Here is a 144,179-nt window from a genome sequence, read left to right on the forward strand (position 1 = left end):
TTGTTACTTTTAAAATCTTGGTGACCTTTAGCTGTGTGGTAGGAGTGAATACACAGTGTTCAGGAAGGCTTAGAAGTTTGAATCTGAGTCTCTGGCACACAATCTACTTTTGAGGCAGAAAATGCAGGAACCTCTGCTTAAAAATCGGATTGGACACAAAACCCCACAAGAGCATGGTTAGGATTATATATTGAGAGATGAATTTATTTAACCTGAGGGCAGCAAGAGAGGATTAGATATTTTAATTCCCTCCCCTTCCCTAATGACTGTACAGAGTGCTGACACTTCCTTGTCTTGGGGAAGATGACCTGTACACTGAAGTGATTAGGGTGTGCAGTGAATTTTTTAATACTTCCTACTAAAAACAAAGTGCTGTCTCACAAAAAAAAGCGCACATTTTTCGTAGGGCATAATAGCATTCTTTTGAAATCGGGAGCATTAACACTGAAGTGGGGACATGCAGCTTAGGAATTGGTCTTGCAGATCATGAAATTTGGGACCTATCTTGTCGAGGCAGCTGGGTGATGATTTTCAATGCCCTCACAAGTGAGATGACTTAATGTGGAAAATGTACGTCAGTAGGAATTGCTGCAGTTTAGCATTTCAGAATAGCTAGATACTTCGCTGTTGAACTTGAGATGATAACTTTAGCTACCTAATTTTTAAAACATACTCGTCAGTTCAGTTTCTCCTGGGAATTCTTACATGACAGATAAATGAATGTACAGATGAGGGAAAAAATTGCTGTAAATTAATAGGTGTTTATTTCTTAGAGGCCAGTGTGTTTTGGTATGTTTCCAAATTAAATGTGCAGTTGTGTTTTTAAATACAGGACAGGTTTTTTCATTAAAAAGATAAGGCCTGAATGGAGATCCCCTCTTGGGCTCAGTCTTATTGCCTTAACGAGCATATTATCCATACAAACAGCTGCAATTAAAGGTTGCTTTCTTACCATTCATAATTTCCTTGAATATCAGTAAGGAAAAATTTTGTTTCATTTATTTGGGTATTTGATCCAGAATTATGCACTTGAGGGATAGATTATAGAGGTGACCCATAGGTGGAATATGTTTGGAGCAGTTTTAATTTTTAATTTTTTTTTGAAATTAGAGGCTTGTTAAATTTCTGCAGGTAAGAAAAAAGTTTGAATAAAAAGCATCAATCATGGCCCTTTCAGTTATTCCAGTGTAATTTGACCTATATCTCTGTATGACTGTAGTCACATGAATGTGAAAACTATCAGCTGTTTTAAAGCTAACTGTACTTTGATTTTGGTATTAAAGCATGCCATGTACTTTGTTGTTTTCTTCATCACACCAACAGAACGGGAATGTGCCACAGCATGGCTGCAGCCACGGCTTCCATATATTATTGTAAGGAGACAGCTGTTGTGGGACTGGAGTCAGCGTCTTGCGATGCTCTTCCACAGCTTTTCCTATTCTCCTTGTTACAGTGTCAAACAAGGGTTCAGTGTCGGCCGATAGAGGATTTGCCTCAGAAGGATCTTGTGAGAGATCAAACAGCAGCGGAGGGTCATGATGGGTTACACCATCCCCAAAACATGGGCAAATTCCTCTTCCAAAACAGGCCCCAGAGGCTTCTGGTTGGAATACTGGAGTAGCATAATGAGCTTTCCATACGGTGCCACCTGTCACAGAAGAAGCACATTGGAACAGCTTAATGGCATTTGGAGTCAGGGGAGGTCCCTGAAAGGTTGGTTCATGTTTTAAGTGATCTGCTTTGCCATTTGTAGGGCAAGCTTATGTCATGGTTGTCACATATGGGGGAAAGGCTCTTTTGGGAGCTGGCAGGGATTCACAGTGGTTTTTGTGGCTCACAGGCACACCTGGGCTCTGGGTGCATGCAGGGCCATATACACTATGTGGGTGATTAGGTCTAATATTTTGAGCGCAGAGGGCGTCTCTGCCACTTTCTTGTGTCCCTGTAAAACTCTACGTGCCACTTGGGGGGTGTGAGAGACTGAAGGAGTTAGTCTCGAACATTGTGGTGGGGCAAGTTCTGCTTAACCACTGACTCTCCATAACAAGGAACTCTGCCCAGCAAGGAACCCCTGGCAAAAAGGAGCCGATCGGCACCCATCGGCAACAGGAGGGGGAGGGCAGGCTGGAGGGTGCACAGCTCCCCAGTCTGAGGTGCTGAGCAGGGCAGCTCACCATGTATGGCGAAAGATCACCATGCAGGGAAGAGGAAGCTACTTCCCAAATGACCCCCAAGCCCATGACCCAAAGGCTACCTATTAGCCTAATGAGTTCAAGTGCCCGCCTGAAGGAGGGGCAAGGATGATAAAAGGACACAAATTGAAGCCCCGGGCAGGCAAGCCCACCGGGACTGGACCCGTTAGCTGACTGGACCCCTCAGCTGACTGAACCAACGCTGGACCCAGGACCGGTGAAATTTTCTTCTCTCTCTCTCCTCCCCTCCCTTTTCTTTTTCCATAATCCCTATTCCTCATCCCTTTAGACATAAACCATTGACCAAGTCTGGGACTAAGAGTGGATCCAGCCGCCCCTGGGCTCCTCTCGGAGAAGGAGTCTAGAAAGCAAGGGGGTCTGCTCTGAACCTTGGGACTCAACGGGAGGGCTCTCCTTATTGTCTTTGCTGAACTGATCCCCAGATAAGCAAGGCCTGTAGTATATGTTTGGTGATGCATGGTTAGCACATGTTACACAGTTTACTGACATGGTTTCATGCCAATTTTTGTTGTGAGCATACCAGTTTTTGTGGTAGGCATGCCAATTCTTGTTCTGAGTGAATAAAAGGTGAGTTTTGTGAGTTAAAGGATCCCTGGTGTCATTTCACCCTTAATCCTGACCTGGGAATCAGCAAACCTGAGTCATCGTCCTGAGATATTGGGACGTGACAGAGTGCTATTGTGATACTGCTAAAATGACCATTTAATAGATAAATAAGAGATGGACAGGTAGACTTACCTAGCTATACATAGGAATTTGTGATCTGTGTTCAGAAAAACCAAACTAACTAGTCATTCTTTTCCATTAATAGTTGAGCTGAATCCCTCATTACTTACTTACACACTGTAAGGCAGTTCAGAGAAGTGAGTGTAGAGTGTCTGAGGAGAATTCTGATTCTGCAAAATTTTCACACTCACTTTTCACAGCTGCAACTAATTACTGGAGTTGCAGAGTGAGAGAGAGCCAGCTCCTTGTTAGTTCATTTGGAAGGATACAGTGAGTCTGATTGTAATTAACCTGTGTTGGTGAGCTGAGTAGACAGCTGGGTTACAGAGGGATCAAAAAAAAAAAAAAAGGTGGTAGAAATCAGTGGTGATGGAAGCAGCAGGGGTTTCAGTCATCGCCAAGAGGCAAAGAGGGATATGCAATTTGCTACTGAAGTAGCTCTGACAGAATTTGAAGGATCTGTGTGAATTTTAGGGCAACATGTTAATGTAATATGTCCAAGGGAAAGGAAACCTGCTTCTTCAATCCAAACATCTCTCAAACCCATCTGGTAACAATCAATCAGTTTAACGAGCAGAAAGAAATGGACTGTCACTAATAAGCCTTATTGTGCTGTGGTAGAGGAAAGGACTCTTTAACATAGAGACAAAGGATTCTTCTGGCTGCTGTGAAGGGCTTAATTGATGGGTCCTGCCTGGGTGACATCAAGACACAATGGCTTCATATCTAGCCTGTCCCATAGATAGAAGTAAACAGACAATAAATATGTAATCTGAACGTGATATACTTGTAAATGAGCTAAAACAGACTCTAAAAAGTCTGTCAGCCCAGTCAGAAGTAATGGCAGTTGGAGCAAAGAATCAGAATTTCTGGCTTGGCTGAAAACTGAACCATATGGTAATACTTGATTAGCCAGTCTTTTATATGCAGAACATCCCATTGTTTTCAACTGCCTTGCCATGAGCAGTTGTGTTTCGATGGGAAAATTGTACAAAGGCATGCACAGGAGATCTAGCTGTTCCTGTGGCTTCACAGGAACACAAAATGCACCTTGCATCTGCGTATTGTACCTGTGTCTATGTTACAGGTAGTGTGGCCTATTAGAAACTGATCTGTAGAGCAGAACAGCTATTGATGGCTTACACACCATGCTGTGTTTGTATGGGGCTGTTTTACTGGGGGCTAACTCCTGTCTGGTCCCATCTACCACAACATCTTTTAGTAATTATAACATATTAGGTATGATCCTGGAGCCTATTTTACAGTTTAGTTTCATTCAAACTGAAGTTAAGATCTCCAAGCCCATTCTGCAATGCAACCCAAAGCACAACGAGTGGGTATGCTCAAGAGGGGTTTGCTTCAAAAGCACGCTGCTGCTCTGAACTGAAGTTGTAACCTGGGAGAACAAGAACTGAGAGCGAGGTAGGGAGAGCAGCAATCCTTTAACCCAAAAAGTGGTTCTTCAACCTCATCCCTTGATGGAGTATGCATTTAGCCTTTCACTAGGGACACGCAGCATAATTCCTCTAGTAGGAATTTTTTCCAGGAGTCTCTGCCATCAGACAGGGGTTTCTTTGTACAGAAAATATACATATTAAAAAGAAATTAAGATAGATCTCTAAGAGTAGTGGTGGATTTAGAGGCATAAGAGGTTTAAGTTTCTGACAGCTGTTCTGCTTTAGGTAATGCGGAGATGTGAATGGGCTCAGGGTTAGATGTGATCAAGCACCTGGAGCTACTGGTGGTTCTGGGGTGGGACCAGCTTAGCACCAGTCTGTGTCCGGTGAACTGTGGTCTCACATCTTTAGTGGCAGCTCATGGCCAGTCTCTAACTCCTCGGTCTGCTGAGCATTGGGTACAGGGGGAGAGAGGTTCAAACATGGAGGACTATTGTGGGCTCCATGTGCCGCGCTCCCTGGGGTTGGGGCCCTGTCTGTCTCTGCTGGTGCTTTTAGCTCCAGCCTCTGGCCGGGAGCTCGGGATGTGGTTCAGGTGGGCACCGGTGGTGACACCACTTCGGAAATGAAGCTGCTACACATGGCTGGGCCTGGCGAGGGCTCCTGGTGCTGAGGGGCCTGGCCGTGCTCCTTCTGTGTCCCCAAACCTGTGGGTGGGCTTTTCATACAGGGCCCCTCGAGACGTGAAAATGAAAAGCGGAGCAGCTACCTGCCCCGAAGAGCCAGGGAGACTTTATTTTACTTCACTTTTTTTGAGAGCGTAACCTCTGCCTCCTCAGAGGCGTTCGTTTCCCGCCTGCCGCCCGGCGGCGGTTGTGGCGGTTCGTTTCCCGCCTGCAGCCCCGCGGCGGTTGTGGCGGTTGGCGGTGCCGCGCTGCCCCCTGGCGGCGGCTTCTCCGGCGGCTGAGGGGAGCGCGGCCCCTCCCGGTGCCGGGGGACGGCTGGGCAGGGCCGCGCCGCGCCGGGCCGCCCTCCAGTGTTCGCCTCCGTGTTTTGATGACGTTAATGGGCGTAGTGAAAGAGGCGCTGCGGCAGCAACAGAGGGAGGTGATCACCCAAAACTAACTACAACCGAGTGCTGAAAGGGTTAAGCTGTGGGGTGGGCTCAACTAATCGTGAGGGCCAACGGGCCCAGGAAGAGCAAAGATGCGGAGTGGTGGTTTACACGTCACTCGGAGACGATACGGAGTATCAGAGAAAGGAGAAAGGAATTCAATAATTAGTTGAGACAGCCAATATGTTGGTCTGGAGCACATGCTTCAAGTGTGGCTCCCGCCCTGGGATCACCTCGTTTTGTAGCCATGGTGGTATCGGGGCATGCAACTCCCCAGCCAGGGGGAAGCAGCAAGGGCCCCAAGCTGCCGAGGCCAGGCCTGCCTGCTTGTGCTGGGGCCAAGCACCATTTCCTGGACAAAATGTTACCAGCATCTTTGCTCCAGAGGATATAGAGAATAAGGAGTCCCAAGAGAAAAAAAAAACCAAACAAAACAAAACCTTCCCTAGAGGACTTGAAGGTGCTCCACTCCATGGAAGAGCTGGATTTATGAAACACCCTTGTACTTAGCATTTTCTACAATATAGCTCCTTGAGCACTGCACAGGGTGGTCTGGATCTCACACTGAAGGGATTAGCTCCTCAAGTACTGTATGGCTTGTATAGCTTACATGTTTTTCCTCAAATGAAGTACCCAGATTTATCTATGGGGATCAAGAACCTAAAAATTCCACCACAGCACCTGGCATCATCTCCTCACATTTAGTCCTTAGTCCCTTTCCTCCATGGTTCCTGTCAGCCGAGCGCAGTGACTTCCTGCGCAGGAGCCCTGCTTCTGTTGAACGTGGCGTGACAACAAGGGCCCTGATCTCAAGGTTAAACTGGCAGCATGACTAAGAGTTTGGTGTTGCAACTGTGGTATGTATTTATTCATTGCCAACAAGACAGACAGCAAAGTTCTCAGCCATTATCCTGATTCTTTCCTCTGTGTGTGTGTATCTAGGGGAACAGAGAAGTAAATTTTGAAATATTTGCAAGCACAGGTAAGTTTTGTAGTCTTCAAGTGTTCACTGAGCAAGTAGATTCTTGGCTTGATGCTATCTGTACTTGATATTGTCATTGTATCAGAAAGGAAATAAAAACAGGCACAAGAAAGATCACCCAGTTAACACTGTGGTGTAAGAAGGATTTCCTGCTGGGCTGCCTAACGTTCTCTCACCTCATGGTCAGCACTCAAAGTGCTCTTTGAAGAGCCAGCTCCTTGTCAGTGTACCAGCTGAGTGTGAACAGCTGCTGATGGTGGAATGCCCTAGCATTTGTAACTGTTATCTAATTGAGGTCTCAAGAACTCTGTAATTCTCTCTCTTCACAGATAGGGAAAGCAAAACAAAAATTAGAGGGGGTCATTCAAGATTCTGAAGGATAGGAAGATGAGTAGGCATAGCCTACTCCATCAGCTCCTGCATTTCTCCACATGTGCAGAATGAAAAAACCCGAGTACAGTATCCCCATGAATTCATCAACTTACTGTCATGTCATCACTTACTGTCACGTCATCCAGTCACAGAAGGTGCAATTCTTCTCAACTAACTTCAAGTTAATATAAGGGTGATTTTTATATCTGATATGGTCTGTCTCAGCTCCCTTTTTAGTCAGTGGAGGGAAACAGGCATGACTGATCTAGCCCAGATGTGCTAATCAGAAGGAGGTGAGTCACACCCTGTAAACATCTGCATCTCTTTGGTGACTGTAAACCAAGCTCAGACCCAGGCACCTGTGTTTGGTTACACAAATGCCGTCCTCCATTCCAAGCAGGAATAAGGACACAACTACCAGTCACTGGCCTATTTCTCTTTTACACTGTAATGGAGGGTGACATCAGCAAAGATTGGGGTTGAAAGCTCAGGAAAGCATTACAGCTGCAGTCAGCTTGTCTAATGCCACAGCTAAAAAACAGAAACAAATGAGAGGGCTATTGAAGACAAACAAACTACTGCTTAAGATAAAGACCTTGTGTGTGCAATTCCTTTTCTTCAATCTTGCACTAAAGCTGATCCTGAATGCTTTTGCAGCAAAAGCAATAGAAATGCTGCAGCGATGGGGAAATTTCTTGAAGCTTTGCTACCCAGGAAGCAAACCCCTTCATCTCAAGGCAAGGCAGGACAGCTGACAACGAAGGCTTTCCGCACCTTGCAGAAGAACCGAGAGTTTGAGGGAATAAACTTACTCCGGATACACATACGTATGTTTTTACGTGATACTCTGTTGGAAGCTAGAGGTCATTACATCATCTGATCTGCAGGAGGGGGGATGGTTATACTTACTGTCCTTTTGGTGCCACCGCACTGCATGCAGAAACACACCGCAGTAGTGAAACATGAACTCGTGCCCGGAGTGCTGAACTCTCCCCTGCAGCAAAGGCAGCAAGGTGTGCCCGTCGATTACCCTGATGGAAAGGACCAGAGTCACCAGACTGCTTAAGAATTTCAGTCTGCAGCTGGAGTGCAAGCAGTACTCACTCTCCACGTATGCAGCATTAAAGATTTCAAGTGTCATTTCTAAACCAAGCTACTGTTGAGCTATTGAGCCCTGAGATTTTTCACTGTGTGGATGGGTGGAGACCAGTGATTAGCAGTTACTAGCAGTTTTTGCAATTACAGCTAGTTCACACATCCTGCCTGGGGAGATAAATTACCATTACTATAATTTTCCTGGGAGTGATAACCATAGTGAAGGCATGGTTCACAGCTTTTAATTTTGCTCCCCAAAATAGATGTCACCAAAGTCACTGATAGCTCTGTGAGCTTGAGGCTTTGTAAAAACAAAACAAAAAAACGCCACTTACTGCATTGACTAACAGTTGGTTTAGTTACACACCTCCAGTACTTTTATGCTTTTTGCCCAAATGGCTTAGCCACCCACGCTTTCTTGTGTTCTTTAGAGGAGTCTTATGTAGATGCTACAAATTGTTTACTATTGAGGAAGCGACTTCTCAGGTACTGGCAGCCAAATGCAGGCCATGTGCCGTTTGCTCCACCTTCCCTACTCATGAAGAACCTGGCTTCCTAGTCTTGGAAAGGGCCTGTCCAAGCATTCCAACAGGACCAACCTGCTTTGTGATCTGTGCATTTTTCATAAAGAGTAAGATTAAAAGAGGGGGTTTTGGTTTGGTTTTTTTACAGTCATCCCAGTGTCCCACATCAACCAGGATGCCTTTTAGTGATTAGAAAACTGAATTAGCTAAACAACCCTTGATAAAACATACTGTTTTCCTTTGCCTTTTCCATATAAGCAGACAAGATGGGGAAAGCTACACAGAAAGAAAGTTAGAGAATTGCCTGGTTAAGAAAACCAGAATTTAACCTGTGGCTGTTAGGATGCATGACATATATAGTCAGCTTCTGTCTAAATCAAGAAAGGGGAGCAAATATGGTTTATGAAGCCACCTTTGTACCTGTCCCGAGGCACAGCCCCTCCAGCCAGGTGAACCACTGTTGGGAAAACATCCATAAGGCTTGTCAGTTCATTGATAACTGTCCCTGCAGGCAACATTCCTGGCCATCTAACTATTCCTGGGACACGAATCCCTCCTTCCCAGCCTCCCATTCCTTTTCCACCTGTTGGAGGGGAAAGTACCAAAAAAGATAAAAGAATGAAAGATATTAGATATTTATCATGGATATATAATAAAAGGTTTTAAAGCTTTTAGACTATTCAAACAACTTTAATGAAAACACACTAAATCCTGGAGAACAGTAGAATGACTCTAGTGCAAATTCTACTTTCAAAAATAAGTATTATTAACCTCTTTATTTTACACTGCTTTCTTGGGTGGCACATATAGCAACCCACTACTAAGCAGCATTTTTGGCAGAAGAGAAACAATTCCACCCTCTGACATTCTGACCCATAATGTTAATTGAATGTCATATCTGAGAATAATCTCCACACTCCCTAATAACAAGCCCAAGAAAAAAGTCTATTATTAATAAAAAGCAAAATCTGACTTGGTGTCAGTGGAAGAGACATTGCAGCCCCACTTGGTGCCTGAAGAAGGGGGATTAACACAGGGCCAGCTTGGTTGTCAGACAGTTCACAATCAGAGGCAGCAGGAACATTACGAAATGATTTGCAGTCCTGGAGAGCAGTGAGGGGAATTAGGATAATGTTTGATCACCCTCCAGGAGTTTACAGTCCCAGGGAAGCACTGAGGTGGTCCCCAATGGAAGAGTGCAGAACCCATGCAGTAAATAGGGGAGTGCTCTGAATATGCCACAGTGATGAAGACTTTCCACCTACATTTCTGTTGAAGTTGTCTTGAGGTAATCTGAAGAGTCTTTCTTAACTTGGTTTCTCTTGCATTCCTCTAGTCGTCTTCTAAATTCTGTGCTCCATATATTGGCTCTCTTGCAAGTCAAAATGTTCATTGTTTTGAATAGTATTTCAAAGCGAGAACCATTAACTAATTACAGATATGAATTATAGATGTCAAGGATATTAATGAAATAAAGTGTTTTAAAGCCAGAACTCCAAGTTGAGGGTCCAGTTGGAAAACAAAAATTGCAGAATGTTGAAGCTCAGGTACCTACATGACCTTTGCTCTGTTATTCCTCCTATCAAGGAGTCATTGCTGGAAAGCATTGTAGGCAAATTGGTAAACAAAACTTGAAGCTAGTTTATTAGCTCAGCTAATAAATGAGCAGTTGAACAGTGGTTTATACTAGCCGTTGGCTTTGCTAAGTAATGCTGGACTTTGCTATGGAGGAGATGTGCTCATAGTTACAGCTGAGAGGCAAGGTTCCCAGAGCTTAGTTTTAAAGGCTGCCAGGGTGGTGTGATGGATTATAAACAGGGCAAGTCCAGCTGCTTGTGCAATAATCTTTGTGCTATGTAAGATAACGGTATCTCATGCTTTGTTATGCACTAGTGGCTGTTCTCATTATTCATATGTGTGGCTTATCTTATCTTCTTGTTTATAATATCCTGTTAGCAGCAGCAGCGAGTTCTACAGATACTTAGGAATTAAACTGAATTTTTTAATCTTTTTTGAGTCGTTGCTAGTTAGTTTCACTGGGATGCCCCCTGTTCTGCTGTATGTGGACATAAATGGGAATGCCTTTCTGTTATTAACATCTAAATCGAAATTCTATCTCCTCTTGTGTCCTCTCTAAGCAGGCATGATTTCATCATTGTTCTCTCATACTGAAATCTCTGCCTAGTGACATCCAGGTTTCCTCTCTGGACTCTCCTGTTACTAATATACTTGTGTTAGGCTAGTAGAATTGAATTCCTTGAGTTAGGTTCTGAGCTATTCAAGTGAGCCTGTTGGCCTTTTTGCATCTGTTACTGGTATGAAAACTTCGTATCCATAACTGAAAGCTAATTTAGCATTTAGGATTATTCCTGGATGAGATCCAAGCTGTATCAAACATAGCTTGTGTGGCTCATCAAGTAACTTACTACTACAATGTGCATTTTGATGCTAAGCGAGGTCAAGGCACCTGAATCTTCTTCCGTAGGGAAATAAGTGACAGGAGCAGTTTTCAGGCTTCATTATACAGTAAGTGCCAAGCTGCCACAGTGGCTTTTCGAGGCTTGGCAGTCTGGAGGGAGCACACGCAAGAGATATGATAGATCTTCATTTCCATAGACCTTTTGACACTGTGTTGCAAGCCAGTCATAGATGTTTCTAGACTCTCATTCTATAAGATAGATGACAAACTGGAAAACTATATCAAGAAAATAGTCATCATGCTATCTGCCAGTGTTGACATCTGCCAGTGTTGACATAGATAATTGTCTACCGTGAAAAACAGGAGGCTGTTTCAAGTGAGACTCCAAGCAGTGTGTTCTGGATCTGCGTCAGGAGAAGTTCAGATTGGACATTAGGAAAAGGTTCTTCACTGAAAGGGTGGTCGGTCACTGGAACATGTTCCCAGGGAAGTGGTCACAGCACCAAGCCTGTCAGAGTTCAAGGAACACCTGGATGATGCTTTTAGTCATATGGTTTAGTTTTAGGTAGTCCTGTGAGGAGCAGGGAGTTGGACTCAGTGATCCTTATGGGTCCCTTCCCACTTCAGATATTCTATGATACTACAACATTTCCAAGCAGTGCTCTGAGTTATGGAGTAGATAGTACGCTTATGATATTTAAAGACAACATGGAACTAGAAGCAGGTACAAACATACTGGAGTCTAAAGAAAGGAAGAACAAGGGGGAACATAATAGCATTGAAACACATAATGACCTTGCAACAACAGGCTATTGCAAGGAGGAAAGGAAGAATATCTTCTCTGTAGATTGGTGAACAGGGCAAGATCTGTTGCTTAAACTGCAGCAAGGAAATCAAAGGTAAGTACCAGGAAAAATTCTCCAGTAGGACAGACAATCAAAACTGGATTATCTGTGGAATCATTGGAGGTCTTTAAGGATAGGTTAGACAATAAAGCTGTCAGGGGTAGCTTTGGTGAAAGTGATCCTGTCTGGGGGCTGAAAGATGAATAGCTGATGCCCTGAATTTGCTCCAGCCCTACAACCCAAGATTATCATCCCAGCATATATCTTAGTAAATATAGTCTATCTGGATGTATTTTACTCTATCATTTTCTTTTTAAGAGGAAGTCTTATGCATGTAGACACTACCAAAATTTTACCTTTATAGATCCCATTCCATCCACCCAACTGAGCATTTCCTCTGTGAGCTTCTAAGGATCCTCCATGATCAGATGCAAAATAAATGAATGTGTTATTCTTCAAGCCTTCTTTGTCAATAACATCCAGAAGCCTGCCTATAAACAAAGCAAAAAATCATAATTATGTCCGGAGATGCAGTCAGATTTTTTTAGGTCTTGACTCAAAATTCAGTGAAGACTGAATCTTTCCATTTACCTGAATGAGTTCTGTTATGAACTACCACAAGCAATGCAAAGAGTACTCCTGCATTACAGAAATAATAAAAGACCAACATAAAGCTGCTGAACATGTCCAAAATTTGTTTGTAGTGTCTATAAAAAAGGAAAATAAAAAAACAAAACCAACTGGAAAATAATTTAAATGAACGATTCTTTTATTCAAGCTACTCAGAATACAGTCAGCTTTATGCTGTAAATTTTCTGAGTCAAGGATTGTCTCCATTGTGTAGCCTCAGACATCTTGAAAAGCTTAAATAATCATGCTGCCTAGATTCCTAATCATAGAAAACTGCTGTGTCTCGCCAGGAACTGAACAAGGACTCTGAGATCAGGCTGCATGCTACCAACCAAAATCTCCTGATGACAGTGGTAAAAGCTTCACAGACTGTAATTCAAACCTAACTTCATAAGGAATGTTTTCAGTACTGATAGCATCAAATATTTATACAGAATGTGATTTATCTTTGATTGCTTGTCCTCATTACCTGATGCATCAAATATATTCACCAAAACCAGCTTCCATAGCTACAGAAGCAGCAGCAAAAGCTGAAGTACGCAAGAAAAAAGTATAAGCCAGTGATCGGCTCTTTTGCTCAATCTCTTCTCCTTTACAGACTTCCTGTGTCTCCTTGGTGAAACTACTTATTGACCTTAACCAAAAATAGACACCTTCCCCCCAAAAGAGTTTAGATTGAGTCTAGGCTTATTGGTTCTGAATTAGACCCCAAATCTCTTACTTAGATGTCCAACCCTGGAGACTTCTGTCCTTACTAGCTGCCATCCTGTTTGGCCTATACATGGCATGTTCCTTACACTACTGGACTTCTGCTATCCAGCTGTGTTCATGTAGCCTGTGCCTGAAGGTGACTGATACCAGAAGTTTGGAAGAGGAACATGGCAGAGTCCTCTGGTTCAACTGGATCTTGCAGGAGTTCTCAGCCTGCCCATCAGAAGCAATCAGGCTCCTCTCAGAATACAATTTTGTAAACATGGTTACTGGAGGAAGAAAAGGTTCAGGGATTGAATCTTGGCCTTGGCAGGAGCTGAATACTTTGTCCAGTAGGGTCTTCACTTTTGACTAAATACAAACAGTAGCTATCTCCCTCCTTCCCATTGAAGCAGAAAGGAGCAACTAAGTAAGGCTTAGGTTTAAAGACCTAATTGGTGCTTGGAGCCTAGATTTAGACCTAAGCGAGTCTTCATGATGTGGTGACTTCACACAATTTATTAAGTGAAACTCCATAACTTTTAAACTTGGCCTTTGGGCTAGGAAGAAGTTCTGGTTTCTGCTCCAAGGATTATTATTTGACAAAAATGAGCAAGTACATAAAAAACCCACCATATAATGTAATATTCAGCAGCAGCACCACTTATATCTTCTGAGACTAGACAGAGCTGGAGAAATGTCATACATTTTGATTGACAACATGATCAAGCACACATTTGATTGACTGCATTTAACACGGCAGCACAGAAGTATGGTGATTAAAAAAGAAAAAGAACAAATCCTTACCAGAAAGGTTTGAGCTTTCATCCTAAGAAAGAAAAACAAAACAAAACAAAACAACAACAAAAAAAGAGGTGCAGTAATGGTATGGCAATCTCTGTAGCTAACTGCATATCCAAGGCAAGTTCATTTTTTACATATGCAAAAAGGGAGTTCTGTGACCAGCCCTTTAATTTCTTTTCCACATTCAAATAAATGATGGATTTTCTTCAAGTCTACCACTTACCCACCATCCAGTCCATTTCCTCTACATTATCTCCATACAGGCCATGTCTGCTTCTTCCCTGAAACTTCTCTGTGGTAATGAGAGGGGTGTGAACATGTAAAAGGGAAACAAAGAGAAGAAATGGCCCATGCTTGTTTCTGAAATAAAAGAAAACAATAGTCATTTCTCTATAAACTGTCACTCAACCTGAAATAGAACGGTGGTGTTGTAGTGACTATCTCAATAAAAGTTATTATTGTGGTCTAAACCAAAAATGTTTGCTTTTGACATCTTTGCATTTTTGAGGTTTTGGGAGACAGAGGGGATTAAATCACCCCTCACAGATTTTGTTTCTGTATTAAGACCAAAATAGTAATGGGCCCTTTTTCTGGATCCAAACTAGACATGTGTAGAAAATCAAATAAATAACTAAGAAAGTTCACAGCCAAAATATTGACACACTCTCAGAGGCAAGGAGAATAGGACTCGCTTGCTTAAAATTAACATGGATGTCACTGAGCATCTGAGACATCCTCATGGAAGAGGTAAATATGACACTGCACCCACAGGCCAGGCAGGATGTCCTAGGAACCTGAGATTATCTATGCTCGAAGTTTTACAGAAGAGATTTATCTTACCCTCAATTTCCCTTAAAAAAAACCCTGACAGGAATAATATAATCTTATTCAGGGATATGCCCAGACTTAACACATGAATACTTTTAAAGACTTAGTGGCTTGTTTAATGCCAGTTGAGGCTACTGATAGTATTTTAAATGAAGGACACCCTTGGAGAACAAAACAAAACTCACTATCACCCTGTTTGCAAAATACTAACTCCATATGACACTTCTTATGACAGTCCATTCATCAGGCTAAGACAATTTTTATGTTCCTACTGGCAGAAGGCCCAGTCCTTGGCCAGGACCCCTTTGCATCAGGTTAACATAACATAAACACACACACAAAAATCATCATCCTCTTCCTGATGAGCTGACAAGTTTTGTAGAAGACAAAGGACAGCAGTTGGATGCTGACAGGTAGGGGGATGCCAGAAAAGAACAATTTGCTGGCCAGCATCAGGACAGGCAGTTCAGCATGCCAGCTGCCTAACCCAGTGGTCTCTGACACAGTAATCACATTATTTTTTAAAATCCTTGAAATGCAATAAATTTTTTGGTGGTTACCTTTCAATGAATGAAACTGCCTCCTTCAGCATATTCGAAGTAGTTTTTTCTAGATTCATTGGTTGTTCAGTGATACCATGGTTTCTCATCAGGATACAGTTCCAGTACTTGGTGAAGCCATAGCTGGAGAACCAGGAGATGAAATACAGGAGACCACAGATGGCCAGACATATGATTATTTTCCATTTTACTGAGAATAAATTGGTAAGTTTTCCAGTCAAAAGAGTAAGCACAGCAAGGATGATCACCTGTGTGTAAAGCCAATAAGTATCTTGCAAAGACTTGGCCAGTTCAGGGTCATCTGTGCCTTGACACTCATTCAAAAGGGTAAAAGGCATGCCGTAAAAATAATCAAAGCCATGATTTAAAGGATGGTGGCAGTGATCATGGCGGGATTTGCAGTTCACACCCATATGCCACTTCCCTGGAAACATAAAACAAAGATCTTAAATCCAACATTGTTAGTCTTTGGTGCCTGTATTTCTAATAGGTTGGCTGCACTTCTCAGTTAAGGTGCAGCCAAGGGAGGAGCTGGTGTGGAATGGGGACAGACTCTCAGGGAGCAATCATGCATTGGCACTTTATCTGCCTAGAACAGCTGGTTTTCCTCACCTATCTGTTAAAATTCCACGTAGGGCAATGGTCCAACTTGGATGCCTCGCTGAATAAGAACAAATAGGGTTGCAATAGTTGGTGCTTATTATTCTTCATATAAGGTAGCCATTCATTAATAGGTAGCCTGATGGGGAGAAACTGGAAAAACCCTTGTGCCAAAAGAAACAGCCAAATGCAAAACTATGAACTAATTTACACACAAGTTCTATCTGACTTTCACAGTCCAAGAACAAATTTTGGGAAGAAGGTGTACATACTGGCTCTGTGTGTCTATATTAATCCTAAAATGAGTAGCAAGAATAGGCCATTGCAATTATCCAGTACAATTGGACATATCAGAGTATGTCATATACTGATAACCTTAATGAAGTCGTATTACAGAGCAGTGTAATTATCCTGACATTGAAGGACAGACAGTCTATAACCATGGGCTTAGGGGCTATTAGCTAGACAAGTTAACTTCTGAGAACTGCTAACCAGTTCTGTGCTCATGTATATGAATGTAGTTTACAGTATAAGCTATACCAGACTGCGGTGAGCTGGGGAAAGTTCATTCCCTTACACAGGCTTGTGTGCAGTCAGTACATCACTAAGACTGACTTCAGTTGAGGAACTAAATGACACTTCAGTGTGCCAGAGATGACCAGAGGTGTGAAAATCACAGTAATTACAATTAAGCACAGGAAACCTTGACTACATCAAAAGAGTTTAAAAATGGGGGGTGCTTGAAAGACACATCCTTTAATTGCTGTTCAGGCAAAATTAGTAGAGTTAGTAGGATTTTCTTGAACATGTATTCTGATTCAAAACCCACTGAAGTCAGTGGAACTATCTCAGCTTTTTTGCAGAGTTGCTTTTGCAGAAAATGAAGGCACTTTTAGGGTCTTAACTGTGATAATAAGCAGGCTGCATAAATAACAGAAAATCTAGCCACCAGATGTAATCAAGATCACTGTGGTGTCTGGGTACCAGCTGGCAGACAACATTTTCCTGTTCTAATGGATCAGTGAATATCTCTGTTGGTTCTTCCTAAAACAATCTCTACTGGGCAAACAAGATTCTTTCCTTTGCATTTACTTCTGTTTGCAGTGTACACCTATGTATTCTATAGATCCTCATTTTGGATTTATCAGATACACTGTGCTGACATTGGGGCTTGTGGATGACATTCTAAAAAACCCTGCTGATTTTGAAAGTTACGCATACAAGAAACTCCAGTTTAACTGATCCTACAGAAGCAGCCTCATTTGAATAACAAGCAATGAAAAGGCAGCAAGTTGCTATGTCTCATACCTACAAGTGCTGTAGAATAACCTTGCTGCTGCAGTATTCTGGCGAAAGTTGTTTCATTTGGTGGGAGCCCACCAGAACACCCGTTCCAAAAAAGAACCTGCCGTTGAGTGCCGGATGCCATGCCTAGATAGGAGTAACATTCTTTAAAATAAACCAAGCCAGATTTCAGATTTTCAGTCTTCTCAAATTGTTCTTTCTAATGAATGGGACTCAGTTGCCTAAGCCTAGTGCCTTTTTATAAGCCATTTAGTATGCCCTGGGATATTCTGATTGACCCCCAGAAGGATGTCTCCTCCAAGTCCCATGCCATCTGCTAGTCCAATGCCAATGCCTCAGCTATGCTGGCGTGTCTACAAATGGAACTGAGATGCCGATGTTTGGACATCAGGCAACCTCTTACAACCAAAGCTCTATCGTTATAGTGTTAAAAAAAGGAGGGGGGAAGTAAGATTTTTTTTTTTGTAGAACAAAAGGCTTACAGAGTCAGGGGTACACACTTCTGAAATGTACAGTTCATGATTACATTTCTCCTTTAGCAAGTCAGAATCACATCAGAGGAGCTACACTGGTTATTACTGCTGTGTGCGGTGGCTGAAGTTTTTCTGTCATTAATTTACACAGCTGAAGTAAATCTGTGTGATTTAAATGTTTTAAACAACATTATTCTTGAGAACAGTCTGACACAGTCCACAGTCTGACATATTTAACTTTGAAAAAGTTTGCCAGGATATTAAAAATATTACACTTAATGTGATCTTAATACCACTGAATATAAAGTGTTTATGCAATTTTCTTCATGTTTCTACCTCTGGCTGCTTTGTGCTGTTTGCATTTTCATCCATTTCTGTGCTGTCATTTAGCCACATTAAATGTGCTTTATGTGGGGATTTTCCCATAGAAATCAATCACTAAATCTAGTCACCTTTATTTTTGCCCATCTCACTGAGACCCCAAATCCTTAGATTAACTAATCTTGAAAATTATTTATTTAAGAGGATTTTTAATAGCAATAATGGCTAGACAAACTGCAGTGAACCATTGAGAGAGGCTCAACCTGATCTGATGGGGTATCTGCCAGTCAGGAAAGCTGCTCTGCTTGGAGTACAGACAGCAGCTGCAGCAATGTGCTGAGTAAGTCTCACTCCATCCTTTGCCAGGCCATCAATGTTAGGGGTCCTAAAGAGAAAAATCCCATCTCTGATAAAATGTATTACACAGAAGTTTGTGGTATCCCAATCCTCCTAGTTTCATCTAGGATATCACTATCAAATTTACAAAAATCTTTGTTTATCTACAACTCAACTAGGAAAGCTCTGTGTTACATATTTTTTGAGATACCTTAACTCCTTAGGAATGAATTTTCATGGATACCCGTGTTTTTATTAATAACTAAAAAGAAAAAAGACCAAGAACAATAAAAGGAAAGGTATTTCAGGTCTATCCCACATCAAAAGCTCATGCAGCATAGTGAAAAAGGTTCCATTAATAGATACAGTACAGCACAATTTCCAAGACTATAATAAGTTGAGTAAACACAGCATATATATACACAATCATTCTGTCAGTCAACCTATATACAGATTGATAACTGCACTAGGGATAAATATATCACATAGACTAAGATGTCATTTCATAAGAAACCTACTAGAATTGTTAGCTGATATTAGTCCTTCATATTTCAACCCTGGAGTTGTGGACATTTATAAATTATACACATGCCTGACAAATACAGTGCACAGACACATTCACAAAGTTCTGACTGCATTAGAAGTCCAAGAAAGTTGCTCAAGCATCCCTGTATAATTATTACTCCAGTCTGAATTACTGTAGAACATTTATTTTATACATGGTTTGAAAAGGAGTGTATCTAGATAAACTAATCCATTAATAATGAATTTTCTAATATTAAGTGTCATCAGTGTTTTTTCCACTGAAGTTCACCAGGAAGGGACAATTTATTTCGTAGAATACATTCTTACCTTATTGTATCATTGCCATAGCAACCCACATCTCCAATACCAAGATCATCAGCCAGTATCAATAAAAAATTGGGTTTTGAAGGATTTGATACACAGGTTCTTGGAAACAAGCATAAAATTAGCCAAATATTTAGGCAGCTCCTGAAATTAAAAGTAAAGAGGTAATATTACAAAAACATTTGTAAGCTTTAGAATAGACTTTAAACTATTATTCTTAAAGATTTATGAGGACTCCTTATAGATGCAAACAGCTACCAAATACTGCCAGCAGATGGAGCTCCAGAATATTTACAAAAGTTCTTGAGTTTTCTAAAACCACTAATTTTTTTTTTTTATTTATTATTCACACAGGAATTTTGTTTGTGCATTCCTTTATTGAGGTTTGCACTGATCTCAGCAGATGTTTGCAGTAGAATGAGAGGTTGGATGCTTGCAAGTCTCCTGAGGCACCCCTTAGTACGGGGCTGTAGGACACTCCTGTTAAAGACTCCTGGAATGAGTGGGACAGGAGCGTGGTGGTGGTTGGTGTGGAGGCATGCTGCTCACGATGGCCATGGATTGACTGTTGCATCCATTGTACACAGTGCTACACACAGCATCTGGAAAGTGCTGCTTCAGCCATGGGACCATCTGCAAAATGAAGGTTGCAGCAATGGGCTTAAACTTGGTTATCACCCTAGAAGACCCTAAGAATATCTCAGCACGTCTTAGTTGCTGAAGGTGTTTGCAAGAGGCAGCTTACAGATGTTCACCTGAAGTAAAATACATATGCTAGAACATACCTACTGGCTGCTAGTTCATTAATAGATACTGCAATATGATAAACGCATAGTAAATGTACTATACATTACATATACTCCTAAACCTCCATGTCCTATAAAAGTGGGGTAAAAGGCCTTAAAATACCAATAGATGTAAACCTGTATTAGCTGCTCTTAGATTGTCAATGAGGTTGGGGGGGAAGAGAGAGATCTGTTTACATTTTCTTAAGCACAACACTTAAAAGCCAGGAAAGACCCTCAGCAAATGTCTTTTCTTACCATTGTTTTCCTTGGTAAACTTCATGGTTTCCCCTTGTGTGAAACAGGTACATAGTTGGTCACACAAATTCTGGTGGAAAAAAAAAAAAAAAAAAAAAATCAGAGCCCAATATCTCTGGTGATCTTGTCTGTGAGGTTGGTCATTAACTGCCCTGCATTACTGCAATCATATTGCCACTGCCCGCAGCTGGCTACAACAGAGGTGGGCTGAACTACGAGGGCTTGATTAGACAGTCCCTACCTTCCCGAACGCGTGCGTGCAGAGCCCCGCTGAACTGACACTGCAAGGCAGAAAGACCACTGCCGAGGACAGGTAAGGTCAGGCTGCACAGCACCCAGTTTTGCAAGATCTGGCCTGTTCCCAGCTGCCAGTAAGTTTGGAAAAAAGGCTAAATGCCCATGGCTTTAAACAAGTGTTAAAGGCGCAAATTACTCAATACACGCACAGAACTGTTGGCGTTCATTGAAAGGAAGGGTTTCACTATTTTACAACTGAGGTAATGATAATTAAAACTAGTATCTCACTTTTACTTAACCTCAAATTATCTTGAAGGTCCAGGAAAAAAAATTAACCTTTACTGTGAGCTTCGAAACTACAAAAAACACCTCAAAGAAAAGCTGTCCTGAAGGGACTGTAATGTTCTTAGGTTTAGATGCCATCTAGTATATTCGAGGAGGTGTTTTTATCTGAATGTTACTAAAAACTGTCCAGAAATATAAATATCATTATGATTATTTCCTTAAATGACTCCAAAGCTTAATGTCATTTATAAATTTAACAAGCCAGTTTTTTACCTGCCAAGTCTAGTTGTCAACCTGGACTTTAAAAACCTAGAAATAACCTTTCAGTTTCTAATGATTTATTTTTTTCTGGCAAGGCAAATTTTATGAGTGGAAGCAATTTCCTATACTTGCTGAAAGAGAGAGCACACCTAGTCGCTTTGGACAAAGAATGGCTTGGGAAATGCACTCCTTTTCCTTATGAATGGCCACAGGCTAAGGGACCTGCAGAAAATGTTGCACTGGAATCAGGTAAATAGTCATGCAGAAGTACATGGCAAACCAGCTCCATCGGGGACTGGCATACATGCTCATCTTTGTGGTGTACCCTGAAGTAAATTAGAGATGACATTCATTCCTTCACTGTGAAAAGAGATAAAAATCTGAAATATCCCATCCATGCAAAATCCCTACTTTTCCACACTTCTTTGTTTCAAATCAGCACAAGAACAAAGATGTTGTCAGCTCTATTAAGGAACAGATTGAAGCCAATAAGAATATTTACTTTTTATAACAACTAAAAGCATGTTTGTAAATATAAAGTCACTTCTAAACACAGAGAACTGAAAGGTTCCATCTTAACTGATGAAAGACTTGTGGGGGTTTTTTCCTCCAAAATCAGCATGTTCTCCAGTGTGAAAATATAGCATTTTCTGAGAGAATTTTTTTCTGCCTTTTTTGGTACATAAACATTACAGTTACCTTGAATGTCTGTGGAATATGAAACTGGCCAAAGCAGAGTATAATCCAGCCCTATGCATTTCAAAGGATGAGCCACAGGTTAAAAAAATTGTAGATGCTGTTATTCTGACCAGGAAAATAGCATAGAGTCAGAACCTGGTGTCTGTTGATGATTTTTCCAAGTAACATCTAGGTGCTTGTTTGGCTATGGCTGAGATCATATGGGAAATAAGAAAAAAAAAAAAGGAAAAAAAAAAGGAAAAAAAAAGAAAAGCTTGATCTCTGTTAGTTGAGGAATTTTCTGTAGGGTTGATGATGCTTCCCCTCTCTGTTGGTAAGATCCTGAAAGGCAGTACTGAGAGCTCATCCTCCCTGCCCACTGGCTGAGTCAGGGATTAATGGGGAAGCAGCAAGATCCCTCTGACCCAAAGCATTGGCTGTTTGAAGCAAGACCTCACTGCAGAATGCACATGCAGAAGCCTAATATCGTGCTTTGTAATACAGCCTGCTTTTATATGAAGCAAAGGACTACAAGGATCTCAAATCTTTTATTCGTATGGTGGTGGTGCCTCAGAATCGCAGCCTGACAGCAGTTCTCCCGAAGCCCCAGTGAACTATGGCCCCATAGGACAGAGCTGAGGTGGAGATCAGGCAAGTGCACGAAGGCATTAACCGGCGAGAAGGAAGAACTTCACCTATAACGGGAACGTCTGTACGTTGCTTTAACAATGGAGGCAGAGCTCTATCTTCCCAGCAACTGGTAGGCAGTGTTGTGTTTAAAGAGCTTGGGGTACACGATTAAGCCAAAACTATTGCAACGAAAATATTTGCAGCCTACACTGAATAGCTGAGGATCATCACAGCCCTTGTGAGCTGTAGTGGAGCAAAGGAACTAGACAGATCTGGACATCTAAGAAATACCTTGGTTTCCTTTGGGCCTTGATAAGCTTTCCAAGCTGGTACGACAGCTCTGCAGCCTTCTGCTTTCTCCCCCCAGGTTCATGCAGCACAGCCAGCTGGTCCCAGCAGGCATATTGGTATGTAGACAGAGACTTTGTACAGCCCCTTAGGAAAGCTGTAAATTTTGAACCAGGGAGTTGCAGTGGTGGTATTAAAAGATATTTGGGTGTTCATATCACTGGCAGCAGCATGATTAAAATTAGTGCTTCCTGATTTACTGCAAGCCATTTTAGGAACACTAACCTTACTGAAGGGTGAAAAAAAAAATATCAAACTTGTTTTAAAAGCAAAACAAAACCACACAACAACTTAAATATGCATATTCACCTTTTTGTGTTAGGGGCTGATTCCTTCTGAAAGCAGAGCTCTTACTGACATCGCTAGGAGCGTCATGAACGCAGTACTGTGCCCTAGGGCTTGTCCAGTTTCCTTAGCTGTTAAATGAAAAAAAAATGACTTAATCCATAAATCTAACACCAGCCTCTAGAAGTCAGCAGAGTTACTTACAGAAATCCAGGAAAACATCAGACAGTAATTCCCTCTGTAAGCTAGTACACCACAATAAGCAATCAAGACTAATAAAAAAGGCCACCCCCTTTTAACGATGTGGAAAACAAACCCTCGTCTCAATTATTCTTCTTGCTCTGAAATCCCTCTTGCTCCTCGGTGCGCTGAGCAGTCCTGATCCCCTAAGACGCGTGGGAGGAAGCGGGCTGGGACTTGCTCCTTTTCCTCTAACTCTCCCTTCCCCCAGTCTCCAGCACAGAAACCGCCTGGGATCCCCGCCAGCAACCAGCAAACTGGAACGGCAAACTGGAACTGCCGTGCAGGTTTTACATGAATTCCAGGCAGAGAACAAAGTCCTTATTCTTGAAATACTGGCACAACATGGCTACTGCCTTTGCTAGATTCCCTATGCAGTTAATCCTGTGCAGATTTGTATAAAGCCTGTCACTGCTCTATTTCAGTGCCTCAAAAGAAAATAACACAGTACTCGGAGCCCTGGGGTTTTGTTTCTCCCACCCTACTTTTCCAGCCGTCAGGCAGGATAACAGGACTAGCTTGTCCTCCCCCTTTTCTTCAGTCACGTTGTCTTTTCTTCTTCGCTGCATTTACAGGAAAGGTAGACCTACCTGTCCTGAACATATTAATTGCACTTTCTTTGCCCCACCCCAATGACTGAAAATTTAGCATTCCCCCCCCTTCTTTCAGAACTTAACTCTGTTATAATACACTTTACCCTTCAAAAAGGTCTTAGAAAGGTGTTAAGCAATTTCTTAGAGGAGCTATCATCTATTTGTTGACATTTTAGTTCTCCAAGTTATTCAAATACAGTGAATGGTGAATTTAAACACTGTGTTCTAGAGAAGTCAGTAGGAGTCAGTGAGGTGGAAAGATGAAGCAGCTTAGACTATCAGATTTGTATAATACACAGCAGGGATAATCATGGTTGGAAGCAGGTTTTTTTAATCTGTTGACCTCCTTGAACTTATGACTATACCCAGTTATTTTTATAAGTTTTCAAATTGGGTTACTTCTACTCACACATATTTGACTGTAGTACTTATTTTGTATGATTACTTAACAGTTTGTGATGCTTCTGATGCAAAGATTTTTCTTGAAAAAATTATATTTCTCAAAGATTATGTTATGCCTTGGGAAAGATGGATCTTTAAATGTTGTCAGCCTTTCTAGACCATTTACATCTTTCTCACCACACGATCACCACTGAAGATGTGCCCATGCTGTGGCTGGCATGCCTTAAAAAACCAACCAAACAAAAAAACCAACCAATCCCAAACCCCCCCCCACCTTTAAATTTTTTCCTGATAACAAAACTCTGGCTGGAAGCAGAGGAGGCATTCTGCTAGCACAGACCTTGCATCCTGTTTCTCACCACTGTGTTAGTGACCCAATACAGAGGTAACAGCTGTGATTACTTATTATCTTCAACAGAACTAAGTTTTAAACCAACTTTTTTTTTTTTTTTTTTTTAAGAGAAAGAGCTTTGTAACAATGAAGCAGAAAGGAGATGATTTTTATCTCTGCATTTTGAGCCCTGCAGTATTTCCTCCTCTTATGCTAACCGGTTTTTCACTGTGCCCGAGCACAGGAAGTTGCCGTTTACTCACTGCTGCATAAAGGCAAATTCTCTGCCAGCAAAACCTTGCTTTTTGAGTCAGTGTGGTTTATACTGCCACTTCCATCTGGTTTTTTGCACATGTCTGAGTACTAAAAGGAAACACTGGTATTTGTATAGTCCCTTCTACCTTTGACAAGTTTTCAGAGTGAACTTACAGTAGTGAAAACCATAAACACTGAAATGACACAAACAGGAATTTGTAAAATTGTTTCTATGTCACACTTACAAAAAAAAGACTAAGAGATAAGAAGAAAATCATTAATCAACTAAACTGGCTGAACAAGTAAAACATTTGCAGGGGTACTTCTTGGGCTGGGGGGTGGGGACAAAAACCAAAGTAAAATAATCTGTTTCCATTTACTCACTTCAACCCCCAAATTCTTTAGAGTTCTAGCAGCATGCTTATAACAAACTCTGACTTCATCCACTCCTGCAAAAAACTCAGTCGTTAATACAATTCAAAGCCCTAAAATCTCTGCAGTTGCACTGCAAACTTCAGTGTGAAGTCACATCTCCTTAGAAAGTCTGGCTAGGGTCACGCTACTGCAGGATTTTTGGTTTGGTTTTTTTTTCAGGGCAGGGTGTGTGTGTGTGTTGTGTTTTTGGGTTTGTTTTTTTTTTTTTAACTAGTATTGGCAAAACCGCTTTTTACAAGTTATAGTCTGTAAACCTATGCGTACTGCTACCAAATATTTTTGAACATTAAATCCAATATGACTCTCAAATGAACATTGTTTTCCTGGAACTGGCATTGAAACAGTGCAAGCTATTAATCCAAACCATTGTTTATTGGCATCTTATAGTCAATAAAATTGCTGTTTGCCAGATTAATATGCACCAGGACCTCTTTCTGAATAGCAAAATGCTTTTCTCTCTTTTGCAACTGTTGCAGAGTTATACTGGACTTCAACATTCCATATTTCGTACTGTTTGTGACTTATATTATTGTTACCCAGCTAATGCTGCAGATCTGTTCAAAAAGCTATTCACAACTTAAGGACGATCCCTCACTAAATCAGATTCAGTCTGTCTCAGGTGTTGCTCAACATCTCAATATGATTACTACAGAGATAACAGAGAAGTACAGGAAGCAATAATGACACAAACTACTATATTTGGATAGAGCACGACCATCATCTGTGGACTACCGGGGCACAGCTCAGAACATCTACAGTTCTGCCTAAGTCTAGTATTTCTTACAGCTGCCTGCTCAGCACCATACCCTGGAGTCTCTGCAGAGTTCTCCAATTGTCTTCCTTGAGCAGGCGTAAATTAGGCAGAGTTTCAGCATATACCTCTATAGCCATCTCTTACATGCAAATCTGCAAAACCAATCTCCATTCAAGCCCTTTACCACACCAGACAGGATTTCCTTAGACCTTTGGCTAGAGGTGAAGAATGAAGGGGAAAATCTCTGATCAACATTCCTTTTCTTTATTTTCATCCACCTTGCTTCCCAGAGAGAGAAAGGGGACAGTTATTTTCCAAAAGCTTTGTCAGCAGAGGGCTCAGTGCCACAGGACATGTTAGTAGACATCCATCTCACAGGCTTTGTGTGGTGTCACCTTCCCTATCACACCAACAGAATGGGAACGTCCCACAGCATGGCTGCAGCCACGGCTTCCACACCACGTTGTACACGGAGAGCTGCTCTGGGACTGGAGTCAGTGTCCTGCGATGCTCTTCTATGGCTCTTCCCATCTTCCTTATTACAGTGTCAAAGAGGGGCTCGGTGTCAGGCGACAGAGGTTTGGCTTCAGAAGGGTCTCGCGAGAGATCAAAGAGCAACGGAGGGTCGTGATGGGTCACGCCTTCCCCAAAACATGGGCAAATTCCTTTTCCATAACAAGCCCCAGCACCAGGTGGATGAAAGACAGGGGTCACATAATGAGCCTTCCAGATGGCTCCACCTGGCAGGAAAGAAATCTTGTGGCACAACTACAAGACAATAGAGGAAACGGAAAGTGTCTTCAAGCGATAGGAGTACAGCTATTTACTAAGGAGACCTCTTCTCACACACCCTGGCACCCCCATCACCACAAATCAGATTGTGTGGAGTACTGACTTTGAAGATGGAAAACACTAGAAATATGAAGAAAACCACATTAAGTTTCCAGTCTAGTAGTAGACAGCCTGTATTTCCATCCCACTTCCCATAGGTTTGTTATTTACAAATATTTTTTGCTGTAAGACACATTCAACTAGCCATAGTAACTGGTATGTCAGGAACAACAATTTCAAGAATCTGAGATCAGTACCAATAAAACACCCATCACACAATAAATTTCTCAATTAGCAAGATGGCTATCAAGAGGAGAAAACTCATGTTTTGCAGTTACCACAGAATGAACATTTATACTTACTGTCCTTTTGGTGCCACCGTACTGCATGCAAGTAGGACCCACAATAGTGGAACAGGAACTTGTGCTCTGACTTTTGAGCTCTTCCTTGCAGTAAAGGCACCAAGTTTCGTCCATCGATCACCCTAACGTAACGGGGAGAAGTGTATTCAGGAGGAGGCAAACCTGACAGTGAACTGCATACTTATCACTGCCTTTGCATTGGCTGCACCAGTGCTTGAGACAGCACACAGAATAATTTGGTCATAGATTTAGAGCAGCTAGCAGAACGCCAAGCCAATATTTAAATCCCTAGATAATTTTTTTTTTTTTTTTTAATAGCTGGGTCAACTCATTCCATTTAGCAATATGTAAACAGTATTTAGAGCTTGGTCTAGCAGAAAAAAGTAATTTATTCAGGAAATCAATACCAATCTCATAATTGTTTACATTTACAACTTTCAAAGGAGCTGAAAGAAATCCGTTGAGCAAGGATGGCTTTAATGACTTTAGGAAGTATTTGTAAGCGTCCATAAGTCAGGCAGTTAGTACCAAAATAACCTTGGCCACCAGTTCTTTCCTGGATGAGGCTGAACCTGGGTTTGAAACTAGCACCTGGTCTTTGGCAGGAGCAACTGCTTTGGCCAGAAGCACACCTATCCTAGGCATATCTGGGAGAGTTTGCTCCCTAGCTGAAAATCTCAGGCCAGGCTTGAGGCTAAGCAATATTTGTCAGATCTCCAAGGATGATAAGAAACAGTAAATTTTTAGTAGTTAGCTCTCCTATCAAGCTCTCCTGTTGAAAACACCTCCATACCTGTCCTGTGGCAACGTTCCTCCAGCCAGATGAACAAGTGTGGGATAAATATCCATAAGGCTTGTAGGTTCATCAATAACTGTGCCTGCAGGTAACACTCCTGGCCACCTAAATACTCCTGGCACATGGATCCCTCCTTCCCAGCCTCCCATGCCTTTTCCACCTGCAGCAAAATGAATCAACATATGGCATTTCAGAGGCAAACACGAACCTCTTCATTGGCTTGTTATATTTGAATGTACAGAAAAAGGTGCAGTAATACACTGCTTATACAACAGATTTGACTCTTCATTTGCATTGGACTTCACATACTTTAGAAGGCCTCAAAAGGTGACATATAACTCATCCAAACCTAGAAAGATGGGGTGAGGCAATCTCTGTTTTAACTTTGACCACAGGTGAGGGTAGGAGTAATAAATCTACCTTTGAAAAACCTATGTTCAGCAACAATAAAAAAGCTTCAACCTTCTGTTATCCTCCATTTCATGGGTTGCCTGCATTCATGTGTGCTCTTGAAATGCTTCACGGAAAAAAGAAAAAAAAGAGGAGGGACTGGAAATTGGAAGAACTCACAAGACTGAAGAAATACTTGATGCTCTCTTTAAACCTACACAAGACTAACTAATCAGTATCCTATTTTAATAAACAACTAAAAAACCCCATTCTTCTCTTTATAGCCATGGATTCCTTTCAAAATATGTCTCCTTAACACTTATATTTCCATATGCCTTACACATGTCTTCTTTTGAAATTGAGATTTGGACCTGACTTTCCCAATGCTTAATGCAACATGTCTTAACTCAGAAGCAAAAAATCTGAACCTATGAAATTGTACCATATACACTTTACTTCAAATGGCAGGTAAACATCTTTTCTCAACTTGCTACTAACATAAGGTAACCTAATAAAGCATCCTGATGCTGGGTGTGTGAAGACAATATTTATCTAACTCCCAAGTCAGAAACCTGTTTTAATTCATATCTTCAATATGGAAAAACCATTGGCCTTTGTTAGATAGCATCAGGCTTAAGAATGGGTCTTATCATTCACAAAGAGAAGCACTTTTTCAAGCAAAAGCAGGGACTGAGATGGAAGATGAACAGACTAACTGAAAGCCCTTCCCTTTCACAAGGGCCAGCAACTTTCATTGCTCAGCAGCAGAGCATCTGCCTCACAGGAGGCAAAATTCCACGTCTTTGACCTCTGTTGTGCCCTGTGGAGCAGCTCAAGAAGGTTTTGAAATGGACAAAAGCTGTTTTAGAAAAATAAAAACATCAAAACGTTGTGCAAGAGGTGAATGGTTCATTGGTGATAACACATGTTGTCACACGTTCATGACACGTCACAGGGTGAGGTGGTCTGATGACACAGGACTCTTGGGGTAGCTGGGAGAAGATGCAATGAATGCGTAGCCTTTGGGCTTCAAAAAAGTCACTGCACTGCTCAGCAGGTTGAGGAATGATTCACAGCAGAAAGGGACAAGCAGGAGGTAAAGAGTGAGATCCTCTTAGACCACCAAGGCCATTTGGATTTTATGCCAATCACTGATTTTGGGTGGAATATAAAAGCATATGGGGAATAAATTGCTGCCACAAGTCATGACACAACATGCTCTTACTCTGTTCTGCACTGAATAGGACAGCAACGATTTCGGAACATAATGAGAAAAAGAAACAAGCAAATCACGAAACAGTCCTATTGTGGAGAAAGGGAAAAAAGCCTCAGAGAGATTTCAGTATAGGGAACTATTACATTTTTTCCAGCACCTTTTACTTGAAAACACCAAATAATTTACAGGTATCAAGCTAGTCAATACCTTTGTCAAGGACATTTGTAATAATGCTTGCACTTTACTGAAAGAAAAGATGACTTTAAGTTTAAAGCACCTCTGTATGTCACCTATATTTCAAGCTACAAATGCAACTCATTCCAGCCTCGATAGCTTCAGCCAGGCAAATTCATTATGTTTCCCATTCTAACATTCATGTAGAGTCATAGTGGTTTTCCTACCTTTATAAATACCATTCCAGCCACCTAGCTGGGCAGATCCATCCTGAGCCTCCAAGTGTCCTCCATGATCAGAGGCAAAGTACGTGAACGTGTAATTTTTCAACCCTTGTTTTTCAAGCGAATCCAGAATTTTGCCTTAAATTTAAGAAAAGAAACAGCAAGTTTCCTGTTAGCCAATTTGAAAGATCAAGCCACATTTGTAGTGTTCCAATGATAATCTTTTGCAATGCCCTATAAGAAGTTTTTAATAGCTTAGATTTCTGTAGGTATTTTGGCTTTATTAGTTTTCCTGCTTTAAAATACACAGGTGTATGTGTCTGAAACAAATCCTTCCTGAAGGATACTTACCCACCATCCAGTCCATTTCTTCTACATTGTCTCCATATAAACCATGATGGCTCTTCCCAAGAAATTTTGCCGTTGTAAAGAGTGGGGTGTGAACATGTAAAAAGGAAACAAAGAGGAGGAATGGTCCGTGCCTGTTTCTTAAAAACAAACAAAAAATAAAAATAATTTCTGTTGTGTACTTGAAATATTTTTAAAGGTTTAATATTTATCCATGCACAGACACACACATTGGGTCTACTGTACCCAAATCTAGTACACCCTCATTGATCACAATTGATGGTTTTCTTTTTACATATAATGTAGGAAAGAAAGATCCTTTTCAGCCAGATTATTTTCAAATTCCAGTGTGTAAACAGGCATAGCATTTGCACAGTGCTTAAACGAATCGGATACCTAACTCTTATGCCTTTTTAATTAAAAGCAATTGGATACAGTCTCATGTTTACTTTAATATTCATGTGGCTTTTCTAAGATGGCCACTTACAATTTTCAGTGTATTTGTTTTCACAAACTTTAAGAAAAGAATAGTTACTTTCCCTGTTTTACAGAAGGACACCTGATGCATAGCAGTATTACAGAAGGTTGAGCAGGCAGAACTTGAATCTAGAAAATGAATTATCTTACTTGGCTTCCTTCTCAATCCATAAAAATAGATTTAAAGTGTTTTGAGATTTTCACATGAAATAATTTTGTGCATCACACATTTTATGTAAGTGTTTTGTAGGGTTTATGAAAAAGAGCACAAATGAGGCTTGTAGAGTGAAGTGTAAAAATTAGCTGGTTAATCTTGGAGCAAATATAGTAATTACAGATTACAGGGCGTAGTGAGATGGTCATATATCATTTGGTTAAAATCCATTTCATTTACTGCTTCCAATGTAAGACAGTTACAATTAAAATTTAAGTGCATTGAGTTTCTAAATAGAGAACTTGGATATGAGTTTCAAAGCAGTTAAAGACACAGCTATAGTTACTGGAGAAAAATACTCTGAGTGCCCAGAGCATCCTGTCCCCTTTAAAGAAAGCTAAAGACAATCATTTACCTTTTGATAAATGACACTGCCTCCTTCAGCATGAGGGAGGCAGTCCTCTCCAACCTCATCGGCTGCTCAGTGACATCGTGGTTCCTCATCAGGATACAGTTCCAATACCGCACAAAGCCATAACTGGAGTACCAAGAAATGAAGAAAAGGCCACCCACAAAAGTAAAGCAGGCAATTATCTTCCAGCTGATGGAAATCAAACCAACCAGTTTTCCAGCAGTGAGAGTGAGCACAGCCAGGATAATTATCTGACTGTAAAGCCAAAGCCTAGCTTGAAGGGCTACATCCAGCTCTGGAGGTTTGTTTTCTTGACAGTTGTTCAGAAGTGTGAAAGGCATACCATAAAAGTAGTCAAACCCATGATTGAGAGGATGGTGACAGTGATCATTGAAGGATTCACAGTTTACACCTTGATGCCACTTTCCTGAAGGTTTTAAAACGTGAAAGAAATTAGAACATTAAGGTGGACAATTCAAAAGGAGCCCAAGGTAGCATCATGAGCATCTGTTTGGGATTAGACAGGTCACTATTTTTCAACAGAGTATCAACACATTCTCTTGTGCACAAGGACGCTGGGTGAAACCAGTGCCTGATCAGGTGAATGTCATACTGTAATGGGTCATCCCCAAATGATCATGGGATAAACAGAGAAATTTGCAAGATGCTCAGCCACTCAGGTAAGGGTCACATAAGGATGGGATTTCATTACCTTTCAATGAAGATCAGGGAATTAAGGTACTCTAACTCACTGGCTGCTTTAATACATTCCCTTCCTAACTTTCAGTTGTTTACTTGCAGCTTCATTTTAACATAATGTTACAAATTTACTGAAAGGTCCAGTAAACTTTTGGCCAATGTTAACAGATATCTTGATCACCAGACTCAGGAAGATGATTCTTCAGGCACGTCCCTACTCCATAGGAAAAGGAGAAAACACTGTAAACCAACCTTCCACTCTATCCCTGCCCAAAACAGAACAAGTAGACAAAAGCTGTTGTCTGCTTAGAAAGTGTGCTGAATCAAAGGACCCTTAGGTTTGCTGGGTTACGTGATTGCCAAGTAGTTACAGACTCAACCAGGAAGACTGTGCTTTATTAGCTTATGATTCAATGCAGCCACTTCTATTTCCAGCACTTGGAGGGGACAATGCATTTGGCACAGCTGGCCCCAACCCCCTGGCTTTAAGGGGCACAGTGCTTACCCTACCTACCCGTTTACGTGAAGGGATCCACTGCAGCAGTGTCTGTCACTTGACAGTAATAAAAGCAAATGGAAGGGAAAAGAGAGACTTTGCCAGTTGATTTTAGAGATATTTGCCAAAAGAATGATGAATCTGAAAACTGTTGAGGTCTGATCAAAGTCACAGAGAGGAAGGGACAGTGTTTCCCCGACACCTTTGCATTTTGGCTTCATCTGAGGAAACAGCCACAGTATCACACCTCTTTGGGACCTCACAACCTCATCTGTGAGACATTAGTCCTTCTTCATCTCCTCTGTGGGTACAAACTTTGTTTCTTTCTTCCCCTATCCTCTTTTGTTTCTCTGCCTCTTGCCTCCAAAAGGCAGATGAAATACTTAAAAACATTGTTTTGTTTGGATCAATCTTTACATTAACAAAACTCTCACAGTGGACCAACCTTTGAAAAAATCTTAGGCAAAGTAAATTCTCACCCATTTAATCATAAGACAGTTTTTAATTCTTCCTGGTTTGGGGTATTACCATGGTCATAAAACTCTTTAGACTGCAGTATTTTTAGTCGTCTTGCAGATATGAGGGCTCCCCCCACCACCTTCAGTCTTTTGGAGAGGATTTGTATCTATGACTAGCAGACCATTTTGGGCAAACACAATCCCTAAATTCTCTTCATACAACTAGTTCATTCTTCAAGGTTGTGCTAAAACATTTCCCCTTACCTATCAGTCCAGTGGTATAGCCTTGTTGCTGCAGCAGCCTGGCAAAAGTCGTTTCGTTAGCAGGGAGCCCTCCTGACCCGGCGTTCCACTGCAGTGCCCGGTACCCGTTGCTGGACGCCATCCCTGACACAAACAGCTCCGGTCATTCCTGCGGGCCTTTCGCTCTCTGCCAGCAGAGGCTGGGCTGCTTCTGCCAACCTCCATGTCAGGAGCTCAACCTGAAGCCCGAGTTCCTCCCAAAAAGTAAAACCAAGCATATTTTGTGGGCAGTCACATGAGTGTGTCTAAGTACTTCAGGTAGTCAAGAGTTATATTTGAAAACAAATGCTTGGCACCAGCTTTACCATCAAACTGATAATAAATCAGGGGTGACGGTTTCTGCCTGAGTAACTGGGATATTGTATTCTTTCTGCTTTTCATCTAAAATGAGAGATAACAGTTGCATTTCCCTATGTCAGAGGGATGTTGTATTACGTTAGGTGAGATACAGTTCACCCAGCTTACACACCGATTTTACACTTAGCTCTCAAAGTAAGCATCTAATTTTCCTATATAATGCCTGGTGAGAGATGGATATCTATAAAGTCATCCAAAGGGCACCTTAGGCAGGTGGGGAATGGATCCAACACTCCATTTTCACCAGAGTTTTGTGACTTTCTGCACTGTGCTGGCAATGAACTTGCCCATTTCTCTTGAGAGCCCTGTTTCCACCTCTGACCTCTAACCATCACCATCAAGAGGAATTCCATCAGTTTGGCCCAGGATGCATTGCTTTATGGAAGTGAGATGTCACTGCTGTTGGCATTTCTCCATACCTACCTATTTTCATCATATAGATCTCCCACATCGGACAGAGTCAGGCTAAAGCTCTGTCAGGTGGTGAGGGAGTAGTTCCCATTCAGAAGTTACTTATAGAAAGTTTGAGCCTCTAGCAGTGTATTTTCTATCTCAGGTTGAGGAAATAGCTGAATTCTCCTGTTCCAATATTTATTGGCTCTTGTAGCACCTCAGCACCATGCACAGAAATTTGTAATTCAAAACAGGCCCAACCTGATCTAATGGGGTATCTGCCAGTGAGGAAAGCTGCTCTGCTTGGAGTGCAAAGCGATGCTGCAGCAATGTGCTGAGTAAGTTTCACTCCTTCTCTCGCCAGGCGGTCGATGTTTGGGGTCCTAAAAAACATTTTCAAGTTTAATAGAAGCAAGGTAATCTGAAACTTCTTTTAATAAATTGCCAAGAAGAAATAGAGCTTTTGAACACTTCCTCAAAGAAACCAAAATATCTTCTTTACAGACTCCAGGACTGATGTAGTAACAAGTTTGATACAGCAGGTCAAGTGGGCTGTAGCCACTGGAGAATCCATTCTTAGGACACAGCCATAAAGTGCACTTAGCAAGACTGGAAAGAAACCTAGGCATTTTTGGTACTGTTTAGTTTGAAAATAAAATGGAAATGGAAAGAATTATCTAAGGCTGATATTTTTCTATTCCAATACTTCCAACAGGTCACTTTTGCTAGCATATTTAGACCCTGAATTTCAAAATTCCTTGAGCCAGAGAATCTCACAGGGTGTCTGAAGCTCTTGGAACCAAGACTTTCTGTTTCATATTTTTAAACACCTGCTATTTATTTCATATTATAGTGATATCTTTACATAGTTACATTTGTATGGGAGCCTAGCTCTCCCAGAATAACGGGCTACACCACGACAAAGAGTGAAAGAGGCCTCCTCCTGTCTTCACCAACAGCAGAGGATAACAAGGGAGTTCCACAAGCACGTTCCCATTTCTCTGTACAACCCCACCAACATCATTTGAGGGAGATGCACCCAGAACATCCCAACAAAATGCTTGTGCTCCACTTGGAGGACATGAGTTGAGGCTTGTAAGATGTGCTCTCAATGCCCATTCAGTTCTGCTTTGCCTTTTTAGTTTCAAAAGGATGTAATCACTAGTTTTGAAGGCACATAATCATGTAAGAAATTACGTGGGTCAGTCCACATGAGTCTGGATCAGAGTGTTTTGGAGGAGATGGCAAGCAAGCAGATAAGAGATTCTTGAAAAGCACCAGGTGAATAGAGTAAGGTTTAACTATGCATGAAAAGGAATGAAGAAGTTCATGCACGAGAAGGAGAGAAAACAGTAACTGTAATACTAAAACAAATGGCTGGAGAGTTAGCACATGGAAGAGGGGATGGGAGGAATTCCCAGAAAGAACTTAAACAAAATGAATTAATTTTTTTTTCTTTCACTGCACACCATTTACTTAGGCCCCAATCCTATGTGCGTATATACAAGTACTTAAATACACAATTACAAGCGCCTTGGATTAAGAGATTAAGAACATTTCTTATTTTATAATTAGGCTTAATTACCCAGGATAGGTGTTCTATAGTGTTAAATATATTGTACTAAGAGATCTTTTACCTTATGGTATCGTTCCCATAACAACCTATATCTCCAATGCCAAGATCATCAGCCAGAAACAGAAGTATATTGGGTTTAGAGTCCATAGCTGCACTCAAGCCAAACACGTTCCAGCATAAAGATGAAGTCAGTGCCATTAGGATGTACCTCCTGAAACACAACAAAATAACTTTTTAAATACGTGACTTGTAAGGGTTGGAGAGTGATGGGAGTGCTCTGGCAGCAGATCCAAAGCATAAAAGACAAAATAGTGGAAAACTTCATTTCCCAGCCCCACTTTCAGTGGGAAGGAGGAGGGCAGAGTTTTACCAGTCCCATTTCTTCCATCTCTACCACCTAGATCACTCTAGTCAGAGAGGCTGTAGTAGCTTTTCTACAGCCCAGGAAGCAAGGACATAAGCGAAGGCTGTCATCTATTCATTTGGCCCAGGAATTTTCATCTCATAATAGTAACATAGATTTCAGAATGCATCAAAAACTTCAAAGACATGAGAAAAATTAGCATTTCTAAGTTTCATAAATTCTATGAAAATTCAGGTTATGTTCCAAAGTCACTCTGGCATTTTCTGAGTATCCTGTCTCCAGTGAATAAAGCAGTTTTAATTATATTTGGAAGGGAAGTGGAAAAACCTAAAACAAACTCTCCCCTTCAGCTCAAGAACGCTTGAACTTGAAGCCATCTCCTCTACCACCATTCTAAGATGTCAGCCAGGTCCCATACCAGCATCAACTATATTTAATATCTGCAAAAACCAGAATTTATATTTTTACACATGCATACCATACTTTTTATAAAAATATGCCTAGAACATTTGAAACTACGTGTTCCTCCAAGTAAGTATTGCTGATCGATAGTCTTAAAATCTAATCCTGGATTGATTTTTCACTTGGACAAAGTTGTCATTGCAATATGCACTAATTTTGCAGGACATGGGGCAGCAGCAGCTCTCTAGCACAGACTGAGAAAGCTCCTGAAAATCATTCCAGGATTTGAAGTTTTGGTGTGAAGATCTTGTATACAAAAACATGGTTTTGAATGAACAAATAACTATCACCTTTAACAGGCAAACACAACACACAAGACTTTCTGTAAATATGACTGTGAACTCCTGATTGTAAATAAGTAACCAGTGGCTATGGGAATTTAATCACCCAAGAGCAAAGTTCCAGCTGGGGTTTTTTATACATCCAACTGCTAAGTTACAACAGTGATTTACAGAGTTGTGGTGAAACCTTGCTTTAGAAGCACTGTGGGCAATTTCCATCTCTCTACTTGGATTACTCATTTTAAGGAAAGCAGAATTTTCTATTTGCCAATGCTGTATCCCCTAAGAGTTACAGGGCATTATACTAAAATAAGGAATCCTTTCAGAGTGCTAATACATTCAGTTAGAGCTGCAGGGAGAAGGTCTCTAAAGGACCCTGGAAATAAGCAGCCCCCAACAGCCCACTTCAGTTACTTAGGCTTTCTTCTTTTGAAGCTAGGGACAAGAGTAGTGCTCCCCACTGCTTTCTGTCATGTTGGGGGGGGGGGGGGGGGGAAGGGGCAAATGATGAAATCTGCTTTCACTGATGTCTGCAGCCCTATCCTAGCACTTTGTTTTCTCACGGTGTTAAGTGCTGGATATTTGCTGATCCCTGTCATAATCCTGCTTGTGGATTAAGATAGGGTCAAGGACAAATTACATCTCAGGTAACCTACTGCTTATAGTTGCAAGTTCCTATCCTAAGTTGTTATGTAGCGTTACTGAACATTATAAAATAACCATGCTTAGAGCTCAAAGTGATCATCTTTCAGCTATACATAGAGGAAGAGTGCAAGAAGTTTAGTTACTAAACACCAATAAATCTTGAAAGCAATACGGTTGCAAGAAAGTAGGACATAAAACATGCATATAGGTGTGTGTGTATATATATATAACACGTATATATGCGCCTCTTCAGAATTATCTAGAAAGCTATTTCTGGAAATGATAATGTTAAAGGCGTAGCCAGAGACTTCCACTTGAGAGACAGACCTCATTGTTTAAAAACATGAATACATTAAATAAGTATGTAGTTAAGACAGTAATGCTAGCTGCCAAATGATTTTTAGGACCAAGTGATTTTACATCATCTGCTTAATGAATCAGGTAAGTGCAAAACATTAGGAAAATACAGGCAACTATTTATGTAACTTCTATTTACAAGGCTTAATATGGATTTACACCATAGTTGAGCTCCTATAGCTTTATTGACAATGATCTTCAGAGGACAGGTTAGAAACCCCTGGCATAGGCAATCAGATGTTGAAAAAACCTACTAAACTATAAAATTTGGTGCCTGTACTTCCCTTAGGGTTATTTTCTAAGGTGATACTGTTGTGCTCAGTGTGTACCTAGAGAATGACAGCATTATGAGATTATAACATCCTTCTGTTCAAGAAATCTGCTCCTCCTACAAGATTTCACAGGGGAGTTGTATCTGTGTAAGTCTGGCACCTTGGACCACTTCTCTAAGGGCTTCTACAAAGGGGGAGACACAACTTTAGAACAGTGTGGGACTCACAATCAAGGTACAATTAAAAAAAAAAAAGGGGCAGGGGGGAGAGGAGACAACAATGATGACATGATTTTTAATGGAGTTGAATTTCCTACATGGGGGTAAGGAAGGGAACAACAAATACTTAAAGCAAATGAAGCCTTAGGAAAAGTGATTCATTTGAGCCCAGGGTTGCTTCGGAAAATAAAGGTGGGTCAATTCAAACAACACAATTTTAATTCTGTCAAGTACAAACAAATACACACAGAGAGGAGCCAAAAATCTGTTCACCTGAATAGAATGGCAGCAATGACTGTGCAAGGTAGTGGTGCAATCATCTCCTGGTAGGCAGCGATCCTGAAAATAAGTTAAGCTTATAGCATGCAACAACTTGAGCGCGGTCACCAGTGTGAAGTTGGAGGAAAAAAAGAACTCCATCAATCCTTATATCTCTTTACAAGAGAGGGACAAGCAAGATGATTTTACTTCAAAGACACAAGTGCTGATGGCATCAAACTGTGTAGTGATCAAAAGCAGACTATTTTCAACATGAAGTTCAAGAACTGGAGAGGGGGCAGAAAGCCACATATAAATGATTCAAGAGTGGGAAAAGATGTTTTATTTTGAGAGAACAAGAGCTCAATCACAAACAAGACGGTAAAAGATTAATTAGTGCATAAACTTATGGGGAGCAAACACAGGTCTTAGAAAGCTCATCAATTTTGCTGAGACAGAGCCAGTATTTGGAAGGTGGCATCAGACAAATAGAGGATGCATTTTCTGCAAGCAAGGCGATTTATTATTCAATCATGTTTCCAAGTAGAGTGCAATATAATAATGATTGTGTACCTTAAGCAGAAGAAAGAAACGTAAAGAAACACAAGTTATGGGACTCCCCATAACAGGCAGTCAGCTGAAATTTAGCAGTTCGCAGTAAACACGATCAGAACAACAATCTGATATAAACTCCATGATGTTTTTCTCAGCAGCCACTTCACAAGACATCTTTTTTTAAGCTGCCTAAAGGAGCTCAATTAAAGCTAATTTTAAGACTCTTACCTAAAGAGTTCAAATAACCTGAAGAGCATGGCCCTTGACTTGAAGACGCTGCTTCTCAATAAACCATTCCTTTTTTATTTCAAGATTGCCTTTAGTTCTCACACTAATAAGCCTTCCCACTATATAAATTCTGGTTCATATAATCCTAAAGTAATATTAAAATACTAATTCTATAGATTGATTAGTCTTTGCACAGACAAAGGGGAGTGAATATATGTGATGATACTAAGTTATTCTCAACAGAAGTCTCCCCAGACAAAGAATCACTAGAGACAACTGTGGATTTCTCAAAGTCTAATAGAGCTGGTTATTTTCAAGCTGATAGTATGTACAGTCTCACAATTTATCGCTGCTGTTACTACTTAATTTCAACTGAAGAGTTCTCAAATGTCATTATTAAAAACATTATTACTTCATTTACAACCAGAAGTACACAGCATCAGTTATTCAGCCTAGTACCTCCACATAAAAAGTCATAGGACTCTATAATAATTCAGTCTAAACATTTCTGCAAAATGAGGCCAAATCCTGCAGAGCCACGAACAGCAGGAACTGGCCAGCCCAACTTTGTGTGGACACATTCCCCTTAGTTAAACCATTTTAATCGTCTGTAGACCTTATCCAAAACTTACTGTCTTCTGTAGCTGATACTACATGACTGCCCTACCACTTCTTTCTCCAAATTTACCAGCCATTAACGAAGGCTTAATTGACTTATAATACAATTCATCCAACCTGCCAGGAATGCCACAAAGCCTGCAGCTGTCTCAACAGTCAATTGCAGAGATTTAGCAAAAGAAGCTTTGGCTTGGTTAAGCGGCTGAATTAGGTGGACCTAACTCAAATGGATTCATAACAACCCCAAGTAGCTTTATATAGGGTTTTTAGCCAGTTGCCTTGTGCAGACTCCATTTTTTTTTCAGCTCTGCTATACAGAAAGCAAGCTACAAGCCTGAAACTACTAGAAAATTAGACCCTTCTTCCTCACTGAGGCTTGGCTCCAGGCAGTTCCCCCATCCTCCAGATAGTTCATTTGTTGAATATATTCGCAGATTAGAGTTTATCCTTCTTGAAGCCTTGCAGAGAAGAAAAAAAGAAAAACCTTCACTTCAAAAAATATATACCCATAGCCAAAATATTTATTGAAGCCAGGCACATCTCATGTTTCACTCTCACCCCCAGAAGACTGACAACACCACCACTTGCTCTGGGAATCCACCAGAATGGAAAGGAACTTCTCATTCTTAAAAACATTGAGAGGTACAGCTCCAACAGAAACGTTTGGAATAAGCTCTTATTAGTTAAGCTAAAAGCCAGTTATCGGACACAGCAAAAGAATTCGCTTTCTTGTTTTCTTTGTCTAACTTCAGATACTGAAAAAAATTATTTCCACACCAATACAAAAACAAAACAAAACCCCAAACAATTCACCACTTATTTAAATATAATAAAAGTGAATTATAAGCATTAGGACAAAAATTTTCAAGTAATGTGTGGAGGTATGTTACTGCTTAGATGTTAGCTGAAAACAGATGCTTTCTGCCTTCTACAAAAATATACTACACAACAGGTTAATCACATTCAACAGTATATTAGAATGTAATTAAAAACACTAAATTCAGCTTGCATTATGGCTCTGGAAGAAACACATGCAATATACTATATGCAACATACCAGTCCACCTTGTCCCTTTCCTCCCTCTCTCCCATAGCTTCCAGGCATCCAGATGATCAGGAAGGGAGAGGTGACAAGCGAGGAAGGAGAGAAACAAGGAAGAAAAAGCTCCCAGCTGGTGTGAACATAGTCACTTGCTCAGTGCTTGCAGCTGGTGAGCCAGAAACAGGTGCTGTTCATCAACCATAAAACAAGGGATGTCCTTGCAAGGAAGGTAGAAGCCAAAAATCAGATGCTTGGTGGTCTGTCTTTTTACCTGTCCATTCTGCACTCGGGGTATTAACAGCAACGGTGCTCGCTGGGGGGATATACTTCTTACTGAGCCAGATAATGTCAATAGTTGTTATCTGTTACTATGATCATAGCATTGTATTACCTCTTAGAATTGTCAGTAACCAAAACTCTGGTGGCAAGCAACCCAAATTTTTTAGTTTATTATGGCTACCCTGTTCTGGCCTTAGCTGCTGCACAGCAGCACCCTGCCTGCAGAGCAACAGCAGAAGGGGGTGGTCTGGCCCTGGGCTTTAAATTAGCTCCTGCATTTTCACATCATGATTAGCGCTCCCTGGTCTAAATGATCTAACTGTGCCTTCTGGCTTGAAACTATTCAGCTAGGAATATGCAGCTTTCCTTACAGCCAGGACAAGAGCAATGCATAAGGGTGGAAAATTGGAGGCAGAAACAGGGCAGAAAAATGAGACAAAAAGAGCAGCAGGCACAGCTGCTAGAGAAACAGGGAAGATCACATGGAACCAATCTGGAGGAAAATTATGCAGTCTGTACGTCACTGTAAAGCCGCAGGAACTCTAGCAATAATAATAATAATTAAAAAGCAGAATACCTGCCGTTCACCACCTAACCCTCTGAAAACTGGAGTTTGCTTTGAAACGCTAAAGAAGGAAGGAAAACAGAGATTACTAATTATTATAACACCCCCTCCTTCCCCCCGTACGCACACTCTAACCCCTCTCACAGGTTGTTTTTTGCTACTTATGATCCGGTGGATCAGCTCCGCTGGAAGGCAGGACCCAGGCTGCCCTCTCAGGAGGAGGTTAGCAGAGGAAGATGCGAGCAAGAGCAGAGGCAGGACGCTGCCCAAGCACAGCTCTGCGGGGCAAAGTTCCCAGTTTCAGCCCAGCTTCCCAGTAACGCCGCCTGGGAAAGGGGCTAGATGCTGCCGGGGCTTGGCCAGCGAAGGCAAACTCAGCCTCCGCTGGAAAGAGGTGTCAGCTTTGGGTAGGGAGGGGAGGAAAAAGTACTCTCTGAGGGAAAAACGGAGGTGACTTTTTTTTACTTATTAGTATTTTATTTTTTAAATAAAAATGCTGATCTTTTACTTACTCCATGCCCGCTCACTCACTGGAGGAGCTGTGCTCTCGCTTTTCTCTTTGTCCTAGGCTTTCTGATCTTTGCTTCTAAAGAAGGGTTTTCAAAAGCATGACTTGTATATTCGTATCAGAGTAATTAATGGGTGTGGGTCCCCTTTAAAAAATCTGGTCAAAGGCATTTCATCCCGCCTGCCGCAGGGGAGGGCAGGGCTTCCCCGCCTGCTCCTAGTAGCAAGTGCTGAATAAGGAGGAACTGTTGTAAAGTAGGAGCTTGGAAATACAGCTCCTGTAACAGCCTAGGTCCATAGAAAGAGCTTTAGGGTTAACCGAGTGGAAGATCACAGATCACGGGCAGCGAGACTGACGGCCACATCGTGCCGCGTGGGGAACCACCCTACCCCTGGAAGCAGGATAGCCATGGCTAATGCAGAGGGTGAGCCAGCTAGTCCCCTTGAGAGCAAAGAAAATCAATCATCATAGTGTCACCTTGGTGTATGCATACCAACTCTGGCAGCCTGGCTAATTCCCCACTATGTCGTTATAGTTCCTCTGTCTGTGAGTTCTCTGCTGTGCCAGTGCTAATACTTACGTGGTTGCACAGTCTGGCTTGCCGTGCAACTTCGCAGGACCATGGGGGCACCAGACCCCTCTTTTTACTGGCAACGTGTGCTTATGGTGGTTTAAAAAGAGGGTATAAATGTGTCATGCTGTAATCCACTGAATAAGGGCTTTAGTCAGAGAAAGACAGAAAAAAGGATAGGGGTTCTTGGTATAGATGTATTCTTGCTCAGAGGCCAAAATAAATATTAATACAAAATACCATGGCAAGGTGGAGAAAACAATCAGAACTTATTAATTAGACCTTGATAAATACAATATATGGATACAGTGAGATTCATAGCATCATCAGTGGGTGCAGTGCATGAGTTTCAAGGACAACATTAGGGACTTAAATGTTTTTCTGGATATAGCAGTAGCAATTGCACCATTTCCCTCAAGAACCAAGAAATTCTGCCCAAAGAAGTAATTGGTAGAAATAATTGAAGCTGGGAGAAGCTCATGGAGCAGGGCAAAGAAATGAGAGTGCAGGGAAGGAGCCTTCAGCTCAAATTAGGACAAGGATACTCCTGAGGAGAGAAGGATGCTTGCATGCATCAAAGAGTAGATATTAAAGTAAAGCTTCAGAAATACTAAAGAGAAAGAGACTTTCTTTTTTTTTTTTTTGAGGGACTTGGAAAGAACTAGGTGGAAGTGGTACAAGTCAGGAAGCAGCAGAAAGTTCCTGGGTTACAAACCAAGACTGAAGGAAAGGATCCACTCTGCAAAGACACGGTGAAGAAAGTAGGGATTTAGTTTTGGCCCTTTTACTCCAGTGCAGATCTGATCACACCGTTCCTGACTCTCACACCTGTGGAAATCTCACTCTGTCCAGCCAGAAAGGCTCTTCCATCTTGTCTCCCTGACCGCCTGCCATACTCAGAAGCAGGGTAAGGTAATGTGATGTTTTTAAAACCTTCCTTGTCAACAGCATCTTCAGTTTGGCCTCCAGAGAAAGACTGAAATGTGGTGAAATAAAGCAACTTCAGTATTTCCTGATTATGAATATTTTTTTCTTGATTTCTCAAATTCTTTCATACAGATTGAATATGAATTTTTAAAAATACTTGCTATTTTGACATGTTAATTTTGTGTTAATATTTTAGTATGTACTTTTGTTGGTTTAACCAGTTTTAGTTCACTTACATTATACATATCTGTTCTTTTTTTCTTCCCTACAGAACTGAAAAGTGCAGTTATTAACCTTAGATACATTTTTCTATTTGGCTTTTTTCTCCACTGTTATTTGTCACATCTTTATAGGTTATTTTGGCATTTTTGTGACTTTAATACATTTAGCTTGGGGTTTACAATAAGGCTGTTTTATTGTTAGTCCTTCAAGCCAATCTATTTGGCAAGCTGAGTGACATAACCACTCTAAATGACATGTGGATCCCCAACATACAGGAATAACCAAAGGGACCAGCTTTAAATTCAGGCCCCCAGACATCCAAATGTAATGGATGGGCCAGCTGCACAGAGCCTAAACATCAGTGTTTGCAGGAGCTGTATTTTCAATCACAGAAAAAGCCTGCAAGTGCCAAGAAAGAGCACTTTGTGAAGGGAGCTCCTTGTTAGCAGTGTCTTTGCTGCTGTATATAGACAGCCAGTTCCAGACCAAGACCCTGTCACACAGTGCAGAGACAGAGAATGGGCTGTGCCCCTAGGTGTTAAACATTAAAATTCATTAAAAAAAAAAAAATTATAGTTGAAAATGTTCATCAACAGTCAGTGCTCTTGTGAATATTGAAGACTCACAGGTAGTAATAAGGTTAAAATGGCATTTGTTTATCAGTTGTATCAATATTTGAAGAGTCCCATCTAGCACTGTTTAAAATCAGAGCCTGCTGAGCGTACTTGTCTTGGTACGCTTGCGTATCATAACAACTCAACAGTCATTGCACTTAAAGACACTTATTTAAGATATTAGGTACTTTAAACAAAATTTATTAATTATACTCAAAATCTGGTAAACACTAGAGCACAGAAACTAAAAGAATGAAAGCTATAAGAATTTATTTGGTCTCAGAAAGGGAGTAATGGAGCAGGAGGAACAGACAGACAAGAGCAGACAGAATGAAGTTGCAGATGATTCATTAAATACTTTGCTTTTTCTCTTCCTTGTTCTTTTATAAATGACTGCATTTTTCCTATTTATTTTGACCTAAGCAGTAGGTAGTTGAAGACACGCCTATTTGACATGTTAGTTTAATCAACGTTCAGTCCATCTTGTCTGCACTGTCTCCATATAAACCTCTGCTGCTCCTCTCGAGAAATTTTTCAGTGATAAAGAGAGGGTCGTGGACATATAAAAGGGGTTAAAACGGAAAGAATGGCTGCACTGTTTCCAAATAAAAAAATAAGATCAAGTGAAAAAACAACTTAGTTTACATACCTATTATTTCATTTGACTTATAGTCTTCTTCAAGGAGAGAGTTTAAATTATTAATCATACAATCATTAGAATAACAAATCAGTCTCTGCTCTTCAGGAGATCTGTGTTGGTTTTTCAGCTATGATTACAGATACTGTGATAGCATTTCTTGACACGTGACTGAAAGACAAAGGAGGAAAGTTTAAAACTTCAGAGACACGTGTGATTTGCACAGCAGGTAAGATTCCCTGGCTTTTGATCCCTTACAGAAATTAGCAAGATTTGTTATTTTAGCACCTGCCCTAAGCAGTATTGCCAGAAGTGGGAAGACTGGAAGTTATGATGAGCCCTTCCTGCTGGGCAGAGAATAGAAAAAGCCTTCCTGTAGTTCTTACTAGCTCAAGTAAAGTGCAATCAGATGTGACAAATTTGTTGGGCCCGTGACTGAAGTGAGCATGAAATACTTGCAATAGGATGTGCTGTTATGGAAGACCAGCCTGCTCCTGTCTTTGGCTGCAATCCTTTAAAAAGTTTTGGTCTCCTGAGCAAAAAGAAATATTTATTTAAGTGTAGTCTGGAGAATTTTGTTCCAAAACGTGAAAGTTTTAAAAAATTTTCAGTGCTTGAAAAGAGCTAATGTTCATGGAAAATTTAGGGCTACCTTACCTTCTGGAATTAAGACATAATATTATCATTAATATAGACTCAGTCTTACTTTTGGAATCTTGGCTTAAAACAATTAACTTAGTGATCACTCATCTCTCAGATATTCAAATAGAGAAGCAAGATGCCCCAGAAACAAAAGGATATTTGCAGGGAAATATACTTTAGCTTTCAGTAGGTGATGCTGCCTCCCTCAAGTTGAGAAACGAAATCCTTTCCATCGTGACTGGTTATGCTGTAATTTCATGGGCTCTCATCGTAACCCTGTTCCTGTGTTTTAGAAATCAATAATGAGAAGTAGGTGGCAAAGAACAAGAGATCAAACCCAGCAAGGCAGATGACAGTGTTCCAGCTGGCTGAAATTAAGCCAGTAAGTCATCCAAAGGCAGAAGTGAATGTAATGAGGCCAATCATCTGATTATACACTGAAGGCTCTCATCAGTCCTGGAGGCTAAGTTATCTGACAGCTATTTAGTAACCTAAAAGACATTCCATAAAAAAACCCCAAACCCATCATTTAAAGGATGATGGCATTGGTCATTGTGGATTTCACAGTAAAGCACCTTGATGGTGGTTTCCTGAAAATATGTATGTTTGTTAAGAAACAATATTAAAAATCCAGCTTCCTTGCTTAGAATCTGCTGGCTCTTAATATTGCTGTTCCTTTCCTTGGTAAGGTTCTACAGAAATTGGAGGAACTCTGCATCACCCTATAACATGGATCGCACACAAGAAAGAGGTGTAAACCAAAATCTTGAACTTGAAGAGCCCACATTTCCAAGGCAAAACAGAATATCTCTGACCTTTTTTAAATTCTGCCAGCTTTAAGTAGAAGAGAAAATATGTAGTAAGCAAAGGATAAAATACCATTCTTGTCTTACCCCTATTGTCTAGAAAGAGATTATGAGAGTTCCTGGAGTGAATGAACATAAGTAACCAGTTTATAAATAGTTTATTAATTTTAGCAATGATTAATAAGAAATAAATGGACTGCCTAATTGCAGAAATTCAACTCTGTAATTAGCTCATGTGTTTGAGTTTTGGAAGTACCGCAGTCTTCTGCTGAGGCTAATAAAATCCATTGTAAGAAAAAAAACCCCAGACATTCTTGTGAAAGTCACTGAAGTGTACAAGAGAAAAAAACTGAAGCACCAATGAGCAAACAGTGCTAACTGAAGTCAAATCCTGAAAAGCATAACAGTAAGTGCTTGTTCTTTATGTCATATTACTAGTAATTTACTTAGGGCTAAATTTTTTTATTATTTTTAGCAAGGATAAAAATGCTTAGTCAGTTATAAAATACTATGTTATGATGTGACACTTAATGGAAATAATGAGGCAACACGGCATCCATTCCAGTGTTGTGGTACAGGCAGATGCTGTGTGAGGTTTTTTTCTTATAATCCTGCTTTTGACATTTCCAGGTACTGCCATTGATTGCTGATATTTTGCTTTGCCCCGAGATGCTATTTGACAGAAACTGTCAGTCGTGCTTGAGATAATGTTCAAGCACAGACATCACAGATGCCAACTTGTATATTCAGGGATAAAAATGTTAATCCATGGGGCCAGCCAGATTCTCAGAATATTGCATCATGGTCTCCACAGAAGAACACTTAGCCTGAAATACTGAAAACTGTGTGATCTTGTTGGTGATTACATACTGAAGTCAAGCTGAAGCACTTGACTAATGTGTGTTCAGGAGAGTTCAAAACTAGCTTAAAAATACTCCTATTATCTTAAAGCAAAAAAGAAGATTCAAAAAAACTTAAAAAAAAAAAAGAAAAAATAATGGTTCGTTTCTTCTTCAGGCTTCAAAGATCTCCTTTTCAATATAACACACAAATAATTTATGACTATTTTTAAATGAAGAAGGATCATTAGATTTTCAACAGCTTAATATGCATGCTCAAATGTTGCTTGCTACTATGTGTGAAAACATTTTCAGAATCCAAATTTAGATTTTGAGGGTTTTGTAAGATGCTTTTGAAATCCAGTCTTGAACACTATCTAGATCATCTTAGGCTATGACCAGTATAAATGCGACTAGAAGAAAAGTATATTGTGACTAATAGTAAAAATCAGTCTTAGCAAATGATTTGCACTGAAATAGTAGTGTATCAATCAGGTGGAAAAAAAGAAATATGAACAAACTGATTAGTATTTGACAGTTAGGATGTTTCAAAATCCTGCTTTTGTATGATCTAGTGTCCTGTAACTCCTGAAGATTCTTCCAGTGGTATTTCTCTTCCTGAAGGGCTAAATCTACAATTGGTGTAATTTGATACACTTACATAAATTTAATTCTGTCTATCTAACTTGAAAGTATCTTTTCAAAACAACTTATGCATGTGTGTTTATACAAGAATACTAGATGAGATGAATCTTTCATTCAACAGCAGTGAGATACTAGTAAATCAGGTATTTTAAAGAATGCATAAAAGGTCTGGTTGGAGAAAACACTGGCCAGCTGGCCTTCACTGGCATCTTCAGGGGATGTCGATGGGAGGTCTCAGCGTGGGAGTGGAGGGAAGTATCTGCTTCACTCCTTCAAGAATGTACAGATTGAAACCATTGCACTACCAGGCACTGGGGAACTTCTGGTAGAGGTCTATACAGTTATCTGTTTTTCGGAGCTTTCTGAGTATTTCAGTTTGACAGCATAGCTTTTCTGGAAAGAAGGAACTTCAGAAAATAATATAGTTGCCAAACTGATGGCTCTTTTATGGGATGAACAAAGTTTGATACACAGCTGACAAAAACGGTCCTGTAAGCCAGCCGTCCTGCCTGTAATTCTGCCTGAAGGGAATGAGCGCGAGTCTGCGCGGATTTGTTCGTTTACCTGTAGGGCTAGGTGACTTCATGTCTCTGAACGGGAGTAATCTGTAACAGGAAATAATATCCACATTTATTCACATTTCAGTCTTTTTGTTTGTTTGCAATTTTGAAGGCTGCACATCAGCAGAGACTACCGCTGTCTTCAACAAGGAGGCTATCTGGCCTTCACCTGCTGGGACTGCCTGTGCCAGCAAGACAGCAATTAATCCTCTCTCCCTTCATGACTCACCAGGGGGTCTCCTGCAGAGAGAGAGCGGGACCCCATCACAAAGGACACGGGGAGTTTCCTAGAGCTAGAACGAGAACAAGAGCTTCAGTGACATCTTGGTGATTCCTTGAAAATTAGTCAGCTGCAGGGCCTGGCCTCTTTCATGAAGAGTTTTGGAGGGAAATAAATGAGAAAAGGAGAGGCAACACAGACCGGATTGAGGACACATGGTCTCTCTGCTAGTTCTCAGATATGGAAGCGGAATGCACATTTGTTGCAATGGGGAAAAAATTCCCATCTTGATAGATGTGAGGCTCCCAGAGCAGAGTGCCCGTCAGCGCAGGAACATGCAGCCCTCTGCAGAGCTTTCGATGAACTGTTTTTATTTGGCTGAAGAAAGCTTCTCACAAGCTGTTTATCCAAACTGTCATAAAGCTAGGAGTTATACGGTCTAAAGGGCTACTGCAACACTCGTAACACATGGCATAATCTCATTTACAGGCATTCCCTATCCTTTGAGGCTATTTAGTCAGCCTTTTACCAGTCCCAATGTGTACCTAGAGTACAACTAATTTTTTTTCCCCTGCTTCTTTTCATGTGACTGTTTTATACTGGCACCAATTTTGTTGATGCACTTTGCAAAGTTTCAAAGGGTCTTTGCTCCAAGGACCTGTAATCCAGGGCTGTTAACAGCAAATCTAGTATTACTAAGAATGAATGTAATGTTGAGCAGCGTAGAGCTTGGGAGCAGTAGTATTCACTGACAGTGTTTCTATCTAATGAAAACGTGCTAGGTTATACAAGACATACGATGCCCTGTCTTCCTCTGTTATATCATGATGGATGGTTTGATGCAGGGGAGCAAAGTGTTGTGTATGTGAGGACCCAACCTATAAATTCCTGAGGGTAGCAGAAATCACATGATCTATTTTACATACATGAAGAGTCTGTTAAACTTACTTCTCTGAGGTTTGAATAGAGCATTTCTCTTTTTATGTCTCTCTCTTATACTTTTTTTTTAAGTACCTGGATAATTTATTTATTGCCTGGATTACTTTCTCCTACCTGGTTAGCTTACAGCCAAGAGGTCAAGTGCCCCACCTGTGATTAAGCTTTGTTGGTCTTTCTAAGACAACAAGAAATTCTTATTCTATTTCTGATAAGATTGTAATAAAGCACTTCATGCTACTTGGCCAAGAAAATGAGTTGGTAACTGGTGAGGCACTGGAGCAGGTTGCCCAGAGAGGCTGTGGATGCCCCATCCCTGGCAGTGTTCAAGGCCAGGCTGGATGGGGCTTGGAGCAACCTGGTCTAGTGGAAGGGGTCCCTGCCCATGGCAGGGGGTTGGAACTAGATGATCTTCAAGGTCCCTTCCTGAAATGCCACCAAAGCAGGAAAACCTTGGGAAGCCCTTTAGTTTGTCCTTCCTGGCTTCTCTGCTGAAGGCAGAAGATCTGTCTGCGTAGAGAAGAGAAAACTCAGTGTTCCTCTGCACAAAAGTTTACCTGGGGTGGGATTGAGAACCTGACATGGTGCTCTGGTACAACCCTACTGTTCCCCTGGTGTTCTCCATTTAATAGAGAGAGTGCACAGAACTTGGATTATTAACTCCAAACTGCTGTCACAAAGAGAAAAGTACAACTCTACCTCTTCCAGCCTTTTTCTAATTCCCTTCAAGCTTCTTAGAACTACTTTTACTCAATCTTGATGCTTGACATGTAACACTTAATGTGAAAATACTTTATTTTTGTGTTTTGGTTTTGACTTCTTTTTTTTTTTTTTTATTAGGCTGAAGAGTTATAACTGATACTTCGAAAGTCCTCTTTCAGTTCTCCTCACATCTGTTTATGCTGGTGGTGACACAAAAAGACTGAGAAACGGAAGCAGAAAACCACCTATAAGTCACAATGCTTTCATGTTTTATAGATCTCATATTCACCCAATGTTTTAAAGTATTTACAAAATATGGGACATTTTTGTATTAGTCAAATAATATAACAATTTATGAGATACATAAAAAGATGACTTTTATCATACTAGTATGGTAATATAACTAAGATCAGTCTACTTCTAAATACGATAGAATATTATTTTTTTCCTACGTGACTTTTTTCTTACCCACAACATTTTATTTGCTATGTACTTTCTGAGTTTTATATCTCAGGATCCTGTAAAGCAAAGAGGAATAGCCTTGTTCTTTTTTGCAACTTCCTGTCAGGTGTGGCCACAACAGATAAATTAACTATGTGTAAAAATCCTAGTCTCAAATCTCCTGAAATTGGTAGTTTTCACTGATTTCAATGAGCTTCCAAAAACCTGAAAATGCTAAGCAACTGGAAAAAAAAAAAGGGGGGGCAAAAAAAAAAGGCTCAAAGAACAGGTTGCAATATGTTAGTAAATATTAACTGTTAGATCTTTCAGTTTGAAAAATAAATCTAGATGCTCTCTTGACATGGGAAAAAGCTGGTAGCCCAGCTGTGAGAAACCGCAACTCTCACTGCTACAATAGCTACACAGTAAATGGAAAAGGGGATTAGCCTGAAGGTGAAAAATTGCTTGGAAAAAAAGGACTTTCGAACAAATTGATGACAAGAAGAGGTTAAGAACAGCAAAAAGAGAAACCAGTTCCCATGGTATTTATAGAATGTACAGGAGATGGTACATTCTTTGGAAGTGAATAAGACTACCCTAAAGAAATACCTGCCTTATACACTTCTTCAACTGGAAAACAGCCCGAAGGACTCCTAACAGTGGCAAATATTTGTGTGAAAATGGATGTTCATTATACTTACTGTCAAGGAGACTATTTTGATGCACTACTTTGTTTTCATCTGAAAAATGCCATTCTGAGTCTATCAAAACTGCTTGTAACCCTATGCCACGTTTCTCAGACTAGACCATACATGTCAACACAATGTATGGAGACAGTGACTGGCCATGTCAGTGTCCTGTGCATGTGTGTGTGTCCGTGTCTCTGGGATACACGCTTAGCTTCACCACGGGTTGAATCTGCAAGGGGGAAAGTGGCAGCCGTGTCCCCCAGCCTGGGCAGAGACCCTGGGTCCCCGGGCACCAGGTTGGGGTCCAGCAGCCGGGCAGGAGGGTCCTGGGCTGGGGCGGCTAGAGGAGACTACCATGCTCCTAACAGCACTTAACACAGTAAGGTTAGAATTCCCAAAGAAAAAGGAAATTAAATGAATTAAAGATTGTTCTTCTGCTTCAGATGCACAAGAAAGTAGGACACCATAACCTGCTGACTACTCAAAATAAAAAGAAAGACAACATGGTTTTGTCAAGGCAGCCTTTACTATTGCCCATGATCATTCCATGAGTAATATCCGTGTTAATCAAGCCCTGAACATTTTCTGATCCCATGGCACTTTGCATATCGACAGGGCCTCATAACTGTGATTACATGGGCAAACACTAGTGTCCAGGACAAATTCTAGCTCAGAGGTCTTCCTTTACTCTCGATCTCCAAATGGATATTCTACAGTGCTATGAAGTGTTTCTGTGCCAGAAAAACTGGTTCAATCATATGAACAGGTATTATAACCACATATTTTTAAAGTTGTTGAAAAATTGAGAGGATGTAGAATCGCAGATATTAAACTGGCTTGAGAATGGAAGTGAGATCTTGGAAAATGACTGAGAAAATTGAAAAATGCCAGTCTGATTACGGTAATTTCATGTAAAGAAAACACTGCACATTGAATACGAAAAGACCTTTAAATCTAGCCAAGAAAGAATCTGTGAAATAGCATACATTCAAATGAGAAATAAAGCACACACTCTTAACAATGGAGGAAACCGAGCAACAATCTAGTACATGTGAAGTGATGGATTCACTTCATCTCTTGAAGTTTTCACAGTAAGGCTGAGTGCCTTTCTCATCAATAGCACTGATGGAGCATCAGGGTGAATTATAACAGTCTGAAATGCGTGAGGTCATGGCATACAATAAAACTTTGCTTTTAAGCTGTAGGACTTTGCTTACCTGCAGATTTCCTGGTGCCTGAATTGTGGGAAACAAGGAAGGAAATGAAACCAGAATAAACCAAACGTTTATCAAAGGAGATGAACAAGAGAAATGGGTCCTAGCACGATAGTTGGAAAAATAGTAAAAAATGTGAAATAAATCGAATGAGCAAATTATGTTCTCAGATGCCTACATATTCAGATACCAGTGTAAACATATCCATGTGAACAGATATATACTGTACCCTACAAATAAAAGAATTACCTGCAAGGCTACTTTAATAGGAACAACTATTTTAACATGAAGAAGGAAAGAACTGAATTTACAGCAGCAAAGGAGCTAGATCTAAGTAAATCTAGCTGTTTGCTGAGATGAAAATTTAACTTGTGAAGCAAAAAATACCTTAATTCTGCATTTCTTTTTTTAACCGTAAATTAGAGTTTGTTTGTTTTTATAATTAGTATTGGGCATCTTTCAAAGACTTTTTTCCGAACCTACTACTTGTTAGCAGGAACCAGTTATGGCTGAGACACAGGCAACAAGGTAACTTGTGCAGTCCTGTGCCCAAATGACTAAACTGGTTATCAGTTGGCACTTCTGTGACCATCAATGCTGCTACACCCTTGCCAGTGCTGCTTGGGCAGCTGGGTGCAATGGGAGCTTTGGAAAGGAAAAATCCTTTCCCTTTTGCGTTCTCCATCAAAAGAGGCTGACTCCAATCAGAGGACTCCCACCCTTCTCAGAAAGCACAGACAGCTCTTACCCAGCTTGTCATGTTTCCAAGCTTTATGCCTCACCCAGGCAATTCCTCCTGATCCAGAAGCCACAGACTAACGAGCTGCCATCATCACTGCTGTTGGAGGGACTAGCTACAAGGAAAGAAGGAAGCTACTTTTAAAGGAGATTTGGTGAGGAACTGTGGGCAAAATTATTGTCGAATTCTTTTGGAAGCAGTAGTCTACAAAAATTTATTATAGGGGCATCTTATGCATTGCCAGTAAGGATAACAAAATGAAGGGAGACCTCAGTCCAGGAATCACTTAGAAATTCAGAACAAAAAATCAAAGCAAAGCTTCCAAGTATACATTCATAAACAACAAAACATAAGTTATATCATTACTTGTACAGCTCTAATCTTGGCCCGCTTCAGTGCATTTGAACTATTCATTCAGTTGTCAGCAGATGCAAGTTAAAACATGCTCCTCAGATCTTTCTGTCTTGATCCCTCCCTGAGAGTGTCCAGCCTAAAGCCACCTTTAGCAAATATGGTGCCATTCACTGGAACAATTCTCAAAGTCTCCATTAAAACAACAAACCAACCCATCAATCAACACTCTCAAAGAAAACACTCTTGATCTAAAAACACTTTGGAGGAAGCAACTTTGGTTCTTTCCTTTAGAGGTTGGCAAGTTTATTATCACCTTCCTTATCACACCAACAGAATGGGAACGTCCCACAGCATGGCTGCAGCCACGGCTTCCACACCACGTTGTACACGGAGAGCTGCTCTGGGACTGGAGTCAGTGTCCTGCGATGCTCTTCTATGGCTCTTCCCATCTTCCTTATTACAGTGTCAAAGAGGGGCTCGGTGTCAGGCGACAGAGGTTTGGCTTCAGAAGGGTCTCGCGAGAGATCAAAGAGCAACGGAGGGTCATGATGGGTCACGCCTTCCCCAAAACATGGGCAAAATCCTCTATCATAACAAGCCCCAGCTCCGAGAGGACGGAAGATGGGGGTCACATAATGAGCCTTCCAGATGGCTCCACCTGGCAGGAAAGAAAGAAGGCTTGCAATGACACTGGTGGTTACCACAAGGCATTAGAAAAGTGAATGTTCTTCTAGAGTTCATTTCTGGTTGCACTTCAGCTCTACACTTACTAGTTCATATAGTATTGTAATTTCATTTAAAATTAAAAGTGTCACAGAATTAAACCAATAATGTAAATTGATTTCTGACATTTTGAAATTTCTCCAAAATTTTCAGCAAGTATCAGTTATCGCTCACTTTGGGTTTTATGAAGACATGAAAAACAAATTTGGGGTTTCCATGGCTTTCTTCCATGGTAAGGTAGCAGAAGGACAGACAAAGGGCTGAGGCAAGGACTTCTCCATGAGACAAGGAGGGCATGGGCTCCCAGGACTTGCATTCAGACAGAGAGGTGGGTGAGACCCATCCTGAGCTCCGGTAGCCTGCCTGGCATGCCACGTGCCTTGAAGCCCTGAACGAACTCTTTGTGCCATACAATATAGGCAATGCTAGTAAGTTGTTTACCACCTTACACTTAGAACTACTGGGAAAGCTGCAATCCCAGAAAAAATGTGTTAGACAAATATGCCTTCCCATAGATTGAGCCTAATTCTTGGGAAAGAAGTTCTGTACTCACTGTCCTTCTGGTGCCACCGCACGGCGTGTAAGTGAATGCCACAGTAATGAAACAGGAACTCGTGCTCTGAGTGCTCAACTGTTCCTCGCAGCAAAGGCATCAGATCCCGGCCATCAATTACCCTAGCAGAAAAAACAGAGACCATCAGACTGAGGTAAGCTGTACAGGACTGCGTTCCTTCTGCACACCTCTTGCTGGAGCTGGCAACTCTGAACAAGGAAGGTGCTTGTAGAAGATTGCAGGTAAATGCTGAATCTCAAGGTAGAGAACAGGTGACTGAGCTGTGGTAATGTTTATGTGTCTAGAAAAGGAGCAGGAGTGAAAAAGAAAATGTCAGACTCTGCAAATGTGTTTCCAAACTAGGTTTTCCACTGTTTTGGGAGAGAAGGAGCAATAAAGACACTTGTGTTTGTACCTGTCCTGGGGTAGTACCCCTCCAGCCAGATGAACTACTGTAGGATAAATGTCCATAAGGCTTGTAGGTTCATCAATAACTGTGGCTGCAGGTAAGACTCCTGGCCATCTAAATATCCCTGGGACACGGATTCCTCCTTCCCAGCCTCCCATAGCTTTTCCACCTTTCATAAAATAAATAAATAAATAAATAAATAAATAAATAAAATTTAAAAAGTTTCATTTAAAATAAAGAGAAATTTTAGACAAATGTTATTGCATTATCATGAGATAACATGTACCTTTATGAGCCTTCCTTACCCTTTTATTTTTACTGCTAAGCTCCTTGTCCTCAGCATCAGTAAAAGTGTGTTCACTATATCAGACCCCTTGAGTGACCTTACACACTTACTTCCTTCTATTGTATTACAAACACATTGTCCCATCAGAACTCAGCATCAATAAAAATTTCAGGCATAAAGTGGTTTCCCAGCTTAGTTCTCCTCTCTCTTTTACAAACCTGTAACATACCTGTTATAGGTAAGGCAAGGGTTCAGATGCAACTAATATTTAATGAGAAGTTACACATGCTTAATCAAAATTACCTGTGATCAGTTGCCTCATGAGAAAATGCCAATTTGAGAATTCATGCTTATAAAGAACACCTGCACATGCTAGCATTGTCTAAATTTTTTAATGCCTGATTAGAATGAGACAAATTTTCTTCTCAATGATAAATCACTGTTACTGCTTGAGTGTACAATCTTACCTAAGCTTTAGCAGTATCCTGAGTACTTTACTAGTTGTTGCTGGGTTGTCACCTTCCCTGACAGCTCGCTCTTACCTCTGTATATTCCGTTCCAGCCACCCAGCTGCCTTTTGCCTTCTTGTCTTTCCAGCCATCCACCATGATCAGAGGCAAAGTAAACTAATGTAGTATTTTTCAAGCCTTCCTTGTCAATAACTTCTAGAACCTGGCCTGTAAACACAGGAATATGTGTGTATTAAAAAAGTAAAAAAATCACCTACAGTACATAAATTTTAGCCTCTGACTTGTAAACTTTCATCCATGTAATTTTTTATCTATGTAGTGCTGCTCATTGTTTAAAAGAAGAATTTTTTAACATCAAGATTTGTAGTTGTGATTTCACTGCCTGTAAAAGCACAGATTTGTGATGTGCTGTAATGCTTTATTAGTAGTATTATAACAAAGGAGTGCACGAACCACAGTCACAGACCGGAAGCCTGTATTTTAAAGTGCACAAGTGCTGTGTGCTGTAAAAATATGGAATGAAAGTATGATCCAAAGCCCCTAAAAAGTTAGATTCTGCATCAGTGATGGCCATCGTGAGAAATGAGGAAAAAATGTCATGTACTCTTATCTTATATTTTCTAGACCACTGTTAGTATTTGCATTAAATTACTGGCTGCATATAATATGCATTAATAACGTAGTTCTTTTTTATTTGAACGTTGTTCTTTAGCTGTTTCTGATACGTATTATATTTGTGGTGTGTAAGTATTTGGCAGGTAGGTTTGAAAACCAGTTCTTTCTGTATGTGTACCTGATTCTTATCCCTTTTGCAAATGTGGCTACATGACCATAAGGGGTTCAAATTACCTGATATTCAATAATCACAGAAAAATAAATAATTGTCACTTATTTAGTAAGAAGAGCAGGAGAGGTCCTTGACAGAAGCCAAGAGGACATGGTTAAAACTGGTAAACACTAGATAAAAAACACCGAGTGAACAGAGACTCCTTTGGTCCAAGACTAGAGAAAATAAAAAAGCAACACTGTAAGACAACAGTGCTCATACAAGATTGACAGATGTTCATTAAAAGCTTAGGACTTTTTTCTTCTTGGTTTTAATACTTTTATTCTTTTAATAACAACTGAATTTTTATTATATATTCAGACCTAGGTATTAGGTAGTTGGAGAGACTGTAATTTGCTATGGTGACTTACCCACCATCCAGTCCATCTCCTCTACATTGTCTCCATATAAACCATGATGGCTCCTCCCAAGAAACTTCTCTGTGGTGAGAAGAGGGGTGTGGGAATGCAAAAAAGAAAGAAAGAGGAGGAATGGCTTGTGCTTATTTCTAAAAAACAGAAATCAACACTTTGTTGTTAGGGAGGAAGGTTCTCAATACATACAGAGGTCAGTCATAATGGAAAATGGTATGATTTGTGTATACACGTATTTCAACAATCACTTCAGAAACTTCTTACTTTGTAAGGTATTAAACCCCAGTGATTAGGATCTATCTGACAAAATAATGTTTGGCGTCTATAAAATGACCCTTGTTATTTCCTGAATCATACATAGAAGAGTTCCAGATTGAAGCTTTACTTTGTGCTGTTGCAAACCACCACAGTGCTACTGAAACGAAGGCAGTAGGTTCATCTCCTGCCAGCTGTTGCCCATGTGTCAGTCCATAGATAAGGGTCTCCTCACAGCTCTACTTCTCCTTCCCCAGCCCCCACACACATTTCTGCCATCAGCTGCTATCCCTTAAAGCTACAATGTTGATCTCATTGATTGAAATATGTATTTCCTCAAAATAGCCTAGAAATATTCAATTCAACAAATGGAAATTTGGAAACATTATCAGCTTTAGTGAAGTTGGGAGTAACAGACATCCTTAAGCAGCAGTTAATTTTTGGTTTAATAATATGATCACATTATTAATGTTATTAATAATTAATAAACATAATAGTACTTATAATCGTATATAACACTACAAAAAATAATAAAAACTTCACATGGGAAAGTGCTGTTTAAAAGTTGCAAGACATGCAAGAACCAGAAAAATTGTGATCAAAGGAAACACAATTTACCTTTCAATAAATGAAATGGACTCTCTCAAGATAAGGGATGTAGTCCTGTCTGTCACCATTGGCTGCTCAGTAACTTCATGGTTTCTCATCATAATGCAGTTCCAGTATCGTACAAACCCGTAACTTGAGAACCAGGATATGAAGAACAGGAGACTAAACCCAGCAAGGCAGATCAGCATTTTCCAGCGGACTGAAATCAAGCCGGTCAGTCTTCCCAGGGCAGCGGTGAGCGTAACGAGGCCAATCATTTGAGTGGAAAGCCAGAGTTTCCTTCTAAAGGCTCTGTCCATCTCTGGTGTTTCATTTGGTTGGCAGTCACTTATTAGTGTAAAAGGCATCCCATAAAAATAGTCAAACCCATGGTTTAAAGGGTGATGACAATGGTCATTGCGGGATTCACAGTTAACACCTTGATGCCACTTCCCTGAAAATACAGATTATTAGAATGTAAAGAGATAATATTTAAAAATGGACTTTTCCTCGTACAAAACATTTCTCAAAAAATGGTTGGGTTTTTTTCCTACTTGTGATAACTTCTTCATCCTACACATATATACCAAGTATGTACTAATATAATAGGATATATCTTATGATTGATGAAAGCAAACCTCCTCAAATTGTAAATTTCCAACAGAGTTATTGGTACTCTGTATACATATTCACGTCCTGTAGCTTTGATCAAATGTAAAAAACTGGACTATAAAGGGAACTAGAAATGAAGAAAAATTCAAATTTTCAGAACCAAGCAGAAATGTATGGCCTTCCTGCAGACCTGTCAAGTATGAAATAGGAGGAAAAAGTCCTTTTGTAAGCTCAGGGCAAAATACCGTTGTTCTGTTGTCCTGTTGTCTGTTTACCTTCAAGGTGCTATGCAGACTTGTTTCTGGAAAGTTTTGAACAGCTTGATGTCAGGACTATGGGAATGCTCAGCATCGCGTTGGTGCCAGCTAGATAAGGGAAGCTATGGATAGTGTAGTCAAGTAACTCGCAGCTCAACAGTGGGTTTGGCAGACAAACCACCAGATCCAGGAGAACTTGAGCTCAGGAGATCAGGATTTCTCATGAAGCTGTACATATGTAAATAACTTTGCTGATAATAGTATCTCTGTGTACTGGATGAGAATAAAATGCCTTGTTTTATAAGTATTTTTTCCATTTATTTGTATTTCATCAAATTTAATAAGTCAAACCCTTCTTCTTTTAAATTCTGAAGTCTTCAGTATCAAAAGGAACATCTCCTGACCTTTTGCAATATGATTTGTTCTTCATCATGAACATATGTCCTCTATTATGATGAATGGCACATCAAACTATGCATTTGCTTCCCCTCCAGACTATTCAAAAAGACTGGTTAGGCACTTACACAGAGACATAAAAAGTTGGCTGATTTGGCTTAAACCCTGAGGCTTGTGAGAATCTGAATCAGGCAACCAAAATTTACCTTTCATCAGAGAGATGCAGTTTAATTGCATTTTATGATCTCTGATGTAATGCAGGCCTTGGATACTAGATCTAAAGATCAAAATGAACTTTTAGAATTTTACTTGAAAACTAATTTGCAACTAATTCTTATTGTGGAGTAAGGAACTGTGTACTTACAGAAGGGTATTACCCTAAACAAGTGGTTCACTATGTTACCAATACGTATACTAGCAGTCAACCCTGAGCAGGTTTCAATAGAATTGCTGTGCATTACAATAAGAGCAGAAAAAACTGCTTCAGAGGAAAAAAAAATATGCTGCTTTTTGGCCATAAATATAAAGAAAGTGTGAAAGTTCTGTTCTAGGTGGATGAATTGCTTTCAGCTAAAATCTCTACTCAGTTTACCTCTTGACATATTTAGAGCCAGCTATAGAATGAAATGGGTTTGTAATCAATACATTGATGCATTGGTCATAAATACAGGTGCAGCAAAAGTATCTTTGGACTTCAGATACACTCCAACACCTAAATCTCCATCTGAGGTCGATAAAGGCTTCTGACATGCTACAAAAGACTCAAATCTCCAGAAGACAAACTAAGTGTATAATTAAGATAAATTAATCTTTGAGGGCATATGTTAGACATTGTTTTTCTGACTACAAAGAATCTGCAAAGGGCTTCCCAATGAAAAGTCTCATTATCACATCAAGCTGCAGGTTATTAATAGGATTCAACTTTGCAATTAAACGGGTTGTGCTCAGAGCAAAACAATCACAAACCATTCAGGTGAGACTATTTAGTGCTCAATCAGCTGTAGTGATGTGGGTAGATGTTGTACAACATTTCTTCTTCATGACTTGAATGTAAAGTTGTTCTTACAGGGTTTTTTTGCGTCACTTATCACCAGTGCTTTCCATCATTCCCTACAGTGTAATTAATCAGAATCTATCAATCTGGTTAAACTAAGTGATGCTCTTGGTGTCTATAGTGTGATTTTAGCTGAGATGCCCACAGGGAAAATGCCAGCCCGTTTTCCTAGCTGCTTCTAGGAGGTATGTAGCACAACCTCCCTTTGGCAAAACGGAGACAAATCTGATTGTTTTGTTAGTGATTACATACTGAAACCAAGCAGAAGCACGTGGCTAATAGATATGGGCTTTTTTTATGAGCTGATTAAAATAACTAAATAATATTGCTACAGAATTAACAGGAGAAGAAGGTTCAGTAATATAGAACTTAAAATGCTTGGAGGCCTTCATTTAGCATTGTCCTTTACGGTTTAGATTTATTCTGCTGGATAAATACAAATCCATTCCTGCAGACACTTTTCTTAGTAAATTCAGTTTATTTGTGCAGCCGGTATTTTTACGTGTCAAACATAGATTTTGGATATTGGTATTTAGAAGCTCAGCTGAGGTAGGGCAAATTGCTGAAAAATCAGCTCAGGAACGTTTGTGCTTTATCAGTCTGTGGAACTATGTGCCATATCTAAGATAAATAATTATTTGAAACTGGATCATGACCAAAAGTTACAACTGTATTAAAAAAAAAAAAGTCCTATAAAATATAAAGTAAAATGGAATTCATATTAATGCTGAAGGAGGCAATGTTTTATGGGCTGTACTGAAATCTTGGTGAACTATAGTGGCATGCTATAATTAAAGAAAAAATAATTGCTTTGTTTCTGTTTTTGAAAGGCCAAATCCTGTGATATCATGAACTGGCTCTATTGTTTAAAGTAGCATCTGTTCCCTTTTGTTGTGAATCTGCTCTGAACTGTGTATAGCATCGTCATGCATGTTTAAATGACACTCATGTTTTTGTATTTTATGAAATACTATTGGAATAATTATCATATACCTGGTAGAATAGTATTCAAGAAATAGTAACATATTTTCCATTATGTATTTTAACAACCACAGCTGTGCTTGAAAGCAGGTCAACAGTATTGTTCTCTTTATCAGTTGTCTGTTCTTATAAGAGAGATTCTTTTTGGTCAGGATTTCTTCTTACAAGATATTCTTAAATCAGGAAATAAGAATATTACAACTGAGTTATAAGCAGTTGCTAACTAAAACAAATGGTTTGAGTGAGCTGTGCAGGTGAAACACTTTCTAGGCCATCTTCAGGGGTGTCCCCATACCTATCAGTCCCGTGCTGTAGCCTTGCTGCTGCAGTATTTTGGCAAAAGTGGTTTCATTTGGAGGAAGCCCTCCTGAGCCGCCGTTCCAAAAGATAACACGGTAATTGTTTATAGCATCCATCCCTAAAAAATAGAGTAATAAACAATCTTAGTAAGTATAACAGGTAGAGTACTTTTATAAAACATACTTTCTTGTTTCTTGGTTTCATAGGTATTATAGTGTTAAATGTTTATCCTAGTGCTGTTTGTTTGGGGAAATGAATCTAGGACTTTGGACAAGATTAAGAAAGAATGAAGTCTCTCCATTATATAATAGATTTTCTTCTTTGTATCTCATACTGAGACATTTTATTTTATTTCATTTGGAACAGCACAGTTGTATAGGAGCTTTTATATACCACAGTGACATCCAGGTGGTTTGAAGAGTACTTAGTGTGATGGTGAGGGCAGGGAGACCTCAGCCCTCTGTCAGCCTCAAGCTCCAGCTTGCATTAGGCTGCCTGGGAACTCAAGATTTCCCTGCACAGTGGCATGGCTGGTATCCGACTTCTGAAACCCACAGAGCAGCTATCTAGCACTGCAATCTTCTCCTCACCTGCAGGTTTACACCCTGTAATTTAGCATTATATACTGACATAACCCCATCATACAACGTTATGTGAAGTACAATCTGTCATGGGAGCGCTGAATGTCTCTGGCCCTGTTGTTAGAGCGGGAGAGAGTCTGTACAAGCTCATGTGCGTTTTCAAGCTATCCATCTCAGTGGGAGCTGTCATGATAGAAGTAGGACAACATGTCAGCTTCAAAATGCCTCGGGAATGAAGGCACTGAAGATCATTTGCAATAGAACAAGCATTAGGGAGTTGCTGTTAGAAACATGTGGAGCTATTTGTTTTTCATACCTCTTCATCTCAGGGATGCAGTTTGACAGGATAGTATTTTTTCTTCAAAAACAGAACTGGGAAAAATAATATAGCTGTCAAACTGTTATTTCATAGGATGGGTGAATCGTGACACGTAGGTAACAAAGCTTTCCTGTAAGCGACTCGTTCTGCACCTCGACTGGAGGGAATGGACACATATCTGCATAGATCTACTCTGCTCCCTGCAGCGCTAAGCTGTTTCTGGTATCTGATGAGGAGTCACCCATGACGGAAATTAATGTAACTAGTGCTTTAGAAATGTGTTATTACTATTCATGTTCTGTGTAATGACTTTTTTGAATGTAACAATTTGTACTAACTCCATTCTGGCTGCAGTCTGTGCAATAGAGCACCAAAAGGCAACTGAAGTTGCGAGCTGGGGGGGAGCGTGCTGCTCTGCAGAGCTGGTTCTTCTCTGCTCTGCTTCCCCCCAGCTCACTTCATTGTACCCCATAAATAGATGCCACCTCAAAGGTACTAGGCCTAGCTGCTACGTCTTTGTGTGCCTCAGTGAGGGATGACGTGTCCGCGGCACCCCTTCTATTTGCACACCCTCGTTTCTTTTGTGCCCATTGTATGATATTGTTCCCTTCAGCAATAAAGCAATGTTTAAAGGCTGCTTGGTTTTGCAAGGCAAACCTGATCGGATGGGGTATCTGCCAGTGAGGAAAGCTGCTCTGCTGGGGGTGCAAAGGGGAGCCGCAGCGATGTGTTGGGTCAGTTTTACTCCTTCCTTTGCCAGCTGATCAATGTTCGGGGTCCTAAAAATGCAACCGAAACTGTCAGATATTATTCAGAGAGTCTTCAAGGGAATGGGGATGAGGAATAATATACTTATCTTTATTTTGGGAAATTTCTTCTATTTGAAGATGGTCAGGAAATATTTTATTTTATTTTTTTATTTTAATTTTCTCAAGTGAGGGGGAAAGTTTGGGTTTTTTTCTTCATTAACAGTCGCTGTCTGGATAAATTTCAAGCCAATCATTCCTTCTTGTTTCCCAAGTCCTATGAAAGGCCTTGCAGAAATGTACCCCACTGCTCTTGAAGAGAAAACTCATGCCTTGGGGATGATGCTACGCTGAAGTGGAGGCCCGTCCATGCAGAGCCCCATCAGCTACCTATGGTCATCAGCTACCTATGGTCATCAGCTACCTCTCAGAAACTTGCTGGCTGGTGCCAGTCAGGGTGAGATTCTGAGAACTTTGCTGGATGAGAGGAGTGATTGTACCAAATGTGGTTTTGTTCAGACAAGTAACAAGCTGTTAGGAAGCCAGTTTGGTAGGAATATTGTGGCATGATTTTGAAAAGAAGGCAAATTCTATGTCCTTGGGTCTGAAAAGAGAAGCATTTCCTAGTAACATAGATCGTTGCACTGGTTTATACTGTATTTTGATGTGAGACGGGGAAAGAATGGCAAAATAGAGTTAAATGAGGTAATGAGGCCTGATACACTGAAAAATGGAACAATGTTTCTAGCTTCAGGTATGTGCAAGAGCTTAGCTGTTTCTCATTGTCGGGCAATTAAGGAATACACAAGAAGAGTTGCAATACTGCCACAGTAAAGCAGCCCTGGCTAGCAGAGCTGGCCCTGGGAATGCCCTCTAGGCTGTGAGATAATCCTGGTAGTGCTTTACATTTACCATTATTGGCACTCATGGGAAATCCTCCCATTTCTCCATGAAATGGACTTGAAGACAGCTCAAATAGCTGATGCTGGGCAGAGGATTGCAGTCTTACATTAAATAACACACCAGGTCTGTTCACTATTATGCTCAGTTTCCTTACCTGATAGTATCATTCCCATAGCAACCTACATCCCCTATGCCAAGATCATCAGCCATCAACAGGACAATGTTTGGCTGTGTGATGATGGAAAGCTGTGTAAGTGGTGGCTGCAGAAGCAGACTGAAAATCAGGGGTGTGACCAGGGATGTCCTGAAACACAGAAGAAGGAAAGAAGCCAATGACCCGGCCATTCATCGCTCCCACTGCACGCGGCTGAAGATGCTCCCGTGTGAGCTTGGCTGCAGACCAGACCACTCTCTGCCCAGGCATAGAGGGTGTGTTAAATTTTGATCATTGACCCAAACAGATGTTAGGAAAAGGAAAATGCCAGGGCCAAAACTTTAAAAATCTCCTTTTCTCATTGTTTCCAAACTTCCTATGAGCAGTCTTACTTGGGAATTTACATGTGGCAGATGAGGTACAAGTGATTTTTCTTTAGGGGCTTGGGATATTTTTTAGAAGTTAGTCTGGGAAACTGAGAATGGGATCAGCTTCCTCTGACATCATTCTCGCCCAGGCTGGGACCTTTGTGTTATGAAAAAGTTAAGAACAAGAAAAACAAACAAACAAACAAAATCACATTGTGAGTATACTTTATAGATCAACAATGCTACTCTTTTATAATACAGTATTATGTCATTATTAAACTTCTTTCACTTAGATCTAAGTACGAAATAACAATAATTCATGAACTTTTTTCTCACCAATAAGATGTTAGTTGCCAAATCATTTCTGCATTTGGAATGTTCAGATCCTACAAAACAAAGAGAGAGAGCGCCTTGTCATGTTTGCACCTTTCTACTAGTCACTGCAATAAAAATAGATAAAAAAATTAATCAAAGCCTATCAAAATTCTCTGTTTTATTTACTTCAGTGCATCTCAGATCAGAGCCTAAATGGAGAAGAGTACAGACATTAATGTTATTTTTATGGCTAGCACTTCTTCACTACTTAGAGGAATTTTTGCATAGAGAAGTTTATCTTAAAATAGCAAGATAATTCTCTTTTGTTACACAACTCAGCTGTATGAAAAATACTTACTGTTCAGAAAGGAAGAGAAGAGCTTTTTAAAATCCAGTCCTCAATATAATTTATTTTTCTGTAATCACAGAGGCAGTAGCAGCCTGCTGCTTCCTCACATAATGTGCCAAGTTTCCTTTCAGGCTTGTAAGAGATATCTCTAGTTGTAGAAACGCTAGTCATCCTCTTCCAACAATGACATTTTCTTAAGACACTGAATTTATGACCTCTTGTTGTTTGACTCTGAGCTGAGCCTCTTCCTTCTTTGTATGTGTCAGATTTCGGGGTGTGATGCTCTTTTCTCCCCCCTCTGCACAGCTTTCTGCAAAGGTTCCTCTGGGACTTTCTCTTCCACTGCCTGTGAAAGAGACAAACAGAGAAACTGTTTAAAGGCTTTGAAGTAAGGGCCAAATGACCTTGGTTCAAAGGCTTTAAAATAGACTCCTTTCAAATTTATCCCATGTCTGGTTGAACTATCCCAATTTTATAAATTATGTTGCTTTCACATTTTGTTTTCTAGAAATGATAATATTTAGCAGCTTAGTTAATATCCATAGTTCTTACATTTTATTCATCAACACTACAAGCCTCAATGTGAAAATTAAAATTTCAGTGCTTAGAAAATTGGCATCCAAACAGCACTAAACACTTCTTTACAAGCATCAATGCTGATGCAGCATTGCTATCTACAGACACTCAGTTTCCTGCATTTGCATTTGTTCCTTTGCTGCATCCTAAGTAGGTATAGGAAAGATACCAGAGGACACCTCAGCCGTCTTCTGCGTCCACATACTATGTGCCTCCAAATCAGCTGAAATAAAAGGGAGTTGGAACTATTCAAATTTAATTGTGTAATTGATTGCCACTAACTGCCTGTTCTTCACAGTAGAGATACACAGATTCAAAGCACAGCCTGGAGCTCAAGGCTGAGCTTCCTCAGAAGCTGCCTGTAAAATAGCAGCGAATACACAGAAAACAGTTACCGCGCGGACAGATATTATCCCTGCCAAGCCATTTCCTTAGTGAAAGGTGATGGGAGTCCAGTCAGAGAAACTTTAGCAGCTCTGGTGGGAGCAAGAGGGTCCGTGAAAGCAGCTTGCCCTGTTCCTCCCCTTTCTTCATCCATTTTAATAATCCAGGCAGGTATATGTTACATATCTTTCACATTTTACTGCTTTCCTTTACTGATAGGACTGTTTTGATCTGTCTTTACTTTTCTATCAAAACACTTACAAGATACGGAAATCCCAATTCAAGCTAGTTTGCATAAGAGAAAATATTCATATTTTTAGATGCACTCAGATACACTTTTCACAAGAACAGTACCCTTTTGTGGCATCAGTGTGGCAACACTCAGTGAAAGGTCTTACAGGTAATTCCATTCAATTTGGTACTGTTCAGCCTGTGAAAATGTCTTTTAAAAATCCCTATTTTGTAGACTTGATATAGAGAAAATAAAAGCCAGACTCGTGATAACAAGTTGCCAGCAGCTCTCACTTTATACACATCTTGTATGAGAATAATGTTGTAAAGGGAAATGCCTTTTAGAGACTTTCTCAAGATATTTTTATCTACAGAAGCAAAAAAAAATTTCCAAATGCCCATTAAAATTTTCCTGTGCGTTTCCCAACATAGTAAGGGAGGAATACGGTACCTGGTCAAGTTATGCTCAAAGCAGGCAGCTGATAGTCTGGAACGTGAGCTTATTTTCAGTTGACTTAAAAGCATTCCAAATTTTTCAGCACAATGACTGCTGCTACAGCACAGCGTCTGACATCTGTTTCTGAAGGCCGTCCTTAAATCTGCCCTCGCTGCTCATGCGCACTTCGCCACAGGAAAGCTGTGTTATACCAGAGCTTACAAGCGGCTGGATGGTCTAACTTCTCCTGGAGTCCCTGAAGCTGCGCGGCTCACTGCTGTGGGCACAACGGTGACATTCATACAACGCGTCAGGGCTGGGGAACACCACAGATGTAGCTGAAGTACTTTCTGTCCAGCCACCAGTTTCTCAAGAGAAGGGAAGGACCTCCTTCAAGTCTGAGGCACTCCCACGAAAGGCACTATAAATAACAGTTCTCTCTCCTCGTCTCCACCAAGGAAAACAGAAAATCACTGTACTTATGAAGCAGCATTTTTTTTGTCTGTAGAAATAGAAGCTGAGCAAATATCTTCACTTCATGGCAGCTCCGAGTGCCTGCAGCCATGACAAGGTCATCTCTGCACACGCTGCCAGAAACGGTTTTAGGGTGTGGGGAGGAAATGCCGGCAACAGACCCGTATTTGCTTTTTCGGAAAATGAGTCATTTGGCTTCACTTCTGGGTGCTGCCTGTTTTCTAGTCATCACTCAAAGGGACGAATTAAGGTTACATGCTGGCTAATTGCTTGTCGTCTTGATTTTTCTTGTTTGAGTCCTGTTGTACCGAGTGTTTTTGGAAAGCATGAGATATACTCTCAAACAGCAATCTTGCTTTACTGACAGAGAATTTCCTGTTTTCATATCTTAAAAGAGAAGGGAGACGTTGTTAGGCGTTGGTGGTTCATCACGAATTGCAGTGCTCAGGTTGGTTTGCTAGTAGAGCACCTCTGAGGCAAGTTACAGCACCATAGGTGATCCCTCCCCTGCTCTCTCTCACCCCAACATTTCCATGCTGGAGTGGTTACAGCCAACACACACTCGAGAAGTGACATGTCTAGTTTGCCTTCTCCCAGTGCCCGCTTCCTTATCCCCACCCATGTTATGGCCTCTCAGTCCATACCTTTCCAGTTCCCATTCCCCTTCACTGTGCCTTTAGCACTTCAGGATTCATTAACGTATATAGGGTTTCTTGTTGTCTGATGCCCTCTGCTGCTATTTTCTAAAAAGAAAGCACCTTCTGAGGTGCTGGGGTTTTCTGTCCAGGTTTCAATCAGTCCCAACGAGGCCCTGCTGACTGGGAGAGCCCCTCTTGCAGCTGGGTTCTCCTCCACAGCTCTCCTATTCTCCTGGTGTTTTTCCAGGACTTCTTGCAAATTCTGTAGTATTTGTAATGGAGAACCACAAACTATAACTGCTATGTTATTTACTAAATTTAGAGTACAGCAGAAAATTGAATGCATGCCTGCAGTTACACTGCAGGAACACGTCTTGGTGATTTTGTGCGTAGCCGCCTTCTAACAGAGAGAGAGCTAGACCTGATCACTGCTGTAAGTAGCAGTCATCGAAATCTGGCTGCTGGGACTTACCGTCTGGGCACAGCTACGGTGTAATTAAGATTTAGGAGGTAAAGTAGTGCTTGTGGTCTCAAGACTTGCCTCTCACAGTGACAGCTGGTGCTTATTTTGGTGTTCGATCTTTGGAGGAGGTGTCCTGGTTTCAGCCGGGATGGAGTTAACTGTCTTCCTAGTAGCTGGTGCAGTGCTATGTTTTGAGTTCAGTATGTGAAGAATGTTGATAACACTGATGTTTTCAGTTGTTGCTCAGTAGTGTTTAGACTATGGTCGGGGATTTTTTCAGCTTCTCATGCCCAGCCAGGGCACCTGACCCAAACTGGCCAATGGTGTATTCCATACCATGTGACGTCCCATCTAGTTTAGGAACTGGGAAGGGGGGGGGCAGTGATTTTGGCCGCTCGGGGACTGGCTGGGTGTCGGTCGGCGGGTGGTGAGCAATTGCCCTGTGCATCATTTGTACTTTTCAATCCTTTTATTACTTACTGTTGTCATTTTATTAGTGTTATCATTATCATTATTAGTTTCTTCTTTTCTGTTCTATTAAACCGTTCTTATCTCAACCCAGGAGTTTTACTTCTTTTCCTGATTTTCTCCCCCATCCCACCGGATGGGGGGGGAGTGAGTGAGCGGCTGCGTGGTGCTTAGTTGCTGGCTGGGGTTAAACCACGACAGGAGGGAAAGGTGAATGCCCTCTCACTGGTGCCACTTAAAGATGGCATTTTTAAAAGGTCAAGGCCAAGCTAATTCTGTTCCCAGCCACTGCACTACTGGCTCTACCTGTTTTTCTGTGGGGAGATCTTTAGAAAGTCTGTATTTGTTCAGAATGTGGAATGAATGTGGGATTTTGCAGAAGCCTTGCATACTCTTGTCTTTTACCCTCATTTTCTTTAAACCGAGTACTGGAGCAAGTAGCACTCACTGACCCTATTAAAGTACTTCAACATCTAAGAGTTGAAGGCCCAAGTTAGTGGTGGTTTGATACTAGGTTATGATGATTAAGAGGCTCCCTCTAGCGACTAAATTATTTTTGAATTCTTGTTATGTTTCAGAGAACATTTGATTCACACTCTACCTTTCTAAAAGTCATCGCACAAGGATGTAAAATGGTGTTATTTCTTTGAACTCTGTTTTACACTAGGTCTTCAAGGCCTGAATGCCCAGAGGCAGTTGCAGAGTGTCACCTGTTGTCCCAGAGCATGTAATCCAGGTTTGCGACACCGGGAAGGAACCTGGTTTGTGCACTCCAGAACTGCTCTGCAACGTTAGCCAAAGGGCAGTAAATAGGGGCGAGTGGGGGAGCTGCTTCAAAAGCGCACTCCTGGTCTGGGGTAAAGCGGTAATTCTGATGCCCCAACTCCTGCCTAAGGCTCGACTTAAAAGGCTGCTGCTCACAAGTCTCAGAGAATGATTCAGATTACTTACACACCATCTAACCTCTCAAGAAAATCTAAAAATCAGTGTGTGTTTCCATTTTTTGAAAAACAGTTTGCTGTGCTGTCTAAGCATAACAGCCTACTTTGGCCAGTATAAATGGTAGGGGCCAGGAACCTGGATGTAGGCATGATCTAACTCTTCAGCAGAGTGCGATGGGAACTTAGCTAAAAAATGGAAAGCTTTTTTCTGGATCTTGCTTCCATGATTTTTGGCGTTTTTTTTTTTTTTTTTTTTTTTTTTTTAATTAAAAGCCATGCATAAGGTGTATAAAGAACACTTACAACAGGAGCCATGGCTCTGGGTTTCCCCTTTCAGGAATCCCACCTTTTACAAGAGAGATGAATGTTAGCTCCCTTCAGAGTAGCTTATAGCTTGTTGCAAGGTAGTTAAAAGCAAAAAGGTCCATGACCACTCTGTCCAGCCCAGGAAAAGCTGCTGTAAATGATGTTCAGCGGGAAAGAAATAGTCTTCTGGTTGTGCTTGCCTGCACAAGGTGGTGCTTAATTCAGACTCCCAAGACTCTTCTGCTGCCCTTGATCATGCACTTTTTTTGTCACAGGTTTACAGCTTCTTTTTTTTGCTGGCTTCTTCCCACTCAGGAGCGCACAGCCCTTGTGTTGTCCCGCAGAGGTGGCCACTTCTCTGTATGCCATTCTAGAGGAGTACCCACCTCCTCTAAGCACCATATCATCACTCCCACCATTGACCTCTCTGGACAATGCAGGGCATGTACACATCCATGGCAGTCTGCATGGATACTGCTTTTTAGGAACAGTCACATGTAAGTTAAATGCTTAATAACAGGCAGGTGGTCTTTTATCTCTTCCTTCTACTGCAGTGAAGGTAGTGATAGCTTAATGTGTGTGAATACATATGTACATAGCAGAATTTACAGAGCTTATTTCAAATATTTCTGTTTTTTTCTCATGGGAAAGAAGAGAAAAATAGATTTAGAACAGTTTCTAGGCTGTTAAGGCTGCTAGAGTAAAATTTACACTGAAAATATTAAAAACCAAACCAAGAGTGTTTCATGAGTAATAAGATCAATACAGAGTGGAGAGATCTGCCCCCCTCCCCGCCCCGAAAACCCTGAACCCTATGGATTTTTTCTGACAAGCTATAAAATACACAAAACAGATTTTTATTTTGATAGTTGGTGGAAGCAAGGCACATATCTATCATGTTCTTAAAACCCCTGCCCTTTAAAACTGCTTAAATCTGTAAGAGGCTGGGATAAAGCACAATAGTGCATGAGGATCTGAAGGTATTAGCTGATCCCATGTTCTGCTGCTTTATGAATTTTCCAGCACTGCAGCTGTTCTTGCAGATACCAAGAGCTGTAGTCTCAGTGGGGTGCTATTCCTACTACAGGGGATGGTTAAAAATCTGCAGTATTTCATTCCAGACTGTCTTCTGATGCTGAGACTAAATACATTCACATAGGCAGAGACTATCTAGAAAAATTACTAAAAAATTTTGCAAAATATTTTTACTAGCAGATAATTTATAAGATAACATAGTGAAAAACCACAAGCCACCAGTGTGACTAAATAAACATTAGATAAGGCATGCACAGGGTGTCACAGATTTTCAATGTTTTTATAAACTTGAGTAGCATGAAATCAGGAATGCCTTTGTGCTAATATACTTCATCAAAGATTTTCAATATGAAGTTTAGGAGGCATTAGTTTCTATTGCTTATTAATTAGCAATTAATAATAATGGGTATTAATACTTGGACATGGTATAAAATTCTAGCAAAATAAACAGCCTAACAACTCTGATTATGTCATATTCAGGTCAATTTTTCTGTCTACTGGAAAGTGATCATTTAAACCATGATAGAGGAAATCTACAATTCAGCATCCACAGAGGTATGGAATCCTAAAAGGTAAAAGGTCTTGAGACTCCTTAACAAGCTGGGAGCCATACCGTAGAGCAAGTGTTGCATACAGATTGCATATGACTTGCAGGGGACAGAACAACACTCATGTTTGTCTGCAAACAGACCCAATGGCAAAGTCAAAAAGAAACTCTGGAGTACATTTTGGTAACGGTTACTATTCTACATTTATAGACACCTTGCTCCTTGTTACTACAGTTCACAAGTCAGCTTAAAACTATCTTCAGTATTTTTCTGGCAACTGCCACAAGCTGTAGTTTCTGAGTTTAGTGTTTCAAAAGCCATGACACATTTAAATTTCCTTTTAAATAATACTTTTGTATTACAAGCTTCCAGAAGAGCACTTGTCTTTCAGAACTGAGGATCAACTTCAGAGTAGATCCTCTTGCTTATTTAAAAATCACAAGTCACATAAGTTGTCTCTTGCAATTACAACAGTTGAGCACCTGAATGGCTCCAGCACTGCAGAAAGGAGAAGTGCAGGTTCATCACAGGGATTGTTTGCACTTTCAGGGAATACAGCTTTGCTCCAGAAATCAATGGTGGGAACATTCCTAATGAAGCCACAAAGAAACAGCTTTGCTGTGATGGTCTGCATAGAACAAAAACATGGATTAGGAGGCCTGAAATGTTTTTATATCAATGGCATTCTAAAGCCAAGGTTGTACTACAGACCTCTGCTAGCATAGCTCTGTTGGTCAAGGGTGTGAAATGCGTTTTTGCCGGTGTATTGTGGGAAAGAAATGGCTAAAACAAACTAAAATGCTAGAAGTGATTTTTTTGGTACAAAATGCATCTTCAGCAGAACTGATTGGCTGTTACCATATTCCACTATGCCATTTAAGCGCTCTGAAAATGGATGTGGTCTCATGCTTTTCAGTCATGAATGTGCTGTATCTTCTTCTAGCATCTCACTTCAACATCTGTAGGTTTGCGGGGAGGTAAGTAAACAAACATATCAGAATACCCTTGGAATTTTTGCTTGTACCTTACATGCTGTGATCTGGAATCCAAATACTATAGCATCTGTAGCCTTATAAAAATGCTGAGTACTATATTTCACTCTCACTACACCAATTACCTATCAGTTTATGAAGTTATAGATTTAATTCCTTTTCCCCCATGTGTACATTTTATTTTAATATGTCTGATTTTCCTACCCGTTCCCTCCCTCTTGGCTTTTTGTGGTTTGTAATTAAGCACTGTAAACCTCCCTTTTTATGAGCCAGTGAATTAAATTCTACTGCTAGTGTTGCTTGGGGAAGGTCACCACTACAGAATATACCCACAAATGTAATTAGAAAGTTTTATCTTTTGCTCCTTCTATAGATATCTATTGAGTCATTAAGAAATGTCTTTGAAATTGTGAATTCTCTTTCATCTTCTTGTTAGAGAAGTTTAGGTAGTGACTTTACAGCTGGTATTGTATTAAGCAGATTTTCAGAAGCAGAACTAGAATTCCCTTCTTTCATTTTTAAAGTGAACAAGTCTGTGATACTTGGCAAATACTTCTACAGAAAACAAGTAAAATTTCCTTGTATTTTACATGCCACATATTTACTAACTATAGCACTCTTAAAAGTCTCTTTATTTTTAGTTTTATCCTGGAATTTACCAGCTTGGGTTTACCAATGAAGCGGATCAGATTTCCTACAAACTGCAGACTTCCTTCCTTCCCATATTGTGTTACAGGCCCTGGCCAGTTTCAAAATATTAAACAAACCAAGAGTTTCCCCTGTAGTTTTATAACTTAACTGGTCTCCAACCATAAGTACTCAGCAATACCAGGTACTTTATTTCTCCTATGCTGCCAAAGTCAACGTTTGTCTCCAGGGGCTCTCCTAGCTTTTGATCATCAGCAATATGGGCTACCTCCGCATGCAGGTTTACCAAGGACTCAGAGAAGCTCCAGGCTCTTCATTCATTCCCAGATTTCTTTTCCCTGCAAACCCTTTCCCCTCCTGCCCCACCTCAGCCCCACAGCACACCGTGACATGAGCCCCCTTGCTTCAGTCTTTACTAACCCTGAATGCTCACTGCACCGCAGAAGACCTGGAGATTCAGGTGTTCCCTGAGCAGAGTCTTGCCTTTTCTCCGGCTCTCTCTTCCTACACACTCCCCTGTGTGGGGACACCCTTTGGTGTTTCAAAGAGCCTGGGCTGCCCACTCAGCTGCTCTGCCAGCGTTCGCTAAAATGTCTGAGACCTGCTATGTCCCTGGACATGGGCTTTTGTTTCTGCCAGGACCGGGGCTGCATTACATCTCTCTTTTCTCTCTCTGTCTTCACCCATTCTCTTCTAGTCTGGCTAAGAAGGAAGAGAATTGTGCTGGGGTTTGAAGCTTAACTTCTTTTAGACAGACATAAAAATACTGGAAATGCCACTCTGACTTCAGCAGACTCAGCTCTGACGTCTGCAGTTGCCCATGTCATTTCTGGAGACCGTCTAGAAGGCTGCCCTCATTGTTAAAAGCAGAGATGGGATTCTGAATGACACAACTATTCACATCTGTCCTTTACAGACTCTGCATTAGGGAAATTACATCTTAGCAACTCTAAATTGATTTACATCTCTTATGCACTTATGAGAGTGAATTATTTTTCATATATATTTCATTATGGTACATATGTGTATGCATAGTATGTGTATCTATCGATCTACCTATGCTTGGAAGAAAATTAAAAGCAGACTATTAGCAATGAAAACAGGTCCAGATGCAGTAATTAGGACAGTATTTGTTATGCTACAGAGCTAACTAGTTTGTTAATAGGTATGGAAAATGTATCTGAAGAAATGCTGATTACCATAGCCAAACAATTTCTGTACTGAAGAGATTATATGAACAGTATTCGGTATTACTTTTACGTGCAAGTTTCAGGCATTCATTAATGTAACAACTGTGATTCAAAGTGTATTGACAGCTTCCATATGCTCAGACCAATAAGGAAGTTTTATTATTCATTATTTAGGCTCTGATATTAACAATCAGCTAAACTTTATTGTATTTACTGCAACATACTAAAGTCTAAGGCAGAAATTATCTAACAGGGCAACAACTGAAGAAGGTGAAATAAAGGAGTAGTTAAGATAAAATTTGTGTGCTCCTATATATTTTAAGTATTTTAACACATTTTGGGTATACAGCAGGTGCATGGCAGTTATTTTGGTTATCCCAGCTTGTTGGCTTGATTTAGCCAGCAAGTCAGGTAGGGATTTAAAATATGTAATAAATCCAACTCGAATGTACCCAGTACATCACAACTAATACTTTTCCATCTCATGAATGGACAAAAGCCTTGTACATAATCTTCAGGAAAACAAGCTTTTTAATATAAAAATCAAGTTTGCATTTTTCCATTCATTGGGTTGAACTATAACATATGCTCAAATGATCTGGTTAGAAGCCACATGCCTTGTGTAAACCTAAACTTTTTCTGCCTCTGCTAACAATGGTGCATACACATTACACTTTCAACCCGAGGTTCTTAGTTAAAATACTCTACAAAATAAGTAACAAGCAGTTATTTGAGTCATGCCCCATTTTCTACTACTAGTGCTCCCACCCACTCGCTGCAGTCCTCATTTGAGGCTGGGTTTATTAATGTGGACACCTCAGTACTTGTGGAATCCTATTACATTTTGGTGTCTTAAGTGCTTTGGTATCCCATTTCAACATTAAAAAAAATCATTTTATCTTTCATTAAGAACTTCCAAATGCTTAAATATCTTCTGGCTAAAATCTTGGTGATTTTAAAACTTACTGAAGTTGTTTCCTGAGAGTTTGTTTTTCACCACTAGAGGGTAGAGAAGTACAGCAAGTAAAAATGCCCTGATCTACAAGGAAAAAAACCTCCTTTTAGGATTCAGAGGCTCATCTATCGTTATTTTCAACACGACTGTTCAGATGGAGTCAAGTTAACAGAATACAGCTCCCAGGAAAGAGGTGAATCAAAACCAGGTAATTCCCTAGATTACTTGCAAACAAACTTCTCCCAATGTATTTGAATATCAAGGTTCACTTCAACCTGAGTGTTAAGTTTGCAACACTGAGCCCAGGTATTCTCTAAGGCTGGAAAGCTGAAGCTGAGTTATGCATTAGGTAGCCTAAACTACTTATTAAAGTACACAAGTACTTTAATAAGCCTGCTTTCATAAGCCTGGTGGGATTTTTGATGAGTACTTGTCCTCTTTATCTCTGCTTTACAATCCAAAACTGTAATCATGATAGCCATTTTTGTGATGTGTTTTAAAGTCCTCTGAGGGTATTTATCTGTATGCAAGAATGCAGCATCTGGGAATAGGTAGGTGTTTAAAATACAATTAGGCTGGTTTCTAACCATCTGGTGATATAATAAAAATATGGTATGTGGAGTAGTATATCACTGCAGCATCTCAAGGTTAAACTCAGCTTCTTGGTTAAACTTATCTGAAGGTTTATGCACTGTAAATAAAGCATCTGTAAGTTACAAACCAGACAAATTCTAAGACAACTTCTTTTGAATGTATACAGCAGAAACAAAATGTACGAAATGGAGGATAGTTATGTACATCCTTTGCCGCTCAGAAGTTCTTTCTAACATAACCCAATAAAATTTGTCCTCCACTGAAAACAACTTCAGGTCAAAAAATTTTGTTGCAGGCAGCTCAGATACTTTCTAATGGATTCCTTAACTCTTTAGAGACGTAAATAGTGTACAGGGCTTTAGGTGGCATCCCTGAACTCAGGGTTTGTTCTATATTAATGTTTTCTAATTTCAGTCTATACATGTTTCTGTTCATTCATCAATCTGAAGGGTACTAGTTCTGATGTACTGGGTATATTATAATTTGACTTATATATTTTGCAGAATTAAAATCCCCACCTGACTTTCTAGCTAAATTAAATCACTTTCCTAAAGCAGTTTGAAATGCCATACCATTTGCAAAAGAAAGACTTTAGATGTTCCATGGGCTTTGTTTTACATTTCTCAGTGATACCACTTTCAGCTGCCTGGTGCTAGGACACTTGTCATCGTCGCTGGGGTTTTGCAGCACTGTGCTCCTCGTTGACAGAATTTGTAGTAGGATGTCTGGTAGTGCTCTGCAGGGGATTTAGGGACTTCAGAGGAGCTCAACCTATCTCAGATATGAGAAGCTACTCTAAAAATGAAGAGTAGATACCAATGATTAGGCTGTCAAGAGAAATTTATTAAATCTCAGTAAGATACAATAACTGGAGATATTTTTTTTCTTTTCTCTCTCATTAATTTTTTTTCTTCTGTGGAGTAAAACCCTGCTCAGAAAATAACTTTTTCCTCTTCCAACAAGTCATTAATTGCTATCTGACTCCTTAGGTAAGAAACACTAGAAGCCAGTGAATACAGTTTTAGAAGCATGCCTATAATTCAAAGATAGACACTCCTCCCCCAAATTATACATAAAGTAAAAAAGAATCAGAAGATAAATACATCTTTTCACAAAGCTGAATTTTTATATATTCAGAACAGATTTTGACTTCCTTAGAGTTTGCTAAAAGCATTAGATGAAAAACTCCCACTTTATTTAAAAAACATCTGCTGTAAAGAATTCCTCCTTGAAACAGTCACCTTTCATTGCCTGCTGCCATACACATCAACGACTTCGCTTCAGCTCTGGCTGAGGCAAAGAAAAACAAAGTGGGAACAGATGCAGGCCCAGTGTGAATGAACGCCCTGAACCCTGTTTATTCCCCACTTCTTGGCGCAGACTGTCTGATAAGAGTGGGAGGGGGAAGTCTAACAGCCCAAACCTCTCTGTGTGGAGTACTACCTATAGCCAGAGCACCACCTATAGACCTAGCACCTTCTATAGCTGGAGTACCACCTATACCCTAGCACTTATAGCCCCAGCTCTAGGTGCTCTGGAGAAGAAAGGGTGACTTTAACCTACCGCAGCTGTGGGGAAAGGTTTATTCCCACCTACCGGGTCCAGTCAGCTGTGCTGACCCCAGCCCCGTTCTTGAAGCTGAGCCAGAGGAAAGCAGTCGCTGTGTGCCAGGTGCGTTAATGCTGCTGAAAATTAAGCAAAAGAGTGTGGCACAGAGGCTATTTGGGAAGGGAGGCAAGAGTCTTTTTGGCTTCCTTGCAGCCTGAGCTTGTGAATAAGTAGATGGACGTAGGGAAACCTGAGGGTTTGCTCTATGCTGTGCTTGTTGAGGGTGTGTGTTCACTGCAGGCACCGTTTGAGTGATTGTCATCCAGCTCAGAGAGTGCCTATTAGTCTTTGCTTCAATTACTGTTTCCTCATTAGTGGTATGTTCTTGGCTTTGTCCTTCTTGTGGGCTTAGGCCTCTGGAAGACACATTCTCTAATTCTCTGTACTGCAGCTGGTGAACCGATCCGTGTGAGTTGTGGGTGGTGGTAGTGGGGGAAGTGCCCTTTTCTGAGTACACGCACAAACTCTGAGGGATGCTAGAGGACTAACAGCTCTCAGTTCATCTATGACCTTTTTACAAAGTGGGCAGCTTGGTTATTACCCAAACTGGTTGAGATAATTATGCAGAGACATCATACCTTCTGTCTGTCTTGAACTGAATGCTGCATTGACTACATACTTGAATAGGTGGCAAAGGAAATCTTTGGCCTAACACCATGGTTTTAAAGTAAATACTTATAATACCAGGGAAGTTTCAAAAAAGTAGGAGAATGGTGATGTGGTGGTGATGTTTAAAATGCACAGGAAGATTGACCTAGGCAAGGCTAGGCTAGCTACGCTAACGTTACCTGATAAACAAACCTGATGTTTTCCTTTGCAATTACTAGTTTGGGAGGTGATGGTAATTGCAGGATTGCAATCAGTCTATGGCTTTGAAAACCTTTATATAACGTAGAATGAATTCTCATTTAAAAAGGAAATACTTCACAATACCAGCAAAGCATATATTAAATGGGTTAAGAATAGACTAACTGGCATATTATGAATAAGGCAGTCATTGGTGAGGAAATGTTATTCTAAGACTTGTATTTATGAAGATCTGCCTTAGATCTAGCACAATCGACATTGTCCGTGTGACTTGGAGCAAAAAAATTACTGCTGAACATATTTGCTCCAAGGTCTGAAGAAGACTGAGTAATCATCAAGACAAGGCAGTCCTTCACTGGACTTTGGATTGCTTGATAAGCTGGGTCCTTTCGACAAAGACAGGGCATTCACATGCTGGACTGCGAAAGGTAAGCTATCAAGTAGGGCGCATATCTGGGAAAGAGTGGCTGTGAAAAGGGGCTAGTGATAGTGTCCTTTTAACTTGGCATGAATTGCCAGAGTGATAGTATAGCAGGAGGATTATGTGATGAGTTTATACACACAAAGAAGGAGTAGCAGAGTGCTAGAAAGCTGTTCTTCTGATATCTAGTTTCTCAAAAGTACTTTTGAAACAATGGGAGATGTACAGAAAAATAACTTTAGGATCACAGAAGGCAACTTACAGTGGGAGGCTTAAAAAGACTTGATTAAAGAATGTACCAAGAAGTGATTCCTCACAAATATGCAGGTTTCTCGGCGGGGGGTAGGGGGGTGGCTAAGGAATACTAGAGTCAGTAATATATTAATGGTGAAAGACTTATTGAATACCAGTGGCTGGCAGCAGAATCTGACTCCTGCAAACAGGAAATAAGCCACCATTTTTGATCTCAGATTGGAACAAACTATTGAAGAAGGCGTAGACGTCTCTCTTAACGTGTTCAGCTCAAGCTTGGATGCCTTTCCAGAAGAAAAGTTTTAGCCAAACAAATTATTGGGCTTAATGCAGAATTAAGTGGATGAAATGTAAGTTCTTTTGATACCTTGCAGGTCAGATTAGATGATGTAATGGTCCCTGTTGACATACAACTCTATGACTCTGAAAAGGCTGTTACCCAACATGTTCTAGCAGTTCAGTGTAGACAAGACAGTCTAGACTGAAGCACACACCAGGAACCAGTTCTTTTAAGCAGTTTTGCAGGATTCCTTTTCATTATAAAATAAAACCCACTGGTTCATTACAGGAGAAAAGCCAAACTGGCCTTAAAGGAATGACCTTCTTGGACCATTTGTCCTTGGCAGGCTTATAGTAATGCCTAAATAACAAGTAAGGTGTTGTCTAGTCAGGGAGCAACTGAAAGCTACTGCTGCTCTTCTGAAATAGTTTTCATTTTGTTCTTCCAACTTACTGTACTTTTTTTCGGTCAATTGTAGCTTGTTCCTGCGCATATGAGAAAACAATTATACCATATTTCTCATGCCAATACAAAATGTTCACTATTAAAACAGTGTATATTTTGTTCTCCATTCATAAAATCTACCCCTTCCCCATGATTGATTCTGCAGCTTAGTACAAATATCTGCAGTTTTGGTTTCAAACAAATTTCTCATTTCTTTCTTGCTCTCTCTTTTATATGAATATATGACTTTTAATAATCTAGTGTAGGAAAATCATAGTGAATCTTTTCTTTCAAGTGGCTCTATAACTGTGCATGTGTGACTTTATGTGAACTATAAATCCTGTTACATTAGTTATCTTTTTTTAAAAAGTTTTGGCCATAGCTTTAAGGGGCCGCTCAAGAACAGGATATACTGAGTTTATAGAAAGCACTTCTGCCTTAGGTTTTACAAGATGCAGTCAGCACTGCTGAATACCTAAATTCTGAAGGCCTAGGACTTTCTTAATAAGATCTTTTTGTGGAATGCAGTTTTTTTCAGGGGTTATAAGTCTAAATCCTCCATTTATTTTCAGTGTAAGTACTAGGCTTGTATGTGTAAGTAGAGAAATTGACATAACCTTTCTGCCTTTGAACCATCTGCAGATATAAAATGCAAGCACAGTTACAGCTTTATGTATTGTGCTGGTGTAAAGACATCGTACAAAGGGACTCCATATTTCTTATGCTAATCCAGTTCTTATACTAATCCATATTTGCCCAGATTTTGCGACTTTACTTAGGAATCTAACTTTCTGTGGATAAAATAATTCCTTGGCTTTCCTCCAGTCTCTGACTCCTCTAACCAGCATTTCTTTCTGCAAGTTTCATGCAGTATATTCTTTAGGCAAATGTGAGTGCACAAACAGAAATGCAGACGGATGCCAGTGAGCCATTACGGTCCATCTGACATGGCTGAGCCATTTCACATGACTGCAAGTATCTGGTGGGTTATTATTAGAGACCCCAAACAATCCTCAAATTTAAATGCTTGCAGATTTTAATGTCTGATTCTTTTTAGGCACCTGACTGAATAAATAGTTCAGTTGTCAGAGGTCAGGAGCTTTTGCACCTCCAGTTGGCGTTTATGTGGCAAAACAAGCTTTATGTAGTTTCATAACAAGCCTTCAATTCTTCTGCCACGCTGTTTATAGCAGCAATGCTTGCACATGCTGGTTCTTCCCCTTTTAGAAGCAGCAATTTCTATCACAACAATGATGGTATGAAGCAAAATTTACACACAAACCCCAGCTAACGATCTAGTTAGCTGGGAAATCACATAAATGGTTTGATTGATTTAAACATTGTCTTGAAATAAGGCTCAGTGAGAAAATACTAATAATGATCCCCCCACCCCGGTTCTGCTATTCCAGCTAATGTTTTGCCAGGTGCTTTGCTATTTATTAACACTATTGAGCTGTAGCTCTCAGATCCCTGTGTTGTTTTGTTGTTGGTTTTTTTTTCCCCAAGGAAAATTTTGACCTCCAGAGGAGTTCTTAGTAGCAAAGTAAGGGGAATGTATAAAATTGCAAGGTTGATAGGTTGTTCTTGCCGTTTTAAGTGCTTACACTGCATTAGCACTATTCTTGTTGGAACCAAGCACACAGAGAGCTATCCTACAGTTTGGAAACAGCTACTCTCTGAATCTGAAGTTTTCAAAATGTCTTTGCAGCCTTACAATCAAATAGGCGCATTCTACAAGGAGTCTTGAAGACTGGCAATGGGCACAAGGTGGAGGGAGTTGGTCACTTGTCTCTCAGCCAAGCTAATGGAGACAAATAACATGATGTGGCCTTTGTGCCTTATGAGGGTAACCTTACTTGGCTGTACTGTCTTTTCCCTATTTACAAGAAAGCTAGACCTGGAATGGCCCCCATTCCATGTTCTGTGACACTAGTTCTCTTTTTTGAACTCTTTTTTTTTTAGGTATCATGAAAATGGTGTCCCTTATTTTGTTCCTCCTATATGCTAGTGCAATATGCATTATTTAGAAATGCTGTACTTCATTTGTCTGTCACATATAATTATACGAAAAAAAGAGCAAAGATAAATGAGAGGCAGGGGAGAGAGGGCAGTAATTGACCAACATTTCTTTTTCCTGCCTCAATCCCATCAAGGGATGTGTTTTCCTCCCTATTAGGCATATTTACTTCTCTCCATACTGTAGAATTTATGTTCGTCCATTAAGAAAAATACATATATGACCTAGGGGTGTATGTGGCAGCAAGTCAGGAATAATTTAGTCATGAGATCATATCTGAAGAGAAGTACATTGCCACTGGAAAATGTTCTGGTGGTGTTATGAAAACACTGTTGCATTTGTATTAAATGATGCATTATTGTGATAATACAGAGTAGTTAATATGTTAGTGAGCATATGGATGAGAAATAACCAGTTAGGAAGTAGCATGTCACCAACAGCTGATGATGAAGTTATACTTGGACTAAGACTAAAAATGACTTTGACAGCACATTTCATTTACATGAGTGCTGAATTAATCACTGCCCTTAGCTAATGCATTTACCAGACTTTGTGACAACACGGATGAAACTTAGATTCCTTTGTGTTTCTTTCTTCCTTGCATTTACATGGAAAAATGTATTATGTCACCCTAAACTCTCAGCTCAGCCAGTCTGCGGTGCCAAAGGGCTTACAGAACATTCATCCCACCTTCTTCAGGAAGTTATCTACCAAATTTTACATGCTTCCTTACTGATGAAAGTAATATACTAGTTGCTTGGTAGTTTCTTGTTTGTAATTCCAGAAATACTATGAAGAATATTGAAAGAGATAAAAGATAAATGCAGAAAGGAACCTAAAATGGGAAATGAGGACATATATTGTGTTCTTTAAAACAGTTATATGAGATGGTAAGGTAGTAGAATATAGCATGGTCTAAGGACATTTTACAGGAGGAAAAGTTACATACAACCTGTAATATCCTGTGTGGAAATATGGATTTTAAATATATCATGTTACATGCTTCTGTATGAAAAGTCTCTTTGCATCATTAAAGGGTGAAATTTGGTGAAAACCCCAACTATAAAGTTGTATAGGCTCTGTCTACGTTGGCAAGGGGCAGGGACCAATGCACACACTGCTTGCTGGATCTGCAGTGCGGGGCAGTTGGTGCTACAACTTCACAACACACTTGACGGATTTTTTTAAATTCAGACTAACTTCAGACTGGTCCCAGAGACTGAGTGCTGGAGCTGCCGGAGTACATTGGGTGCAGTTCTGCAGTTCATCTTTCAGTTTAATTTCACCTGAAAGAAATCCAGTTTGTGCATGCCAGCTCCATTAACTCCACCATACAAACAAATGTGCCATGTACATGAAAGTACAGGGGGAATTGCTTCAAAAGAGTAGATGTATCTATTAAAAGCAAAAGCATGACTTGATCCATTTATGACTGCAATACAGGGGAATGTGGTGCTTGCAAGTAGCAAACCCCTCTATCCTTTAATGCGCAGGAGGCATTTCTAAATCAATGCCAAACATTATGATTTCAGAGCTACAACATACTTACAACTTCTGATGTGTTCACTTAGTGGCCTGGGGGTATGCGGAAAAAATACTTGTTAAGAATTACAATCTTATGCTGTCAATTCCTCTGTCATTTACAGAATTGCTTTTTGTAATGCTAATTAAAACAAGGAGCCTCAGTAAAATGCGCTTGTCTCTAAAACATATTAGTTCAGAAGTATCTAAATACCAATGCTAAATACTGAGCTATCCAACTTCAGGCCATAACTTATGGCAGGTGTGCTTAGGTGGGGCTTGACGAACTCCAGCTCGTCCCGCTTGTGCTCCAGGCTGCTGCGCGCCCACCTGGGAGGCAGACGGCTTCCTCAGCACGGTGCTGGGCTCCGCCAGGGCCGTGCTCCTTCAACAGGAGTAGTTGGGCCAGTTACAAACCCCTGCTGAACTGCACGGCCTTTGGGTCGAAACTGGCTCCAGTGCAGCAGCCTCGGAGGACGGGATGGGCAGGGAGCATCAGGGCTTAGCTGCAGCCGGGTGGGGAGGTACGCTTCCACACACCGGCACGTCCAACCGGCGGATCACGACTCCCAAAACTACCAAGGAAAAACTAGTTTGCAAAGACAGCACTGTTAGTAGATTGGAGGTTTTTTTCTCTGAACAAAGGCTGTGTTGTGGTTGCCACGTCCCTGAGTGCCCCCACTGCCCTGACTGTCCCCGCCAGCCCCCCGGGGCTCCCCCCACCCTGCCCCGGGCCCAGGACCCCATGTCAGGGGCCGTCAGCCCCTGCCCCAGCAACACTCTGGCTCCCCACAGCCCTGCCCTGCCCGGCCGTGGGCCCCTCCGAGCCGGGCCTACACGCAGGCCCCAGCCAGGCCTCGGCCTGTCCTCAGCCCGTCCCCATGGAGGTGCCCGATGCCCGGGCCTGGGGCTGCCCCGGTGGCCCCAGCTCCTGGGGGGTGGGATGGGCCCTGGGTGCCAGGCCCTGCCCTGACCCACCATGGGGAGCCCCCCCAGCCCCCAGGGAGCCCCTGATCCACACAGGGTGCTGGCAGTGGTGGTAAAATGAGCTGTAGTTCTGGATAATCTTTTCAAAGCACAGACTTTAAATAAATGCTAAACACTGCCCTTCAACTCATTGAAAGGTAAAGAAAGAACAGGAGAGGGCTGTAGAGTTGCATGTGTCCCCATCTCTGCACGCATGTGGAGTGTGGAGCCAGATGGCAACTATAAAAGGCAGAAATAAACAGCAAAATATAGTGTATGAGACCTCAGGCATATCAAGTCTTTTCTTTCAGTGATTCAGAAGCAGGTTTAGTTGTGGGCAGCTCAAGGTGCTCATCATGAGCTAAACTGCTCAGAGAGCAAGGCTGGAGGGCATGAACCAACCTGGTTAATGCAAACATGACCAGGACATGTGCTTTCTGAATTTTGGGTGCTGTGGCCAGTGATGTAATGATGGACGAAGAAAACGGTCACCCTTTTACCCAGGCAAAAATTTCTAACATGGTGAAGTTTGCACAGGGTTGAGACGCTGCCATTTTCCTAAAGCTCAGGAGACCCCAAGCAATGTAGTACTTTGTGTTGCAACCATGGACCCCACAACCCCCAACGAAGGTCAGGGGAGGAGGTATATATATTTGTGTGTGTGTGTGCAGCATCTAAATATGACACTGTAAATATGTTGTTGGACTCTTGCAGACAAATATGCAACAGCACCAAAATATAGAAATATCTAATGGACAATAGTAGGCCAATAGGTTCTGGTGACAAGTATGCATAATATTGACTGTATTTCTTAGTATTCTGAAAGTGTCTTTCATATGAATTTATTCCCTATTTGACTGATAACTGTAAAAGATGGTGCACTGAGGTATACAAGTACAGTGGCTGTAGGATTCAAATCAGTTTAAATTTTCCTGCAGTCTCTAAACCAGAATTTGGGCTGCTCTTTCACTGAGCAATGAGACCAAAGTTCAGGAAAGTGAGGGCAGTATGCTTCAGCATTTCACTTGCATGCTATAAGTGCATGCTACAATCCCCTTTTGGAAGGGGATTTGTGTTAGTCCTGGTAATCTTGCCAGCACTCCTTTCATTCTCCCCCAGTTCCTCCTCTAACCTCAGCTGTCTTGTTTTGCTTCAAGTCTTAACCTGTTTTATGACTCTCCTACCCTCCCCTATTCCCAGAAGAATATGCATCGATGATGAAGTATTTCCTGCAACACAATATTTGTAAATAGCTTTGGGATCCTTTAGAGTGAAAAAGGCTATTTGAATGACAGCTGGTTTAACTCATCTGTGATTTTCTTCTTTAAAGGAAACCCATTGTCCTAATCTGTGCAATGTTGTTGTACAAAAAAAGATTGTATGATAATCAAGGTAGATTACCTAATCAAGATTGATTACCTAACGAGAGTTAAAGCAGTCTGTGTTATTCAGCAACTAGATAAACAGTTCACATTCATTATTTGAACTTACAGATAGTGTCTTTATGCAGCTCTCTAGGGTTTTTTTAATTTCTACAATTTGTTATTTCTACACCAGAGTTTTCATTAAGCTCTTAAAAAAATATATGAAATGAGTAACTCTAGAGTCAAAGCATCAAACATCCCAAGTGTACAGTAAGTTATTTCATATAGCAGTTAGAGATATGAAGAATCTCTGTGCAACTATAGAAAAACACCAACAAGTTGCACAAGCCACTATTTTCTGTTTCTCTGCAAGATATCTGAATGCAATGAAAGTGGGAAATAGGTAATTTTAATATTTATTTAGAACTGAAACTGCTTATATCTGAGTAATATTTGTCCATAGGTAAAGTGTGGTTGAAGTTTTAAATGAAAATACTTTTGTTCAGGATCAAAATGATGAGGCTGATGAAACCTTATTTTGGCTGCTTAAGGAAGTCTTGGGCCGACAGAACCTGGTCCTCATGGGTGACTTCAATTACCCAGACACTTACTGGGAATATAACACGGCAGTGCACAAGTCGTCCATCAGGTTTCTGGAACGCGTTGAGGACTGCTTCCTGCTACAGATGCTCGATGTGCTGACAAGGACCAACGCATTGCTTGATTCACTGCTCACAAAGTGAGAAGACTTGACAACATAACCACCAGTGTTAGCCTTGCGTACAGCGATCACAACATGGGGGAATTTAAGATCCTGTTGAGCACACTGAAGACCAGTAGTAGGACAAAGACACAGGATTTTAGAAAAGCCAGCTTGAATATGCTCAGAGCCCAGCTGCATGGGGTTCCATAAGAAGCATTCATAAAGGGCAAAGAAGCGTCCCTTCCAAACCCGTGCTGTTCTATGATTCTGTGTTTGTTATACTTCATTGATGTACATATATATATACACAAAAGACCAGCACTTTATATTTCCTCTGTCCAGGGGAGACTATTTCTCTTCCCACCTACAAATTGGTATAAAATTATATGTGATAAGAGGTGGATTCATTACTAGGTCAGCTGAATTTCTAGAACTTACAATGAAGGTAATGAAACAAAGAGTGGCATCTTTCATAAATCCTGTCTATATACATTTTGGGTAGGTAAACAGTGAAAAAGAATTTCTGATTTAAGGACAGTGATGTCCCAGAACCAAACAGTTACAAGCTGGCTTTAGGAGAGTAGCTTCTAGAACAACCTTCCCACAATAATGAGACCTATGAGTACTTTAAAGTTATATTTAGATAATTTTTGTTGTTGTTGTTGTTTTGTTTTTTTTTTTTTTAAAAATAAATCATATGACATATCTGCCCTTAAAGGCAGAGAATCAGACTCTAGGGCCCAGCAAGTGCTTTCCATTCTCATATGCAAAGTTAGCTAATATATTATTAAGACTATCATGTATTTTAAAGTTGTAGTCAGAACTATTAAAAAATCAGAGCCAAAAAATTGAGTCAGTTGTGAATACTGTCTAGCAGCAAAAAATTACAATAATTTCTCTAGCGTATGTCTGAGTACATGCTACTGAAGGAAGAAGTTAAGAAAAACTGAAGGGAGAAGATTTATCTATCTGCAGAGCGTTCTGTTTCTGCAGCATGAAATAACAGAAGGAAGCGCTTTTGCCATGAGACCAACTGACAGCTGCTACCAGAAATACCTACAGGAGCTATTTGTGGATATTCCTTTGCTGAAGGGCATATACAAAAATATATGTGCAATTTGTGCTTTTAGTTTTTACCAATCTGTGTAACTGGCCAGAAAAAAAAAGATTTTTGATACCTCTAAAAACGCCCAGTCAATTGCAGATTCACACGCATTCCCATAGATTTAAAATCAGCTTAACAATTCTTCATGTACTTTTAGGCACAGAGCATTAGCACCATTTTTCCTCTTTTCTTTCTCTCTCCAAAGCAAAGTAAAAAGAGGGATCCTTATTCCAGAACCGTATAGAGAATGACTAAAGGATTTCCCTTGCAGAAAATGCTATCTCTCCCTGCTGTCAGCTTTCCTCTGTTTGGAAGATAGCGTTGCTGTCGGAGAAGAGTTGCTGCAGGGAGACAGTGAGCTCCGAAAGCTTGTGCCTTGGCCTGGAGAGTGAGAGTCAGCCTCCGCCCAAACAAGAGGAAGCTCCCCTGTGTGCAGAGGGACTATTGCTGAAGGACATTACGTGCTACCTAAAGAAGGCTACAATTGCTCATCGCAGGACTGGAGCAAATTAGTAACCTCTTGTGGCTGAGGAAAAATCATACTCAGAAGAGAAATGCTGTGATTTTGAGAACTCCTACATTTACAGCTTGTCTTTCCCTGCTGTTTTATGTGCTTTAGCACTGTCTCACTCCAGTGAAATTAGAGCATGGGATGAGGGAGCGGAATCATTATTCTGCTTTATTTTAAGAGTGCCCAGTGAATGCTCTACCTGTGATGATCAGTGAAGTATCTACAACTCAGATAAGAAGCAATAAAATAAAGGAGCATGATGTTAATAGGATTGAGGAGTGGGCTCATGAGAACCTCATGAGGTTCAACAAGGCCAAGTGCAAGGTCCTGCACCTGGGTCAGGGCAATCCCCAGTACCAATACAGGCTGGGGGATGAAGGGATTGAGAGCAGCCCTGAGGAGAAGGACTCAGGGGTACTGGTGGATGAAAAATTGGACATGAGCTGGCAATGTGTGTTTGCAGCCCAGAGATCCAGTCATATCCTGGGCCGCTTCAAAAGAAGCGTGGTCAGCAGGTTGAGGGAGGTGATTCTCCCCCTCTACTCTGCTCTGGTGAGACCCCACCTGCAGTACTGCATCCAGCTCTGGGGTCCTCAGCACAGGAAAGACATGGACCTGTTGCAGTGGGTCCAGAGGAGGGCCAACCAAAATGATTAGAGGACTGGAACACCTCTCCTCTGAAGAAAGGCTGAGAGAGTTTAGGTTTGTCAGCCCGGTGAAGAGAAGGCTCTGAGGAGACCTTATTGCAGCCTTTCAATAAAGGGGGCTTATAAAAAAGACAGAGAAAGACTTTTTACTAAGGCCTGTAGTGGCAGGACAAGGGGCAACAGTTTAAAACTGACAGAGGGTAAGTTTAGATTGGACAGAAGGAAGACATTTTTTGTGATGAGGGTGGTGAGGCACTGGAACAGGTTGCCCTGTGAAGTTGTGGATGCCCCATCACTGGAAGTGTTCAAGGTCACGTTGGATGAGGCTTTGAGCTACTGATCTAGTGAAAGATGTCCCTGTCTATGGCAGGGGGTCAGACTAGGTGACCTTTAAAGGTCCCTTCCAACCCAAACCATTCTGTGATTCTGTGATATATGACTTGACTCCTTTGTTATTTCATTACTAATTTGGGGAAGATTTACTTTTCAGCATTAAGAACTTACTTTGTAGATTGTGTAGAAGAACCTCAAAAAAAGAAAAGTCTCTTTTACAGAATAGACAAACCAGTCTGATAAACAATAGACTACAAACTAGAAAGAAGCAACAGAAATTTATTTCACTTTATTAAATACTATGGATACAGGTAGTGAAACTTGCTGTATTTGCATTGTAATAGTATTAATTGTTAATATTATAGTGAGAATATCAATGTTTTCTGCCTATTAATATAATGTAGATTAATGCAAATGTAATAAGAGATGGGATAAAAGAATGCCCGTGCTCACTGGTACTCATGTAAAACGAGACCACAAACAATCCAATTGCAGCCTTGGCTAATCTCTGATGCTGATAAACAGCTGATGTAGAAACTGATGCAGAAGTGGCATCAGTCACAGTTACAGATGTTGTGTTACAGTGAAAAGGGGAGGGAGTGGATCAGAAAAATGATTGTGCAAGTTGCAGTGTGAAGGAATGATACTAAGTCTCTGCCTCCCAAAGATAACTTTTGAACTAGAAATTGAAAAGTTTCAAGTCTGTTGAGCAGAAAAGAGATGTTGCCCTATGAGCTGTTTCTGCAGGTCTAACAGCTGAGGCATTTCTTAAATATCCTAAGTGAAAGGTACACAGCCAAAAATGGGATTTTTATAAATAAATCTAGCTGGTTTTAAGAGAATTCATGTTCTTTTTCCAAGCCATTTCCAACTTTATAATGAGAGTTTAACCTTGTGTTTGCTTGAGTGTGCTGTATCATTCTTTATCCATGCACTTGTACGATAGAACTGCAGCCAGGCAAAGATGAGGAATTACGTTATATTGCCTGTTTGGAGGGAAAAGATCCAAAATACAAGAGCGTGTGCCGGCAGACCCTGTGGATCTCACACACTGACACGTGTATAAATGCCTAGGGGCTACGGCACATTTCCTGCCAAGCCCGGGGAGCCTGGGTGCTGGTTTTGCCAGGTCCTGGAAAGGCATCTCCTCTGTCAGGCCCAAATCAATCCTGCTCCTGTAAGACACAGGTGGCAGAGAGCTGGCTAACTCTGGGCAGGCTCCTTGCCTATCATGCCTGTGTAGCAGCTGTTATTGCTGGACTCTATACTGGCTATAGAGTCTCCAAATTAAAAATGGGACATGTTTCCCGTGCTCCAAGGCAACTGAAGACTTTGACTACGAAAGCTGTATGCCAATAAATACTATACAGTGAAAGTATGATTCCCCCCTCACCCCACTAAGAAATAAAAGACTATTTTACCACCCCTAATTTAAAAGAAAATTACTTCAAACTACATCCCTTGAAGACAGACTTTGGAGGCCACACATTTACAAAATGGCACTAAAGAGAAATAGACATATTTATTTTTTATCTGAGGTCTGCTCAGGAAAGATGTATAGATTTGAATAATTATGAATCATTCATTGAAAATCTTGCATCTCATATGTGACTGCACAACTTCATGGCCTTTTCACATAGAGATGCTACTAACTGTTTTGCTGGTTGTAGAGTTTGTCTTTCAACTTTGAATAGAGCAATTCTGGATAAGAAATAAGCATTTTCCCCTCCATTTGATTCCTCTGTGGTGGAAAAAAAAAAGACATAATCTCAAGCTATTTTTAAAGAAAAGATACACAACTTATGTGTCTGGAAAAGGCTATATGGTTCTTATTATCTCATGACCTGTAGCACTATTTTAGAGAAGAATAATAAGCTCTTCACTGTAATATATTCTGGACAGTCTGGTTGTCACCTAAATTCCCCAAGTTGCATTAGACTCAATTTGACTTTGGTTAGGCTTTGGGTTTGTTGCATTAGCAATGAAACAGTTACTTTAGCATTTCCTTTTGCAGCTTTCCATTACAATCTATGTGAAATCCAGATGTATTTGTTTTCTTCCAAAGAGTTACCTTGGGATACAAAATCACGGCTAATGAATCTGAATGTGTTGGATCAGATCCTAGTCCAGCTCTCTGGGAAACCCAAATTCCATTACCTCAAAAAGCTGAGCCCAAAATACATTAAAAATGCTTTATATGCCAAATAACCATGCTTATTGATCATACCAAAAGCTATTGCTTTTGCTTGACAGGAGGAGTTAACACAGTTGAGACAGTGGAATAATAAATTGACTGTATATCTAGTCTTTAAACTAATTTTTTCTATCTCTACATTTGAAAAATAGTTAGGAAAAAATAGGCACTCTTGGACTGAAGATATTGTAAGTAGAGTTTTATCCCTTTATGCCCCAGAAAGTTTTTTCTGCCCACTAAGTTCTAGTTTAGACATCGGAAAATAGATCCTCACAACAGAAAACTTGACTAAATCCTAGCTGTGTTATGACACTGCCAGTGTAGTATTATATTGAAATTAGTTTAAAAAAAAGTAACAATTTAAAACAGTGGTGCAGGAGGTAAAGCTAGAGATAAGTCACTTCATACATTCTAACTGAATTATACAGAGGCGACAGCAAACTTACTTCCCCTCCTTTTTCCTCAACTAGCACAGAGGCTCTGCACCTGTCTCCTTGTGACCATTAGTGAAATTTTTGCTATTGCTCTTTTGATCACGATGAACAACTCTGTTGCTAAAGACCCTTGTCAAAGAAGAGCTACCGAAGAGTCAGCTGCTTGCAGTTAGCAGAGGCAAAACCTCAGAGCATGACTAACCTCTAGCACATAGTCAGCACATAGAGCTGAACTGCTCCTCTGCCTTCCTTCCAACATTCTTGTGTTTCCAAACTGTCTAGAGATGGGGTTTTCCAGTAATATTTTCCAAAGCAGAAACAGTAAACCAGCTAAAAAGGCATACCAAGCATCTTCTTCAGCAGTTCTGGGGTATAGAGTATCTTTTATTACTTGATAGGAAGTGGTCCATGCTAGGCATCTCAATATCTTTAAAAAAAAAAAAGCCTTAATTTATTTAATACCATATCTACAGTGATTGTGCAACTGTCCAGACAAGCAGTCACTTCTTTATCTTCCAATTCCATTAACCTGTTTCCCACATTCCTATCCATAGGGAACCACAGGATTTTACTATCTTACTATAAAACATAAGTCACTGAAGATTTATTATTATCACTTCCAGTAAGCTAGGAAGACTACAAGTTTGATCTTTATTTTTCTCAATTGTTCTATACTATTTATTGTACCCTTGTGGAAATCAAAAGCCAAAGGCCAGATCTCCAGTGAGTGTAAATGTTCATACACCAAGGAAATTTAGAGATCTAAAGGCCTATTCTACCTACAAGTACAAAAAATTACATGCAAACTAACAACCTTCTTCTTTATAAATCTTATTTTCATAACCAAATTCCAATATTTTTCCACCTCTTGCATTGTAAGAATGATAGTGGAAGTGTGTGAATGTCCCAGAAAAAGAACAGTTTACAGTATTTCACAAAGGACTAGATGACAAAGGCAAAAATGCAGTGAAACAGGTTTGATTTGACCAGATTACTTTCACAGAATTGCCCAACCCTACGGTGTTAATTTTTTTACTCACAAAAGTGAAGTGGAACATGGAGACATCAATTTCCAAGAAATCCAGTTGGGAAGAACAAGGTTTTTAATTTACCTATTCTACATCCTGAATAAAGCCTTGGTTTTTCCAGTGAAAAGAAGGAGAGACAGAGTTTTTACTCGTTTGAGAATCTTTGAAAGATTTGTTTCATTCCCTGTGTAGAATAGGAAGGATTTTTTTTTTAAGTTCTTTGAACCCAGTTTGTGTTCAGTGTGTGTTATTTTAAAATTAGGTTACACTATATGCAAGCTTCTGTCCTTCACACTGGAATTCTTCACAAACAAGATTAACACCCAAGACAGAGATGATTATCTATTAATGAAGAAAATAATTTATTTCTGACTCTTTCCTCCTACCTCCTTTAGATTACTTCAAATTACTCTGTCAAGATGCTACGTTTCTTTTCTGGAGAGCAGAGAACATGAATGCAATATGATGCTTGTATATTATATAAACCTTTGTTGACTGTTAGGCTTTTGGATCAGGGACTGTATTTTGTGCTTTTGTAATGTCCAACAAATTGCTTGGAAATTTATTAAAGATGAAGAAAGAAAAAACAGTATGTAAATTAGAAGCAGAAAATGAATAGCAAGGTTTAAACAGAGCACTGGAAGGATTTAATAAACTGATTTTTAGTTTTGTGACTTTTTTGTGACTAGTCAGTTGATGTAAATTAGACTCATTTGTATGAAAGATTCTGGATTTGTTACTCATTGATTGCCAGAAAAATGGCATTTTTATAATACAATGTTAACTATGCATCCTAAAGCTTACTTCAATTTGCAATGCCTGTTTGCAAATAGATTTTTCCTAGAAGCAGCATATTGATTATTCCCACAGCTAATTGGTATTAAAGGACTTTGCAACATTGTGGCTTTTGACTGTCCAATTAATTTCATTTTCTTACCAGTAATTGGCATGGTATATTAATTTTCATTTCTCTTCACTAATTCTTTTTAAAGATGTGAATGTATACTTCATCTGGGATGAGAAGGATATGTGGCACTAATGAAACATATATATAGTCTACAGTACGTTTTTGTAATGTATGTGTTAAACTTTTGCAAGACAAGTAGCTCATACTGTTGAAATAACTGGAAAAGAATGTGCAACTAGTTGAGGTTTTTAAGGTGAAGATTAGAAGAAAAAAGTTCACACATTTTAGTTGAAATAAGCCTCTAAGTGCTTGTTGATGTGAGCAAATTTTAGAGCTTTCATCACTATAATTTCCTTCAAGAGAAATTTCCCAAAGACAGAGGAACACGAGAGGTAGCATGGCTATGTTGTAAGGTCTCAGGGCTGAAAAGGCTTAGTATGGGTTACTGCACCTCCAGCTTTCAACCAGCTGCTCCAGTGCCTGTGAGCTACCTGTCAGTTTGCCTATGAGCAGCAGAGTGCACAGGGGCATGGATCTTATGGGGCATTCCTGATAAGAGAAATAAAGGAACATCTAAGGTAGACAAATGAAGAAACTGTTGGGGCTGCAGTGTGAACAGAGAAACACCTTCAGCTGCCTTATTCAGCTGCTGAGCCTTTCTCTCAAGGTGTCAGAAAGTGACCTGTCTTTGGCAGACATGAAGAGGAACAGATAGAGCATAAGCTGACTTCATTTGTAGCGTGCTTCTGCTTTCCTGCTCAGTCTCTAAATGCTGTTGTTTAGAATAAAGTGGGTCTATTGAATTCCAGCATAAGACAGCCCTGTAGCACCTGGATGGAAATTTGTCAAGACTTTCTTTTTAATTCTTTTCTTTTTAATTCTTAGAAGTCTAGGGTCAGGGGGAGCATGTTGGTAAATTCTCTGAGACATTTAATTACTCTGGTTCTGAGTCCTGTGTCTGGCCCTTGCAAGAAACCCTGGAGCTCTGAGTTCCCTAATAGCTGGAGTAGAAACATGGCAGTTGTTGTCTGCAGAAGACCCTTGCTGCTTTTTCATTAGAAGGCTCTAGGCTTTCAAAGCAATCACTTCCATTTCTCTGTGTGGCTCATACATAAAGAATGGGCTTGTTGCCTGACACTTGGAAATAGCCTTGCAGTAGCAGCAGTGGGAAAATCCTTTTGGTTAAATTTACAGATAAGGAAAACATTAATTTTATGAAGTACAAAGAATAAGACTTTTCCAGTTGTTGATGGCTCTCAAATGCTACTGCTCACCAGCATGCTTTAATGGAGGAGATACAAGCAGTTTAATGGCAAGTTTGCTTTGGGTCAGGATGCTCTGAGGTGGGGAAGTAGGAAGGGAAGAGTACTAGAGATCTGTCACTAGCTATTTCACCACATTTCAACAATCATATTTTGGAGAAATTAATCTGTTGGGATTTTTTTTTGTCATTATTGTTTTGGTGAGTGAAAGACCCCTTATTCCTAATATTGGGCAGATTTTCATCTGAGGCACGTGTCACATTTTCGTTTTCAAAGCTTTACTGTTAGACTGAGATAGAAGTAACATCTCTAAAATTAGACAGAGAGGATTTTCTTTAGCTGGCTGAGGTAGCGATAAAAGCACCCACATACTTCTTAATTTTGGGGTACACTCTCACCTCTCTTTCCTTACATCAGAAAGGCTCTGCCCAGGGAGGATCCACTGACAGTTTTTTTGTAATGAAACACTGATGATTGAGTTGTGACAAAACTAACACTGCAATGAATAACTTTTTATGCTCAATATGATACCACAATGAAAAGGCCTCTTGGCTTTGTTGGATGCCAAAAGCTGTACATTAGTGAAACCCTGATTTAGATTTGCGTTGATAAACTAAAAAATTTTAAGTTTTATTTACCACTTACACTGCTAAGCACTGAATGGACAAATTAATAAAACATACATTTGGGGGAAGAACAGAGTCCTTTCTTTTCCCTAGGGAAATACTGGTTTTCTTTACAGGCACAGGAGGTCCAAGACCATGGGCTTCTAATCCTTTTTCCATTACAGTACATGGTGGTCTGGTTTGCAAATACAGGACTAAGGAGAAATTGCTACTTTCTGCTTTATTATCTGAATACTAGCATAATTGATCATGGGAAACGCAGGAACTCAGCTGACAGATTCTGGCTCCCAAAGCATTTATTTCTGATATGAAATGATTAAACACAAAATATTTTGTATGAAAAAGAGATGAGCGGCTCTGACTGGGTGGAGCACACAAGTGATCACCTTCATCCCTACCTCTGAAATCTTGCCTGTAGACATCTCAGTTTCCAGAACCCATCAACTACATTTTCCAACCATTTGACTTTGAATGTCCCTTGATTTTTAGATCTCAACAGTATTTACGGGGATGGTCCCTTTTCCATTTCAGCACTCAACGTTTCTTATGTCTCAGCAGTTTCTGCTGTGTTCCTTCTGTAAGGGCACATGGGAGATGAGAGCCCCTGCTTCAGTAAGGTGATCTGATCAAGGATCTTTTCAATGAAAAAGGGGATAACAAGTAAAGGGGGAAGTGATGAGATCATACAGAGACACAAACCTGTATGACAAAGATCATGGAGACAGTGGGAAGAAACAAACCTCTTCGGTCACACCGACTGGTGTGCCATCAAGAAATTGCAGACTTTGCCACTGGTAAGAAGGCAAAGCTGGGTGTCCCAGATATTTATGATGTGTGGGGTGTCAGTGGGACTATGCGAAACTTACAAGGGCACGTGTAGGGGATGGGAAGGAGCAAAGGGGTAAGAGGTGGACAGGGTTGTGCTTAAGAGGGTCCATCTGTGTGCAGACTGTGGCAGGTCAGCACACTTATCTGACCAAGCCCTGTGCCTCATCACCCCAGCCTGGCCTGTCTTCTCCTTAAATCCTGTGGTAGCTCTTCTTGCACCTCCTCACTCACTGTCCCTTGCAGGTGTGAGCGCTGTAGGGACAAGGTGCTGGCTGCTGGAGGGGCATGGGAGGATTTGGGGCCAGGCATTGGAGTCAGATGGGGGGTACAGGCGCCTGGGCTGGTGGTGTCAGGAGCTGGAGCCTGACAGGTCTCAGGGACAGCAGCTGGTGGGGTGGTGGACTCCATTGCAGCCCCTGGGACAAGCACAGTGTGTGTCCCCAAAAAAACCTATGGCGGACCAGGTGAATGAGATGAGTGATGGGCTCCATGTTGGTGGTTGGAGTGGGGCCGCGGTCACAGCCCGTGTGCCTGGTGCTGGGAGGTGAGTGGCCATATCCCCCCCAAACCAGATGTGCGTGAGGGGTGTGTGTGTGTCAATTGCAGCAAATGCCATGCTGGACCCACTGGTGAGCAAGAGGCCCTGGGTCTGGGCAGGGGCACCAAGGGGTGCAGGAGCCATGCTGGTATTCGAGGGATCTGTGAAATGTGCTTGTGACTCTGGAAGGTGTCCGTGTGATGGTGTCCATGTCCGTGGCTCTGGGATACATGCTCAGGTTCACTACTGGTTGAACCTGCAAAGGGGAAAAGAGCAGCTGTGTCCCTCAGCTGGAGCAGAGTCCCCGGGTCCCCAAGCACAAGGAGGCTCCCAGGCTCTGGTGCTGTGAAAGGCAGCAGCCACTTGTAACATCCCTTAACAGTTTCTTGTACACGGAAGAAGAATGCAATGCTTGGGGATTTTTAAATTTTCCTTCTGCTTTCTAAGTATCCTTGGACTGACACTTGTGTAAAAAATTAGGTCAAAAAGGAACTTGTTTGGGTAAATTATAAGCCAGAAAGCAGAGAGGACATGTTGGGATTCAGCCTCAGTACAGATAACTACCATCCAACTTGCAGAACTGTACACATATAAACACATTAAACAAGTAATATGAATATAAACAAATAATTTTACTATGACTTAGCTTTGTCAACCAAGTGCGGTCCCTTCATGTTTGACCTAAGCAGACCTGCTGTGTCAGCAGGAGTCCAGTGTCCCATAATGGGGCTTTGGATCTATCAAAGAAAAAAAGCTTTCTGAGTCTTGGAAGATGAAACAACGCTGTCTGCATTTCAAACCTTTTTCCTATTGACTTTGTGGTGTGAAAGTACAATGAAAAGCAACAAACCGAGGAAGCACTTGAGCAGTTTGCAAGGAGTGAGAGATTTAGGATTTCTGGTGACCATGCCTGTTACCCCCAGTCACCCAGGAAGAGCCAAACAACAGGCAAAGCCCTTGGAAAAATAAGTTACATTTCATGTATGGCAGTCTCAGTAACATCCCAGCTTTACAGAAAATGAAGGATGACCTTAATTCAGAATTAAAAGATAATTGCACATGTAACACAGCTATGCAATACTTCTATTTAAGAACAAAATGAAAAGAGCTGGGTGGGACAGCTTGCCTTTTAAATTATATTAGGGACAAAGGTTTGACATTCCGGAGCCTTAAGTATATGTGTGTAAGCGAGTTTCAAAATTTGCTTATTATCTGGCCTGTTTTCCAGTCCAGCATCACTATATAATTACAGTAAACTAGTCTTTAGGGCAGAGTCAGTGCTGAAGTGCTTGCTGTATTAACTCACTTTGTGTGCCTGATGACTGAGTTAAAGATGTTGGAATTATGAAAATCAGATTTTCCGACTGTTTTCATGATCAAGGCTGTCAAAAATGCCACTCAGAAGTTTGGTGTGGATGACAGAAAAGACATTTCTTTCCATTTTGGAACAAAAATCTTACAAGAACTCATTCAGATTTGGATATCCTTGGCACTAAGTTGATTTACAAGTGAGTTGGGTTTTCATTAGAAAAGGACATGAGACTATTGGATAGCTTAGGACCCATTTTAAAAAACTCAGGGGCTAATGCCATGAGGTTTTGAAATCAGTGAGAGTGGAGAATGCTTGGCATCCCTGGAATTATGCAGTGCCTCAAAAATTATTTAAGGTACAGTGTTTTCTTTGTTATATTCTACTTGTAAAGCATTAATTTTCACTAGAGTCCCTTTCTAAGGAAATGAATCATGACATGGGCTGATGTTTAAAAAAAATACAAAAGGTATCCAGGTTTCAGATTGGCTTTGTCTTTAAATGCTTGTTTATTTCTGAATACTCTGAATAAAGCAATGCATTTTTACCCCAAAACTCTATTAAAAGAAAAACAAAAAAGCCAAGTTTTATACTTTTAAAAAGTTTGTCTGAAACGTCAAAATTCTTTAAAGCCAGCCCTCCTCCCCGTCAATCTTCTTGAGCTTCTCTTTCTCCATTTTAAAGAAATGTGATCACTGTTTGCATTCATTTGTATTTAAACAAAGCACTTTCAGGAGGGAAAAATACACTGTGGAGAGAGTTTTATTTACATGGGAAAGAGATCTAGCTGACAGCCGTAGCTTAATGACTGGCAAAGAGCCCTTCAAAGATTTGTCTTCTATAAAACCAAACTGCACTGCTTTCCAGAAAAAAATATTTTCCTCCTTGAGTGACCTGCCATTTGTACAAATTAGTGTCAAGGATAGATTTCAGCGCTGCGATGACAGATTTGGAACACATAGTAGAGTTTACATGTCAAATAAAATTATGGGGACATTCTTTACTTTCACAGCAATGATTCACAAAACTCAGGAACATCAACAGATTTATAGCCTGCAGAGTGTGAAAATGTTTTGATGAGCAGTGTCATGCTAGGTCACTCATCCTTAATAATACTGTTTCACATTTGTGTCACAAACAAAGCCAGCTCAGGGCAAAATGGAATGTTACACTGACTGCTGCTGGCCTTCCATGTAGAAGGGCAAGCAGGAACCATCGGACTCTCTAGCTGACTTGATTTGCAAAGTAGTCAATGTAAATCAAAGATTATTAAAGATCCCCCACAGAATGGGATGTGCTTAAAACCCTGATGCTCCTGCAGTGAAAAGAATTTGTCATCCTTAGTCTGGTGGTTTGCTGTTTTAAATTTGGAGGGCAGCTGTGATTTTCTGTCACAGGGTATCCCTAATAAAGGAAACAAGAGGTTGGTAGAAACGCAACATGTTACACTGTTCTTTTATAAGACATACGCAACTGCTTTTAACTATTTTGTTCTTAGAATCATTTATGTTGGAAGACTCTTAAGATCATTGAGTCCAACTGTTAACCTAACACTGCCAAGTCAACCACCAAACCATGTCCCCAAGCGCCACATACATCCATACACGCTTTAGGCTGAAATGCAGTGCTTCCCCAGTTAGGTGGGTCTTACTGCTGTGGCTTTCTCCCCCTCCCAGCCTCACACGAGAGTCCTTTTCCTCCCCAGTCCCCATGTCACTCCTGTCACTCCTCCGGCTCTGCAGCAGTCACCTGGCCACATTGCTGGTGCACATCCCACTCTTCAGTAGGAACTTAGATGGGAACCAGTAGTGCAGGGCTTACCTTCAGTGAGGCTTTTTCTTGCTTTCTCTAAGTAGGGAAATATAAACCCTAAGGTTTCCTATTCTAATTTAGTGACAAGAATGCACAGTTAAGTTACAAAATAATCACTGCTGTTTTACGCATATAGCAATGTGAGATGCTACCCGCAATCGGATGATTGTGAGAAACTGGAGAGATTCTTGGGGAAGCCCTTCCTTTCTTCCTGCGCTGGAATTGGTCTTTTGTTACCAGTCATTCCACTGTCACAGAAGGGCAGTATGAATACCCTTGGGGTATCTTTAAATTTCCTTTCTGGAATATTATTAAACACCTCAACTAGCAGCTAATTATTTTTAAAATGTGAAAAGATTAGTTTGTTTGTTAAGCTTAAAAAGGACTTTTTCCTCATCTCTCTTTTTTGTTCTTGTAATGCTCGGAGACAGACTTCCTGGGCTGTGAGGGACCACACTCCTCCAAAACCTTGCCTTTGCAAACCAGGGAGTTCATTTTGCTGAGAGAGAGTGCATGAAGCCATGGCTGATTCCTGCTGCTTGTTGCAAAGACTCATGGGTAGATTAAGAAGTTGAACAAAACAACATGAATACAGTATGCAAAAGTACATAAACGACATGAGATTGCATTATGCATGAAAGTTAAACATTGTTAACACATTGAAGCTGACACTCCAGTGTGCATTCACGAGCACTTCTTACTTATCTAACATGTCAGCGGCTTCTGCAAACAATTAGGAGGCCAGCTTCAGCCTAGAGCTGAGGGTTCGCAGCCATCACTGCCTAAGAGTTGTATGGCATTATTTTGCCACCATTTTCAGAGTCCTTCTTCTGAGGCTAAAATACTATTTAAAATGTGCATTTGATTTCCAAATCATAACTATTTTTTTGAAAACTTGGAAATATTACTGAAGATCAATATTTATTATGGTTAAACAAGGGGTGTCAGGACATATGACAATATAATTCTTCTCAAGACAGCTCACTATCCTTCTTTACTTATCATCTTGCCCAATCTTAAAATGTCATTTAATCCTATACCCTAATTTGTAGGTGGAGAGATAGTAAGGCAATCATGCTGTGTTGTTACCTCATAAAACAATTTTATCTGCATGAGACTGCTCCTGGATCACTGCTAGACTTTACAACAAACGTGAAGAAGGCCAGATGAAAAAACATACCCTATAAAAACTAACTTACACGAGAGTCTTATTCACGAGTGACAAAATCTTTCTTTTTTTTTTTGTGTAAAAAGAAAGCAGTTGTGGAAAGAGCGAAAATTACATGAGAGATTTCATGCATGAATGAAAGATTTATTTCTACCTCTAAACTAGGTTTATTTTAAAGGAAACATACTTAATTTTATGCATTATCTAGTAACTCATCATATACCTAGAATGAAATATTTATGGGGATAGTTTGCACGAGCAGGCACTCATGAACAGGCTGGCCTTCTGCTATACTAGACTTTTCAGATGCAATGGTCCTTGGAGAGCCTAAGCCCTACCATACACATAGAAAATAGATACCATTTGGTTGAAATACCACACACGGCTTACCTGACTCTACTATCCCTCTTAGGCCAGATGTTCCTCCAAGGCAACAACTCTAAAAAAGATACAGCAGTTATAGCAGTTACAGATTAGCCTGCCCTGTCAGGAAGAACACATCTGATGGTCTCATTTTCTTGCTCCATATTGGAACCTCTAAGAGTGACACACATCACGTGGGCTAGAGATTGCTCTGGCAGCCGAGTGGATTTGCCTTTTCTTAGGTTTGTTTATTTTGGAAGGGGAGGAGAATGACTAGGACTGTAAATCAGTCCCTTCCCACCCAGTTCATTTCGTTTGTTCTTGGCCTCATCTGGGCCCCATTAGTTGCAGAGCACCAGGGCTGCAATCAGCAAAGCATGGGGCACTGCAGAACCCCTTACCGCTCAACCCCAGAACAAATGCTGTCGGGGGAAATTAGTCATAAAATAATTTCCTGAACCTGTATTGTATAAGAAACTGGAAGCAAGCATGTGTTTCAGAATAGAGCTCTGTTATGATGTTTCACCTTTTTTTTCTTTTCTCTTTGGTAAATTAGTATTGATTTCATTATATTTTAAATCCCATAACTGATATCAGGGCTATATTATAGCAGTGTTTTGTAATTGGGCTTGAAATGCCTTCTTATTGTCTACAGTCATATTAATGATCTAATCAGATGTTGTTGGTGTCTTAGCTGTATGTGTACTGTATACTTGGATTTGTAATCAGATGCATCAACCAAGAGTACAAAAATCTCATTCAACTTAAGTAATTGAGTAGAATACAAAAAGCAGTGCAGAATAGCTAATATTAATATTCACGTATAGTGTTCCATCCAACTGAATGGCAAACCATAATATTGTTCTTATTTTAATATAATCAGCTGAACTGGGTATTAAAAGCCTGGGGTTAGTCAGGATTTTGAGGAAGGACATTGTTCTATAAAATGCACATAGTCAGTGTAAATTGCATCTGCATGAAAATCAGTGTCATACTGTTGTATGATATCAGACCTTCTAAGTGTGCCAGCAGTTCTTTCGACACGCATTTGAGCAAGAGCAGCTGATGTTGCTGAAATTAATTAATTGTAAAATCAGTTGGAAGGAAACTTTGGAGGTCACCTAGCCCAACCTACCACAAATCTAGCACCAGCGCTACATGAGGTTAGCCACAGCTTTGTCTAATCAAACCTTGAAAATGACCAGTGTTAGAGATTCCTCAGTCTCTTCTGAGATCCTCTTCCAATGCTGCACGTTTCATTCATGTTAATGAAAATTTTTATCCTAATTGTGTCTTGAACCTCCCAAACCTTCTAAGTCCCTCTGCAGACAGGGCTCAGATGTAAAAATCTGAAGCAGAAATCAAGTCTTCTGATTTTCAATGTACTGGGACTATGCTGGTATTGTATGGCAGGTACATACATTTTATGTTGTTTCATTTATTTGTGATGTATCACAGTTTGTTTTGCTTGTTTTTCTAAAACATTATAAATAAGACAATCAGAATCATCATCATGATGCAAAAGTCTTGCATTTTGTCCTAGAGGAGCTGAAAATATTTTGTTTATGAATCAGACATAAACCTTTATGCCTCAAAATCAGGTGAGCTGCTCGGCAGAACAAAATCAGAGCTTGAACTCAATTAATTGGATAAATACTCAATAAGGCAACTCTTGTGTCAGTACAATATATAAGAAATATGGGCTATCGCTGTCAAGTTGAACTGAAATAAAACATAGAATAGAATCATAGACTCATTTAGGTTGGAAAAGAACTTTAAGATCATTGAGTCCAACCGTTAACCTAACACTGCCAAGTCCACCACTAAACCACGTCCCTAAGAACCACATCTACACGTCGTTTAAATACCTCCAGGGATGGTGACTCAACCACTTCCCTGGGCAGCCTGTTCCAATGCTTGATAACTGTTTTGGTGAAGAAATTTTTCCTAATATCCAACCTAAACCTCTCCTGGCACAACTTGAGGTGTCCTGTCACTTGATATCTGGGAGAAGACACCAACACCCACCTTGCTACAACCTCCTTTCAGGCAGTTGTAGAGAGTGATAAGGTCTCCCCTCAGCCTCCTTTTCTCCAGACCAAACAGCCCCAGTTCCCTCAGCCGCTCCTCATCAGACTTGTGCTCCAGGCCCCTCACCAGCTCGGTTGCCCTTCTCTGGACACGCTCCAGCCCCTCCATGTCTTTCCTGTAGTGAGGGGCCCAAAACTGAACACAGGACTCGAGGTGCGGCCTCACCAGTGCCCAGTACAGGGGGACGATCACCTCCCTGCTCCTGCTGGCCACACCATTTCTGATACAGGCCAGGATGCCGTCGGCCTTCTTGGCCACCTGGGCACACTGCTGGCTCATATTCAGCCGCTGTCAACCAGCACCCCCAGGTCTTTCTCTGCCGGGCAGCTTTCCAGCCCCTCTTCCCCAAGCCTGTAGCGCTGCGTGGGGTTGTTGTGACCCAAGGGCAGGACCCGGCACTTGGCCTTGTTGAATCTCATACAATTGGCCTCGGCCCATCGATCCAGCCTGTCCAGATCCCTCTGTAGAGCCTTCCTGCCCTCGAGCAGATCAACCCTCCCTCCCAACTTGGTGTCATCCGCAAACTTGCTGAGGGTGCACTCGATCCCCTCATCCAGACCATTGATAAAGATATTAAAGAGAACTGGCCCCAATACTGAGCCCTGGGGAACACCACTGGTGACCAGCCACCAACTGGAGTTAACTCCATTCACCACAACTCTTTGGCTCGGCCATCCAGACAGTTTTTTACCTAGTGAAGCATGCACCCATCCAAGCCATGTCAGTATAAATACAGAAAAAATGCAGAAATACAAATTTGGCAATGTTGTCACAGGAATATCAATACTTCAGCGATTTAGCCAAAAACTTTTACATTCTGTAGCTTTTCAATAAATGTGGATTTTTCCAAGGAAAATGGAAGCACTTCATTTAGCATATTAATCAAAACCCTAGCAAATACTTGGGTAAAAAACATTATTAACCCCCAAAATTCAGACACCTCAAACAATTCAGTATGATTTGCTACAATAAAATGAGAAACTATGTAGCTGGAAATAAGATGTTCTTTAATGATGAAAAAACTTATTTCTTCATGTGTTTGCTGATTTGTGTAATGATCACTGCAGTTTTAAAACCTGTGCAATGAATGAAACATTTTGACTATTGTGTTGCAATAAATCAATAACCTACTTTAAAAATACTTTAAAATGTAAATTAGAGAGCTATTACTGTTTTATTTTGTTTTTTTTTCTTCTATCAGGGCAATTTTTAGCAACCTTTAAAAAATGAGATAAGCATATTTTAAGCAAATCATCAGGAGTAAATATTACAAAACGGAAATTTTCATGCTAGACTTACATTGCTAGCTGAACCTGTAGGAGGAATGAAATAGTTTAAAAAACACTCCCATTGCTATCTCTTCAGCAGAAAAACTATAATTCCTCCCCCGCCCCCCATGCTTTCAGATGTAAAGCTGGTAATTAAAAAAAAATATTTATTCCATCTGAAGTGCTTTCTGTTCATTTCCTTGTTATGCCAGATGGCTATCATAATTTTATGGGAAAACAATGGCAGTTGTCATGTCAATAGTGGAATAACCATAACTATGACAGATATTCTGTTCATAAAAATCTTTCAGCTCTGAAAATTATTTCAAAGAGCTGCAGGACAGAACCAGATTGAATTAGTATGTTGTTGTTAATATATTCCCATTTCAATGGTCAGAAAGATCTGACCTGCATGTCGTTAAAATGGAATGAAAAGTAAAGTGTATGAATATCTATTTATGGCAGTGGAAAGTAGACTGAAAGTAGGACAAGGTCATTTTGTCCATAAAAAGAGGAGCGTGAGGAAATGCATCTCAAGCACAAGACAGAAGACTCTGAACAGCCTGTAGAACTGGCACGTGCTACCTGCCGAGCTGGGATGCATTAAACATTTAGACTCAGCTCTTGCCCAGTTCTCTATCCCACATGTATATCTGTCATATGAAGTGTTATTTTTGGAGGTAGCTTTATGTATTGGTGTAATGAAACTTTTTTTTCGAAGTTTGAATTAGCTGGCACTTTTTAGACTTGATCTCTTTTTTAATTCTGCACATATTTTTACAAATACGTTTTCCAGCTTTCTCTGACATGAGCACTACTGGAAAATGGTTGTGGGCATGAACTGAAAGGGCATGGTAGGTAATGACATGCACACATACATGTTCCCAAATTTAGTACTGTTACACAAGTTAACTCTCAATTTAAAGTTACCTCGGTCAGACAAACTAGTAAAGATCACTTATTAGGAGATTATGAATTAGCAATGACATGATAAAAGCTTTGGAAGCATATGAAGAGAGTAGGGTATCTGCTTTGCTAGTACCAAAACTGTCCATGATGCACTGATTGCTCAAAAGGTCTGTAAGTAAAAAAAGCAAAAAGTTCTCCATAATGCTGGCTTAAAAGGATAGGGAAAATCCTCATGTTAGATTGAGGTTTTGATCTCATAGGAATTCATTCTTTGGGTGTTTGAGGATAACTACTTAATATAAAATGAGATATAGGAAGAAGGCTCAGTGTTAATTAGTATCTCCATGGGAAAGTGAATTGATTAAAGCCTGAAAATATTTTCTTCTGATTACTTGGAAGAGTTATATTTCACAATTTGTTTCTGCAGTCTTCCTTTCCCTAGATTCAAACCTTGCTCATTTAAACCCTCTTTTGAAGAAAGGTAGTGTAATGAGTGCTTTATCTTAGCTCACTCTTGGCTGCAAATGGCATTCAGTTCTTGTATTGATTGCTTATGCTTGTCTTGTTTAACTAATGGAACTTAGGTATGGGAACACTGCTTTAGAAAAGCCCACAAAGAAGCAGTAATAAGAATAATCATGAAGAGAAACTGGCAATCATGTGCTTTTTCAAAAAATGGTAGCAAGCAGGTGACCTGCTTTTGAGGTTCGTAAATGGTCCCAGTCCACTGACAGCAAAGCATCTGAGGAAGAAAGCAAGCCCTGGAGTTCAATGAAATAGGTGCTACAGAAAGGAAGAGAGGAATGGGGAGCCTGACTCAGGACAGCAGGGAGGAAGGACAGCAGAGAAGAAGTGCTGAAGTGACACAGCAGTTCAGTCTAATTAAACCCACATGGGCATATTGATCAAAATGGATTTAAATTTCACTCTCCTCTTTCTTTTTTTTATTTTCTTTTTTCTTTTTTTTTTTTTCTCTCCAGAGCTTAAACCAAGATGAATGGAGGATCTCCTGCGTTTGACATCCAAATTGCATGTATCATACAATCAGAAGATGATGGGATCTGTATCTAAAAGGTCACTTCCATTTCATTCTAATTTTCCATGGTTTTGTTGGAGCAGCACAGGCCCTTCTGCCTAAAGTGTTATTTGACCACCTATCTTCTCAGTGCCTTAAAATGCACAGTTTCTTTGTTTGAAATAGGTCCACGTTTAGAACATGTTTCTGCTTTTAGGAAATTCTTCCATGCATTGATCTTTGTATTATGAACACAGACCTCCTAGTTAATACAGGGAGCCATGAGCTGTTGCGAACGCAGCATCAAGGGGCTTCATTTCACTGGGCCTTGCAGCAGCTGCAGACTGCCAGGGTGTAAGGCTGGCTTTCCTGCCTCCAACCTCTCTGCCAACAGCCAAAAAAAAATATCTTTCTGATTAATTCTGATCTGGTTTGGGGTCTCCAAGCAAACTGCTTTTTGGATGTACTCTTAAATGTTGTCCAGCTTCTCTCTGGTCCCAAGACTACATCACTGATTAGCTAAATAAATCTGATCCTAAGCACCGTTTTAGCAGAATCTTGTGCTAGTACCTAGGCACTCCTGAGCTTTTTGTTTTCCTGAGTATATCAGTCAGATCCATCTGATTTCCTTATGATTACAAGGCCCCATTTTGCAAGTCCTGGGAGTGCTTTTTGTTTTAACCCATCTTCTCTAGGTCTTTAATTGAGAGTAGTGTTTAAAATACCTTTTATGGAAAATATGACTAATGTTAAATGCTACATAGGAAAAAACCCACAAAACCTTAGCGAACAGTATTAACAAAAAGATGTACTTGCATAGCTGTCTGCCAGCTGGGCAGAATTAGACAATTTTATTTGCAAGTAATACTTAGCAGTTGAAAAGTTCAACTTGTTTGGAGAATTTCCTACAGGGATACTTGTGATAGTTCCAGTGCTGCTTTCTTATTGTTAAAACTGACCTCAAATTGCTAAAGAATGCAAAGTTTATTTCAGGAAGTTAATTCTACTGCAAGAATTTCCTTATAGTCTTGTTAATGGTAGCTTAGAAATAATTTTGGATTTTTGGTTACTTTTGGCTATTTTCTTGCAGAATTGTTAACCTCACTTTAATGCTAGTTATGACAGCTACCTCAAGCACAGCCACAAAGTGTTGCAAAGACTCACGGTCAACTGCAATATCTAGCCACCCTGTAAAAGAAGCCCTTACATGTTTGAACAGCTCTAACAACCGCAGAAATATATCCACTTGATAAGAGGTCAGGCTCTAGTGGACGGCTCACACCACTGAAAATTTCAGGGACACATGCCAACTTTTCAAGCTATGCATACAAGAAGTAAAAAATGCTTCCCAAGCTTCTATTCTGTGCGAAGGACCGAACCACGAGGCACCTCTCCTGTATGTGTCCTTGCTGTGCCATGTGGAGCACGCACGAAGAACAAGGGTGTTGTTACTCTGATGACTCACTGTAAGTATCAGCCTGTACATCAATAGTTATTTAAATTAAAAAATGCAACTTAGGGTATTCGAAATGAGGGGTTTTTTTCAGGTGTGTATTTGGAGAATTGTAGGCATGCTACAACTGTAATCTTAATGCAGGTTAGTGGAAAATTTTCCATTAGCATTGTTTTTTACAATAACATGATTTATAATGGAAATGTTACTATAGCAACATTAGTTTTCAGCCAGCTGGTAAGTTTATAATTCAGCTTTATGGGTTACTACATAGCATAATGGATGAACTACCATCATCAGTAAATATGCAGAAAGAAAATAGAAAATTATAGGCTACTGTACACATATCACTGATGTTATACAGCAATGTCCTCAATATACATAGATGTTAATGTACTGGGGGGGGAATTTTATGAAACTTGAATAAACAATTTCAGCACTTAATTCCCAGTTTTTTAATGTGGTGTATGCAGATGCGGCTTGAAGCCTCGGTGGATTTAGGCATCAGAACAAAAGCAAACTTTTTGATTCACTGTAGAACTTAAGACTTGCAGTAAAATACTTTGGCACCCTTTATGGCACAGGTAGGAAAATGGATAGCAAAACAAAAGAACCCACAAAATTTGACAGAAAAAAAAGCACTTCAGGGGAGAGGGTCTTCAATATTTACTTTTTTTTTTGGTGTTGGGGTGGGATGACCCTGGCTGGCAGCCAAGCTCCCACTCAATTCTTTGCTTACTCCCCTGCAGTGGGATGGGGGAGAGAATTGGAAGGGCAAAAGCAAGAAAAACTCATGGATCAAGATTAAGACAGTTTAATAAGGGAAGAAAGAAAACCAAAACAAAGAAAAAAAAATCCAAGTAATGCAAAGGCAGTCAGTCGCCACCTCCCACCAGCTGACTGATACCCAGCCAGTCTCTGAGCAATGGCTATCTTGAAATAACTATCCCCCCGCCCCCCCCGGCCAATTTTACTGCTGAGCATGATGCCATATGGTGCGTAATATCTCTTTGGCCAATTTGGGTCAGCTGTTCCAGCTGTGTCTTCTCCCAGCCTCTTATCTATCCCTTGCCTACTCACTGATGGGGTAGAATGGGAAATGGAGAAGCCTTTGACACTGTCTAAGCACTGCTCAACAACAGCTACAACGCTGCTGCATTATCAGCACTGTTTTGGTCACAAATCTGAAACACAGCGCCATATGGGCTGCTATAAAGAAAGTTAACTCCATCCCAGTCAGACCCAATACAGGTGCTTAGGTACTTTCCCTGTGCTCTGTTCTTTCTGTGATACACAGACCTGAGCCCTTTCCTGGAGGTCCCATGTCCTGTTTTCAAATCAGACCAGAAGTAATTCTTTAAAAATCAACCTATGCCAAGAGCTTTTAAGGTAACAGCAGATGAGTTGTTAACCCTTATTATAGCTGAACAGAATGATACAGTATTAATCGTGGGGAAACCGACATGAAAACCAACCCACATACAACCACAGTAAAGAGACAGGATGCATGGAGAAAAAAGATCCTTATTGGATTTGCACCTAAATTCAAAGCCTGCTCAACCAAATGAGAAGATGATGCAAGGAAGTCATTGCAGGTGATTAGTGCTATACTTACTTAGTTTCTTGCATTACCTAAAGCAAAGTGAATAGATTTGGAAACCTTGTGAAGCCTGCAGGTCTGGTTTCTGCAATTACTGTAACTGAGTTGGTGAATCACAAAACCCCAGATGTCCGTAACAGCAGACCTCTGAAAAGGGCTTATTTAAGCTTTTGATAGTTAAGCCAGAAAGCTGTACTTATGTGAGGAAGTGGTAGACACAGTCTGTTTTCCATGAAAGATGTGAGACTGGATGAGTAGAAGTAGTGGTGTTGTAGAAGTGACTTTCTGAGGGTATAAACAAGGCAACTTTGGAGGGTGAAATAATAGCTTTTATTTAGCTAACATGTATTTTGAAAAAGCAGTTAAATTTTTAGCCCACAAGACTTCTGTGGATCTTGAACAGAAGCACTAGCATTCAAACTTGCTAGAGTTGGTGAGCAATTCTTCCAAGTCTAACCTCAGCTAAGCAGAGAGGTTTGAGAGGCCATATATGAGCCAGCGCTGCAGCTTGCCCTGCTGGAGGGAGCCGTTTCAGATAACCCATGCCCCGTGTCATGGTTCTCAAACAGCTGGCTGGGCAGGTGTTGACAGCAGGCATTGGACTGAGGGTCTGGAGCCCTTCAAAATACAGTGAAGTACTTTTGAATGTAACCCATTATTGTGAATTGCTTTTAGCTTCATAGAAAAATCTGATCTGTACTCAAATTTTAATTACTATAACTTTGTTTATGAGAAACATCTGTGTTTATCACTGAGAAACAAGCTCTGCTTTGAGCTATAAACCACAAAAAAACCTTTAACTGGGGAACTTCCAAAGTGAATTAAAGTGCGTAGGAAAGAATAATTAGTTAGCCCTAGATTTATGGTATCTGCTATGGACAGTATATCTACTACATATAGTAGATGAAGGACATCTTTGGACTTTTTTTTTTGTAAAGTATTAGTATATTTATATATGGTATATGAAGAGAAGGAATATTTAATCTCATTTAACTTTAGTGTTAAGAAAGTAAGGCACCCAGCCTCCTCTGTGGTTAATGGTGAGAGAAATGCTCCTTTGCACTGTGACTCATCCCCTCTGTGTGGGATGCAAATCCTCACAGAGAAGAGATCTCTGACTTCTGGAGCTTGGTTTGGAGGGTAGGGAAAAAGGCTAAACTTAGTTGAACCCCACTGTAAATGCACGGCGCCTCTTCTTAATGTCTCTTCTATAGAACTAATCTTTTTTCCTGACTTGTGTGTATCCATCTGTTTGTGTTTATCTCAGGAAAAAGGACCAATGAAGAATGTAATTTATTTCATACTGAGGGTTATGAATAGAGTGGTGCTAAGACATTAAAAGAAATGAAAAAACCAAGTTCTATTTTGATGTTCTGATTCATAAATATATGCTATTGAAATCTCTCTAGACTTCTGTGAAGAAAAATGTGGTTGTATTATACTGTCTTGTATTTCCCTTAGTACTGTTGAATGATTTTGTAAATATCATTAGTTTTTGTTTAGAATTAACATGCAAAGATGATTTACAGTAGAAATCTCCTATCTATGTTATTTTTAAGTTTTAGAAAGATTCCCCTCCCCAATCTCATCAAGATGTTTGCATGCATATGTGCAGTCATTTTCTCCCTTGTCTAGGCTGGTGTTTTGGGTTTGTGTGGTGGGGTTTTTGGTATTGGGTGAGGGTCCGCAGGGCCGGCTCCTGTGCGAAACTGCTGGAAGCTTCCCCGGCTCCAAGCCGGACCCGCCTCTGGCCCAGGCCAAGCCCCTCAGCAACGGCGGTAGCGCCGCTGGGAGAACGGAGTTCAGAGGGGAAACCTGCGGTGAGTCGGGGATTGGGATGGGAGAGGAACCCCTCTGCGGGTACCGAGGTCAAGGAGTGAGGGGAGGAGGAGCGGGGCAGGAGGGGATGCCCCCGCAGCCCACGGTGAGGCTGCAGGCTGTCCCCCCCCCAGCCTGTGGAGGGGAGAAGGGGAGCGGAGGCCCCCCAAGATGGCCACCACTCCATGGGAAAGCCCGCGCTGGAGCAGGCTGGGACTGAAGGACTGCAGCCCACAGAAAGGACCCACGCCAGGGAAGTTTGTGAGGAACTGCAGCCTGTGGAAGGGACCCACCTTGGAGAAGTTGGTGGAGGACTGTCTCCTGCGGGAGACACCCCACAGCAGAGTGGGGCCCGAGTGCAGAGTCCTCCTCCCCTGAGGAGGAAGGAGCGGCAGAGACAAGGGGTGGCGAGCTGACCCCAACCCCCATTGCCGGGGGGAGGAGGGAGAGAGAACCGGGAGGGGGGTTGAGCCAGGAAGGAGGGAGGGATGGGGGGAAGGAGTTCTAAGGTTTGGGTTTACTTCCTAATATCCTTGTTTTGATTTGATTGGTAGTAAACTAAATTGATGTTGTTCTTCCCCCCAAGTTGAGCCTGTCTTTTGCCCGTGCCTGTTAATTGGTGAGTGATCCCTCCCTGTCCTGGTCTCAACCCACGAGTCTTTCTTTATATTTTCTCCTCATCCCACCGGGGCCAGGGGGGAGCAGTGAGTTAGCAGCTGTGTGGTGCTTTGTTACCGGCTGGGCTTAAACCACTACAGCTGGACAAGAAGTAGAAGCACTTATTTAATATACAGGAGATAGTAATCTCTAAAACAAAACAAAGATATGATGTCAGCACCTACTGGCATCCTTGTGTAAATGTAATCAATGGGGAGCAGTACTAATAACCTACATCTCTTTAGCATGTACTAGCAATCAGGTTTCAAACTCTATAAATGCATATTCTACTCCCTAGTTTGAGCTAAAACATTCACACCTTCATAGCTATTATGCTGGTGTACACTAAAATCGCACCTTCATTTTATAGTTGTAATATTAATATACAAAACCCAGAAAGACCTGTGATTTTCTTCATCCCAACTGTTCATGAATATGAGTCAAGTTCCTAAAATCATGGGCTTCCTTTAAATATCATTAGTTCTAAAGATAAGATATTCTGGACTCTTTTTCCTGCCTTTCTAGTTTTTGAGCTCTAGATTTTGTTTTTCCAGACTCTTCTTCAGACAGGAGAAGGAGAAATGAAGTGTTACTTTTTATGAACACTGAGATACGTAATTGGATCACTTTAAGGAACTGTGACTATTTAGCAGGAATTTCAGGAGGTGTTTAAGATCTGATTTCAAAGAATGTTAAATTTAAAAGCCTGAGAGGTTGATTAACATAAATAAATTGCATCTGGATTATTAAACTTCTGGACACTAATTACTTTTGAAAACTCTATGGATTCTGCAGAACAGCAATGTAATGATGGTTGGTTTTGTGCATTAATATATGTTCCCAACCTGTTATCTTTTAAATTAACCTTAACCATGCTTTGATTTAAATACATTTGTTAGGGTGTATTTTGAAACAGCTTATGACCACATCAGCATTTATTGGATTGTACAGGGATTATAAGTGATTTATTGTACTGCTTTAATCAACACTCACTTTCTTTCTGTAAAGAGACTGTGGCATAAAGTTAGAATGGACATTAGAGAGATAAGGAAGGAATTTAATGTAAACTGTAGTCACGTGATGTGGTAAGGAATACGACTGCCCCAAAATAAAGTCCACATCTGTTCAGGTAATACTGGTAGAGGGAGAGGGAGGGAGAAGAATTCGGGAGTGCTACCCTAGTTACTTGAACAGGAAACTCTGGATCTGTTTTTGTTGTTAATTCAGGAAGTGCTGATATATGAGGAGCTGTGACAGAACTTTAAACAAGAGTGAGTGAGCTCTGATTTTTGTAGTGACATTTGAATTTTCACAGCAGTGATCAAGCAACCTTCCAAACACCTTGGGAGCAGGACAGAGTAGAATTTCAACAGATTAAACATTGTGTATGACAGCTATGAATCCTGTCAATGGAGTATTTTAATATACCAAAAATGGTGATGAAGAACTGAAGTGCTTACCCAATGCAAAAAATATTACTTCTTTGGAATTTGCAAATTGTATGCTGCTATGGACTTACATTCTTTCTCTGGTAGTGACATTTTGTGATTTTTTTTTTTCATTAGTATTACTGATCAGCACTGACTTGAGTCTTCACTGAAATCCAAAGGACTTTTGCTATTTATTTTAGTATCAGTCCTGTTGTATGGAAAGCGTGTGCTGTTGAGTATTACTCCTAAGATTCCTTCTGTGGTTTTCATTAGATTGGAAGGTCCATTGATTTACTGACATGAGTAAAATATTTTCTATGAATTGCTATTGCTTTCCTCAAAATATAGATAAGAACATATGAACAGCAGTAATGAATCAGACTAAAGATGATCTAATTTTTCCTGTTTATATAAGTGATAATAACATCTGTATAGGAAAATGTGTATGAACGGGGAATGAATAGCAGCATACTTTTTCACCTCCATTTGGGATTTCCTGAGCTTTATAGTTAATAGCCCTTAACAGGTCTTCTTCCATGAATTTGTTTGATCTATTTTTGAATTCATGTAAACTATTAGCATCTACAACAGACCATCGAATTATATTAATTTCACTTGTTGGTTTTGGGTCTGAGTCTGACTTTAACTGCTAGCAGAACTGTATTAACTTGTTCTTATCTGCAAAAAGCATCTCACATGACACAGGGAAGTTGGTCTCAGGAGCACATATTAAACAGGAACATATTCAACGTTAATACTGCAGTAGTATACCCTGTCTTCCAAAGAACTTAGTGATATCATAGACATCTGTGCTCAATCAAGTCAGACGTCTGAGCTGTGAACTGTTCAAATATGAAGATTGAAAGGTCTCAGAGTTATGACACCAATGCATGGAATTTCGTGGATGACTCATTTATATAAATTTTCATTCTCTGAGTGACAGTAAAACAAATAAAGAAGAAAGGTGCAGATTTCCAGAACAGATTTGCCTGGAATTGACACTGTAACCTCTTTACTAAAAAGATGAGGCAGTCTTTGGGCTGATTTAAGACCCATAGTAAAGCAAGTTGCAAAAGCAATTAAGTAAAAGATCTACAATACTGCACTTGACTTTATGAGCATATAAATCTCAAAGATGGAAATATCATTTCATCATAGCTATTTACCAGAGATAAAATATGCCTATTCAGTGCACAGACTTTGACTTTGTGGTCCCTCAGGATTCAAATTCAAGAGATGTTGTCTTTCTGACGATTGGCACTGAAGAGTGAAAGGTGTGTTTATTACTGCCGAAAAAACAGACCAAAATTTTTTAACTGGAGTATGTCCAAGAAAATGTAATGGTCAAAAACCCACGCAAAATAAGAATATAAGAAATAGATGAGACTCTTTTGGCTGTAGGAAGAGCAGACTACAAAATGCATTTCTTATTAGTATTTTTGCTGCAGAATGGGTAATTACCCGAGTGACTTTCACTATTAAATATTGAGATATTCCACTCAAAGTGTTCCATTTACAGCTGATTATAGCCTCAAATTCTGTATTGCTGAAAGTTTGAAGTATAAACAAAAAATCAAGATTGTGCAATTTTGTAAGGAAATTAAATTTTATAAAAAGGCTTGGAAATTTGTTCTGGTTCCTTTCTTTTTACATCAGAAAACTAACAAGTAGCCAGCTGTTCCATTACTGAAGCCGTGTCCTAGAGCCAGGGCACTGTGTGGGGCAGGACCCTGGGATCAGAGGCAGCCTGAGGAGTTCCACAGAGCCAGGAACCGGCTGCCTAACAAACCTGGGAGGCATGGTTTAAACTAGGAGACTTTTGGAGAAATCCCTGAAGAAATACAAGGCTGCAAAGTTTTGCTGGAGAATTCCTTATCACTTCTAGCATTTTTTCATTGTTGCCAGACTTCTGTAGCCTACAGATATTTGTTGCACAGAGGAGGATGGTTTGAAGTTGGTGCCACTTACAAATGACACAACATGCAACTGCAAATACATGCGTAGAAGCAGATTTTTCAGGAGTATTTAGCAGCTAAACAGAGGCAAATAGTCACAGATTTTCAGAAGCTCATTGAAACATTCTGATTTGAAATCAAGGTACCAAGCTTACTCAAATGCTTTTTGAAAGCCTCACTAGGGACAGAACCACAGCTTTAAAGACCTGAATGACTCTAAAAGTGTTGTCTCCGCTCCTAGGGAAGGACCAAAAGGGAAAGTAAAAAGCTCAGATGTGAGACTGGTGTAAAGGAAAGTGCCTTGGAGTGGCCAGGTCAGGGACAGATGAAGGCAGGCCATAAAATTCATGCCAGCTACAGGGGGTTCTGAGCATGTTCCCCGTTGACATGATCTCCCTAAATAGCGAGTCTGAAGGTGTGGAAGGTGCAGGGGCTGCTGTGCCCCTCAAGGGCTCTTATGGACATACAAAAATGTTTCCCTCATTAAGTAATGGATCCGCAGGCTTTTGCACATCTTCCTTTCTCAGTGAAGTACTAAACCATGAACTAGGTACTAAACTAGTGAAGATGGTGGAGTACATTGAATCTTTGTAGATTAATTAATTTCTTTTCCAGGCTTACATCATGACAAATCAAAATCTACTGACTCCTCCCCTCCAAAAAAATCCATCCCTTCCATCAAATCATTTAAATTGGTGGGGTCTATGCAGACTGCAATATATATTTATATGAAGGCTAACAGCCCGATCTGAGCATACAGCCTGGGTAAGTTAAGTCATGGGTCAGTAAGCCCCATGGCAGTTATGTGAATTTATTCAGTAGTGTGCAGTACAAGGGCCTAAATAGGGATAGAACTGAATCTCATGGACAAATCTTACTGTGTTTCTTCTTTTTAAAAAAAAAAACAAACAAAAACCACAAACAAACGATCCAATTATCTTGTTTCCTTCAACATATATTTATTTCCATTTTGTGTAGCTATTTGGAGATAAGAGTAGTCTGTTACACAACACCTTATTCTCAACTCTCAGATGTAGAAGCCAGGAATCCCATGCATCTCTGCTGAAAGTTTCTGTTATAAATCATTATGAAAGTTTGTTTGGATTACAACTTCCAAGTAAAAGAACCACTGAAATTTACAGTTATTAACTATGGACTTCTGATCCCACCCTTCACAGTAAAACAGCAGTGAATGTAAATGTCTCCCTCCCCTAGATACCCCCATATTGCATCAGTTTTGCAGACTTGGGGATTTAACTGTGTTTAAGAAGATCACCTGGTGTTTAATACCAAGACTTAGTCAGTATTTGCTCTATAAACATCTTCCCTTATCTCTTCTTTTTAAAACAAACACCATGTATTTCATATTAAACATTTTAAAGCACTTACCTTTTGTCTGTAATCACAACTCTCCAATGAAAAACAAATGGGAAAACCCACTGCATTGTTTTGATATGGCAGTAGCACCATGATGAGATTATTTCTCAAGCAGAGAATGAGAGGATGAAGATTACAACATCAGTAAGTTCTTGTTTTATATAATTCATGGTCTTTCCAATCAGGCATGTTGCCAATGATACCATTTTTAGGGCATATTTATAATGTGAATCTCAAGAAAAAGAAAACTCAGCTCCCAGCAATAAACTTTGAGAAAGTTAAAAAAGTTTAAAACAAATGATCAGTACATGAACAACCCTTAACTTCCATGAACACACCTGAACATCCATGCCTCAATAAAACTGCAAGTTAATGACGGGTGTCAGTACTGTGGTTGGTGGCTGCTACAATTGTATTTATGGCCCCAGGAAGACTGTGCAGTCTTCAAGCCTATGGGTTTCTGGCAAGGTCTTGCAGTGCAGTTAAACCACATGCTGCTGTCTTAAGTTACAGGGTCAGGTGGCTTAAAGCTCATCTTTATACAGCTGTAATGCTGCTGGAACTCAGTGCAGGGATGGTTCTTTTCAGTTCTGTGGGATTTTCTTGTGAGGTGCTCTATGTTATGCCAGATTGCAGTGAAGACAAAGAAGCAAACCTAGACTGGCTTAACACAGATGCATCAGCTGCATAGTCTAAAATGTATCAGAATAAAGGATCTGGCCCACTCATTTCTGTTATTAAGTGATCGCATTTTTTACTATTTTAGTCCTTTCTTCTGAAATTAAATTAACTGAAGTTCAAATATATTTCCCAGTGTATGAATTAAAGATTTGATTATAAATCTGTTTTAATTCCAACTTTGAGAGACAGAAAAAAGGTTCCTTTCTTAAAATGGTGGAGGACTGCAGAGCATCATTAGGAGTTTTGCCATGCATCTCTTGAGCTGCCTAATTTTTACTTCAAGAAATCCCGCAGTCTGCAATTGACAGGAGTAATAAGTCTCAAAAAGCTTGCCAAAAATTACCATGCCCCTTTATATATTTTTTTAAAAGTAATATTTGGACCAAAGTATGTAATGCTGCTAGGTGAGACAGTTGTTTCTTTAAGCTTATGGACTAGAAAGCTGTTAGAGAGTGTGTTACTCATGTCTGAGCAGGTTCTAGTTACGGGAATCCAGTGCACTGAAATTTTGGGCATAACAGCATCTGGAGCTTGCAGAAGTGCTGCTGAGGTTTGGCCAACTCACAGAAAAAAAGAGCCGATCTTTCCTTAATAAATTATAAAAGTTTTTAAGATATCCCTGCCTGAAAACCTGTGCAAGCTGATGAAGAGCCGCAACTTGTACTTGATACTTCATTAAAAGACACTGATGTTCTCACAGAACAGCAAGACCTACCTACCCATATAGAAGGTACGTCCTCATGTTAGAGGTCCACATCCAGTCACCTTTACCTTATGAACAGTCCCACCGGAACTACTGAAAGTTAACTGAACAGTAAGACAGGATCTAACTTGGGTAAAGATATCAGAACACAGGCCCAAGCTTTAAGTATGGAGTCACAATCTGTATTTGAATTATGGAAACTGGAGAAACATCCTTAAAAAAAAGTCTGACACTTAATAAAAGCATAGATGTAGGGTAGTTCCTTATGTAACCTGCATACCCAAATACATTTGATCAAACATTTTTCAAGTATCATAGTTATCTAAAAACATTTACTTTGTTGTTGTTGGCTTTTTTATTTGTAGCATGTATTCTTAAAAGCTTTTGTTCCATGCTCCTGCTTTTTTTAAATATCAGATTTACAGCCTTATTTGCTACAGGTTGGGCATATCCAGACCCAATTCTTTAGTGATGATCTTGTCAATTGATGTTATACCCGTACAGGGGGAGGAGAGAGCAAGTGCCACATGCTGCTAAACACAATAGCAGAATTTGCTTTATCTAGTGCCTATGTGTAGCATTAGTATTAACAACTGGAGTATCAATTACTTCTTTTCTGTTCTTCAAGAGTGACCTATACTGGGAAAAGTACTGCTCAGTTCCTTAGACCTTCTTCTCAGTCCCTGATACTCTGGCCAATGTGTTGTGCTAATCCTGACAGAAGCCTGTGTCTCCATTGCCTAATACTGTGGGTGGTCATTACCAGCAGACCGTTTTTTTCCAATTAGACTAATGCTTTGTAAACACATCTGAATTTTATTATCTGCTGTAGGTAGATCTACAAGGCACAGAGCAATGAGCAGTCTGTCATTTATTCACTAGAAATATGATGGATTATCATCTCTATCACACATACCAGTGAGGCATCAGAGTGCAGCAGTCTCCACCCTTTGGCCAGAGAAGAGCCAAACTAAATCATCATATCTGTAGCTAAAAGTCAGATGAAAATTGTTTTGGTTTTGGGTTGGTTTTTTTTTCCCTACACTGGAGGCTCTGAATGTAGGAAAGATTCTCATTCTGGTCCAAAACCCAGCCTCTCAAATTTGGAGATCAGTATTCTAGCTCAGTGAAGCTGGAAACACCAAACATTACTCATCATAAGCTTCACACACAAGGGCAATCCAATGGTGTTACAACTACATACAAAATCAAATGTATGCCTATAGATGAGCAGATGTGTGGACTCAGCATGCTATTTTGTTGCTGAACAGAGTGGTTTGGAAGTTGTGGTATAGATAAAGGGCTAGCAAGATCTTAGAATAAGACCCACTAATTATTATTATTAATTACAAGAAGTTTTGCCATGCTTCACTTCAAGCACACAAACAATATTAAATGAAGAATTAATTCTTGGTCTACCTGTATTAGAAGGACTAATGTCTTTTTCAGGAATATTTTAAAGTTCATTTGTAGACATAATAATCTGATTATTAGGTCTCATTACTGATATAGCAAATAATATGAATTCCAGTGGCTTATCATGGCACAGCTGTCTTTCAGTTATTTTAAAGAAAAAGCAAGTTTAAGTAAATTTTATGCCAATTTTTTTGGTCAGTGGTTCAGATAAAATGATACCATAAAAAGTTTATCATGTTCTAGGAAAAAAAAAAGACAAGCATTAAATATCATATGATACGTCAAAGTGAATTGTTACTAAATTTTGAGATTTTTAACATATAAGACTACTGTTACATGGGGGCTACAAACACTGTAAAACAGTCAATTGACTGAAGGTGAAAGGAGTGCTGTAACAGACACTTATTAACTTCCCTTCTATGGCGAAAAAAATCTCAGCAAATTAGTTTTGAGTTTGCAGGCTCCATTTAAAACTAAAAACATCTGCTCAAGGGCTGTTGAAATGCCACTCAGAACGAATTAATTTTGTCTGGAGAGAAAAATACCTATGTAGTGGTTAGGAATGGTTTTGAAAGGATAAGCTAATATAAATTTGAAAGAACTGAACTGCAAAAGGAGAGAAATATTGGAAAAGACTATTGCACTTACTTTTTTATTTCTTATGCTCACTTATTTGGCTGTGCTAACACAACACAATGCCAGTATCTCGATTTCATCATTCACAATTCACACTGAAGTTCCTCCTTACTCTAAGACTAATATTTTCCTATTTCCTTTGATGGGAATTTTGAAATAATGAATCCCTTTGGATCTCTGTTTGGCATGTTTTGTCACATGGTAAGTGAATTGGCAAATTGAGCAACACAAGCTTAACTCTATGTTGTCACTTTTATATGCTAAGACACAGGTGTTTAAAAAAATCTTTTGGATATATGCTGGAAAAAAGTCACTTAGAAGGACTGGAAGTATTTAAGGTTTGTGATAGTGCTTTTGGCCAGACTATAGTCTAGTAACTGAAATATGCCCATTTTTTGCAAAGTCAGATCTTAGGTATTTCTACAGAACCTTTTTTCTGTGCAAATGGTGTGTACAGGGACAGTCCTATTAACAGAGCTTGCATTTGGGATTTGAACCTGTTGCTACCATAAATGTATTTTTGCAAGTGTTGAACACTTGTAGATAAATACTTATAGATTAAATGAGCAACAAAAATCTACCAATCTACCTTTCATCTGTTTGTTACAACTAATAGCTAAGAAAATCACCTGTGTTTCCAACACGAAGCCCAGAAAATGTTTAAAAGTTGTAAATTGTCATTAACAATATATTACTGTTGTAAATTTTGAGTCTATACTCCACCATTCTTTAGGATATTGTGCTTAACCAATACCACTTGTTCAGAGAGGTTGCTTTTTTCCAAGGAAACTTTCTTAATTTCCTGAGTAGATGTAATTTTGCACCTCATTGTACCTTGCAAGGTATCTTAGGCTGCTTTTCTTGCAAGGGCATATTGTGGTGATTTAGCTGAAGCTAAACTTTAACAACTTAAGCAATCTATTTCAGTGGTACATTTCTGTCTAAGATATGGTTGATTTAGATTTTGTGCTGGCCTTCACAGCCTTGCCTTGCAATTTGATGTTTCAGTGATGTCAACACAAAATCACATCTGTGGGCCGTAAAGGAGTCTTTACAAAGCTCAGCTACATGGGTGTGACATCAATCAGTCAAGTGGTGAAGCATGTTGCTGTTGGCAAATTCCAGAATAATGTTTACATTTACCTGGTGTCTGCTGTGTTCAGTGTAACATCCTCATTCTTGCTTCCTTTTCCTGAAATGAAAAATAACACTTATGCAGAAATGAGGAGAACTAGATGATATAGGAGGATTCTTTCTTTTTTGTGTGTCTTCTGACTCAGAAGGCAATGAAAACACGTGTAGAAATATTATTTTTTCCTGAAAAATCCCATTAATTTCCTACGAAAGTGCAAGACCCAAAATGTTTTTAAATACTAAATTTTTATTCTATTTAGGTATAACCCATCAGGGCAGCTGATTTGTATTTCTAGTTCCTCATGATCTTTAGTCCTTCTGTGGGCCTGACAGCATTTCGGGTTGATGCATGGTGCTCTCATGGATCATTAGCATCTGAATCTGAAAGTACTTACTGAGTCCAGGAAAACACTCACTGAATCCATTGGAATGAAAATGCTGTAAACTCACGTTCATAAACACAAGGGTATCAAAGCACCTCTTAAAACTCACTAGGGTACTTGCCTTCAGTTCGCCAAATGGAAAGTTATTCCAGAACTCCACTTTCCCTCTCATTTCAAGCCTAATGGCTTTATGAGCCTTTTGGTGAGCCACTGTTGCACATCATGGGATGATACAGTCAAGCTGGGTCACAGAAGATAAATGAAGCAGCCGAGACACAGATACAGCATTGCTAAATAAAGAAGCTCTGGGGTTTTTTAGTTCTTGGTCTAAAAGCAGGAAATGTCTTGATTTTCAAAGCATTTGATTTTTCAATAAAAGGCAACAAATTTCAGCAAGGAGAGAAACTGAATTTCACTTTTTTATGATCTCATTCACCTTCTGACTCTGTTTCTTCCCAAACTCCACTATGCCCCTTTCCTGTTCCATCCCAATATGTCTTTCCAACCTCAAATTCAGACATTTTCTGCCCCATTGCCTACCATTTTCTCCTGTCAAGTACTTCGGTCCCACAGACTGCAGCTCTTTGATAAGAAAGGCTGACCTTTGACTTGTCATCACTTTCTTTGCTGATACTACACCTACTTTCCCAATTCAACACCTTCCTCTTTTCTGCCACTTGCAAGGTTCAGAAAGCCCATAGATTACAAAACTGTTTTAACTTGATTGCAACTGGTCACCCCTGAATTCTTGACATCCCCCCTGCCCAAGTTGTAATCCTTGCCTTAAAACAACTGCTCTCATTTCAGTCTGTGGTTTGTGTGCTTTTCAGGGCTCTCTTCAGTCCTGTTTGTTTAGCTGCAGCTAAGGCTGAATATCCTCTGCAGCACTGCCTCTGCCTGCAGTCTGTGCTCTGTAAAGAGCAGATATACAAAGCATATTAAGCATCTACAAAGCATTTACTCAGAGTAATAGAGAGGTGGGGAGGACAGAAGTGCTGAGGTGACAGAAGGAGTGTTGTGTGGGAGTGGAGACTGGCCATGTATGCATTGGCACGAGTGCAAGCTTATAAACACATAAAAGTGAAACAAGAAGACAAGAAAAGTCTGATCAGAGGGTTAAGCATTTGCCTCCCTTGTAAGATTTAGCAAACTAGATGGAGCACCCAATTTACCTCAGAATTTCTCCTCTTCATTTTGTTTGGGCCCATATTCCTCTGACTGTGAGTATGGACTGTTGGCAAAAGGTCCCCAGTTGAGGAGCCAGGGTGGTGGTGCTCAGACACAGCCTTGGCCCACTGAGCACCTGTAGATTCACTATGTATGTGGAGCAAGCCAGATGCGGGACATTTTGGATATGCTGCTCAATAACTTGCAGGTGATCTGTACATTTCCTGCAATTCTTGTCACGTCCAAATATGCTGAACTGACTGTACACTTGCAGGTCGATTTACATAGGCAAGTCTTGTCAGAGCTGCTGCGTAATAGTTTAACTGCATATGCTCAGCAAACATGTCCGAAAAGTGGATGGCTTTTCTTCTCCAGGCAGGTAGCAAACATCTAGAATCTGCTGTGGGTAGAATCCCTACAGCATTCTCCAGGAGAAACTGGCTGCTCATGGCTTGGATGGGTATACTCTTCACTGGGTAAAAAACTGGCTGTATGACCGGGCCAAAAAGTTGTGGTGAATGGAGTTAACTCCAGTTGGTGGCCGGTCACAAGTGGTGTTCCCCAGGGCTCAGTGCTGGGGCCAGTTCTCTTTAATATCTTTATCAATGATCTGGATGAGGGGATCGAGTGCACCCTCAGTAAGTTTGCGGATGACACCAAGTTGGGAGGGAGGGTTGATCTGCTCGAGGGCAGGCAGGCTCTACAGAGGGATCTGGACAGGCTGGGTCGATGGGCCCAGGACAATTGTATGAGGTTCAACAAGGCCAAGTGCCGGGTCCTGCCCTTGGGTCACAACAACCCCACGCAGCGCTACAGGCTTGGGGAAGAGGGGCTGGAAAGCTGCCCGGCAGAGAAAGACCTGGGGGTGCTGGTTGACAGCGGCTGAATATGAGCCAGCAGTGTGCCCAGGTGGCCAAGAAGGCCAACGGCATCCTGGCCTCTATCAGAAATGGTGTGGCCAGCAGGAGCAGGGAGGTGATCGTCCCCCTGTACTGGGCACTGGTGAGGCCGCCCCTCGAGTCCTGTGTTCAGTTTTGGGCCCCTCACTGCAGGAAAGACATGGAGGGGCTGGAGCGTGTCCAGAGAAGGGCAACCGAGCTGGTGAGGGGCCTGGAGCACAAGTCTGATGAGGAGCGGCTGAGGGAACTGGGGCTGTTTGGTCTGGAGAAAAGGAGGCTGAGGGGAGACCTTATCGCTCTCTACAACTGCCTGAAAGGAGGTTGTAGCAAGGTGGGTGTTGGTGTCTTCTCCCAGATATCAAGTGACAGGACACCTCAAGTTGTGCCAGGAGAGGTTTAGGTTGGATATTAGGAAAAATTTCTTCACCAAAACAGTTATCAAGCATTGGAACAGGCTGCCCAGGGAAGTGGTTGAGTCACCATCCCTGGAGGTATTTAAACGACGTGTAGATGTGGTTCTTAGGGACGTGGTTTAGTGGTGGACTTGGCAGTGTTAGGTTAACGGTTGGACTCAATGATCTTAAAGTTCTTTTCCAACCTAAATGATTCGATGATTCTATACATAACAGCCCCTGTAGATGATGGGGTTAGACCTAAACCTCTCACTAATTTCCCAGGAGGTGCAGGCAGCACTAGTACCTCACAAAGGATCAAGCTATGGTCAGACTACTGAGGAGAGGGAACAGGAGAGCTGTTAGCATGGTCCATTTAGCAGTTTGTTCAATATGTGTATTTCCATACAATCCTAAATCTGACCTAACTTCTTGTTCCACCAAGTTTTTAAGAAAGTCACTATGAATCATCCAGTTATATGAAGTCATTAGCGAGCATCCAAAAAGAAAGAGAGACAGGAGTTCTTTGTGCATTACCTCACCTATGGCTCCCAGCCCCGGCTGGGGGAAACCACTTCTGCAAGGGAGCTGGGACTCATCTAAGGGGCTACTGGAGGGTCCTCACCACACCTGCTCGTAGCTCATCCGTCAAGTCGCCCCTGGGATCCCCACCGTATGATGCAGACATGATCCTGATATCCCCTGTCCCTTTGAGGTAGGTCAAACAACACATGCTTCATTTTGGCACTTTCCAGTGGATTTCACAGCCTGGATCCTTCGCTGAGCCAGCTAAGGCTCAGAGTTTCTGCATGCCTCAAACTGAAAAGCTCTTATACTCTACAGTGTGCTATACGTGCTGTTGACCGATTTAGAAATAAGAACATACACACAGGAGGTGCAACAGCTTGTGTTATAAAAAGAGCTCATTATGTGCAAAATATTTGATCTATGCAGTTCACCCTACTGTTTTGAGTTCACTCATCACTGGCGTATCAACGCAGCAGACTGGAGTCACAGGAGGAAATGATAATAAACACCTACAGATCTCTAAAACAAAGCAAACCAAAATAACAAGGCAAAACCTATTATATACAAAGATTTCTGGCAGCTGTTGAGAGTTGAGTGAAACAGTCTGATCCAATGAAAGACTCAAATATTGGATGCTGACCATATATAGATTTCAGACATATAGGCCCAAGATCATACTTCTAAAAAATCACATTCAATTGCTCATCCAGTCTGGAGATACCCCAACTTCATTTATCTCATTTTGTTTTTTGTTTTTTTGTTGTTTTTTTTTTCATTTTGCTTTAACTTTGGGGAATTATTCAGCATCATGCCTTTTTGTGTTCCCAGAATTACCTTGCTCTTACAACTTGCGGAGATTTTCCTCTGTGTGCCATTGTGCCTGTATGATTTATCTTCAGATACTTATTCTTTATAAACGCATGCTGCTTGTGGATATTTATTTATTTAATAGTTAGATTGACAGGACAGTAACATTTAGACTGTATATTTTCCTCTGCAAATTTTTACATTTTCTACGCAGTTTGTTACATATCCCTTTTTACTGATTATTTCAATAGCTCATATTTTTTCTCATTTATTAAAATGAGCAATATCTAATACAAGTAGATAATGGTTTGTTTGGTTTGCAGGTTTCGGTAGCCATTACACTGTACTCTTTGCACATGAGTTGTTGTTGGCTTCTTTTAGTTCATCTTTAGCTCTCACAGTTGCATTATTTTTTTGTATTATGGCTGCTCAAACCCTTCTCATTTCTTTACATTATTTGATGAGCATTAAATTTATAGGCCTATTTCCTGCCTTTGTTTTCCTCCTGTGAGTTTTAATTGCTTCTTTTGACTTGCTGAATGTCTGTTAATTTTCCATGTCCATAATCATGTTTGGTTTGTTGGGTTTTTTTCCTGAACATGGCAATTTCTCTGTAAAAGCAGCACAAATTTTAGCCTATTATTTTTATATTTTTTAAATCAAAACAATAGAAAGAAAAATAAAAACATGCCAGGAGAGGACTGGAGAATTTAAGGGTTTGTATTATTTAAAAATCACTATGGATATATTTAAAGATATAGATTTTGAATTGGGCCTACATTTTCATTAAATAGGATTCACACCCAGTTGTGGTCTTTCTCTGTTCAGGTATTGATGTTATGTTAACATCAAATTATTTTACAGAATCTTGTGCATTGTTTCTCTCTTGCTGTTTATGTCCTTTTTTCAAAGACTATTTCATAAGACTGGGAATGAAGTTAGGAAAACAGTAAGTTTCCTAACTTCTAAGTTAGGTCTGCACAGCAGTTTTTGCTTTTCAGATAATGTTTTGGTTGCAGATTATCATTGCGTCCACATCAGGATGTCATGTAGAAGCCCACTGCTGTAGAGGAAGTTGTTACCGTGCCATTGGCGTGCTATGATTTTCCATCACCCGCTACATTGCAGAGAGCCAGCCAAAAAACTAGTTAAAAACACAGCAGAATTCCAATGTTTCTATTCCCTTTAACAAGTACTAATGTTTATTATTAAGCTGAATAGCATATAATCCGATCTCACTAAAAATAGCAGCACATACATTAGACATGCAGCATGCTGTTTAAATGCTGAAGACATTCAGTTTTGCACATGCACTGAAAAACTGTGGACACATTAAGCCACTTAAATGCTAACCCATGAGACAAATATTTGGAGGATTGTGCCAAATGCACAGGGACGCAACCCTTGAGAGTACGGGCTACCGTGGCCGTGGCCACAGTGGGTTTTGGCAGGCAGATGGGAAGGTCATGAGGAAGAGGAGAGAGGTGGAGGCATCGCACCAGCAATGGGGAGATGCAGGCACCAGGGCAAGGATTTGGGGTGGGAGGCAATATACTGATTGTCACGTTCAACGTGTGGGACTTGGTGGTCTCAAACAACAAAAAATGTGTGTATCTGGGCATACTCCCAATACAATGACTTTTGATGGACGTGACTTGGAATGAGAGTTCAGCTCAGCTAAAATGCATAACCAGCACTGTGCGATGCTGTGTAGACCTGAATTTTGTGTTTCACTGGATCCATTACCTCTAAAAGTCAGACCTTTGCTGCACGCACAGTATTTTCTTGACAGCTGTGGAATTCAGTTTTGGAAGACAAAAATAACAGTGAATGTTAAAGCTGGACAAAATCTTTGCTATAATCCAATCTGCTGCATTCGCTAGATTACCCATGAACTCTGCATGAAACCTATGGTTCAGTTTTGAGGTAGGATTTTCTTTTCATATAGCTAACTAAGTTTGGTTAGAAATTTTGGACAACAAAAAGTTCACTGTATTCTTTACTACATCTCTGCATGAGAACGTTTGAGATAAAGTGTAACTCCTTTCATTTCACTTTTGCTCAGAAGAACCAAAAAAATTGAAACATTTAGATATTTCTTAGAAAACAAAGATCAGACATGATATCAACTCTGGGATGATGGGAAACATGACTAGCTCAGAAAAGTCAGATAAGAAGTTACAATTATTACATATTTGGTTTCTAAGGCAAGATTTTCTTCAAAAGAAAGATTATGATCCAAGATATGACCCTTCTACTATAAAGCCAAACACATTAATTTATACTATATTAATCTCTACTATTGAGATTGTAAAAATTTTGATTGTAAAGGCAGTACTGCTAAAATAATCTCCATTTCTGTTATTTTAATTTTGGTCTGGCAGCATTTGTCAGAAAGCAATGTGATTTGTGGTGAAATCAAGTTGGCCAGTGCATAACTGAATGCTTGTTTAAGATTTAGGTTGATGTGCAGCTTGACTGCAGTCTCCAATGTGGCCATTTTCGGAGTTCGAGCATGGAAAATGAAGTCAGCTTCTATTTTACAACAAAACAAGAAATCCACCTACAAAAATAACTGTTCTGTCATGATTTCATAAGAAAATTTAATTTCAACAAATTAAAATGTATGTTACAATTTAGAGCTTACCAAAAGTTTGTTTTTCCATCCAGCTTTTAAATACAGATTATACTAAAATAAAAGCCTATAAGACATCAAGACCAATTTTCCTCTGAACATGAGTGAAGAAAATTAGGTCTATGAATCCACTACTGAATGTTGGATGTAGTTTTAACAGTTGTTGAATACTATTTTCCAGATTTCAAGTATCAGCACTCGATAATGATAGCTCTAATGTCCCAAGGAACTCTGCCTTAAATTTTGGATTCAGGTAAGATGTGTTTATTTTTTCTGGACATGTATACACACATGCTTAAAAACATATGCTCAAGAGTAATAAATAAAGTGAAATATATACATTCGTAATGGGTAGCTGGGAGCTATTACATGTAATAAATATCTAATTGCATAGCTGTTAAATATCACAGTGTCAATTGTCCTCTTGAGAGACTGGTGTTTTCTTCCAAGTGTGGGTTAGGATTAGAAAAGGTTGCACCTTGTCATATGGTGGTATTACTCAGTAACCGTGGTTGATATTGTTACACTCTATGTACATAATGTTGGTTTGCCTTTCATCCTGGTAAATCTGAACAGGTGAGCTTTCCTGCAACAACTTTTGATGTATAAATAATCTTCAGTAAATAATTTTTACATAGATTCATCGACAGTGATTACATTGTTCCATTTATTAGGATACACAATATAGACTGTAAAACTGATTAATACTCATGTTTGAACAAAAGGTGGCAATTTTCTTTGGAAATGGAGACCTGGATAGTTTCCATGCTGTACAGAAGGGAGCTGCTGGCACAGGATGCCATGAGAGATGTCCTGCACTTAGCTTACATTTTAGCTTCTCAGTGCAATTACTCAGAAAATTAAAGATTCCTACTCCACATGATTTATGCATTGCTGTGTCGGTCACTGAGTTGCTACAGGCAGGGAGGGGAAGCATTGTTCAAAACCAAGGAATTAAAGTGGGAGGTAGGCTGCTGGTGAGAGCCCACCATCCCTCTGTGAAAGGTAGCCTCAAGGAAGGCAAGGCACAAGTAGCACAGGGAGGCTTTGACACTAATCTGACATTAGCTATGGTTTTCCTCTGGCAGAATTATTTTATTGAACCAGCAGATTTTTTCCCCCCTTTTTGTTTATCCTTTAAATCACATGCAGGAGTTACAGTCTTCCTTTTGCCAAAGAGTATGCCTTTGGAAAAAATATAAAATTTGAAGAAATGTGATATAATTTAAACATCATTTTCCTGAGGAGAAAAGTGTTACATGATAATTAGCAGCAGAGTGCCTTAAGAATCCTACAATTGATTTTACGTTTTGTTTGTTTGCTTTTCAGAGCTGGCAAAGCTCATGGAGTAATGAAGTGGTGACACACATCATTCAAAATCAATCAAAACTCGGGATGGCTGAAAACCCTTTCAAAGTAGTGAGAAAGTTCAGGCTGGGAAATGAACTGACTCACAATAACATTCGCGTAATGCCAGACAAACCCGGTAAGAAATAAAATGAGTTTGTGAAAGGGAAGAGATTACAGTGCCACTGGATAAATAAAGAAGATTTTCCTAGCTGGAATATTATTCTCAGTCCTAGTCATGACATTTTGTGTAGTGCTCACAGAGATAAAATTATACAAAGGCATGTGACACTGCTGTGAAATTCTGAAGTGGTTTCTTTAGACTTTTTTAGGTGAAGGAAATATCAAAGAGATTGGACCTGTTTCCTGTTAGCCTGGATACATAAGGTGAGACTGAAGAAAAACATATAAACCTTCTGGAAGAGGTAACTAACATATTTATTCCCTCTTGTATTACAGCAGTAAGGGATTTCCAATGAATCTGAGAACAAGCGGATTAAAAATCATTTAAAAAAATATAATCAACCCACAGAATTGAGGGCCACAATGTTAAAAGCATAAAACCCTCAAGCTTTAAAAGATAAGTCAAATTCGTGGTGGCAAGAGCCAGGGGAAAGTTCTCAGTGGGTTCATGCGTCTCTGATTGCCCTTTGTGTTTTTGTCAGATGTACCCATAGGTGGCTGCTGTTCGAGACAAGATATGGTATCACTGATCTGATGTGGGATGAGAAAATCTATGCTCCACTGTCTTCTTAAGAGGAAGACAGAGTCCATTAACACACAGAAATCTGCTTTTGAATCACTCTTTGCCTGAATGAACTTTTAAGCCCTTCAGTAGCTGTTTCAAAGGCAGGAGTTCTCCACTTAATGTGAAACAGGTCTCAGAAAATACAGCCAGATAAAGCAAAGGAAGAGCAGAATCACTAACATGAGCTGAACAGATAGTGGGATCCAGTTATCTTGTTGCTTTCAATAAGGAATGTTGGGATAAATTAAGTACACAATGGAAATTTGGATCTCAAAACACATGTGAGATCTAAAGTGCTTTTCGGTGTCCAAAATTGCTAATTTAATGGGAATTACCAAAAAGGGAGAAATTCTAAATTCTAAAACCACAGTATCATGTGTTTAAGACTTCACAGTGTTTATTGCCTCAGAAGGTATGCGATTTCTTCATGGTTTTAGTATTGCTTCCTGTGATTTTTTTTTTTTAATTTTTTTTTTTTTTTTTTAGATTTTGGGGATTGGCAATGAAGTTATTTATAAATCAACACTATGAACAGAACTGTTCTTCCACAGTACGCAGCATGGAGACAAGAATAATCTTTGCCTTGCTCTTCTCTCTCTCTCTTTTTTCAATAAATTGTTTGGCTTGCAGTGCATCTTTCCTATTTAAAATTAACTTTTAAGATTTCTCAAGTGCTGCTGTAGAGTCTGATCCCAAAACCAACAGAAGCCAAAGCAAAGAATTGCATCGACCTCAGTAAGCTTTGGATTAGCCATACAATACACTATCAATCACTTTTTTCTTTTGCACAGGCCTGCAACCACTTTGCTACCATGTGGAGAATATCGATGTGGAAATACTTTGCAAAGAAAATTATCAGACAATGTAGAAGGTCTTGCAGTACTACCCAATCAAAAGAAAAAAACAGAAAGAAAAAAATACCTGACAGGTTATTATAGCAGCTGCTTCCTGTATTGTTACATTTAGTGACTGGATGTGTAATAGCTTAACATAAAGGAGAACAAGTTTGCTTCCAAATTTCTTCTCCTACATAATTACATTTAGAGTATGGCAGATTTTGAACTTGTGAGAAGATGTATTTATTGTGTAAATATGTCACACGAACATCGTGTGTTATAGTTGTTTAACTCCACTGTCATTTCCTTGACCTTTTTCAGGAGAGAAGATCAAGCTAAAAATGAAAACTGAGGAAAAGACAGAAAGATCTAAATGTAGTACAAGCCCCCCTATTTTTGGCACGTTTTCCAGCACAGGACCCAAGGGGTTGATCCCAGCCAGAAGCACACTTTGGCAAACAGAAGTCTTAAATAGCAGACACATCTGCTGTGAAATTTTGGCTGTTGATAAGCCAGAGAGACCTGGTTAAGGACCAAGTAATTTTAATGTCTGCTGAAAGACATGTATTTCTGAGCTGGTTTGGGATTTGGGGTATTTCACTGTCAAACTGATGATCTAACAGTGAGCGTGTACAAGAGACAGAGATTTCCAGCATTACTGTAACTTACCAAACATTGTAGTATAATTATTAATAAAACAAAGCATCGTGATGACTTGTGAAAGAATGTGGTCTCAGTTACCATAACACCCTGGGGTCATTTAAAGAACACAATATTATTCAGTATTCGTGTGGAAAAAATTCCAAAATATTACAATTGCTTATTTTGCAACAGCTACATGTGCTACACAATTTCTTTACAATGCTTATTTTGCTCTGGAGGGAAAGTCTGTGCATTACTTTATATTTCTTTAGTAAGCTGCACCTTGAAAAGCAAGCACTTGCCAAACATTTATGAATTACGCTTCTTAGCCTCAAAATACATACTGGGAGGCAGTGTTTTTGTCTCTATTTTTCATGGAAGATAAAGTGAAATATTCACAATTAACCACAAGAACACTGTTGTCACGATGAACTTAGCCTCTTTGATGCATGAGTCATCTTTTTGTTGAATGTGCTGTACCTAAAATAATGGAGCTTTAACTCCTGCCTGGGGTCTTACTGAGGTATAAATAACAATAGTTGTGGAAGAAACCTGTAGCAGAAACAGAAATATAGGCCTTGGGATTTTCAGCATCCAGCATTTCCTTGAACAAGAGAACCCATCTTCACTTTACTGGACAGTTAGTCAGGCCTGTTTATTTTTTAAATATAAAAGTACAGTTCTTTCTTGAAAGGTATCTTGAGGTTAGACAGTAGTGATTGTTGCAGGAGATGCAGACACTCCTTTTTAAAACTACCGTTCATGACTTTGCTGGAAATAGCTCCGTATGGTGTAGAGCTGCGAGCCAAAGGATGCTCCGCTCTGACCACGCTTCTGCCATTCTCTTTAGTGAATGCAAAAAAAGCTGGGATGCTTGGGGCCTTTTTGCTTAGGTGACCAGTGTCAGATAGAATTGTAAAAAGATACGGTTCACCTGGGTTTCATTAGCAGCATGAAAAAGGAGCTTACCCAGCTCCCCTGCTGGGAAGGGCAGAGCTAGTGCAGAAGGCCACCCTGCAGTTCCTGCCCAGGATTTCTTGGCCAGTTTTTTCAGTAAACACTCATTTTTGGAGTGGTTTCATTGCTCAGTAGGTTTCTTTCACTAATGAGGGGGTCTTAATAGGCAGGAAATCTAGAAAAAGAAATAAACTATGTCCTCCAGCATTCAGTCAAGGTGAAGGGACCTCTAGCCATGAGAAAGAAGGACCTACTTTTGCCTGGCTTTGTTTGCTGTATCCTGGACCTTAGTTATTTCTAGGGGATTTTATTCCACGGGTGTTTGAAAGGAAATTACTTTTTGCATGCTTGGGAAAGTCTTGCTCTTGACTGAGTATAGCTTTGTCAAGGTGTATTAAGAAGTAAATAACATAACTGGGTATAATTATGGGCTTTTGAAAATTAAGGCAGAGTTCAAGTAGTGTTATCCTGTTGGTGGGGGATGGGAGCGCTAAAGAGAGGTGATCAAAGGGCTCAACTGCTTTGGGAAAATCCAGTTTATTCCTGTTGGATTACACACTTCAGTATTTTGGAGAAAACTTTGTTTCCGGAAGAAATAGGTAAATTGCCAGAATTTAACCAACTTCCCATCAAGGACATCTTTTCAGCTCTTGCTACATCTATGACCACTATTAAATGTTTTTCCCCATTCCCAGGTACTGACGCTTTGTACTTTAGTCCCAGTTAGATACACCGTAGCCCACCCATAATAAATTTGCAGAAAATGCTGGGAGATCAGAAAATTGAATTTCTATCACCTCCACAACTGAAATAACTGTAATAGTCCCTTTGAGATTCTGTACCTGCTGTATACCTCTAAGTTTCTAACACAGCGTTCAAAAAAGAGGCTTTGAAACATGATCCTTGCTTTGCAGAAAGCACTATAATCATGCTCAGGAAAAAACCTGCACCTGGCCATTACCTTTGACCATCCCCCAAAGGGAGGCAACAGATGAAACTACAGGTCTTCCCACTCCCACGAGCAAGCCAGCTGAAGAAAAAAGATGTGTGAGCACTCCACCCCTTGTTACTGTATAAAGTGTCCTAGTACACCACGCAGCTTTCTGCCAAGTCAGAGAGGACACTTCTGATGTGATATTTCTGCCACCGTCAAGGATTTCACAGACAGCGCTACACACCATGAGTCGGCTGCCCAGATCTTCTGAAACATTTGCAAGGGCAAGGGCTCCTCTCTGAAAGAACAGTCCCAAACATCTGATGTAAAAGTTTGTTCATGCATTTGGTAGTCAGAGTTTTTCTGCAATGTCTTGCAGGCTATTCATTAAAACCTATATACCTTTTACAGAGACAGCATTAATGGAGCAATAAAAGTAGAGTATGTGCTCAAATGCCTCATAGCTGTTTATTGACCCAGTTGTCAGTGCTGTTTTCCAAAAGAAGACGGCTGAAATGCTGCTGGAGCTGCTGCAGTCCATCTGGTGAGCGGGGAGTTTCAGAGAAATACCACCCTTCACTGCCAAGACTAGTAGATGCGGTATTTCAGTGTAAGTAATAAAGTCATGCCTGAGCAGTTCCTGTGGGCTATTTCATCAACATGACAATGTTCACCTGACTGAAACGGGGCAGACGTACTTAATGAGGATCTTCATGAGGTGCTGGACCTGTGCCTGTCAGGAGGATTAAGTCAAAGAAAAGAACTTGGGCAAACTGCTGACCTGTGCTTTGGCAGAGGCTCATTACGAATTTGAAGCAGAAGAGAAAGGGCCCAGCAGCCCTTTCAAGCTTTGGGAAAAAGAACCGCACGCAGAAAACACTTGCATTTTATTTGGCCCTCAGCTGCTTGGAGGAGGCCATATGATGGAATGAGCAGGAGGAGAATGAGTTCATTCCCTCTGAAGGGGCAGAAATCACAACTCTTCATACAGGGAAAGGAGGAGCTTTTATTTTAACTTGCTGCAAATAGCCAAGGAATCTAGTAATTATTCTGGCCAGGTTTATGCTAGAAGGACATTGTGAAGTACTTTATAAAACAGATTATAAAACTCTTCAGCACTTCAGCACTTTCTCTTAAATGCATGAAAATAATTCTTCCATTACTAGTTGCAGCCTTCACCATTTGGCAGCAATCTGTTCCTCCTTCCCACTTTAATTTATATTTAAAAAATGCCATTACACATACTTTAAACATTGAATCTGTTCTTCAGTGGCTTGTAAGTTCACCTCTGCCTATCTGCTCCACAGAGAACCAAGTTTCGGCATGAAGCTATTACATCTAGATGAAGGGAGGAAAAAAGTGGTAAAGGGAAAGGAAATGAAAATGTTGGTAACAGAATTGTATCTGTTTGAATATTCCTTTGGCCATGATCATTACAAATGCTGACATGATGCAGGAAAGATTATTGCTTAAATTACTTGCTTTATCCCTCTGAAAGACAGGTTGTCAGAGTCACATTTAGCAAACAATAACTTCAGCCACAGGAGCTAAGGGGAGGGAGAGGGTGGATGACAGGCCCACAGGATGATTAGGAAGCAACTGTAAATGGGGGAGAGTTTGTCTTCCATGACGAAGAGTGTGTCCTGTGCTAACCTCCACGTGTCTGCGTGTGTGTGTATGTGTAAGAGGAGCTGAAAAGGAGGGATGCAGCTCCCTTAGCCTCTTCTAGTAAGTCTGTTACCACTAAGTGAATTGAAAACGAACTTCTTGTGAAAGGGCAGCTCCAGAGAAGGGAGACTTACTTCTCTCTTCCCAAAGCCCAAAGTCCTGACATGCTACTTTATTATATAAAGTTTCCCAATATAGGGATAGATTCCATGTTCCATTTCACTGTTGTGAATTCAGTTGTTGTGTTCTTTCCAACTCTGTCATGGCTTCAGGGAGCCTGCACTGGGTCCTCTCTCTGTTCTGTAGGAATGGCATCCTTCGAGCCACTGGTTCTCAATCCTTCTCCCAGTGTAGAAAAGCCTGATTCTCTCAATATTTGAGTCACTCTTGGTTTTCTGGGTCTGCACAGCAGTTCCTGGGTTTCTCTTGGGAGCTGGTGGCAGCTTTCTTCAGGCGAGGTATTTATTAGGAACTGCCATCTGCACAAACACAGGGTGGGGAAGGGCTGGCTCAGAAGCAGCTTTCTAACAACAACAGAAAAAAAACGATCTGTGCTTATTGTGGAGCGCAAGCTGAATGTGGGCCAATAGTGTTGCGAAAAAGGCACTCTAGGAGGCATATTGTCTGCACAACACATTAACTCATCCTTCAAGTCCTCTTGAAGCTCTTGAAGCCTCAGCTGGAGCACTAAGTATTATTTGGGGTAGTGTAATTAAGAAAGGATGTGAGCCAGTTGGACAGACCCCAGAGAAGAACACTGAGGATGATCAGATCTCGGAAAAAAAAAAGGGCTTCAGGAAGGTGGTTGAACAGGGGTGGCTTAGCCTAGAAAGCAAGAAAACTAAGGGGAACATGATAACTGTCTTCAATGTATCAACTGAATATGCAAGGGGATAAAAAAAATCCATTTATGTGCTACCTATAAGAAATAACAGGTCTGTATTGCAGAAAGTGAGATTAATTGAGACAAGAGCAAAAACATTCTCATTGCCAATAGTCCTAAATCTGTGGAATAATTTATTCAGTAAGTGTGTAAAGTCTTCCCCAGTAAAAGTATGTATAAACAAACATGTTAAACAGACGGTGATGAGAATGACATTATCTACAGATGATGGAATACATGGCATCTTGAATTTCCTTCTGTTCCTATTTCCTACGTGTCTTTGTTTTTTTCATCTTAGCTATAAGAACAAAGCACAGTAAAATGCAGGACTTTTGTAAAAGTCCATATATATGCATTTCACATTACTGTCTGCCCACGCTGTCTTGGAAAGGAAGGTACACCCAAATTCTTCAGACTACTCCAGCATGGATCATTCTATACCAATCTGAAAGCCTTCCTCTTGGAAAGAGAGAGAGACTTTTTATCTGACCTGGGTCATTAGTTCTCCGAGTCCTTACATTTTTAAACAAGTTTGGTAGGCTGAGTGAAAAGTCAACTTAAGCTGTGGTTCTCCCAGGATTTTCTTGTAACCTACAAGTTTTCCCTGCTAACTGTCCTTTCCTCATCTTGTGATGAATTGTAAGGTCTGCTAGAAAACACACAGGAAAGGAAGACAATGACTCTTCTTTCCTGTATTTTTTCCTTGATTATTTATATATAAGCTGTACAGGAAATCTCCTATTCATGGAAGCAACACGTTCTGCACATAAACTACAGGACATAGCCACATCTGTCCCTAAAGATTTTTGAAATGTAAAGATTTTTGAATGTTACTACACCATCCACATCATCTTACATCTGACAGAAACTGCAGACTAGACTGTTAGTTTCTGCCTTATTTCCTCACTTGAAATATGTCCTGTTTAATTGAATAAAGACTACCCTGAAGGAAAGCAAGCTGTGAGGGCAATTTTTTTCCTCTCTCAAAATAATTTCTCAATCTAGCCTTTAAAATGTAGCAATGTAAATGAATAAATATGATATTTCTTCAAATGACTTTAATCTATAGAAAATAAGTGGATTAGAGGGTTACTGTCAGGTCAGTTTAGGCTTACTGTTTAGCTTTTGTGGAAAAACTAAAAGTGACAGTTGTAACCAACCTGTTGCAAGTTGAATCATTGTGATATTTGTGATATCTCTATTTAGTTCTGATGGCAGCATGTCTCCTTTAAACCTTAAAACCGTATTATGCAATTTAATTATGTGGTGTGCAAATCACTTAGCTTCATAGCAACAGCACTTTTAATTTACCTTCTTTTTAACGTATAATTTTTAGAGCAAAGGAGTTCAACAGAGTTATAGAAAATTGTATTTCAAAATATGTTGTTAGGTTCTACTTACCTATAACACCAGTACAGTTTAAAGTTTTTTTAAAATATGCATTGATTTCTGAATCCATTTTCTCCAAATCAGTCCCTTCAGAGGACAGATGTCAGCCAGGTCCCACACAGGAGCTCCCATGTAGTCAGTAGAAAGAACAGGGTATGTCCAGGCTTGCCTGCTATGCTCTGCTGTGACAAATCTCCTTCCAAAGGTTCCCAGTTTTCCTCCATTTTCTACAGCAGATAAGCTTCCAAGTCTGAGTTAGTAGTCTCTCAGATGTCCTAAGTCAGGTGAGAATAAATATTTTGAATTGGTACCAGGCAGTCTGGTTGTCAGGAACTACTTATGAAGCAAAAAATATTCAGTATCAGAAATACTGGTTTTTACTAGGAAAGGCAGAGTGGTCAGAGCCAGGCTTTTCTCAGTGGTGCCCAGGGACAGGACAAGAGGCAATGGGCACAAGCTGAAACACATAATATTCCAGCTGAACACAAGAAAAAAATATTTTACTGTGGGTCACATTTCATGAATGAAGGAACTTTTTTGGTTTTTACTTTAGCTAGAGTGTGTGATATGTTTTAAAATCCCTGGAGACTCTAGACTATTAGGAGTCAAGCTATCATATTTACCTACTCTGTAAAAAAGCTGAACAGTCCAAAGGGGTAAATTTAACTGTTTAAAGAACACCTGTTTTAAAAGGAAACAACCAAAGCACCCACCAGGACTGAATCATGCTGGAAATGTAGTAAATATGTTTCTAGCACTTTCCTTTATAGAAAGGATTATTTGTACTTCCTGGTCTATAGGTGTCTTTACTTAATATTATGTGTGTACATTTAGATAGATGGGGAAATCTAAATGAGAAACCAAGTATTTCCTTTCTAATTTTTGCTTCCCTGCATCTGTTTTGAAAAAAAAAAAAAAAAGGCTTGATGTTGTTTTAAGACTTGGAAAACTGTTTTCCATGGAAGATAAATACATTTAATGCAGTCCTTTAAAATTATACTTGTTTAACGTAAATTAAATACAGTCAAAATTTCAGACTGAAGTTTCCATTTGATATACGTACAGGCCAAAAACATTCTGCAACATTTATTTCTACTCTGTCCAGTACAGTGCATGTACTTTTTCTATTTTGGGACATCTAAGATAAATGTTCATACTAAAACCCCAACCTATTAACCTCCAGCCACTTTAATTCAAAAGAAGCAACCAACATTTTATCAAAATCAGGTATTAAAAGGCTACTGGAAGTTTGTATCGATGCATTTGTCTGTAATAGAAGACAATTATTAAATTTGTTATGTACCATAGAGATGTGAAATGACATGGAAGACCTCCAAAGTTTGAATTAAATTTTAGACATATTCTGTGACCTTTCCAGATTTCCCAGTTACAGTATTTCAAGGAGTATTTATAGAGGTAGACAAGACAATTGTTCTTACAGGAAAGTCTCAAGAGTACGGCCTCTTGGGAAACTAGTAATTCAGAGTCTGCAAACACAGATGAAATCTATGCAGGGATTCTGATATAAATCTCTGTACACAGCACCAAGGATTGCCTCAAGATGATGCAAAACAGCTATCTGGAAGGAATAGTTACTATAAAGATGTAAAATGTATGTGTGTTTGGTCACAAGTGCATGTATTTGACAATCTGATAAGATGAACCTTACACATACAAATTCTGGTCCTGAAATGTTTATTTATAGCATTTGTCACAACCTCATTTAGTAGGACAATGCACATATGTAAAATTTGCAGCATGATAACTGCAGGATGTGCATTTCCTAAGCCTGACAAGACGCTAGTTTCACCCTTGATTTCCTGACCTCTTCCCTAAGCTTAAAGAGTTCTTGCTGCTTTTGATTTATCACCTTCCAAATCTGCAACATGTTTCAGTCACAAAAATAATTTTGGAATACATACATCTATTTAAAAAGGAAGTATAAAGGAAACAGATATAATATATTATTAATGGTACTTATCTGTAACATTTTGCCATGAAGGAGAAGTCTGTTTATTTAAAGTGTCCTGTCTTGGAGTAGTAAGTTCCAAAAAATCATGCAGAATTCCTACATGGTTCGTTCTGTGATCATGTCTGACAAATAATATTGCATTTAATTCTCTAGAATGTTAAAAGATTCACATGAGTTCTTTAAATAAATACAAAATTAAAAATGGCAAGAGAGGTTGCTTCATCATTCTTAGTACATAGCTGTATCAGTAATGTTTATTTCCATCTTCTTACAAAAGCATTCACTAGTACTGTTAATAAGCACTAGAAGAACATGGCTTCACAAAGGGCAAATCCTGCCTGACGGATCTAGTTGCCTTCTACGATGGAGTGACAGTATCAATGGGCAAGGGAAGAGCTACAGAATTCTTCATATAGACTTCTGTAACGCCTTTTACATGGCTCCCCAGATCATTCTGGCCACTAAATTGGAGAGATATGGGTCTGATGGATCGACGGTTAGATGGATGAGGAACTGACTGGATGGCTGCATCTAAGGAGTTATAGTCAATGTCTCAAGTGCAAACCAGTAATGAGTGCTGTCCTTCAAGGGTCTGTGCTGGGACCAATAGTATTTAACTTCTTCATCAATGACATAGTGGGATTGAGTGCACCCTCAGTCAGTTTGCAGATGACACCAAGCTGAGTGGTGCAGCTGATTCACTAGAGGGGAGGGATGCCATCCAGAGGCACCTAGACAGGTTTGAGGAATGGGTCTGTGCAAACCTCATGAGGTTCAACAAGGCCAAGTGTAAGGTCCTGCACCTGAGTCAGGGCAATCCCCAGTATCAATACAGGCTGGGGGATGAAGGGATTGAGAGCAGCCCTGTGGGGAAGGACTTGGGGATACTGGTGGACAAAAAATTGGACATGAGCTGGCAATGTGCACTCAGCCCAAAAAGCCAGCTGTATCCTGGGCTGCATCAAAAGAGGTCAGCAGGTTGAGGGAGGTGATTCTCCCCCTCTACTCTGCTCTGGTGAGACCCCACCTCCAGTACCGTGTCCAGCTCTGGGGTCCCCAGCACAGGAAAGACGGGGACCTGTTGCAGCGAGTCCAGAGGAGGGCAGAAAAATGATCAGAGGGCTGGAACACCTCTCCCCTGAAGAAAGGCTGAGAGAGTAGGGGGTGTTCAGCCTGGAGAAGAGAAGGCTCTGAGGAGATCTTATTGTGGCCTTTCAGTATATAAAGGGGGCTTATAAGTAAGATGGAGAGAGATATTTTACCAAGGCCTGTAGTGATAGGGCAAGGGGCAATGGTTTTAAACTGACAAAGGGTAAGTTTAGATTGGACATAAGCAAGATGTTTTTTGTCATGAGGGTGGTGAGGCACTGGCACAGGTTGCCCAGAGAGGCTGTGGATGCCCCATCCCTGGCAGTGATCAAGGCCAGGTTGGATGGGGCTTGGAGCAACCTGGTCTAGTGGAAGGTGTCCCTGCCCATGGCAGGGGGTTGGGCTAGATGATCTTTAAGGATCTTCTTTAAAGAAGATTCCAACCCAAACCATTCTATTATTCTATGGTTCTATGATTCTATGATTCTAAGTACTTATAGCCTTAATCTTCAAACATGCTCCTTAGCTTAAGCTCTCCATTTGATACTTATGTCATCTTAAAAAACACTTCTCAGAGACTGGGAAAGAACCTCAGATGCCCCTCTTGTTTATATGCAGATGGCACATGCCCTATATCATACTTAGGGAGGTTAGGACAAGTTTCAGAAAAGTAGAAAATGTCCAAATGGGGCAAACAGGGCTGGGTAGAAAACGGGGAAGGGGACAGAAATAAAATATGTTAATTCTTGGCACAGTAAGAGTTAAATACCCTGCATCAGTTATGCCTTTTTGCATGATTTGAGTAAGCTTTTTAATGATAGGACTTTATGCTTATAGATTTGCTGCTTTGGGTCATCTCAGAGATTATCAATGGGAAAAAAAGAAGAAATGATTGTTGTATACCTTCCATATTCAGGGGAATACTGTGATGGTTTTATTGGTCATAAATCAATTAATATTATCAGTTCAAGTAGTACATTAAACAAACAACACAATTCAGCCACCACCACTCATGCTGAAAAGTATGAAATGATCTCCCAGTTACCTACTCTGACTTTTGCAACATGTGTTTTAAATTTATACATGTAACTGAAAGGAAATGAGCATGTACTCCAGAGCACAAAGTAAAATATTTCTCCAGCTATAGTGGTGCTCTTTATATTTTATTCACAGGTAAAATAGAATTGAGTCATCTAAGAAAAAAACAGACATATGGTCTCTGTTCTGATGTTTGCATAGCAAGAGTAGAGGAGGTAACTCCTGAAATTAATTTTTAGAAGTAAGAGTGGTAGCAGAGCAGTGTTGGCTAGTCAGGTCTCATTATTCAGATGCTATCACACTATTTGCTTGCTTGATCACTTTTGAAGCACATACAGAAAGTAAGCTCTGTTGCACAGGGAAGCTCCTTGTCAAGAAAAAGGTTGTCCCCAGTGCTGCTCCTCCTTTTGTAAATTATAGTGGCTTTGTTCTGACTGAATCCAGTGGCAGAGACCATCTGAAAAGAAAAAGAAAAATATTTTGTCCTCCTTCCAAAGTAGGCTCTGGTAAAACTGACAGGAAAGGGAATGAGCGTGGAAGTAGTTAGAGGAGCTTGACTGCTCCCTTTTAGTGTGGCATATACCCAGTTCACTCTTCAGCAGCTTAAAATCCAGGACTTTTACTGGAATTTTTCTTGCTAGTCAGTTTTTGCATGACATGGAGGCCTGAGATATCTTTTATTCTACGGCAGACAGCATTCTTACTGCAGGTTTGGGGTTATAATCTAATCTGTAAAGTGTTTGTCTAAAAAAGAACATCATGGCTTCTTTTGCTACTGAAAATAGGAAAAATCCTGAACAACCCTCTGGTATTCAATTGTAATCAGAATTGATTTTCTTAATCCGTTGGCTTCATTGCTGCATCTCATCCTGTTATTGGTAACAGGAGCTGTACCAAAAATAATATCCCCTTCATTGTGCCAAACTGATACTGTCCAATGCTTTCAAAAAGCAAGAATATTGCCAAATAAAATAGATTTCTGAGAATGAGCTGGTGTGAAGTCATGAACCACTTTTAAACTCATTTTGCACATTGAACTTATTTAAGTACTGAAAACTGGTTGAAATACTGCACTAACTTAAGAGATGACAGGAGTAGCTCCTCCCAGTAAACTATAGCGCAGTCAGACTGCAGTCTCTGGTTGATGTGTAAATATTCACTATTTTGGTAGGTGGTCTGTTTCTAATGCTCATAACATTTTATTTTATAACATGAAAACAGTAAAGTTGTTAACTGATTCTTTCCTTCACCTCTTTCTGTGGGTCAGTTTACCTTACCTTTTCTATGTGTCAATGTTTCTTCTTTTCTCCTTCACTGAAAACAAAATTCAGAGGGCTCTAGGATCATGACTCCCTTCCATACTGGAAAACATTGTAAGGGGTGCCTAAGCTATTTCAGGTACTCAAAATACCTTTGTGTTAATGTGGTGCTGTGTCCCAGCAAATTACTTTGAGTACATGCCATGTGGCATAGCTCTGCTCTGTCTGAACCTGCAGCAGTATCTCTCCTCTACTGACCAGGTCAACAGATATGGTTTGGTACTGTCTCAACCATCAGTGGGGCACAGTGTAAAATCTTGAATTTGATTATTTCGCAGCCTTTCTGCCTTAAATCATTAAAACTCACTTAGGCCTGTATGGT

General features: G+C 40.3%; 3 protein-coding genes and 1 long non-coding RNA gene across 6 annotated transcripts; 1 reads left to right on the plus strand and 3 right to left on the minus strand.

The window, feature by feature from the left end:
* Positions 1–216: 216 nt before the first annotated feature.
* Positions 217–23,583, minus strand: LOC142044777 (arylsulfatase D-like). Of its 2 annotated transcripts, XM_075057610.1 has the most exons (12): positions 23,167–23,583; positions 22,875–22,981; positions 20,127–20,196; positions 19,087–19,227; positions 18,162–18,283; positions 17,108–17,230; positions 15,200–15,623; positions 14,035–14,171; positions 12,044–12,178; positions 8,844–9,006; positions 7,714–7,835; positions 217–1,648 (listed from the first exon to the last, which is right to left on the minus strand). In XM_075057610.1, exons 3-12 carry the CDS (start codon positions 20,177–20,179, stop codon positions 1,278–1,280), a joined length of 1,791 nt encoding a protein of 596 aa, XP_074913711.1. In that variant the 5' UTR covers positions 20,180–20,196; positions 22,875–22,981; positions 23,167–23,583; the 3' UTR covers positions 217–1,277. The 2 variants fall into 2 exon arrangements, with proteins under 2 accessions (XP_074913711.1, XP_074913710.1); XM_075057609.1 differs by lacking the exons at positions 18,162–18,283; positions 20,127–20,196; positions 22,875–22,981; positions 23,167–23,583 and having other exon boundaries at positions 19,087–19,380.
* A 1,854-nt stretch (positions 23,584–25,437) lies between these two features.
* LOC142044775 (arylsulfatase D-like) lies at positions 25,438–41,842 on the minus strand. Its single transcript, XM_075057605.1, has 12 exons — positions 41,814–41,842; positions 41,682–41,730; positions 38,399–38,464; positions 35,588–35,737; positions 34,212–34,333; positions 33,162–33,284; positions 31,248–31,671; positions 30,205–30,341; positions 29,857–29,991; positions 27,847–28,009; positions 27,054–27,175; positions 25,438–26,600 (listed from the first exon to the last, which is right to left on the minus strand). Exons 3-12 carry the CDS (start codon positions 38,443–38,445, stop codon positions 26,233–26,235), a joined length of 1,791 nt encoding a protein of 596 aa, XP_074913706.1. The 5' UTR covers positions 38,446–38,464; positions 41,682–41,730; positions 41,814–41,842; the 3' UTR covers positions 25,438–26,232.
* Positions 41,843–52,794: 10,952 nt separating this feature from the next.
* On the minus strand, positions 52,795–68,175 carry LOC142044776 (arylsulfatase D-like). 2 transcript variants are annotated; one of them, XM_075057606.1, is made up of 12 exons: positions 67,397–68,175; positions 65,764–66,100; positions 65,427–65,476; positions 64,723–64,872; positions 63,577–63,698; positions 62,015–62,137; positions 58,450–58,873; positions 57,574–57,710; positions 56,449–56,583; positions 55,627–55,789; positions 55,212–55,333; positions 52,795–54,593 (listed from the first exon to the last, which is right to left on the minus strand). In XM_075057606.1, exons 3-12 carry the CDS (start codon positions 65,450–65,452, stop codon positions 54,223–54,225), a joined length of 1,773 nt encoding a protein of 590 aa, XP_074913707.1. In that variant the 5' UTR covers positions 65,453–65,476; positions 65,764–66,100; positions 67,397–68,175; the 3' UTR covers positions 52,795–54,222. The 2 variants fall into 2 exon arrangements, with proteins under 2 accessions (XP_074913707.1, XP_074913709.1); XM_075057608.1 differs by lacking the exon at positions 63,577–63,698.
* A 7,999-nt stretch (positions 68,176–76,174) lies between these two features.
* LOC142044635 (uncharacterized) lies at positions 76,175–132,663 on the plus strand. Its single transcript, XR_012654381.1, has 6 exons — positions 76,175–76,247; positions 107,330–107,423; positions 108,455–108,830; positions 129,217–129,288; positions 130,365–132,058; positions 132,288–132,663. It is a non-coding gene; the product is annotated as an uncharacterized LOC142044635 (long non-coding RNA).
* The last annotated feature ends 11,516 nt before the right edge of the window (positions 132,664–144,179 follow it).

This window comes from Buteo buteo, chromosome 25 (assembly GCF_964188355.1).
Source record: "Buteo buteo chromosome 25, bButBut1.hap1.1, whole genome shotgun sequence".
NCBI lineage: Eukaryota > Metazoa > Chordata > Aves > Accipitriformes > Accipitridae > Buteo > Buteo buteo.

What these genes read in the sequence shown, in the direction of transcription:
- LOC142044777 (XM_075057610.1), bottom strand. Translation starts at nt 20,179, where the DNA reads ATGTACCTGTTTCACACAAGGGGAAACCATGAAGTTTACCAAGGAAAA. An exon ending in CAGATACCCCATCAGATCAG is followed by an intron (nt 17,231 to 18,161) that starts GTTGAGCCTCTC and finishes ACTCCTATCTAG; the next exon opens with GCATGGCATCCGGCACTCAA. An exon ending in GGGGCTGTGCCTCGGGACAG is followed by an intron (nt 7,836 to 8,843) that starts GTACAAAGGTGG and finishes CCTTTCCATCAG; the next exon opens with GGTAATCGACGGGCACACCT.
- LOC142044775 (XM_075057605.1), bottom strand. Translation starts at nt 38,445, where the DNA reads ATGATTGCACCACTACCTTGCACAGTCATTGCTGCCATTCTATTCAG. An exon ending in CTGGAATGGTATTTATAAAG is followed by an intron (nt 28,010 to 29,856) that starts GTAGGAAAACCA and finishes ATTTTGCTGCAG; the next exon opens with GTGGAAAAGGCATGGGAGGC. An exon ending in GGAACGTTGCCACAGGACAG is followed by an intron (nt 27,176 to 27,846) that starts GTATGGAGGTGT and finishes CCGTTACGTTAG; the next exon opens with GGTGATCGATGGACGAAACT.
- LOC142044776 (XM_075057606.1), bottom strand. Translation starts at nt 65,452, where the DNA reads ATGATTTGGCAACTAACATCTTATTG. An exon ending in TATGGGAATGATACTATCAG is followed by an intron (nt 63,699 to 64,722) that starts GTAAGGAAACTG and finishes TTGCATTTTTAG; the next exon opens with GACCCCGAACATTGATCAGC. An exon ending in CTGGAACGGAATATACAGAG is followed by an intron (nt 55,790 to 56,448) that starts GTAAGAGCGAGC and finishes ATTTTATGAAAG; the next exon opens with GTGGAAAAGCTATGGGAGGC.